This window comes from Delphinus delphis, chromosome 1 (assembly GCF_949987515.2).
Source record: "Delphinus delphis chromosome 1, mDelDel1.2, whole genome shotgun sequence".
Lineage (NCBI taxonomy): Eukaryota > Metazoa > Chordata > Mammalia > Artiodactyla > Delphinidae > Delphinus > Delphinus delphis.
Window position 1 is genome coordinate 99,834,403 of NC_082683.1, and position 102,993 is coordinate 99,937,395.

Below are 102,993 nucleotides of genomic sequence, written 5' to 3' on the forward strand. Positions count from 1 at the left end.
TTTCCACGTGGTGGCACCTTCATTAGATGAACAGTCCTGGCCTCTCTCAGGGATCTGAATTGTGAGTTATTCCACTTGCATGGCTTAGCTTTCTTGCAGAATAATCTGCCTGCCTCAGAGAGGCTGTATTGGTTTTCTATTTTTTTTTTTTGCAGTACGCAGGCCTCTCACTGTTGTGGCCACTCCCGTTGCGGAGCACAGGCTCTGGACGTGCAGGCTCAGCAGCCATGGCTCACGGGCCCAGCCGCTCTGCGGCATGTGGGATCTTCCCGGACCGGGGCACGAACCCGTGTCCCCTGAATCGGCAGGCAGACTCTCAACCACTGCGCCACCAGAGAAGCCCAGTATTGGTTTTCTAATGATGAGTAAGAAATTACCGAAAACTCAGCAGCTTAAAATAACACACATGCATTATGGCTGTTCCAATTAATTTCCTTTCCATTTAAAGCATTTTGGATTTTCTTTCACTTGTAACATTGACACCAACTTTTTCAGAGGCCATCTTGGTGGAAGTGTTGGGTGTCAACTGGATAACATACATGGGTCAGAAACTCAGGACAATCTGAGCAAGAGACAAAGACTTAGGTGCCAACGGCATGTGGGTAGGAGTTGAAGCCAGTGAAGTGGACATGCACCTAGGAAGGGGGTGCACCCAGGAAGAATGACACAGTGACAGGAGAAAAAAGTGACAGAGTGAGTCTGAGGAACACCAGCACTTATGAGCTGGGTGAGTAAGTAGAACCTATGGAGGAGAATAAGTAGCGCCAGCCATAGAGGTGGGAGGAAAACCAGTGGCAGGTGAGGGGGGTGGAGGGATTAGGGAGATCAAGTGAGGAGAAAGTATCTGGCAAGACAGCAGCCTCAGATGCTGGAAAGGTTTCAGGCAGGATAAGAATGGAAAAGAGTCCACGTACTTAGCAACTAGGATGTTGCAGGAGATTTGGGCAAAGATAATTTCAGTGGCATGTGAGGGCAGAGGGTCAAGGGGAGGAAAGCAGTAGAGGCAGTCAAGGTAGACCTGTTTCGCCAAAAGTTTGGTCGTGAAGTGAAGGAGGGGGCTGGTAAGAGAGGCTCACAGGAGTTGTTTCGAAGTCACACACCTTTGGATCTGACTTTCCGGTGCTCCCAAGATAGTATGAGTTACCTAATCATATCTGATAATATTTTTTTCTAGTTAACTACTAGGGTGGGTTCTGCTACCTAAAATTAAGAATCCTTGATGAAACAGCGGGCTTGAGGAAAATGCCGAAGGTCTGAAGTAGTAATCATGGAGGAAGGGAGAGGAAAAAATATAGCAGTGGAAGATGCATAAGCACGGTTTGTTGTTGAAGGGACAGAAGCAGTATGGAGAGGAGGCTGAAGATAAAGGGCTGAGGACTGCCTGATGGAATGATGTTTTTGAGGGGGAGGAGGAAAGAGAAGTGGGACCTGAGGTGGAAGCGGCAGGGCTGGCCTGGATGGGGGAGAGAGGTCACTTTCACTGACCCAGAGCGAAGGCAGCGAGGATGGATGGGAAGGAAGGTACGTTGCCGGGCTGTTGTGCGGGGGTGGAGGAAGTCAGTCACGACTCTCCCTTGAGGAGGGAGTAAGGTGTTTGCTGAACGGAGGGAGAAAAGTGGTGACGCAGGGCGTGGAGTACACATGTGTCATGTTACGGTTCCCGGGTTCTTTTTTAAATTTTTCTTTTTTATTTTGAAACAATTTCACACTTACAGGAGATTTGCAAGCAAAGTTTGACAAACTTTTTTTCTGATTCATTTGAGAGGAAGTTGCCAACATGGTACCTCATTACCCTCAAATCCTTTACTGCGTATTTCCTACAAAAAAGAATATTCTCCCACATAACCAAGACGTAACCTTCAAAACAGAGAAATGCAGGCGGATACATTACTACCATCTAATTCTTAGACCCTATTCCAGTTTCACTGATTGTTCCATTAGTGTTTATTAGAGGAAAAGGATTCAACTGAGGGTCACATGTTGTGTTATTTGTCATGTCTCTTTAGTCTCTTTTTAATCTGGAAGACTTTCCTCAATCTTTCCTTGGTTTTCATGATCTTAGCACTTTTGAAGATCACAGGCCCGTTATTTTGTAGACCGTTCTTCATCTGGGTTTGTCTGCTGTTTCTTCATGATTGTATTTAGGTTATGAACCTTTGGTACATATAACACAGGAGTGATGTTCTTTATTTTCATTGCATCTTACCAGGTGGCACAGGAGTTCTATTTGTTCCACTGCTGATGGCATTAACTTTGATCACTTAATTTAAGGTGATGTTTACCAGTCCTCTCCACTATACAGTTATTCTTTATTACTTTTGTAACTAATCTTTTATGAGGAGGTACACAGAGACTATGTAAATATCTTCTTCCTTATCAAACTGTCAACTTATTTTTATATCAGTAGTGACTCATTGTTTTCTATATTATTCAAAGGGTTATAATGTGTTACTATGATGATATTTTCCCCCAGATTTTGTCATTGTGATCCCCTTTAAACTGACTTCTCTAACATTTTGGGGCACATCTCCATCATTCCTTGAGCACTTCCTTACTTTTTGGAAAAACAAGATGTTCTAGGCTCAACTTATAGTTTCCCTGTTCCAGTTCTGTGCTTTGGATTGAATTGTGTCCCCAAATTTATATGTTGAAACCCTAAGCCTGAAAGTGACTATATTTGGAGATAGGGTCTATGAGGAAGTAATTAAGGTTAAATGAGATCATCAAAGTGGGGTCTTGATCTGATATGATCAGTGTTCTTACAAGAAGAGACACCAGAGAGCTTCCTTTCTCTGTGTGTGCCATGTGAGGACACAGTGAGAAGACAGCCTTCTGCAAATCAAGAAAAAAGACTTCACCAGGAACTGAAACAGCTGCACCTTGATCTTGGACTTCTAGCCTCCAGAACTGTAAGAAAATACACTTCTGTTGTTTAAGCCACCCAGTCTGTGATATTTTGTTATGGCAGCCCAGGGAGACTAAGAGATCATGGAATTAGCTGTTGCTCTAAGAAGCTCTAGTTCTCTCACTTGAGAGTGGTATTTAGAAGTTACCATCTGGGTGCTACAGGTGCTCATTACACTGGTGGTGTCACTGTTCTCTCAGGACACAGGGCTGGAAAATACACATATGAGCTCACATGCACGTGTGTGTGTGTGTGTACACAAATTTACGTATGTATTTATTTCTCTATTTATATTGAAAACCATGAATTCACACCAATACCTCCATTTCAATTCTCAAACCACAGTGTTTACTCTAGTTTTCTCCCTTTCCACCTCCAATAGTAAGAAACCTAGGTCCATTATGCTTAATGTTAAGTTGCTTATTTGGTCAATTTCCTTATATGTAGCCAGTCTCCTGTTGCTTCCCCCTCCACAGCAAGTATCCCTTCCTCACCCTTTCTGGGCTCTGATACTGGTGCTGAGTCAATGCAACTGCCCCCTGTGCGGATGCCCTCTTCAGCCTTCCTGGGCTCCCAAACTGCACACTGGGCCACCCCCTATATCCAAACCCTCCTCATTCCTCTCAAGCTCAAATACTCTTGCTGGGATGGCCCCACCCCTATGTGAATATCCTTCTCACTCTTCTCAGCTCGAACACTCTGCCCCAGGTCACCTTCTTATGCAAAAGCGTCCTTTATCCTGCTCAGGTTTTGACACCCTGTACTGGGTCACACCCCACATGCTTGCCATCCTCACCCTCTTGGACTCTGACACTCTCTCCTGCATGGACACCTCCTTCCTTACCCTGATCAGGCTCCATTATCCTGTGTTACTCACCCTCCCTTGCAGATGTTCTCCTCACCCCACTCAGGCCCTTATACTCTGCACTGGATGCCCACTTCCTACCCAGTGTAGACAACTTCACCTCAATTAGGCTCTGACATCCCACTCTGAGACACCACTACTTCGCCTCCTCTAGTGCAGATGCCCAATTTTTCTGGCCCATCTAATGGCTTTGGATTGAATTGTTCTGGAGGGAAGAGGACTGGAAAGAGAAAAAAGAATCCCTTATCAGTGGATATGATTGTATGTCTGTGGGAATAAACCAAGAGGTTGTCTATAATGTGGGAATGAAGAATTTGGGAACACCCTAAACTCCACTCAGGGTGTTATGGGAGGAATCCCGGGGAAATAGGATTAAAATGTGACTGTAACTTAGTGGATAGTAATCCAGTGATGAGGTTCTAATCATTGCACCTATTTTAAGAGAAATCTGTGTACACTGAAGGGGATTGGTCAGGCTCAAACCTGAATACCGCTGGCCACTTTTGGGTGGTCTCTGCGCACAGCAAAACTTCCTAAAAATCCTCCTATCTCCCCACTCATTATGGCAGCTGTTCTTGGCAAAGCTCTTCTCACTCTCCTTCCAGAATCTTCCAACCCATCTGGCTTCTCCTTAATTCTTCTCTTTTCCAACCCCCTTCCTCTTGTCTTCTGAATCTCTCTCTCTCTTTTTTTTTTTCTGGTGCCATGCCTCTTGTAACATAAATCTGATTAGTTTTTACCTTCTCCATTCCACCCATACCCTAAAAAAAGGTAGAGGAATTTTCCTTAGAATGTAGAGGGAGGAGGAATGATTGTGAATTCACTAATATTTGTGTCCTTATCTAAAATATGATGACTTTCTTAATTAAGGTTTTTTGGATAAAAGTAACCAAAACCAACTCAAGCCAGTTTAAGTCAAAAGGAGAACTTATTACATACATTCATGGAATCAAAAGAGGAGTTGACTCATGAGGTTCCTGAAGAGGTAAGAAAAAGGGCAGCTCCAGGGGCTTAACGTCAGATATTTGTGGTTCTTCCTCCACTGTGACTCACTGAAGAGGAGAAAAACCATGAAACCTTTCAATTATTCCCAATTTCAAGAGGATAAAAGTATTACATGAATGATTACTGCACTAATAAAATTGCAGGGGGGAAAAATGCATGCATATGCATATATAGGGGCATGACAATGTTAATCGAATTATAGTGCATAGTTTTAAGGCCTAATTATTGAAAAATGATAGGTCTAAAAGATCACTACACAACAACCACAATAAACTAAACTGATATTTATAACGCTAAACAATCAACAAGCCAAATCTACGGTAATTTATAATGTATGCAATTTATAATTAATGATCAATATAATTAAGCTATCAAAACCCACAGTCAATTCTAAATAACACTGATGAGGCACTGACAATGAAGTGTCATTATCCCACATGCCAGGAATTCCATCTCTCTGTGCGCCTGTGCTGTGAGAGCATCTCCTCATTGCCAACTTGGCCCGGCAGACAGCTTCCTCAGCAGAACATCAATTTAGAGTTCTCTTTTATAACAGTCACTTTAGTTTGTGTACCCTACATTTTAGTGATCCACAATGACGCGTTCAGTAGAGTATTAGAAAATAGTCACTCATTATATATAAAATGTATGGCATTATATAGAAATGTCATTTGCACAGAAGAATAGAAGGAAGGCTTTGCATTTTGGGAAGGTTTGAGGCTCACCACGTACTTTGGGAGTCACTGCTCTGGAAATCTACCATGATTTCCAGCAACTAACAGCTCACTCATCTTCCTCAGATCAAAATCTCCAAATCCCAAGGCAGAGATTGCAATTGACCCAGATTGAGCCAGCTTGAGCCCGGTGTCCATCCTGGACCAGTTATCCATGAGGTTGGAATTGGGGGTGGGGGGAGGGGGAGCAGGACCTCTTTATGGGAAGATGTTTTTTTTTTTTTTTTTTTTTTTTAACATCTTTATTGGGGTATAATTGCTTTACAATGGTGTGTTAGTTTCTGCTTTATAACAAAGTGAATCAGTCATACATAAACATATGTTCCCATATGTCTTCCCTGTTGCGTCTCCCTCCCTCCCACCCTCCCCATCCCACCCCTCCAGGCTGTCACAAAGCACCGAGCCAATATCCCTGTGGGAAGATGTTTTGTTTGTCTGCCCTGTGGATGTGGACGGCAGTTCCCACAGAAGCGGGGCTCCATGGACAATAGCATCCACTAAATAACAATACTGACAATGAATACTGGATTAGGGTCATGAGACTTATACCATATCTTGGACATCCAGAGGGAACTGGAATCTTTATTTTGTCTCCAGCCTTTGTGTAGCTGGAAGAAAAGTGTAGATTCAGTTCAATCCAGGCAACAATGTAAACAATACCTCTGGGGAAGAATCTCTCTATGAAAATGCTCAGTCTCCCAGTTTCTGGAGACTTTTGTCCACTCACTCCCACTCTACTGCCCCCTTGGAATCATGTGGTGGTGTCCCTGCTTCCTGAGTCTCCAGGGCTCTATCTCTGTCCCTGGTCCTGGTCACTGTTCGCTCTGCTAAAGCCGGCAGCTAGAGGGATTTGTGATTTGGTCCCTCTTAGCCTAGGCAGAGCCCTACATTACTCCCTGGCTAACTCAGCCTCCCTAAGCGTTCCTGGCTGGGAGGAGGTTCCTCTGAGTTTCCATCATGTCCCTCACCTGGCTCCCCTACACTGGTGGTCTGTTCATAGTCTTTTCTAGACCCTCATTCTGCCTGACATGGCTACTCGGTCCTCATTGTCTATGCTTTGACTCATGAGGTCTTTATGTCCTTAGTGCTTTTCACTTTCTGGGTGTCTGAGAAGGTCAGTCCCAACAGTGGGGTGTGTGTGTGTGTGTGTGTGTGTGTGTGTGTGTGTGTGTGTGTGTGTAGTGTGTGATGTGTGTCTATGTGTGGCGGTATGTGTGTGTGATGAGAGGGGGGAAGTTATCTCCTTTCTTTCTCACTTTCTCACCTCCTCTCCCCATAATCCCTCAGGACTGAAAGGAAAGGTTTTCATCACTTTCTCTATGTCATGTCCCTCATCTACCATAGAGAGAGCTTCACAGCTTCACTGGCACTCTAAGAGCTGGTTCCTGATACACTAAAGGGGAAGATAAAGGAATTTTGAAAGTGATACCCTATGTTTATTGAATACTCATTGTATTCCAGACACTTTCTAACTACTTCCATGTATTTCAGAGTTTGTTATCTAAAAGGAATCCAGTTTGTTGAATGTGTGCTTTATGTGTATTAGCTTGTTAAATTCTTATAACAAACTTCTGAGGAAGGTACCATAATTACTCCCATTTTACAGATAAGGAGACCGAGTCATAGAGAAATTCAGTAACTTTCTTAACGTCACACAACTGGCAAATGGTAGAACCTGGATCTGAATACAGCTATTATGCCTCCGAGTCTGTCATTTTAGCCAATTGGCAATTCTAACTCTTTCAAGATAATAGCCTGGATCGAAAGATTAGTGTCTTGCTGAGAAACCTCATTTTAAATGTCCATAGCAGAATATTAATTCTTTATTTCTTTTTGCGTTCTTCTGCAACAATTTAATCTCTCCAGGCACATGATGCTTGGGGCTAAGTAAAGGGAAAGTCATAACCTCTGAAAGGCAAAAGAGAAAAGCACATCAATAATTTTTCAAAACACTGACTTCACCATCTTCATCATAACAATAATAACGATACAGATGCATAGAAACAGGAATGTAACAGAAGCAATTATCGATGGTGCCAATCTAAGCACTGTTTAGGGAAAGGAGCTCTTGCCCAAGTAGACTAACTGCTAAGATCTTCTGGACAAGGCTACTTCTGATGTCTTGAGAGGTCCTCAAGCTACTTAGCTGAGTGATATGCCCCAAGGGGATGGGATCTCCTAGAACTGCTAGGGATTCACTGCTCACCAAGGACTTTCTGGTCATGTGGCCTCTCGTGTTTCTCATCCACGGAGAGAAGAGGCACTGGTTAGGTTCACTTCAGTCTCTGGCCTGTTTGACAGTTGTGTTTTGTACGGTAATTAAATTGGTGGGTATTCTATCCTGGTGAGGTTGGGTGACATAAGCTTCCCCTGGGAGAGATCCTCTATTTGATTATGGAAAAATCAAATTTCTGAGCCGAGAAGGCTGAGGACAAGACATGGAGATCGGTGAATTAACCAAGATCAGTGCCCTCTCACGGAACCCACTTGTGCAGCCAGGCGAGTCACCTTTCCTGTCTCTGAGTCACCTTTCCTTGGGGTCACCTTTCCTGTCTCTGTCTGAGCCTGGGATCGCCGGAAAGAAGAGCCTGAGACAAAGCCTTAAATGTGAGATTTTATCGGCTAGTGGGAACAAGAGAGCATGCGTGGGAATCAGAGGGCATGAAGCAGGGACGGAGAGAGCTAATGCAAAGATGCGTTATCAGGTGGGCTGCTTCCTGGCTGCCTGATTGTGTGGGACTGTCTGAGAACGCCTGTCTGAAGGAAAGAAAGAGAAAGCATTTCTCCATGGGTTCCCATCCCTCTCTGGTCAGAGGTTTGTCCCTCTACCAACTGGCCAAGTGTTGACTCCCCAGCTCTTTTAGTTTCCCCTCCTTGTAGCTGAGAAGTCCTGGCTGGGGAGCAAGCAGTAGTGACTGCCAGGCTTAACAGCATGCAGGTGGTCCTAGCCCACAGAGGCCCGACTACTGCATAAAGAGAGAGCGGTAAGGCCAAGAGGGTCTGAAAATGTGTGTATGCAGTGCCTCCTTCTTCAAATGGCCACAACCAGCAGTATGATCTCAGGTGGGTCATTTCAGCCCTTCAGGCTTTAGTTTCCTCATCTGTGAGGTAGGAGGGCAGGAAGATGGGGCAGTAAACTCAGTCATTAAGGCCCCTTTTGATTTCAACATTCCGCATAGAAAAAAACTTCCAAATGGGACCTGAGGAGAAAGGATGGGTCAGGTATCAGACTAGCAGGAAGGAGCAGGCTTCCTGGGGAAGGTGTGACTTGGGAGTCAAGTGAAGGAGGTGCAGCTGAGGTAGAAGATGTGGAAAGGCTTCCATGACATGGGGATAAGGAAAGCTCAGTTTGGGTAGAATAGTAGGTGATTTGGGGATTGAGTAGAGATGAAGATTTGAAGGTGTGTGGTGTGATGGAAAGAGTGGACGGGGGATAAACAACAAGGTCCTACTGTATAGCATAGGGAACTATATTCAATATCCTGTGATAAGTCCTAAGGGAAAAGAATATGAAAAAGAATGCATCTATATGTATAACTGAATCATTTTACTGCACATCAGAAATTAACACTTTGTAAATCAACTATACTTCAATAAAATATAATTTTTTAAAAAGTTCTTATTCACCAACTGCAGTGTGAGCTCTAAGTCAGAAGATCAAGTAATAAATTAATCGAGGAAACAAACAAAAAGAGTGGATGAGGGTCCGGGATCTGATTCCAGCTGTGCCTCTGACCAGCTATGACCTTGGGCAAGTCAAGTGCCAGGTCCAAGTTCTTCTTCTGTAAAGTGAAGGAGGTATTTCAGGGCTCTCGGAGGCTTGGGTTTACTCACAGCAGGGTGGGTCAGAGTGGAGGGCCTTTACTAGTTGAAACTAGCACCTGGCAGCTGACCCAGCTGTGGGCGGAGAATGTGGCCTTTCTAGCCCTACAGAATGAGTGGACACCTTTACTGATATAGCAGGCAGACATTCAGTCTGAGACCCCTAATGAAATAGCAGGGTTTCTAAATAGTAAAGACCCTGAGGGGAAGCTGGAGTAAGTAACAAGCACCAGAGAGGTGAGTCTGGGATTAGTTCAGCCCAGATGTCTGGCTGCGGTCATCACCTGGGCACCATTCTGCTGGGAAGGGGACTTATTTATGCAAGCAAGACAGGCTTCTGTCAGCCTTTCAGGTGGCCACTGTGACAGTGGTGGTAGCTGTATCTCCAACTGGAGATCCAATGTTAGGATGACAAAGTCCACAGTCTTGTGAGGTTTAAACGCCAGCAGAGGGAGACAGGTAACAAGTGGGCACGTTAAGTGCGTGACTTATAGGAGCAAAATAAATTCAGTGGTGGTGATCTTTTCTGCAGTGGAAATGTGGGCAGATCTGAGGATTGGTCTGCTCACACCTGGGTTGTAGACAATCCTTTGGTCACTTTAAGTTGTAAAAACAGCCTCAATCTGGAAACCAGAATGTCTGGTGCAAGATAATGATTAAATGCTCCAATGTCATCCAAAGCTGGCTTCTTGACTCTAGGAAAAAGGAGGGATGTGGCCAGCTTCTGCTTTCTCTTATTACATCATCTTCCCCACCTCACCTTCTCACCTCTTCCTGGCCAGTATTTTACTCCTTTCAGGGTGGAGACTGTGTATGTGAGGGGGAGAGGGAGTGTGTGTTAAGGGGATGGGGCAGTTCTTACTAGACTGGGAGACTCTGTGTTCTTTGGGTCAGGCAGATGTTTAAAGCTGACCCTTTCTTTGGAGATTACAGTCACTGCAGTTTCTTTGGCCCAGGTAGATGCATCTTCATTGTGAGGGGTTATTTGCTTTTCTTCCTTGGTCCCTAGAAACCTGGTCTTCTCTTCCAGCTTCTTGCTGCTGGGATTACTGCATCCTCTGGGGGCCTCACTGGGCGGAAGAACCCAAGACGAACCTTCTTTGATTTTTCTCACGTGTTCACATTGGTCCAAAGGAAATACTCAAGCATCTCATATTCCAACAGGCTCTGGAAGCACAGACTGAACCCAGTACAGCACCCTCCACCCTGTTTTCCCAGGCTGACCACTTTGGTTTTCTCGAGGGGAGTGGGGCACAAGTCCAATATCTAACTCTCCTCCTCTCTTGCCAATCTGAGAGAACACACAGTAAGCCCTCCAAGTGGTCCTCTAATGCCCTCTCTCCAGGCTTGGGTGAAGGAGTTGGCTCTCTCAGGACAGCGACAACTCCTTCCAAAAAAATCCTCTATAAATCCCTTCTTCTTTTCTTACCTCTCTTTTTATATATGTGAACTGGCTGAGGGGACCAACAATCATGGAAACATTCTTGACCATTTTCTTTGTAGATTTTGTATACGGTTATCTAGCTTTGAAATTTCACATCTATTGTTCCTTGGTGTTTTGGCGGAAACTTCCATTTCAATGTCCTATTACACAGGTAAACAAAGAGAAGATAATTTCAGATTTTAATAAGCTGCATGAAGAAAAGGAAATGGGATGATGTGACAGAGGTGGCCTGAGGGGAAGAAGAGCTAATTTAGAAAATGTGATCTGGGAAGGCATCTATCTTGGAGGACGCGGCAACCTGAGCTGTGACCTGAAAGACAAGGAACCAGTTCTGCCAAGATCAGCCAGTTCTGCTGGTGTGTCGGGGGTGAGGGAGGATAAAGCATTTCAGGCGGTGGGAACAGCAGGAACAGAATCCCGGGGGGAACAGGTACGGTGTGATCAAGGAAGGCCACAGGCTGGATTGAATGGAACAAGTGATGAGAGTACATTGGAGAGGCGGGCAGGGACTGGATCACACAGGACCGTGGGCTTGGTGAGGGTTTTGGATTTGTTCTAACTGTGTGGGGAAGTTGTTGGAGGGTTTTGAGCAGGAAATGACCTGATCTGATTTATATTTTAAACAGATCAATCAATGACACAGAAAGAAAGAAGGAGAGGGAACTATTACAGAAGAAAAGAACCTTAAAGACATAATGAAACACAATGTATAGACCCGCTTTGAATCCTTATCTAAACAGATTGTGAAAAGAGATCTTTGAGACAACCTAGGAAATTTGAATACAGACTTGATGTCAGATGATATTAATTAATTATTGTTAGTTTTGTTAGGTGGGATAATAGCATGATTCTTAAAAGAAATTCTGTATTAGTTTGAGACGCATAATACACAGGTGTTTATGGGTGATATGCCATGATATCTAAGATTTGCTTTGACATATTACACACACACACACAAACTCACAAACAAAACAACAGAAAACTGGGGCTTCATTATACTATGTTCTCTACTTAGGTATCTTTGTTTTTTAGAATTTTAAAAAATTTATTTAATTTATTTATTTTTGACTGCATTGGGTCTTCATTACTGCACGGGCTTTCTCTAGTTGCGGCGAGTGAGGGCTACTCTTCATTGTGGTGAGTGGGCTTCTCATTGTGGTGGCTTCTCTTGTTGCAGAGCACAGGCTTTAGGCGCGTGGGCTTCAGTAGTTGTGGTGCGCGGGCTCAGTAGTTGTGGCGCACGGGCTCAGTAGTTATGGCGCACAGGCTTTGTTGCTCCGCGGCATGTGGGATCCTTCCAGACCAGGGCTCAAACCTGCATCCCCTGCACTGGCAGGCAGACTCCCGACAACTGAGCCACCAGGGAAGCCCCTCTACTTAGGTATCTTTTAAAAAATGCATATGATATAACTTAAATGTGGAATCTAAAATACTGATACAAAGGAACTTATTTACAAAACAGACTCACAGACATAGAAAACAAATTTATGGTTACCCAAGGGGAAGGGGGCAGGGACAAATTAGGGATTTGGGATTAACAGATACAGACTACTATATATAAAATATGTAAAAAAGGTCCTACCGTATAGCACAGGGAACTATATTCAATATCTTGTAATAACCTATGATGGAAGAGAATCTGAAACAGAATATACATATATCTCTGAATCACTTTGCTGTATACCTGAAACATTGTAAACCAACTATACCTCAAAAAAATTGGGGGGAAATGCATATTAAAAGTTACAAAGAAAAGAATTTGGCTGTTGTGTGGAGAATGGATTGCAGGGGACAAGAGTGGAAGAAAAGAGACCAATCAGGAGGCCTTGGCAGTCATCCCCAAAGAGGAGAGAGGTGATGGTGGCTTAGAGTAGCGTGGTAGGGTTGGGGTAGAGATGGGAATAAAGATAGAGATTTCAGAGATAGACCCAACAGAGCTTGCAGGTTGGATGTGAAGGATAGGTAGCAGCCTGGGTAAGACTAATAAGAAAGTGACACTGGGGACGATGCGGGAGCTCGTTTTTCCACCCCAGGTCTTTCATTCTCAAACTAATCCCCACTAGACTGGGGATGGAGAAATGGGGAACTAAGGCTCTTCTGATTACTCATGTCACAGGTCAATTTTATGTTCTTGGCTTTGGGGCTGGGCTGAGCCCAAGTTAGCAGTACAACTGTAGGGAGCTAGCAAAGAGGCAGGGAGAACTGGAAGACTGGCTGAAACGTTTGGAACAGCTGCAAATTCTGTAATTCTACAAGGTAATTGGAAGAAATCACTTCCCATTAGAAGTTGTGGTCCTAAACTTCCGGGAAAATCCTTGGTTTATCTTCTCCTGGATGAAATGTTTTTTTCCATACTAGACCATCCCATAATGCATTTCAGCAGTGGAACCCAGAAACACAGACCTCAAATTTACTCTTGGTGAGATCAACTGTGCAAACACCCGTTTAGCCGCTAGAACCACTGTGTCAGCATTTAGGGAGCTAAGTACTGGTGCCAGTGAAGGGACTCCTGACTGCCTGTGATCTGTTCAGAGGCAAAGCTATTTGTTGGTAGCTCTTTGTTTTTGGTGTCACCATTTTCTTTTTCCTTTCTGTACAGCTGGTAAGACAAATGGAGATGTGCGTCTGTCACTGTGGATCTATCAATGGTTTGGATTTTCTGGATATAATCTTGTCTAATGGAGCCAGGTCTTTTTCTGCCTGAGTTTTTTTCCCTATGTGTAAAGCATTTTTTGTTGTTGTTGTCGCTAAAGTGCTCTGATGTCCTGGCACTAAAACACAAAACATACACACGCACACACACACACACACACACACACACACACACACACACACAGAGTGCTTTTATTGCTCAAGAATGGAGGCTCTGAATGGTGCTTGGAATGCAGTGGGGACAGCGCTGTGTGAGACGAGCAGACCTCATCCCTCATAGGTGGCTGCTGCCTTGCCTGTTTTGTATTCTGTCATCCTCCCTGATCCTGTGTCTGCTCGGTCTACCCTGTCATGTTGTTCTCTAGAAAATCAGGTCACCCTGTACCTAACTTTCCCCTGGTCCATGACTTTTAGCCACTTATTGGGCTTGTTGTGTTGTGTCTAATCCTTGCTCAGCCTAGCCATGTGCGCTGCCATTAGAGAACACTACAAATCATCGCTTAAGGACCATAATATCCACTCTAATGGTTAGAACACAAGGTTGCCCTCTCCCTTGTGTCCAAGCAGCAGTTGTAAGCTCTTGGAATAGGTCCGTCATTGCCTTCTTAACAAATACAGTGTCTTCTGAGTTGGGGTCTCAAATCTCACTCCTCAGAGCATAGTTTTCTTTATTTTTTTAAATAAATTAATTAATTATTTTAAATTTTTGGCTGAGTTGGGTCTTCGTTGCTGCGCATGGGCTTTCTCTTTGATGCGGTGCGTGGGCTTCTCATTGCGGTGGCTTCTCTTGTCGCGGAGCACAGGCTCTAGGGACGTGGGCTTCAGTAGCTGTGGCACGTGGGCTCAGCAGTTGTGGCTCGCAGGCTCTAGAGTGCAGGCTCAGTAGTTGTGGCGCATGGGCTTAGTTGCTCTATGGCATGTGGGATCTTCCCGGACCAGGGCTCAAACCTGTGTCCCCTGCATTGGCAGGATTCTTAACCACTGTGCCACCGGGGAAGTCCCAGCATAGTTTTCTTTAGAACATGCTCATTCATGTGCTTTCTCTGCTACCAGAGTTTGGCACCTGCTCCCCAGCTGTCACTTATGGATTTCTCCAGTAGGAACCTTCCCTAACCACTTGCCATCAGGCAAGTCACTTAGTATATTTGAATCATATATCCTTCTTAGGTAAATAAGAGTAACATTCCTCCCGTCCTTCTTTCTTGGCATTGTGCCAGGGCTGGGGGCGTGGGGGGGGTGCTGGGATTATCCAATGAGACACAACTTGTGAATATCCTTTACAAAATATAAGACACTGCATGAAAGTTAGCAGTCATTGTAATAACCAAGAAGCGTCTCTAGGAGGTGGGAGGTATATATACAGCAATAGCTAAGCGTGTCTCTTTTATTCAACACACCTGTATTGAGTATGTGCCAAGTACCATGATCAATAAGACACAGTCCCTGCATTAGGAACTTAAAGTCTTGTGTTATGGACAGACAAGAAAACAGATGCTTACAATTCAGAGAGATAAGAACTATAGTAATACTAAGTCCCGTATGGGAGTGCACAGAAAACACATCTACCCTAGACTAAGAGACCTCCGAGAAGACCTCCTGGAAGAGGTGTGGGGCATGAGCAAAACTGAGCCAAAAGAGAGACTGGAAGACGGAGGCCTCTGGGGACTGTAAGTTGTTCAGTATGGCTCTAAGAGTGAAGTCCAGAGGTAAGGCTGAAGAGACAGGCAGAATTAGATTATGGGGTGCGGGGGGGTTGGAACATTGAGGCACTACTGAAAGGTTTTAAGAGTGACACTCAGATATGTCTAAAAGCCACATGAGGAATATTTTGGAAAGAGGGAAGACTGAATGGGGAAGATCAGTTAAAAGGCTACAGGGATAAACTAGTTAAGAGATTACAGTAGCATTCTCTAAGCTAATGCTGGAGGGTTGAAAAGAAGTAGATGGATTCAAGAGATATTTGGGAGGTAAAAATCAATAAAATTTGATGTTTAATTAGATATGAGGCTTGGAGTAGAAGAGATAGTGAAGGGTAACACCCTTATTTCCAGTTTGACGAACTGTATGGATGGTGGTGTCATTTACTCAGCTCAAGATCATGGAAGGAGAAGGGTGGCCATAGAGAAAGATGATAATTTCAGTTTGGGCTGTGACTCATTTTCAGAGCTTAGGGAGTCCATGTAGAGACAGACATAGTATTTGGCTATTCTGATATTTATTTCATGATGCTTGGCTGCTCATAACTGCAGGAAGGGACAGAATTACAGAGTACATTGTTCTTACGTGACTGCCCATGCTGGCTCCACATAGAACTGATGGCAGACACTGGCTGACCAGCAACTGTTTGTGTGTGGTCTGGCTCAAACAAATGAGTGATACCAATTAGATTCCGTCTCTGGAGAGTTTCAACGAAGCCACTGAATACTGCCAGTCATTAAGGGACATGGGTGTTGGAAGGTCTTATAGAATCAGGGGCTGTGGTAGCAGTCACTGGGGCCATAAGTATGTGACTGAGAGGGCAGCAAGTTGGTCCCCCATTGTCTTCCTGAAAGGCCTGAAAAGACAGGAGGATGGAATAGACACAGACTGATGAACAACTGGGTGACCATGTCACCACTTCTGAGAGAGAAAGACAGAGACAGAGAAAGAGAAGATGTCTGGTTTATTTTCTAATTTTTACTTCCAGTTTCCTTGAGCCTGGCTGTCCTTGTTCTTTCTATCCCTTAATCTCTCTCTCTCTCTCTCTCTCTCTCTCTATATATATATATATATATCTATATATATATATATATATATATGGATATATACACACACATACACACTCATATATATCCACACATACATGTACGCACACATACATACACACGTATATATACATATATATGTTTAAGTGTTACATAAACATATTCAAAATTTTTTACTTTAGTTCTTTTAAAAGTGTGCAACCAGAAAAGTTGTAATTAGGATGGAAATTGGTACCAGGAGTGGGATTTCAAGTGCTAGAGCCTTAAGACTTGAGACCAGCTATGGTATCATTGGAATGAGACATAATAAAAAACTTTCATTATAGGATAGGAAGTTTGCAGTCTGTGATTTTTGGTGGAAAAACACTAATTAAGTTGTCACCTGCTATCCCTTGAGACCCAGACCATAGGCACACCGAAGGTGAAACTTTGGGAGGCTTGATGCCAGAATGTAAGGATAATGAAGTAGATTACTTATTGCTTGAAACCTTAGATAAGGGCCAACAGCAAAGAGACACGTTTCTGTCCAGAATACCTGTCTATGAGCAAATAAGAAAAACAGGGTGATTATGTAATTCTGGTGCAGGAAGCCCATTTTGCCTGTAGCTGGAGCTGTCTGATTACTTAGAACCAAGTCCAAAAACCAGTGGGCCCTGCCAAAGTTTGGTCTGGTCCTAATTTTCTGTCTCATTGAGTTTCTAGTGCCAAAGTTAAAAACTCTGATAGACAAAGATGGATGTTCAGGCCACGGGGAAACAATTATTTGGGAGGAGAAAGGGTTGCTGGAGAAGATGACACACCCCACAAGCTCCTCCTAGGTATTTCTCACTCTGCCTTCCCCAAGAAGAACCCTCCCACCGAGAGGCAAGTCTCACAGCCAGAGTTGGAATTTGGATAAGGAAAGACAGGTTAGGAAAGACGAACCAAGGGTTTTTCAGCTACATCCCTTCTGTACCATGTGGCATCAGCCATTAAGGGAAGGACAGTCAGACTGAAGAAGCTAATCCTGGGTTCTAGACAACAGATTTGTGGACCTGGTCCTCAGGATTCATTTGGGCTGTGAAGGATAGGCAGCCTCCCAAGGACATTGGCCTTTCTGTGCCAGCTAGGGGTTCCCTGTTGCTTTGGGATCTGATATATGCTTGGACCAGGAGCCACTGTATGATTCTTGTCCTAGAGATTTCTTTCTTTCCTCTATTTGTCAAAGTGAATGATTTTCCCCCCTGCTGTCATCCTGTTTTTTTCTCCATTGTTGGATATCAGGGGAATGGCAGAGGTTGCATTTACCATTTAGCTCACAGATTGCAAGAAAGCGAGCAGTCATATTTGGACAGGATCTCACAGAAATAGAAGAGGAATAGATAGACTGAATGTTGTGGACTCTGGGGCAAGCAAGCAATCTTTGAGATGGCCTTAGGATACTCACCAACTCTGGATGAGGAGCAGAATGTGACTGTGACTTCCTGGTGTTTCTGTTGGGGAGGTGTATGATTTGTAGCTGTAAATGTGATCAAGTTAGGTGAGAGTGTCTTTGGAAATGTTTGAAGAGGGAAAAGTTCTGTGTGCCAGGCAGGGAAGCAGAAGAATGAAATTGACAGGCCTTTATTACTTGTCCTGTCCAGTGATGCTAGAGGGACAACTCTATCTATTGCATGATTGCCTCCCTCTATCGTGTCACAGCTCTTGGACCCGTGATGGACACCTAACCCCGGGCATCCAATCCTATGACTTCTGTTGTCTGGATTGAGTGGATAGAATCATCCAAGCAGACTCTTTCTTCTAACACTTGCACAAGGATTCATGGAATCTATTGCCATTTGGAGTGGGCTCTGGAGTTGGGTCCTATGCGCTTGGGGGTTAATGAGTAGGCAGAGGAAGGTGATGGGGTGTGAGATGATAGCAGAGCAGACCCTGGAGGGTGGGGAGACAGAATTGCTGCTTCTGTTCCTAATGGGTTTCTCCTGATTTCAATTCCAGATCCTCTCATATCTGGCAGTGTTTTATTTTCTGTCATTGGAGTTCATTGGACTTCTGCTTACTTTAAATCCCAAACTGTAGCAGAAATCTAGAGTTCAGGAGAGAGATCTGGGTGGAGATATGGTTTTGGGGCCCATCCACATTTCCATGGAATCAAGACCCTGAGAGTAGATGAAATCACCTAAGGAAGGTATAGAGGGAAACAGAAAATGTTGCTTTTTTGATCATTTTAAATACTTTACATGCTTTAAAAGACACTAAGTCCTGGTGTATATGATTTTACTTTCCCGTCTAAATAACTCTGTGAAGTAGCCATTATTATTAACCTATTTTTACAACTAAGGAAAGGTGATAATGAGGGTTGAATCACTTTGCCCAGGTCACACTGCCTATAGCAATAGCAGCGATGGGCCCTGTCTTCTGACTGATCCATTTTTAATCCCCCGATAGGAACAGGTAGGGATCCACGGAGCCAAGCTATTTGCTCTGGGTGGGAATCTGGGGGCATCGTTCTCCCCTTGAGGTGGACACCACTTTGTAACTCTAAGAACCAGCATCGCCTGCTATTTGCAGAGAACTTGTCAAGGGAGTAAATGAAATGAGGGGCGTCATGATCCCCATGACGAGCCTGCTGGTCTCCAGAGCCTTTAAGGAAGACCACTGATGCCCCATCATCGCAGCAGGGAGGGACTTGTGCTCCAGAGTTATCCCTCCCTGGGACTTCCCTGGCGGGCCAGTGGATAAGACTGTGTGCTCCCACTGCAGGGGGCACGGGTTGGCTCCCTGGTCCGGGAAATAAGATCCCACACACACACAAAAATGACAAACCTATCCCTCCCAAGGTCAATTCCCAGTCCCTCTGAGATGTGTTTAATGCCCCCAAATTTTACTAGTTGGGGGTGGGTGGTGGGGGGAGATGGTAAATGGTATTTTTTGGACAGAGGGTTAGTTTGGGAAATGCTGAGTTAAATAAACATAGAGATTTCTTTACCACATTTCTCAGAGCGTTAGATGTGTTAGTGTGCATCTCCCCAAGGAGCATATAATGGAAAGAATTTCCTAAACCTACTTGACCCCAGAACGCTTCCGAATGTGGTTGTGTTCTGATGGGGGAGGGAGAGATACTGCAGAGGTGGGAGGCCGGAGGCTCAAACACACCTCCTGGGTAAGCAACCACCCCTCTCTATTTGCAAGCTACTGGCCTGGACGGGAACTCTCCCGACTGATAAGTGTGTGTGTATGTGTGTGTGTGTGTGTGTGTGTGTTTAGCAAGTGTGTATTTGTGTCTATGCACCCACGCAAGCAGACAGAATTCCTGGCCATCAGCTCAAAGGCAGGAACCAGATTGATTTTTATCACTTAGCCCTTAAGGTCTTTCATCTCCTAATATTTGCTCAGGTCCCTTTGAGCTTTGAGGACTCCCTGTTAAATAAGGCACAGCCCGCCTCACATGGTGGTGTGTGTGTGTGTGTGTGTGTGTGTGTGTGTCTCCAGTTGGGGGGTGTGTGTGTGTGTGTGTGTGTGTGTGTGTGTGTGTGTGTGTGTCTCCAGTTGGTTGGAACGGGGCAGGGCAGGGTGGGAGAGCTCATTATCATTCTTATCAAAGTTGGCTTATTATATCGTTTTTTCCAATAGCTACTTTCTACTAAAATTATATTTTCACCATGATGTTTGTGATCTCATGAATTCTGTTTTTGAAAGTGCTCATTATAAAACCTTTCAATGCATATTTATTATATGTTTTAATAAAATCCTAATAAGTAAAAAAAAAAAAGAAAAAAAAGTCTAGGAAGGAGACAAGGCAAGATAAGAGGACACTTGGGCCCTTGCTGCTGGCCCTGACCCCTTGGGGGCCCTCTCTTTGGCCTGCCCTACCTACTGAGGATGGGTTGGAGGAGCCTTGCAGGGAACTTCTCTCAAATTGACACCCTCTGTTTATTTTTGCACCCCTAATTACCCTTTCAACTTGCCCTGGTTTATTTTTAGAGGTTTCCCATCCCCCTCATTAACAGTTCATAAAGCTCCTGTCTCACATTTCTACCGTTTATACCCTTAATTAAACACCATGGCCTTTGTTATCTCTGAATACTCGCCTTGTTAGAATTTAAATGGAAAGACTCCCAGCTTTGGCCTTACTGATTTTAAGCATTCCCTCCCCTTCCTACAACCCTTTTGTGTGCCCTGGGGTAGTCGAGAGTGCTGTCTCCCCGGGGTTTTCTCTGTTGCCTTTTGGTTATTCTTTTTCACAATCAAGGACTGAGCATGTAGAAGAAGAAGGTTTGAGACTCTGGGTGTTCTGTCTTGTGTTTTGGTTTTGTTTTGTTGATTTTTTTTTTTTTGGCACCCTTGGCCTCCTTCCTCTGCCTCTGCCTGAAATTATGAGGAAAGAGGTTGGTTGGGATCTTTTCAAGCTTTGCCATCCAATGTGTAAACAGAACAGCGATGCTTAATTAAATGCACCCCAGGACTCAGATCCCTGATCTTACACCTGCTGATCCTCCCGTCTCATCAGGAAGGTGTTGCCTAATTACCTTTTCCCGCTGGCCCAGTTTATATTCAAAGCCTCTTAGTGGGAATGGCCAAAGTATTGAAAGCATCTATCATCAGAGGCATAGATTCCAGGTACCACTTTGCAGAGGAAAGAAGGCTGGCGTGGGACAGGAGCAGCGCTTTGTCTGGTGACACTCGGTGGCACGGGTCCAGGTTTCTAGGGCAGAAAAGAAGATGCTTCCTGGGCGGTGTCTGGGGACCTGTGGAGGAGCCAGCACTTTGGGCAAGCAGCCAGTGGCCTGTCCTTCATGGCTTGGGCCCAATTTGCCTTGTGGAGCTCACAGCCTCCCCGGCAATAGACAAACCTGTTGTCCATGCTGATGACTCAGGGGTGCAGGCTGTGACGGTGCCCCCGCCCGCTAGAAGCAGGACAGAGTAGTTAGGGTCAGACTTTTCCAGGTTTTCTTCTCAGCTCTTTCCCTTGGCCTTAGACAAGTGACTTGACATCTCTTACTTGTTTCCTCATCTGTATAATGAGATAATACTAATTGTACCTACCTCCCTGCATTGATGTCAGAATTAATCAGGTAATGCAGGTAAAGAAACTGGCATGGTGACTGGCACATCATAACTATTTAACAGATAATAGCTGCTAGCATTAATATTAGTATTGTTGGAAGGTAGTGGCCATGTGGTCCTCAGTGGCCATTCTGGACCACGGGGCAGTGGAGATACTTAGAGAACCTTCCACAGATGTATTCTTTTTAGCCTGTTTCTCCCAGAAATTACCCTGTGTTCTGTGGATGGTGTAGGATAATTCTGAGTCATGGTGATGACGTTGATTCTAGTGTGTAGGAGAGGTTATCTACTCATTCATTCACATGCCAACTTAGCCAACAGACATTTATCAAGCATCTACTATGCAAGGTGCAGTGGGGACATCAGCTCTGAAGCAGGCTCTACTCTGATGGGAAGACCCTAACTATGACATACATCAGAATGAAACATATTCTAGGAAGGAGATACAAAAGTTGGACTTAGAGGAACAGAGAAAAAAAAGCTGTTAATTTTGACCTGGGAGGTGCAGAACTCAGGGATGGCGGAGGAAGGACATTTGAGCAACAACATGAAGGACAAAAAAGGTTTCAGAGGGGCTTCCCTGGTGGCGCAGTGGTTGAGAGACCGCCTGCCGATGCAGGGGATGCGGGTTCGTGCCCCGGTCCGGGAGGATCCCGCATGCCGCGGAGCGGCTGGGTCCGTGAGCCATGGCCACTGAGCCTGCGCGTCCGGAGCCTGTGCTCCGCAATGGGAGAGGCCACGACAGTGAGAGGCCCGCGTACCACAAAAAAAAAAAAAAAAAAAAAAAAAAAAGTTTCAAGGCGAAGGAGGAAGGGAAGAACACTCCAGGATGAGGGAACAGCATTAGCAAAGTCATGGAGAAGTGGAGATCCATAGTTGTTTGGGAAATGCAGCCTGTGTGGAGAGAGGGGAACATGGCACTGGACTTGAATGCTCCGGTAGGGAGTCTGAAGGAATGGGAGTGGGTGGCCGAAGAGACGTGACATCAGATCTTTGTTTCAGAGAGATAGCTAACTGGGACTGTGTGAAGGTGGGTTTGCTCCCAACATTTCACCACGAGGAAACCCCTTTCCTTAATTTACCTCCATAGATCTCACAGTTTGATTTGGGCCATTTAACAAATTCTGTTTATTAACATCTGTGAGGCTGTATTGAGGTAAATGTACAGTTTCTAGTAGTTCCTTTAAATATTGAAGATCCATAGATAATCTGAAAGTGCCGGGTTGGGGACCAAGGGCATCGAGAGAGGTCAAAGAGCAGAGATCTGCAGACCCCTTAGTAAATGCCCACAGTCTCCTGGGCCAAAGTCGGGGGACTGAGCTTAGGCAGGGCTGCGCTTTCCAAAAGGCAGGGATAGGTGGGAGACAGTCTGTGGGTGCAATGGACAGGACCTGTGAGGGAGTGGGGCAGAGGAGAGGGAGGAAAAGAGAGAAGGTGATTCAGAGGCCCTGGGCCTGGGGATGAGACCATCAGTGGTGCATTCACCAAGGGAGGGGGGCAGACTCCAAGGGAGGAGTCAGCAGAGAGTGGGATACAGAGTTTGAGGGGCCTACAGTCATCCACGTGGAGTTCTCCAGCAGGAGGTTGGGAGCTTGGGGGGCATCTCAAGACATTTTCTCATGGGCAGAAAAACTGGGGCTCTGTTGACCTTCTATCCTCAGGCTCAATGCATGGGATCAGCGGGTGGGACTAGCGATCCTAGGCCTCCACCTTGCCTTTTTTTTTAACATCTTCACTGGAGTATAATTGATTTACGTTGTTGTGTTAGTTTCTGCTGTATAACAAAGTGAATCAGCTATACGTATACATATATCCCCATATCTCCTCCCTCTTGCGTCTCCCTCCCACCCTCCCTATCCCACCCTTCTAGGTGGTCACAAAGCACCGAGCTGATCTCCCTGTGCTATGCGGCTGCTTCCCACTAGCTATCTATTTTACCTTTGGTAGTGTATATATGTCCATGCCACTCTCTCACTTCGTCCCAGCTTACCCTTCCCCCTCCCTGTGTCCTCAGGTCCATGCTCTACATCTGCATCTTTATTACTGCCCTGCCCCTAGGTTCTTCAGAACCTTTTGTTTTTTTTTAGATTCCATATATATGTGTTAGCACACGGTATTTGTTTTTCTCTTTCTGACTTACTCCACTCTGTGTGACAGACTCTAGGTCCATCCACCTCACTACAAATAACTCAGTTTCGTTTCTTTTTATGGCTGAGTAATATTCCACTGTATATATGTGCCACATCTTCTTTATCCATTCATCCTATGATGGACACTTAGGTTGCTTCCATGTCCTGTCTATTGTAAATAGACCTGCAGTGAACATTGTGCTACATGACTCTTTTTGAAATATTCCACCTTATCTTTTAACGTATGCTCCAATCAATCCCTGATCACATAGAGTCTACTTCCTAAAATTCTCCTGTACCTGTCCCTTGGAGCCTAGGCAATGCTTGTTGACTATCAGAAGGCAAAGATTGGGTTAGGAAGCAGGGTGGACGGAGGGGCTCTGGATGGCACTCTGCCACCACCTCCTGTGTCCGTGCCCAGCCTGTGGTCAGCCTGATTTAGAGCAGATGCTCTCAGTCATGATCAACCTCTCTGTCTCTGCTTTTGCTCTGTGGTGACAGAGCAAGGGTGTGGAATAGGAAGCAGATGGCTTGCCCTGCTGTACTTGGGACTGAATTGCAATATTGGTGGTGGGGGCACTGGGCAGAGTTTCCAGAGTGGGTACTTTTGCTGCTAACACCCCTTCCTGTTCAGGTTGACAGTGTGCTGCCCTTGGGGCTGCCAGACAGATACGTGGTGGGGGGCATAATCCCACCCCAAGATTTCCCATGAATGCGGCCCTCTGTGACTGCCCACTGTGTGGAATTCAGGAATTCAGAGCACAATCACCCTATGAGGTGGGTCTGGGTCAGGGTCTTCTTGATTAGGAACAGCTGTCCCACGCCAGGTAAAGCCAATCTCTAATTCTGGGACCAAACGGTCCTCCGTGCACGGGCTCGGACTTTACCAGCATCAGGATCATCCGCCAGCTTGTTGGAATACAGATTCCTAGGCTCCACCCCAGGTCTGGTGCATCAGAATCCCTGTGATAATGATTTACATTTTTAGCAAGGTTTCCAGGTGGTTCGAATGCACAGTAAAGTTTGAGAGCCACTGCTGGAGACCATCCGTATTACCATGACGCTTGGTTTTCTAGAAACTGTTTCCTGAACCACACGCTTGTGTTCTGAATCTGGGTACTTGACTCTGGTCTAGGCTCGTGTGTCCTCTAGCTTCTGGCCGTAGGTGCTTCCTCTCTTGCAGGCCCACCATGATGGGGCGCCTGGACATGCAGGGCAGCAGGGGGAGCTGGACAAGAAAAAGGGTCCGATCGTGTTCACTGATGTGGGGAGAGCTGGGAGTCGAGGATCAAACCAGCAGGATAATGCTGAAGTTCACAGACAGCCGAGGGAGAAGTTTGCTTTGGGAAATCCTGGGTTTATGCTGCAGCAGGAGGGCCTTGTCTGTGGCAGGTGGCAGTTTGGGTCTGGTGCTCCAAGGGTCATGGGCTCTGGGATGTGGACCAGCATCGGCACGGAGGTGGTAGGTGACGTGGAGTTGGCGGTGGGTGAAATTGTCCAGGGAGAGGGTGGAGAGGTGGAGAGATGCCAAGCACTGGGCCTGGGGGCCTTCTCCCTTCTAGGGATGTTGGTATAAGAGTTGGGATGGATGCAAAACAGGATCCTATGAAGGAGACCAGAGTCAGGTAAGGGGAGAACCTCAAGGAGGGAGAGCTGATGGTGCAGGAGGCACTCTATCCGGGAGCCACAGAGATGGAGTGGGAACACTTGCTTTAACAAGCCATTGGCTCTGCGTACTGGCGAGGAGACAGTGGAGGCGAGTGTTCACGAGCTTTGGCTCTGCTCTAAGTGGGGTACACTTTGGCGGTGGAGCACCTGTGCGTTTGGCTTCCCTGAGGGGCTGGCATGGACTCTCGCACAAGCGGGCTGCAACAGGGCAGTAGAAGGGGAGCCCCTCCTCTGACATGTCACCGTGTCCTCCCTGTGCAGCTGGGCTTGGCCAAGGCTGAGCTGTTAACCGCTTGCCCCGTGCTGGCTTCCCATGCCCTGCTCCCCAGGCAGTCTAGAACACCATGGCCCTCCTCTGCTCCTCGAGCCAGAAACTGCACTCTGCTAAATGAGCTGGACTTGCTGGAACTTTCTCATCCGCCTAGGCCACTTAAACTTCCAAATTGGTTGAACACCAGCTGGTTTTCCGTTTGGGTTTGAGTTGCCCCTCCTCCTTGCACCTTGGCGGCAGCCGGTGAGGTCGAAGAGACTGGCTGCTCAGCTGTGGCTGAATGTGGGGAAGCTCACTCCGGGGGGCAGGCATGGAGTTGGGGATGAAAACTGATCCGTGCCACTTGGCTTCACGTTTTTCTCCCCAAAGTGAAAACCCAGCTGGCTCGTTCTCCCTGGTTTGCTTCTGAAGCTGTATCCGGTATTTATAGAGGACCGAACCAAGGGCCAATCAGCTCGGAATGGAAATTCCTGAGCCTGGAGTTCTCTGGAGCAACCGGCTCTTGGCTTTCTCTCTCCCTGGAGTTCAGCTAAGGTTTTCTCTTGAAAACTTTCAAGTTCTGAGAAGTTTGAGGAGGCACAAATGGAGGATGGACATGACAACACACTGACTGTCTTCTCTTGCTGTGGACACCCTGTGTGCTTTTTGGGGTTGACGGCCACAGATGGGTGAAGGGCCAGGAGAATGGATCAGTGGGGGACCCTGGGGAAGCAGCTGCGGTGCCCAGCTCTCTGGGGGTGACAGGCATTGTCTACTGTTCCTGCAGCCTCTAGGACCTCCCACTTCTGAAATTATGTGCCCGTGCTGACCTACTGGGTATCAACCAGAATTGGTGGTGGTTGTTAGCATGAGCCTTCCAGCTGCAAGGAAAAGGGATTGTGAGAGATTTGACATTTAAAAAGACAGCTGCAATGAGTGAGGTATTGACTGACACATTAACTAAAGGTCACCACTTTTGTTTCCGAAATTTTCAACGTTCAGTGCTTAAGTTATTCTAAATTAATTACATAGCCACTTGATTTATTCCTTACATTCCCCCTCCCTGCTCCCTCCCACCCTCTCCAAGCTTAAGAGCAGTACATTGGCTTATCCCCTTTGTTCTCAGGTCACTCAGTTGTGAAAGTGACAGGTCTTCAAGGGAAAAGGAGAGGGTCCAGGCCGCTGTGCTGCAGTAAGCTCTCAGGATGCAGATCGAGGTGGAGCCTGACCACTGCCATCAAAGCAACTACACCCCTGTTTTACAGATGAAGGAAATGAGGCTCAGAGAGGTTATGTGATCCGCCCAGGGTAGCCTGGAGAAGCTTGAGAAGGCAGGACTTAACCCACATCTTCTGGTTCTAGGTTCTTGAGTTTTCCAGATATACTGGGGTCAGAGAGTTGAATCCACCCTCACAAGGCAAATCTGGCAGGAAACAGGTAGCTGCTGGGATTGAAAGACTGGAGAATATAGTTCTACCCCCTGCTTCATTGCCAGGGAGAGAGCCCCTGGGAGCATAAGGGCAGCTCCAGGTTCGAGACCAGGGGTTACAGGAAGAACTTCTCTGCATAGCAAGTCACGTATATTTGGATCATTTGGGAAAGAAAGTTCCTGGTAATTGAAGGATGACAGTGTCTGAAGCTCGTCTGGCCCTTTGATTTCACAATCCATTTTAACTACAGTGTGTCATTGTCAGTAATTTCTCCAGGGAGATGAAAGACCATGGTATAAAGGGCCATAGCCCTTTCCGCCATGATTAGCAAGTCCTCTGTCATCTCAGGGACTCACGTTTCCAAAAACACTTAGAATTTCTAGCCACGAGTTTTCATTCCTTATTGCTCCAGACTGAAGGGGCCTCACAAACCTGACTCAGGCACAGATTGCAAGGTGAAGCCACAGAGAAAAGAACTGCTACATGTCTCAGTATGCCTGAGGCTCCTGCCCACGTTGGCGCTCTGTGTCTCTCTGGATAATTCCTGATGTGTCACCAAACTTCCCCAATCTGTGCAGAAAAAGAGCCACCTGGGGAAAAGAGTCACATACCTCCCCACTCCTACCCCCAGGACTAATTTACCGTGAGTTACTCGTCCTCAGCTGAGATCCCTGTAGGAGGAGACTCACCACTCTGGTTCTGAAAGGAAAGAGATACAAGAAGGCAGAGCTAGCCTGTGTGCATTCCTGAGTTTCCAGGCTTCCTCTGAACCCTCTGAATTCTTCTGTCTGTCCTCTCCCATGGCAGCTCATCATCAGTTTCCCTTCTCATCCTGTCTAATGGCACAGGCTTTGTTCAGAGCTGCACATGGTAGAGTGATGAACCCTTGACTGTGCTCAACACTGCTTTCCAGTAGAGCTGCTGAATTACAGCCTTCACTCTTCCTTGTATTGTCCAACATAGAACACATTTATGGGCTGACTGGCTGGGGTTGGGTGTGATGGGCAGACTCCCCAAGTCTTTAGCTGTTCCTAGAGGAGTAACTGATGTAGGGAATCAAGTTAGTATGCGTGACTGAGGGTTCACAAAGAGGTTGTTGTAGGGCTGTCTCCAGGAAGGGATGAGGCTGGGCTCTCAGAGGGTACATTTGGGATGCGCCATGAAGGGGATATGCATAGATGGCTGGGGTAGGAAATCCTTCTCTAGGATGCCTTAAATCTCTAGTGTATCTCTAGCATTGCCCTTACCATATTGTAGAATAATTTTCTATTTTTGTGTCTATCTCCTCCTCTGAATTGTGAGCTCCTTGAAGAGCTATGTTTTGTTAGAAGACAGCTTGGCATCGTGCTTAAGCATGTGAGCTCTGGGATTTAGATATCTGGGTTCAGCTGTGTGACCTTGGGCAAGTTTCTTAACCTCTTAGGGCTAGAGGAAGAATTAAGTGATATAATGGATGTAAAGAATTAAAACAGTGTCTGGCATATAGGAAATGTTTTGTGTTCCTTAGTTATTATTAATTTGTGTGCCCTCAGCCCTAGCATGTTACCCGATATATACTAGCTGCTCAACACATGTTTGTTGAGTGAATACCTATGTGCATGCAGAAGCAGATGAGCCTTCTTCATTCATGGGAATGAGTCCAACTGAAGTTCTTGAGTGTTCTGGAACTGAGTGGGCAGGAAAAAGAAACTGGGCTATAGGGTTGAGTTTGGTCAGCAGGTTGGGAGTTGTGCCAGGACATTTGCAGTTGTGGGAGGTGACTTCTACAGAAACTTGGCAAGAGTTGAGTTTAGTGTAAAAGGTCTAGTTAGCTGGTTTGAACTCCATGACTTGGTCTTGCACCAAGGATCACAACATGTGTTTAGAAGTAGGAACCCCAGAGGTGAGGATGAATTTGTGGACAGATTGTCAGCAAATGGCATTTGTGGGTAATCAGTGTCCTTAAGAGTTGGATCTCTACCAATACTACCCAAAGCAATCTACAGATTCAATGTAATCCCCATCAAAGTCCCAATGATTTTTTTTTTTTTGGAAATAGATTCATCCTAAAATTCATGGAATCTCAAGGGACCCCAAAGAGCCAGAAATAATTTTGAAAAAGGACACAGTTGGAGAATTTACACTGCCTGATTTCAAAACTTACTACAAAGCTATAGTAATCAAAACAGTGTGGTACTCACATAAAGACAGACCTATAGACCAATGAAACAGAATAGAGAGCCCAGAAATAAATCCACACATATATTGTCAAATGATTTTCAACAGGGTGCCAAGATCATTCAATGGGGAAAAGACAGTCTTGGCAACAAATGATGTAGGAAAAAGCTGGATAGCCACATGATAAAAGAATGAATTTGAACCCTTACCTCACAGCCTATACAAAATTTAACTGAAAATGGATCAAAGACCTAAGTATGAGAGGTAAAACTATAAAACTCTTAGAAGAAAGCACTGGGGGAAATCATCATGATATTGGATTTGGCAATGATTTATTGAGTATGACACCAAAAGCACAGGTAACAAAAGAAAAACTAGAAAAGCTGGATGACATCAAAATTAAAAACTTTTGTTCATCAAAGGACATGATCAACAGGGTAAAATGGCAGCCCACAAAATGGGAGACAATATTTGCAAATCATAAATCTGATAAGGGGTTAATATCTAGAATACATAAAGAACTCTTAAAATTTAATAAGGACAACAGCAAAAATTCAAAAATAAGCAAAGGACTTGAATAGACATTTTTCCAATGAAGATATACAGAGGGCCAATAAGCACATGAAAAGATACTCAGTGTTACTAATCATTAGGAAAATGCAAATCAAAACCACAACAAGATACCACTTCATACCTATTAGGATGCCTACCATCAAAAAATCAAACAATAACAATTATTGGTGAGGATATAGAGAAATTAGAATCTTTGTACACTGCTTGTGGGAATGTAAAATGGTGCCGCTGCTATGGAAAATAGTATGATGGTTCCTCAAAGTATTAAAAATAGAATTACCGTGATACAGCAATTCCACTTCTGGGTATATGCCCCCTCAAAATTGAAATCAAATCAAGGACACGAAGAGACACTTGTGCACCTACGTTCATAGCAGCATTATTCCAATAACCAAAAGGTGAAATGTCCACTGTGGATGAATAGAAAGCAAAATATGGTACATACATATAATGGACTATTACTCAGCCTTAAAAAGGAAGGAAATTCTGACACGTATTATAACATGGATGAACCTTCAGGACATTATGCTAAGCGAAATAATCCAGGATGAAGAATAAACGTCATGGGAATTCCCTGGCCGTCCAGTGGTTAGGGTCCCACACTTCCACTGCAGGGGGCACAGGTTCAATCCCTGGTCAGGGAACTAAGATTGTGCAAGCTGTGTGGTGCAGCCAAAAAATAAATAAAATAACAAAGAATAAACATCATATGATTCCACTCTTATGAGGTACCTAGAGTAGTCAAATTTACAGACAGAAAACGGAATTATGGCTGCCAGCAGCTGGAGAGAGGGAGTGGTGGGGCTGCTAAATAATGGGTGTAGAATTTCAGTTTTGCAAGATGAGAAAAGTTCTGTGGATGGATGGCAGCGATAGTTGCACAAAAATGTGAATACATTTAAAGTCACTGAGCTGTACATTTAAAGATGGTTAAAATGGTAAATTTTATGATATGTATATTTTACTATAATTTAAAAAAAAAAGGCAAGAGCATAGCTGAAGTGGCAAAAAAAGAGGTGGGTCCCTGCAAATGTGGGTGAAAATAGACTAGTGAGTCAAGTTACGTTTAAGCATTTTGGATTAACTTGTTATGAAGAAGTATTTTATGAAGCCCTTGATTGATGTTTTTGTTCATTAGCATTTTCATCGATTAGCTTCACTTGGGGACACCTCCATTATTATTCACATCACTTCTGTTCTCCTTGACCTCTCAATGTTTATAGGTCCTGAAGAACATCTCTTTGAGACTCTCCTTGTATTGGCGTGGCAGCGTCAGCCTCCTGTCTTCACATCTCATTTTGGTGTGTAAGCTTTCTATACATTAACATCTCATGCCTGACCTCTCAGCCGAGTAGCATGTTGGACTGCAGCTGCCTGCTAGACATCCTTCCAGCATCTCAAACTCAGCTGGGCCCAAACTGGACTCATCAGTTTTTTTCTTGTTCTGCTGAGTTTCTGGTTCCCTCGGAAGGCACCATCATTCTTCTGGTGCCTCAAGTGTAAAACCAACAACTTTGCATCCCGTTTCCTTCTCCCTTCTTCCAGATTTGCTCAGCTGTCAGCTCTGTGGTGTTTTCCACCTGTGATCACCACATCCTGTGCATGTGCCCTTGTTTCCCTGTGCACTGCCTATGCTAGCCCAGCCCTTGGTCCATTTTCGACTGGACCACTGCAACTGCCTGCTGGTCTCTTCGTCTCCAGTCTCTCCCAATGGGCTTGCCACAGCTGTGCGGGGGGTGCAGCTGTGACCCAGCCAGAGGAAAGCCAGGGAGAGGCCAGTCCTGTTCCCTGAGCTAGAAGATCAGACACGAGGATAGGGCTTACTTCAAAGAGGAGCAGAGCAGGACAGGACAAATCATAAAGTCCCGAGTGGCTTGTCGCTGAGAAATAGCCTGAGGAGGTAAGACTGGGTAAGTGGATGAGGTGTGGCAGCTGGGCTAAGTCTCAGATGCAGGCAAGTTTTGAAGTTCCAGGTGATCAGCCCTTTTGGGAGCAGAAGCCTAGCCTCCAATGGGGGGTGGGCAGCAAGTCTGTTTCCCAGTGGAGGCAGCTGACAAGAAGTACGCAGGGACCAGGGTAGGGGAAAGGAGCGCTTCTTGGGCAGAAGTCCAGCATTCTGTCTGGGAAGAGCAGTGCAAGCAAGGGGGCAGTGGTTCAGGGGGCTCCTTTGTCTCCTCTGGATGCAGGTGGCTTGGCAGCCCTCGGAATTCCTCAGCTCTGGGTCTTCACGTGTATGGACCCCTCAGCCTGGAATGTGCCCCCTCCCCACAACTTCCACATCCCCAACGCCTACCCATCCTTAAAAGGTCTAGATCAGGGGCCCCTTCTTCCTCGAGCTGTCACTCCATCTGCAGAGCTGTGGTATTCTTTCTTGGACTTCTGTAGCCTTTTATTTCACCTCCCTTCCTGCATTTACCACTTTCTACCTTGGACTAGAGTTACTTATGTTACCAAGTTACTAGACTAAAAAGCTTTTTGTGGGCAAGATTCAAGCCTGAGGCTAGCACAGGTGTGTGGCCCAATATATAGCTGTGTGACTCAACGTACAGTCCTTGATTTCATTCAAAAATGAATAGACCACAGTTTCCCTTTATTGGTTTCTCGGAATCAGCCCTTCAGTGGCTGTCACCCTTCACGGGTCTGTGAAGTTCACTGTGGTCCTACCAAGTCCTGATGACCAAATATTTCTACTTCTTCTTCCTCTGGGAGCTTGAACCCCTTATGTTTTGGAGGTCACATGAGTAGTTCTGGGCAATGAACTGTGAAGGAAAGTGACATATATTCCTTCTGGGCCAGAGCACTGAGGCCGGGATGAGACCCTTCCGAGTGCTCTTACCCTCGGGCGTGGCAACTGGCAATGTCTGAGATGTTGGCTGCTCTGTCATCCTGAGTTCCCCTGAATCAATCCGATGAGCAGAGCCCCGCCTTGCCGACCTGTGATGAACATATAGCATGAATAAGAAATAAGCCTTTGTTGTTTTCAGTCGCTGAAATCTGAATGTTGTTACTGCTGTATAACCCAGCCCAGCCAGCCAGACGCATTTACCCTGATGGCTGATCTGCTCTAGATGTGACTAGCACAGCGGCAGATCCTGGTGGCTGGTGGGTGACCTGATGGGAAGTCAGAAGCAAGAGGAAGCTGCATCTTTGGGCAGCAGAGTGCTTGTCTCAGCAGTTTGGCTCCCTTGGTGTCTTCTCACTGTGGAGTGCCAGTAATTCAGATGCAGATGTGCAGGAAGAGAGAGTACCTTCCACTCTCTACTCTATGGGTTGCTTTCTAAATTAATTAAAAGCTGGGGGTGAGCAGAGAGGATATTCTATTAAGTTAGAATGTTTTTGTTTTTGTTTTTCTTTTAATTTTCCAGTCTGCAACAGGATTTTCTCAAGTTGCGTTTTATGAGAATTAGCAGGATTCCTCTCGCGGTAGGCGAAAGCATTGCGCTTTCCCAGTATGAGTGTGTGACCCCTTCCCTAGAGAAGCTTCAGCATCTGGAGCGGCTGCTTGTTGAGCTCAACAGCTGAGAAAACAGCAGAGCCCCGTGTACCAAATGCCCTGTGAGCTACAAACCTGACAAAACAGGTGGATTCCAGCCTTCCGGGGTACACAGGTATTCCTTGGGCAGAATAAAATATGAACAAGCCCTTCCACTGTACCTTGATTGAAGGGAAGTGGTTATCTATGTGAAACACAGATTACAAAGAAAAGCTTTCCAGTGTCCTGTGTGTGTGCTGACTGCTAGACCTCAGGAATGTACGATGATAAGAGAAACGGGCAAGAGGAGATTTAATTGAATAAAAACTCCAGGCTGTGACAAGGGTGGGGCGACACAAAGCAGTAACTAACAGCATACTTTTTTAAATGACGATGCAATTAATTGCATCCTGAGTGTAAGGGGAGGGAAGGGGAGGGGAGAAGCATTCTTCAGCCTAGAAACACTGCTCCATAAAGGGAACTTTGCACTTTCAGAAACACATCGATGTACAAAAGGCCCTGGTTATCATGACTTCAGCGAAGCCCATATCACCAACCCAAGAAAGAGGTTACTCGTGGCAGAGGAAGCTGACAAATGAATCAACCTTGTATTTCATTTTATTCCGCAACTTGTAACCATTTTATGCTCATCTTTGAGGGAGAGAGATCAGGGTAGACAACGAAATGGGCAGAAATTCAGGTTCCATTCATGCTTTGGGTTGAGGACTAGTCTCGCCTGAGGATGCTGGAGGCGGGGGTCCAGGAGCTGAGAGCCTCCCTGGCGTGGGCTCCCCAGCCTGTAGATGTTTACTAAAACTGCCGTAGCGGGACTGGTAGCGGTCGGTCAGGGTGGTGTGGAGGCTAACCATAATCTGCTCAGGAAATGATTTTTCACAGCCGCTGGGAGGCTCACTCGTGTGAGGTGGCTGCTTGGACATGAAAGGAATGCCTCAGAGCAGTGACTCTTCCATGATTCGCACTCATCCTATTCCCTTCTCAGTCCTCCCCATCTGCCTACAGGTTTGAAGATGACAGCTGGACATGCGTTTCAAGCTCACTTCTGGAAGGAACCCCTCGCACTAATTTCTGGGCTCCCTATGAGGCTGGAAAGTCAATGCCCCCTTCATAGTTACAGGACCCCCAGCACCTGCCCAATGATTGAGATGGCCATCTCGATGGGATCATTCTAGAGTCAAGAAACAGAATGAAGTTCATGGCCTGTTGGAAGTCTTGTCATGACCTTGAGTTTCTTCTTCTCTCAAGAGAACATCCAGCCACAAGGCCACTTGACTGGGAAGGCCTGTCAGTCACAAGACTTATCTTTACACCAATGACACATTAGCCCCTAGCCTAAAGCTCAGTACAGGGTGAATTCTCAGTTTATCTCCATTGTTTTAAGATGCAAACTTCTTTTGCCACGATATCCTGTTACCTCCTGCCCAATCTGGTCATTTTTAGGACTTAGGAGACACTACCCAAAGTTATATCAGCACAGAAACCTGATAACTTGGCTTAAAACAAGGGTTACTTTATTGAATCGCTGCTCCTAAAGCATGTGACATATGTAAAGAGTGAGACACAAGGTATGTGAACAGTTCTTGACCTGCCATTGTTGAAGGAAGCGCTTCTTCAGCAGACTTCAGCAGCAGTCACACACACAGCTCTGGAAATTGGCATTTCACAGCCACAAACTGAAGTGAAAACCCACCCACACATCTACCAGGGCTATACAGACTGAGATGGAGCAAATCAATCTAGTTCTAGGGGGTTGGTGGGAAGGCCACTATTAACTCAACAGAAATGGACGATTACAATACAGAATAGTTCAAACATTCTTTTTTCCTAAACTGAATTTGACCTACGGTAGAGATCTAAAGGAAAAAAAAAAATCCTTCACTACCACTGAAACAAACACTAAAGTCCTTTATAATCTATAGAACTAAAGTTTAAGATGAACATTGTCCTAGCATCTAGGGGGCTGAAATAGACTTAAGCTGACTTGGTTTTAATTAAGAAGGTACTGTTCATAAAAAGACTACACCTATTCCTTGGATTTCAAAACTTCCCATTCAGAAAAGAACATTTTATGTAGTTTTTTCTTTGATCTCTTTAGGCATTTTAAACAGTTGCTTGATACTTCATGGAACTATAAAGCTAGGTATAACGCAGAAATCATTCCAGAACATATGTGCTTCCTTTTTTTTTTTTTACAAGAAGGTTATTTTTGAGAACAAAGATCTTGTTTTCAAACAAATATGGTCATTAACTGTGGCGCGCCAGAAAACATAGGGCATGTTCGTTTCAACAGAATTATTCCTAAAGGAAGTGACTCAGTTCCCATGAGGAATCAAGACATGTTCAATTCACGAGGACTGGGAGAGAGGAGCCCTGCACGACCAGCTGAAGGTTCACAGATAGCTCGGAATGCTCCCAATTTCAACATGGGGCCAGGAGTCCACATCTCGGTTTATGTCACATCAGCAAAGAGCTTCTAAGAGTCGTAAGCAGTAGCCTTTGTAAAGGCTCTTCGCTGAGGCCCACTTAACAAAGTAGCCATTGCCCGTCTCCCACTTCCCTCTCCTCCGGGGTTAGGGAGTTCAGTGGAGACACAAAATTTCAGAAACTCAAACCACCTCCCCCTCAAAGACAACTATGTTACACTGTATTTAATAGAACAAATGTCAGGGCTCTCCCCTCTTTTTTTTTTTTTTTTTCCTCTTCTTTTCTTCCTGACAGCAGATCCATAAAAAGTGAAAGAACCAGAAAAACATCACCTTGGGAGACAGAAAAGACTAAGACAGATCTGACCACACGACAATTGTCTCGGCCTTGACCTACACGGGGCAGCTAAGACTCTGCAGTGAGAGGCACTGCCCCTACCGCCGCTGCTGCACAACACTGTGTTTAGACGGTTGAACAAGTGCAAAAAGAACCCTGCTGAGTCTCGTTGGTGTGGCCCGGCCAGCGTGCAGCTCAGGGTGTCGGAGGTGGTCTCGGAGACGGGCACGAGCTCTCGCTGTCGAAGCTGGCGGCTCGGCCCTGCCACTGGGGAGAGGAGAAAAAGCCACTTACCCGTTGCCAAGGGAATGTACATTTCAACTTTTGAAGCTCATCCGGCCCATGCACTGAATTCACCTTTTCCCGGCTTTTCATAAGCTTTCGTGAATTTTGCTGTTAGCCATGCAAAAACGTAAGGAGACCAGCTTTCGAGCTTCTAGTTTGGAAGGCCTGATTTTTAGAAAAGACCTGCTGCAGAGATAATGAAAGCTTTCTCTAGCGTGTGGAATGCATGCGTGCAGGTGTGTGTGTGTGCACGTGCGTGTGTGCACGTGCGTGCATGTGTGTTAGTTAATGAGGTGCTATGACTGGACCATTTCTGAATGCTTCAGCCATTTTTCACACTGAAAATCGGATTTTGTGAGCAGCGAAAGAGGCAGTCTGCAGAGTATGCCCTTACGGCCAAGATCCTGCAATCATGAATTCTTAGCAATTTGTCTGGGAGCTGTTCGTACAGCTAACGCCCTGATCTCACTTCAGCGCTGGGCTCTCCTCTTCAGTCTGAGGGCTTCCCGGGGGACTTCACACTCAACTTGTGAAGAGGTGGGAGGAGATGGCAGCCCCCTGCCCTTTCGGGCGCCTCCACCTTTCTTTTCCTCCCTCTCCTGTCTCACAGGCTGCCACCCCCTCAGCCCGACTCTAACCCCTCTGTGAAGATGGTGATATAATGAGGTGTAATGGAGTGAGGAGAGGGCTGAGGGTGGATGACCCACGCTTGGGCCATCGAACCCTTCTCTACATTGAAAAGCCAGGCAGAGCTGGAGCCATGTTTTCTGGACAAGGATCTGACCCTGTGAATATTCCAGAGCCGTCTGGTGACTGTATAACTTCAAAGCAAGTCAGTGTCCACTGCTCACTCCATCCTTTCTGTGAGCAGAGGAGACGCCATACTCTCCTAGGTGCCTGTGGGACAAGGCTCCAGGGAGAGAAGTTAGGTACGTGGGTGAGATGGCCTTTCTGAACCTGAAGTGCAGCCCCTTTTGCTTCTCATGGGTTTTTGGGGTCTCCACGTGGAGGGATGGGGCTGAGGAGAAGTGGACTACACCTCTGTGTTATGTGTAGGGGTAGGATGGGGAAGGACGCGGTCCCTTCTCCACCCCACACCTCACAATACAGCCCTTTCTAGACAGAGCCGAGCCACTTAAGGATTAGACCATCCCTTCCAGCATCTCCTGTGGGAACCCACAACACAGAGAAGAGACCCAGACCTGCTGATTGCTTTCATGTTCCTGGCTCTTAGGAAAGCCTCTGTTACCTGTCCCCAGGCTCGGTCCTTCATGGTCCCTTAGTACCCACTGGGCAGGCCAACCTGAAGATCTTTACAAGTAATCAAAGGCTGGACAGGCAGGTATTGATGACCACCATAGCGTGACCTGGGCCTGAGCAATCTTAGCATGCGAAACCCAGAGGCAGGCCTGGGGGATCATCGAGGCTAGCTCTTTTGTTCTTGCAGATAAGAAAACCAAGACGCAGAGGAGTCAACGCACAGCTCGTTAGGAGCAGAGCCAGGATCTGAGGCCAGGTCTCCTAACTCCGTCCACACTCAGTGTTCCCTCCGCTCCATCCTGTGGCCACCTTTGCACCTGGCCACATCAGGAGAAGAAGGAGACACACAATGGAATAAGAAACCTAACCTCTTTGGTGCCATACCAGGTACTTACTCCTAACTCCGGTGGCAGTCTCTCTGATTGCAGCATCCACGTGAGTGAAATCACAAGCGAGGGTTTCCCTGGTGAAATATTTTACATAAATAAATGCCTGGTTTTTGAGCCCACTGTGACTTCTGACTCAAGTGTTTCTTAACCAGAAGGTGACATAAGATGATTAGTAATGCTTTCATTTAACAGATCTTCATTTTAGAGCTTCTGCTTTTTCTGTTACAACCTTTAATGTCGGTGAAAGGTACATTGTAATTACGGGCTTCTCCCCTGGGTAAGCATGCCTCTTAAACAACCCGACTGATAGGCCAGCTCAGAGGAGGAGAAAAAGAAAGGGCTACACAGAGTACATCTTTTTTCCTTTATATAATAGCTCAAAGAGAAGTCACACGGAGCATAATTGTTTATCCAGGACACATGAAGAAGGCACACTGGCTCCCCTGCCAGCCCCTGATTTTTCCTGTGAAGATAAACAGAGGGAAGAGATGGGGTTCCTGGACAATGGGAAGATGAATGGTTCCTGCAGGCTTATCATGGTGGCTCTGAAATAGCATGAATTGGTCTCCGGGACACCAATGAGGATGATTATTCAAGGGCGGCTGTGGTCCAGTGAGATCTTTTAGTGTTCTGAAATGTGTGACATTCCAACAGAGATATAAAATCTCTGGCAGATGATCTGAATTTGACCCTTCATAGTAAACCGCCTTGGAGAAGATCGCTGGTCAACGTGGGCTGTGTGTGTGGTGACAGCGACAGCACGTAGCATTGGGCAGGAGTGCTGAGAGGAAAGAGGCCACAGCCTCTGCTGGGGAAGGATGCTCACTGTGGCTTAATCAATTTTTATTCATGAAAAAACCCCAGCAGGGAAAAATACCTTTTCAGTTAATTTGTTCCTTCAACCTAATTTTAAAACTCCAAACAAACAAGCCAGTATGGTACCCTCTGTTCTCATTAATAAAAAAGAAATGAGGGCTTCCCTGGTGGCGCAGTGGTTGAGAGTCTGCCTGCCGATGCAGGGGACGCGGGTTCGTGCCCCGGTCCGGGAAAATCCCACATGCCGCGGAGTGGCTGGGCCCGTGAGCCATGGCCGCTGAGCCTGCGCGTCCGGAGCCTGTGCTCCGCAACGGGAGAGGCCAGAACAGTGAGAGGCCCGCGTACCGCAAAAGAAAAAAAAAAAAAAGAAATGATCACAGCACTTGAAAGTCCTCTAAGAAAGGTGGAATATAAATATAGTGCTTTCTAAATATGATGCCATTTATCTTCCCAGGAGGGGGAGAATAAGAGTTTTGTATGTCTTATACAAACGGGAGAAACAAGCTCCCAGAGCAAGGTTCTTGCTCAGTGTCCAGAACAGGACCAAAAAGAAGGCAGGAGCTCTAAGGATGATTGAGATGATAAATGTTCAAGTACAATGCATCACATGAACACAAAGAGGGTGTACTTAATATTACCCTAGTGGTTTTTAGATGCATCTCTATACAGGTACTTAAACTGTGGATGCTAAAAAGTGCAGGTACACATTTTTACAAATTTGTACTGAAGAAATCCTAAGTCGCCAAGATGAATGTCATTTTCAGCTTCTTCACACGGAGAAATGATCAGCTGAGCAGAACATGGAAGGCCAGGGAGTGGGGGAAGGGAAAGTCTCGGGAACTTGGTGTGCGAGGTCAAGAAAAAAGTAAACCCAAAGGATATGAATCAATTTATTCTCTTTCCGTTTTCCATATACTGTTACTTTCCCTTTTCTGTCTTATCAAATATTCATTTTCAAGGACTTGGTTCTACTTTATCTTTCTTTTGTAGTCTGGACCAGTGAGTTGGAGTTCTCAAAGCAACAGGACTTGAAATCAATTATTGGGCTTAATTAGGTGGTATTCGTCATGGAGAGCGATGTTGGGGCTGAGCCCCAGCCCCTCTGTGCTACCCTGCACCTCAGCCCCATCTCCAGCCACTGTTGGCTGGTTACTCCAGTCTGTGTGGCCAGACTAACCAGGTAACAGCAATGGATTATTGCAGCTTCAAGGTCAGAAAGGCGATGCAAGTTGTGGGCTCACCTGCCACCTGTTGTCCTGTCATTTTGGGCCAGAGTTTCCTAGAAAAGCTGAGATGGGAGGAGCCCACCCCCCTCATTTTACCAACCAGGAAACTGAAGACCAGGTGGGGCAGTGAGGTGCCTGAGGCCCCGCAGCCCATCAGAGGCCTCTCAGCTCCCATTCCTTGCCCCTGCCCCACGCCATCCTGAACGTTTTAGTATACTTATTCTATCCTTAAATATCTGCAAAGGATTTTAAAAGGAGGGGTGCCACACCCCCTCTCTAGACTGAATCAGTCCTGCAGTCGGTGAGGTGCTGAATGTCCACTGGCTGCCTCCTGTGTAGGTGCAGGCTGGTTGTGTTTACCTCACCCACACCCTGCAGAGAGGGCCTTCTGGAAGAAAGGGCAGCCCAGGAGCTGAGGGACGGGCCTCACTCATTAAAGCTCCACAGCTGTGGTAAAATCAAGGCAAACACCAGACAGAAATGTGAAGCCTCGCGCTGCTGGCCAGCAGGCTTGACCACCCTGAGAGGGAAGAGGAGACGGCGGATCCTCTGGGTTTGCTGCCCACACCTTTTCTGTGTCACAGAACATGGGGAAGGGGTTACGCTGTTTTTAAGCTGAGGGGCCATGTGGCTTATTTTTTTATTAGTAGATTTTCCAATTTTTATACAACTCTCTAGACTCCCTGGCTGGAAACCTATTAAAATGAGTGAATGATCACCTGGCTTTCTAGGATATGGGTGGAAGTAATAAGATGAGGTTTAAAACTTGCTTGGCTACCCCCATGTCCCAAACCATTTAAGAAAAAGCCGGCCGGAGGACCACCAAGGTGATGAACGGCAGGATCTTAAATTGGTGCTGTTTGGTGGAGGTGGGGCGGGCTTGTGTCACTGGAAGGAACATTTTCTTTGCAGTTGAGAGACCAATAACTAGCTCAAGATTATGCTGCAAGTTGGAAAGGTCCAGGGCTGGAGCCCAAGTCTCGGGACTCCCAGGCAGTGCTGTGTCCATTACGTCTCTGTTAGGATCTGGCTGGAAACTGGGCCACCTTGAAGCCACACTCTCTTCTCCAACAACGGGGAGAAGCAACGTTCACGAGGGTAGGATCCTCTCTCTGGCCAGCTCCATCCACGTGGCGAGAACTGCCCCAGGACTGTCTGGCTAGAGCCTCAGGGAACTTACTGCTTCGACAGGGGTAGAATTTCTTGCCAAGTTCTGATCTCACCCTCTTGGGGCTCTCTCTGAAAGGACTGACTTGGCTCAGGGACTTCGTGGAAGCATTCCGGGCCTGGCACAGTGAGCTGCCGGGAAGGCTTCCTCCAAGTTTTTCTTTTCTGTTTTGAACTCAGTGTCACTTTCAATATACTCAACATCAAAGGCTTTTTGTCAAGCGGTTTCCCACCATCTTCCCCCGTTTCCTTTCTGCCTGTTACACCTGGGTGAGAAGCGTGTATGCCCCCCCCCACCAGTGCCCCCCAAGGACCCACAAAGGCGAGGTCTCACGGCAGCCAACTGCCATTCTCCAGCCCACGCTGCCATGCAGCAAACATGCCAAGGGCCAAGCGTGACCTCACCCACCTCTCTGAAGGATTTCTTTACCTCCACCAAGGAGTGCCAGTGTGCGATGGGCTTCCGCGGGTATGCCAGCATCTCGTTCCAGTGGTCCCTGCCCAGGCCTTCGGCACTGATCCCCACACGACAGACTCCTATGATCTCGTTGTGGCCCACTCTAAGGGAAAAACAAAGGGCCCGGCATCGGTGACCAGACATGCTCTCAGAAAGGGGAGTCCCGCGGTCTCGGTCTCAGCCCCCCAGGTCTAACTCAGAATACTTAGCTCTGTAAACAGATGCTTGGCAGGCCCTCAGGGTGCCAGTGGCGGTGAAATACTGCCCAGCCTCCTTGGGTGGACATTGGACACAGACAGATGAGCAAAAGGTTCTCAACTTGTTTGGAATCTCAGGAATGGTGGGCAGATGGCCTGACTCTGGGGAGTGGGAGAGTTTAAGTCTCTTCCTTTCTTTGACTCAGCGAGCACTTGAGACATTAGCGCTATTGGGAAATAAATCAACCTGCTCTGAGTACCATTTCTCCATACCTAGCGGCTGTGATGTGATTTATTTGCTCAGTAAGAACATCACTCATCACTCATATTTGTTCACCCAGCATCTACTATGTCTGGGAACTTGTGCTAAAGATCCTGGATTGAGGCTTTACTGCATGTTTTTTTTCTCCTTCAGTGAAAGTGACACCTGGAGAGAAGGAGTCACAGTGGCTGACGTAGTTGGAGAATGTGTTTGAGCCAGCCTTGATGGGGAGGCAGGATTTGGAAAGTGGTGGAGAAGAAACACATACAAGGTGGGGGAAATCAAGTTGGATGGATATGCTGGGTCCAGATCTGGAAGGTCTCGAGAGTCCAGGGGAAGAGCTTGTCCAGACAGCAGGAGCTACTGATGGTTCTTGAGAGGGGCAGGCCCAGGAACAAAGTGGTCTTTTAGGAAGGTGTGCCTTGGTGTGTTGGCTGGGTTGAGGCAGGAAGTGATGGAGGCAGGGGTCAGCTAGGAGGGCTGCACAGACATCCCCAAGTGGGAGTGGTAGCAGCAGTGGAAACGGAGAGGACGGGGGGAGGGGGTGGGCGGGATTCTAAAGGACAGATGCCAGATGGAGGAATGGGAGTAGTCGGGGGTGAATTCAGGGAAATTGATGGGTGGGGCAGCCCCTGATGGAAATGAGCCCATTGGGAAGTGAAGCTTGAGCTTCTACTTTGGCGGGGAAGCCATGCTTTTCCTCAAACTCCTGTACCCTCCTTGGGTGGGGCCAGATTTGAGACCAATGAGTGTCTGAGCCATGAACCACAAGGTCCAAGGTCCGAGAGCCCTGTGCTGCACTGAGGTGGGGACGAGGGGCAGGGAATCGTGGCCCTCAGGGACCTGTACCTACCTATCATAATCCATGACCGAGATGAGCAGACTGACTTGATCCATATTCTCCGGGGGAATGTCAAAGATGATGGCCTCGTTGTAGACGGGGTTGAGGGTGTTCTTCTTTATGGTGGTTTTCTTCTTCTTCAGTCTCCGCCCGTCACAAAGCAGGGACACTTTGACGTATGGATCTGTGCCAATGGGGGCAGTGAGAAGGGAAGGGAGCCTGTTAAACAGATGTCCTTAAACATCCTGTGCAGCAGAAGGATGGAAGCCCCAGACCTACTGTTATTCTCAGATGGTATCAGTGGGTTGTTAAAATAATTAAACCACCTTGTATTTAGGTAGAGCACACCTGTCTCTGCAGATGCTCTGCGCTTAATAAACACAGAGTCTTTGGTGACCTCAGGCTTCTTAGCAGAGTGCTTAACGGACTTCCACTAATGGGGAAGCTGGCCCCACATCAGACAGGATACTTGCCCATGGGTATGCAGTTCACTAAATCTCAACTCTATGGTTGGCTGGCCGGCTCCAAAGGGTGGGGAAGCTAAACAAAGGCACTCTGTTCCCTTCACCTACTTGCAGCCTTTTCTCTGGGGGGTCTTGTCAGCATTATTAACCAAAGCATAAAGTGGGTAAAAATAGAATCGATGACACCCAAGGAGTAGCAATGAGACAGAGTAAATGAACAGCGACAGTCACGATGCTTGTCGGGTCCTCCCTACCTGAGGACAGGATTATGGGTCTCATTGTCCCATCAAGCTCATTTCCATCTGGCATCAGGGAGGGGGTAGGAGCCCTGCTCTCTGCCTCCCCGGAAGCTGTTTGTGCCCACTCTGGGCAGTGGAGGAGGAGGGTGCCGTGGCCGGGGGACTGAGTGAGGCAGCCTCCTGGGACTCAGGGTGGCCGGCTGCCATTTCATCTCTCAGTGGGATCTTGGAATCTCTCCAGCCCTCGAGGAGATGTCTTTTTACTGACCTCCCACGCGCCTCCCATCCTTGTCTCTTCTTTAGTTTTCTGAATGGGTATTTCATGGTCAGCTTCCTACCCTGAAATTTTCTACTCGTCCAAGTGAAGTGACACCGATCGTATCTCATCGCTCAGGTGTCTCAGTCACCGTCATAACTGTTATTTATGCTGCACAACTCAAGAAACGGGAGGGCAACACACAGGTAATAACAGCTTTTGAGACACTGATGTGCTGAGACACCTGCTTGCCCAGAAGCCAGGGCTCCTGTGACTCTGTCAGGAGGTGCGGACCAAGCAGCCGCTCCCAGCTCCTCATTCACAGGCGTATGGCTCTATCTCCTGGGCACCCAAGTACCCAACGAGGCGCTCATGCTCCCTGGGGAATTGTTCAGGTGGCAGAAGAGGTGCACAGCTTTGGGGAAGCTACAGAGACCTGTGACATGGGATCAGAAACTCAAGCCTTAAAGGTAGTTCTGTAGATGCCCACATGTGCTACGGACTCACCAACGTGACAGCAGCAGCTGTGCCTTAGCCATGGGGGCACTTGGGTTTATGGGGTACCTGGGGAGACCATGAGGTGTTTAATCACCCTGCTGTCTCTGACGACCCATTTGCAAGGGTTCTCTCTCAGGAGGACGTTCAGTAAAAAGGAAGGAGGAGTTCCTAGAACTGCTGTGAGATAGCTTTCTCGTGTCCGCAGGCTCCATTCCCTATGGATACGCCCCGGACCGTGTTGAGGTCCAAGCAGATGGGTGGGATAGCTACCTCCGAGGCCTGTTGTGAACTTGGCAACCTCTATGCTCCTGAAGTGTGAACATTGCCTTGGAAAGCGTCTTCAGGCTTGAGGCTGCCCAAGTGCTGCCTCATCCCCTGCCATGCCTATTTCCACACACACCCACAGCGGAGCAAACCTCCATGTCGCCAGGCTTGGAAAGATGTGACAGAGCCACCTGTCCCACGGGCCACTAGGCAAATGCCTGATGATTAGCTGGGAGATTCTCAGCTTCCTTCCCCACCTCTATTCACTCGTATGAGGCGTATCTAATTTATAAACTTCAGTGGGTGTTTCCCTTGAAGGAACCCATACTCTCACCATGATCCTAGAGGCTAAGCAGAGAGAGGACTCTTCCTTAGGGTGTTTGCCCTAGGGCAGAAGCCTGTGCTTCTAATGGAATGCTGGCTCCAGACGACCTTTGAGGCCCTTTCCTCTCCAGCAGCCAATGATGTTTATGCAGCTGAGGGAGGGGGCACGACGACCAGCCGTGTGTTTCAGTCTCCTTGTCATGAGGGCCATCATAATTCAGCATGCAGTATGTGTCAGGCACCACGCTAAGAGATTTACACATATCATGTCAGTTAAACTTCATGTCAACCCTATAAAATATTCATCATCCCCCTCTTCTACATAGGGAAATTGAGGTTTGAGAGATTAAGAAACTTGCCTAAGATTTCAACTTAGCTCTGACTCCAAAGTTTACATTTGTAACCATTAGAGTCAAAGCAGTGCGGACCAGATGTGGCAGAGATGGGTGTGTTCACTCACTCACCATCCCTTTGGGGTATACTGATCCTTATTATTATTTTGTATTATTTTTTATTGTCATGGTTCTGGTGGATAGGCTTAAAGAATTGACTCACGACTAGTTTAGATCGAGGAGAATAGGAAGATCCTTGGTTTTAGAGGTCAACGTCATGTAAATCAAGAACAGGCAAGAACCAAGAACATCCACTCCCTAGTTTAGTCCAACATCAAAGCAGTCCAGGCTGAAGGCAACCTCAAACTTATCCTCCAAAACAGGAGATCTAGCTTGAGAAGCCCCTGGCAGGTGTGTCCCCACAAAGTTCTTTAGCCTATAAATTCATTCATTCATTCATCCTTCAATACATACTTATTCAATGCTTAGTGTGTTCCATGAACTGTCCCAGACACTTGCTTACCTCAATGAACAAAATAGAAATCCCTAGCAAAAAGAGGACCCCTGAATTTTCAGAATCAAGCTGAGATTTAATACCAGATTCCAAACCCAGGTAGAAAAGAGAGGCAATCATGAGAGGGAGGTTAGAACTTAGCATGAGAAAAGTCTCTCACCCCCAACCCTCTGATGTGGAACAGCCTTTACGATTACCTTGGCGGCTTCGCTGTAAGCTCTCTCTCTAGCACATCAATTTAATTACACCAGAGGAGATAGTGTGGGGACTTGGGTAGCAAAATCCTATTTCCTTCAGCAGTCTTGAGCGTCCTCAGTGAATTTCTGTCCCTGCACACACTTATTTTGATATTAAAATGCAATCTACGTTGGTTGTATTTTTGGAGGAAGCCAGCTTGCTGCTGCCTAAGAGCTTTGCACGTGTCGGAAGAGGTTCTTTAAGCTCCTCACCACATCCTGATGTGTGGTGGTAGCTTCAGTGGAAAGATGCGTCAGGGCAGGTGCTAGAGGCATTGGGTCAGGCGCTATCTGGGGCAGCTTTTGGCCTGGAAGGTATGAGTGTTGCAGAGAGACAGTGCGGGCTGGGAGCAGAGGCTCTGAGGGATTCAAAGCCACCACAGATATACCTTACTTCAGCGTTTCGTGACCACCCTTCCCTGAAACCTCATATTTCAAGGCCTAATATCTCATCTTCTTCCAAATGCACCAGGTTGGGCCTGGGCCCAGATGTTTTCAGCTAGACCAGTCACCTCTTTATGGCAACTGTGATTACACTAAGGAAATAATGAGTAAAAGGAAAACTCTTCCATATACTCCCAGCCAAGTTCAGAGGCACCTGTGGAGTGGATTTATATCGCTAACTGGGATGGATCTCCAGAAGAGCCTCTTGGGTAGGGGTCTAGGGAAACAAACCAAGCCTTTCCCCGCATTTGCTACTAAGTGCAGCCCAGGCGGTTCTACGTGCCGGCTCTCCGGGACGCTCTACCCCATCCCTTGGGCTAATTTGAGCCGACACGGGGAAGGAGGCTCCTGGGACTCTTCTGTTCTATCAAAACTCAAAATCCTTCTCTGACAATGACTTGCAGAATCGTGGAAAAGGGTCAAACCTCTGACGCCAGGTCCAGCCTGCAGGCTCTGAGGCTGCGTCCAAACCAGCATCTCCTCGGTTACTAGAACAGGACTTCTTTCTCCTGCTGTACCTAGCAGCTCTCCTGGTGCTGAGACAGAGGCCCAGAGCCCTGCGGGAAAACCTCAAATACAAGCGCACTCTGCTTTTCAGCGCCTCTGTTCCTTTGACTCAGTCTGCAGGGCTGCCATCGCTGCGTGGACCTACAAACACTTAAGACACTCAAACTTGACATAACCCTTGGAAGTCCTGAGGCCTCACACAAACTAGAAAGATGTTCCTTAATTTTTTCACCTATTTATTTGCTTCTTCTTCTCTCCATCCTCAAAGAGAAAGAATGATAGTAATAGCCAATATCTACTGACTGCTTATTATGTATCCGGCACCTTTCTAAGCATTTACTTGAATTAACTCGTTTATCCTTAAAGTAACCTGTGTAAGTTTTGTTTTTTTTTTTCCAGATCAGGAAACCAAAGCATTACACCACAAGGAAGGGGCAGAACTGGAATTCAAAGCCAGACCATTTGCCTGCAGGGCTGTGCTCCTGTTCGAAGAATACTGACACTTCTTCCCCCTTCTCTCTGAACATCTTTCCACATCCTAATACCTAGGCTGCTGGCAGGCCACTTGGCGAGCACTCGGGTAGGAGAGGTACCTGAGTAGCCTGTGATGTCCATCGCCTTGAGGTTCCGACATTTGATCACAGTGAGGGTGAGCCTGCCTGCTGTGGGCAGGTAGCAGAGGGAGAACATGATCTCTCCCAAATCCACGCTTTCCTGCAAAGAAGCAGACAAGAGGGCAGGTGAGGGCCACACAGCTCCAGTGCAGCTGCAGGGCTGCTCCGGAGCCCAGGAGAAGGCTCTCTGAGGGAGAGTGCTATGTCTTTAAGGCCTGACGTTCTGGCCTCTATGCTGAGAGTAACTGGGTATAAAAGGCAATGATAACAACGCTGGGTCTTCAGCAGAATTTGTCCCCTTCAGTATTCCTTCTGAGCTCTGATCAGACTCTGGTCCTTGTCCTCCCCCTCCTGCTTTGGCCTCACCTGCCCTACCTATGCCCTTTGGCTGCAGCCTCCAGACCACCAGGCCTTTTGGGGCCCAGCCCTATCCTCCAACTTACCCTTCTCAGTCACTGGACCCCTTGACTCCCCACCCTGCCTGGCCTGGGGTCATGACAGTATTCTGTATAAGACCCACTCTGGCCATCAGGGGTCCCCTCTCCCCACATATCTGGTTCTAGCTCTCAGCTCAGTCATTCTTTGTGAGTCCCTCTGCTTTGGCAGCTTCCTTGCCTCTCCTGAAACACATCTAGCACTCCAACTTCCAGGCTTCAGTGTGGAAGCACGGGGAATCAGGACCTGCCCAGGATATGTGCTGACCAAGAAGACGTACACGTGTCATTCCAAGTTTGTGCCAGGGCTTGGATCCGCTTTGTCCTTAAATGTGGTCATGCTTCAGAAGTGAGCCCAGCCTGGAGCACACACTCTGCTGCCTCTCCTGCCCCTAGAATCATCATGACCAGGGATCCCAATCCTAGGAAGTTTCTGAGCAACAGGGAATAGGAAAATGTCAAAGATGGTAAGCGTGTCCAGCTGTTGAATTAAACAGCACCCCGCTGGACTGCCTTCTCTTCCTGTGCCACGCCTGGTGGAGGAGGGTGCTGTCACTGCAAAACCTCTCCCTCGGGCTCTGAGGCTGCCGTGGGGCTCCAAGACATGGAGGTGTTTCCTCTCTTAAATCTCCCAGACCCAGGGTAGACGAAGAGGAGGTCGGGGTTTGGGCTGGCTCTGATTTCTGATGCAGATATCCATTTGTTCACTCATTCAGTCAGTCAACAAGTAGTAATTGAGCACCTGCTATGTGCCAGGTGTTGCCCTGGGTACGGAGATATGGAAAAGAACAAAATAGACAAAAATCACTGCTCTAACGGAGCTTACATTTTAATAGGACAAAGGACAAGAAAGATGGTAAGTAAGTTGGTAAAAAGGATCAAGGAGAAAAAAATAAGGCAGGGAAACAGGATATGAAATGCTCATGGGTGAGGCTATAGTTGTTGAAATTTTAGACAGGGTAGCCGGGGAGGCCTCCTGGAGGAGGTGACTTTTGAGAAAGAGCGCAGTCAAGGGTGGCTCCAAGGTTCTTGTCCCTTCTCCTCACAAAGAAACACCCTCTACTGGGGACTCCAAGAGACCCCTGATACTTGGCCTCACCTGGAGAATAACCCGCCACCCCTTCCAGAGCCTGTGGTCTCAATGCTCTCCCCTAGGTGGCACTGATACCCACCCTTTCCCTAGCCCAGGATTTGTCCTTTTTTAACCCACTGGTGAATCAAATCCCAGGAGTAGCAGGTGAATCCTCCCGGCTCCCTGGGTGAAGAGGTGGAGGGGGCGGGGGTATTGGGGGTGGATGTGAGGGGTGGAAGGGTGGTGTCTGGTTGGGGCAGAGCTGGACACAGCGTAGAGAGAGCTACCCCCCCCCCACCCCAGCACAAGAGCCAAGACCAACCCCCACGAGCTCCTGTGCCCCATGAAGCTCTTCTGTGACGGGCAGCTCCACCTCTGAGGCTCACAGCCACTGTGCAAGGCAGGGTGCATTGCCATTATTCCCTCATCTCACAGAGAAGAAGTCAGTGTTTAAACTTGGGTGTAAAGTCCTGACCAGGCTTGCGTGGCTGGTGGGAGACACAGCTGGACTCCGACCCTTAGGAGAGCAACGCCCTCCCAGCCCACCTAGGGAGCACCTCAAGGTAACCCTGGCTCCTCTAGACCTTAGACCACAACTTCACCTGTTCTTCTGTTTGTATTTGCTGAGAACCTGCTAGAGGCACCATGTTTAGTGGGGTGTAACCAATTAAAGAAGGCACCAGGATCTCCCTCTCCCTCAGGGAGACACAGGAAGTGGCCCATGACAGGTGCTGTGGGTGTATGACTGTCCCCTCACGCAGCAGGGGTCAGGTCAGCAGTGCACCTGGCTGAATGTTCCATCTCTGGCGGGGGCACCGAGGTACAAGGAGGCCCCCAGCTCCCTTTATTTCCTTGTAACTCTCCAATCCTGCCCAGACTTAGAGAAACCCTTTCAGACGCAATAACAGGAATAAGAACCAAGGTTATTGCATGCGTACCAGGCGCCAAATCCTTTACTAAATTATCTCCGTCGAGTCGCACCACAGCCCCGTGAGGTAGGTGATCTTAGTATCCCTACTGCACACAGGAGGAAATGACTATTTGGTGAAGTTAAGCCTTTCCTAGGCCAGCGCGGCTGCTTGCACGCTCTCAGTGGCTCCCCTCGTTCGGCTCCTGGAATCGAGGCCCATCTTCCCAGCTTGCATTCCGAACCCTCAACAACTGGGTCCTGTCTTCCCTCCTCACCTGATTATTTCTCTCTGTTCCTCTATGCCAACCCTCTGCTCCAACTGGCTGGTATATCTTTGGTCCCTTTGGCCCAAATGCCTCCTCCTCTTATCTTTGCTTGGACAATCCCATGCCTCTTGTAGGGCCCAGGGCCATGCCCCTCACAGGGACCCTCGCCCAGGGTCCAGCCCGCACAGAGCATATCTCCCCTACACCCCTGCAGCACTTTCTGTCCCTGAGCTGCACACAGGTGTTACGGAGTCCCTGCCTCGCTGCAGCTGGGCCCTCCCATGCCGTCCAGGGACTGGAGGCCCCTTAGGGGCAGGGGCTTTGCTTTACACCTGCTGGGCTTCAGGGGTGCCCGATAGTACAAGAGGAGCTACACACACGCCCGGATCACGTTAGGGCCCTGGTGAGGAATCTGGAAGCTCCTAGGGCCCCCCTGTGAGGGGGGTGAACAGAAGGCTGCTGTCACCCTTTCCCCACACGGCTACTCTGGAGGCTTCGAAGGCTGTCTCGTCGCAGGAGTCTGAGCTGATTGGTTTGTGAGCTCGGGAGACTTGCCTGGGGATGTGGGAGATCCCTCGGGGTGAACGGAATCATCGGGGGTGCTATGGGCTGCCCTCAAGGACGGCTCCCTCTAGGGAGACCACCGACCCAGTGGGCCCTCTCTTTTTGTGGTAGAACTGTGGCAGCTGGGGGGCACTCGTGGTGCTGAGTCTGCAGCCAGGTTTGGAACCCCCACCCCCATCCTGGTCCCTGCACTGAATAGTGAGCTCCACCCTCCATCGTTGGGCCCGGACAGGCAAAGGGAGTGAGCCAATATCCCCCTACAACTTGGACGCAGAGAGGAAACTGGGGCCGGGGGGCCCGAAGCCCAGTCCAGGACCTTCTGCTGTGGGTGACTGGGCCTCGCTGGACCTGATGCCAAGATAGCTGCTCTTGGCTCTGTGGATCAAGGGGGGTGTAATTCCCCTGCACACGCAGGCAGGAGAGGACAGGTTATTTGATAAAGGAAAATAAATGGGTTACTTTCGAGTAAATAGATGGAGCTGAGCAAACAGAGTCAGCATCTCCTGGTCGCCACCTTCCTCTCTGCAAAGCCAGGCCCAGCTTGACCCCATGGGCGGCCTTCCTGGGTTCTCTCAGCACCACCCCCTTTCTCGGGGGGTTTCAGCCCCAGATTCTGTGCACCTTGCCAGCCTTTTATCCTCATTAGGGATGTTTGCGACTTTGGCTTTAATAAAACCAGGGGTGACCAGGGGCCGCAGAACAGCCAGCGTCTTATTGCTTTCATCTTCACCCTCTGTCAGGGGAGGCCTCCATAGGGCCCCTGGCTGGTAATGAGCTCCCTGGTGCTGGGGAGGTCACTGCTGTCCAGAAAGCAGCAGAATCCAAGTTGCCCCTCTCGACTGCTAACCCAGGGGCTGACGGCGTGGGTCTGAGCCCAGTAGCAGCTGGTAAGCGTCTTGGTTAATGCTTGCAGGGGGTAGGCCTTCAGCCAGGATGTCGGCTCCTGGAGCAGTCTGTCCTTACATGCATACAGCCTGTCCAGCTACATTGTCGCCCGTTATGGTAGCACTCTCCCCTGGCTGCAGTATCCAGGCGTCTGGGCAGGAAGATTTGTAAAGGCCCATCTATTGCACCACACTGCCCTTGCTGTCCCCAGCTGCCCATCTGCAACAGCTCATTAAAGCACTTCTCTCTCCTTGATGCACTCACACAGCCGTAGGCATAGAAAAAAAATTCCTATCCGTGGACTGTCCCGGAAAGAGCAGTGAACCACAAGTCACTGCTTGTGGAGGCGTTAGTCCCTCCACCACTCACTAGCCCAGAGATGTCGGGCTCATCATTTCACATCTCTGGGCTTCGGTCTGCAAAAATGAGGGCGTTGCACTAGATGTTGTAGCCTTAAGGTCCCTGCCAGCCATAAAAACCAAGCATTCAAACTGGAAAATCCATTGTCAGGCATCATCAATTGAGATGGCCCAAGGATGCTTAACTGGTGTCTGTTTATTACCCACCTCAAGGTATCTAGCAACTTTGTTTTGAAATTCAAAGACACTCATTCCTTCCGTTCCTAATGCCCCCCAAGTGTTTTTTGTTCTTCTCCAGGGCTAGCCTTCCTCCTCCTACATAGGCAATGAGCGGCGTCAATGTCTCAGCATCCCTCTCGGGAATCCAGGCTGAGCGAAACAAGAACGATGCTTCCCCATCTCTTAGAGAACACTTCTAGTCTCTTAATCATTAAGTGGCTTGCCTGAATTTCCCATCAACAGCAGAAAAGCATCCGCTACACTTTCAGAAAAGCCACAGGAGAGTAAAAGGATCTCTGAAGCACTAGGCAGAAAGTGCTGTTAAGTTACCCTGGGGCTGGGGGGCTGGAAGAGAGATGGGGTGGAAGCAAGTGTGCCTCCAATGGGTAAAGAAATGGCCAGTGAGCCTCTGTGTAGGCCTGGGGCTTGGAAGCGGGGTTAGAGGTGAATCAGATGTGGAGGCTGGATGCCGGGACTGCTCCCACAGCCCCCCAGACCTCTTCAGAGCCCATACCACGACCGTAACCTTAACCTTGATTGTGGGGTTATATGATGAATGCTGTGTCCTCATTAGATGGTGGGTTCTTTGGGAGCAGGGATAGGGTTTGGTGTTACTCATCATCAACCCCCACGTCTAGCCCAGGGCCTGATTCACAGCAAGAGCTCAGGAAATACTGGCTTGATGAAGGAATGGTTGAACCTATGGATTTGGGGTCAGGCCGATCTGGGTCCAGGTTCCAGCTCTGACATTTATGAGGAGTGCGGCTTACTTTAATCCTCTCACGGTCTTGGTTTTCTAATCTGTGAAATGGGGCTAATAACAGTATCTACCTCTTAGGACTGTTAAGATTAAATGAGGTAATTTGTGTAAAGCGCTTAGCATAGCGCCTGGCACAGAGTAAGCGCTCAGGAAGCATTAGCTGCTATTATAATTATTATAACTATAATGACTATTGTTATCAAGAGTTCACAGTCTTGGTGCAGGGGCAGGGGAGAGAAAGGCACGTGGGTAAGCAGTGGTATCTGGCTTGATCAGTGAGCACTGTAAGAGAAGTGTGGACAGATGTAGGAGGTAGAGGAGGGAAGAATAAACTCTAAGGGGGATTTCAGGGTAGGCTTCCCAGAGGGGGTGATGCTTGGTAGGATCCGGTGAGGTGAGTGAAAGGAGCTGACGGCAGAAGAAACAAGCAAGCACATTCCAGGCAGGGGGTCAGCGGGTGCATAAAGACACAGGGGGCAGGCGCGGAGGTCCCACGTGGCTAGAGGGCAACGTGGACGCAGGGTGGGCAACAGGAGCCCAGACAAGGCTGTGAACAGGGCAGGGCCCACCGTGTCTGCCTCAGGGCCCACACCTAGCAGCTTGCCCTTGACCCTGCAGGTATCTTCTGCCCCATTTCCCTCTCAGCCCACCGCACCACCCTCCACCCAGACCGCCACACCAGAGACCATCTTCACGTGTGTCATTCATTCGTCACCCGCTTGCTAAAGGTTCCCAAATACGGGGAGACAGTAGTGGTGAGACAGACGGAGTCCCAGCCCTCCAGGATCTTATATTCTGGAGGAGGGAGACAAAAATAAAGTAAGCAAGAGAGTATACAAAGGCGCTGGGTGAACCAGGGCTGGGACAGAGGGTAGCGAATGGCGGGGTGGGGGTGGGGCAGTTTAGACAGAGGGGTCGGGAAGCCGGTCTGACCTGAGGGGGTGGGGAGGTGGCCTGCCAGGAGGGAACAGTGAGGACCACCACGGGAGTGGCTGACAGGCACTGTGCTGGGGAGCCCCGGGTTAGGGAGACAGGCCCAGGTTTCAGAGGCCCTGAAAGATGTTTGCATTTTCTCCCCTCTGAAAAGCAGGACCTCAGCAGGCTTGCAGAAAATGAATGGCCGGGGGAAGAGTGGATGCCAGAAGCATCCCAGCTTCCTTGCCCTCCTGCAGCCTCCACACCCAGTCAGTTACCCCGCCATGCTGTTCTGCCACCTAAGGGTCCGCAGACTCCGAGGCCCTCTCTTCCCCTCCCGCCTGCACTGCCTTAGCTCTGACCTGCACCAACTCTTGCCTGGACCTCCCAGCTTTCTGACTCCCTCCCCCCGACCCCTCTGATCTATCCTCCTTGCTATAAACAGGGGGTCGTTCTCCTGCTCAGAATCCTTCAGTGGCTCCCCATTCCATACCTGTTTTGTAACTGGAAAACTCTTCTTCGAATGAAACATTGTTAGAAGTCCAAATATATACAACGGATGAAAAGTGGCTTAGAGACAAAGCACCCAGAGCTCCTACCTTCAACCCCTCCCTGGAGCTTCCAGGAGTCAGCTTGAAAACCCCTTACCCACAGCATCACGTGGCACTCAGGTTTCTTCATGATTTGGCCCTTGCCTTTCTTGCCAACCATTCTGGTCCAGGTGCCCTATGATGGGCTGTCCTGTCCTAAGTGCTCATACGTACCGAGCCGTATAAATTTCACAAAAGCCTATGGTTATCTGCATTTTCTCCACGGGGACCCTGATGTGCAGTGAGGCTGTGCCTCTGGCCCAGCCCACAGCTACTCCGTGGCAGAGCTGGGATGTGAGCCCAGGCAGCCAGGCTCGAGAGCCCCCAGTTTCAGGCACTACAGCCTCTTGCCTCTCTATAACTGCCCCTCCCAAACCCTCCAGGTTCTTTTGTACCTTCGTGTCTTCACCCTGTTCTTTCCACTGCCTGAAATAACCTCTCCCTCCCTCTGACTGTCCTGGACAACACTCCTCTTTCCAGTCCAGCTGTCCTGTTCCCTCCTCTTGGGTCACCTCCTCTCACTCCTCTGGTCAGACTTGGGGTGTCTCCCATGGCCCCTGGGTCTAATGGCCTAGGGGACAGCAGTTACAAACGCCTTGAAGCCCGGCAAGGCACATCTGGGAAGAAATCAGCAGGATCTGGTGACCCACTGGCCGAAGGGGATGCAGCGGAGGAGGGCGGAGACTGGCACCCCGGCTGCCCCGTGCCCGCATGGCTGAATCAACTCTCTCCTGGGGGAGGGGAGCGGAGGGGGGGGGTGCTTCTCCCCGGGTGCCAGAAGAGGGCTCCGGCTGTGAGCCCCTGGCTGTTCCCTGCTCCCCCTCGGGCCTGGGCTTGCAGGGCTGGGGATGGCCGGGGTAGAAGGGTGGGCTGCGTTTGCTGTGCTGCTTGGGCTCCCTGCTGGGAGCTGGGGCAGCTTCTATTTCTTCTGACTTCCATGCCCGCTTTTTCTCTCAAGTGTTTTCTGCCCCAAGGGCGTTGCAGCGTTATCAATAAATGATCTAGCGGAATGGAGGCGCCTTAAACGAACTCCATACACTCCGGCTGCAGCCTGTGTTGTGGACACTGAAAGCCTGGGACCCGGCCCGGCCCATGGAGGAGGGCCTCCGGCTCACAGGGAGCGGGGAGGTGAGGGAGACCCTCGCGGTGGGGTTTGGTCCCTGGGGACCCCTTGAGACACTACAGCACATCAGTGGGTGACAAATGTTTCTCTCTCTGAACATCTTCAGGGAAACAGATGGTTTTATTTAGGAAACTTTTTCACAGCCTCTCCTTCGTGAACCTGCCCTTGAAAAGAGGTTTAGCATTTCACACGCACCATTACTTTTGGGCAAATATCCATGAGTCAGAATCACACACTGGGAGGTACAGATCTCTTCCTAATGACTTTTAAAAAAAGTGGGTAGAGAGGGAGAGGAGCTATGAGGGGCTGGAAGGAGTCTGAGGAGAGCAGAGTTTGGGGAAGTTCTAGAAGAGATGGAGGCAATGCCTGGTCAAGTGGAAAAGTCTGCACCATGGGTGCTTTTGTCTGTGAGAGGCCAGGGTCGAGGACTTCATCTCCTCTCTGGTCCATCCACGGGCATCTTCACTAACGACAGAGAGGAGTTAATGGCACGTTAATGAACTTAATGATGAGCATCTGTCTTCATTTCTTGCCTCAAGTCGTCCTGCTGCGTGGCTGTCAAACAACTGTGTCAGTTTCCCCCGGAAAGGGCGGGCAGCTCAGCGGCGAGCGATCTGCTCTCTGCCCGAGCAGGGCTGTGGCCACAGGGCTCTCAGCAGGAGGGAAGCTGCCCTGGTCCCAGTGGGGCAAGTCTCCTGGGACAGCGGAGGAACATTTCTGCAAACAGGGGCCCCGGGGATGCCAACAGGCAGGGCTTTGGTGCCAGACGAGGGCACGTGCTTGAACCACCAGTGATGGGGGCTTTAGCTTCTTCATATCTTTGCTGACCTGAAGGTTTAGGTTTTCACCTGTCTCCAGATGCTCCAGACCTCTGGGTCTTGCTGTGATGAGGCTGTTCTCTGAAGACCCTCTTTGCAGCCTTTCATGGAGTTGCCCACGCTGCTCTTAAAGCATTCTCTTCGTTCAGTTCTCCTCCGACCTCTGCAGCTACCTTCCAGTCCCGGCTGGATCCTCCTCCCGTCCCTACCGCTAAGCAGTGGGTTCTAAACGCTCATTCTCTCCTCACTCACCCACAACGTTAACACCCATCTCCATGCTCCTGACCCCCGAATTTATGGCGCCTTCACCGACCTCTCCTCTAGACTCCAGCCTCGTATGTCCAACATGACATCCATCCTGGACATCTCACAGAAATTCAAACTTCTCAGATGCTCAGGGTGAACTCTGAGCTGCTTCTGTTTACATTTTCCTCTTGTTTTCTCCAACTCAGGAAATGGGCCCTCCATCCATCCAGTTTCTCCAGGCAGAAACAAGACCTCGTCATTGATGCCTGCCCGCCTTGCTCCTTTGCATTTAGTTCAACACCAAGCCCTGTCAATTCTATCTCAATTCAACCTTGAGTCTACCCACCTCTCTCCACCTCCAGTGCCACACAGAGGGCAAAATCCCCTCTCATTTGCTCACATGCCACAGCCTCCTAACAGGCCCCCTGCTTCCCTTTGTTCTCCTGCCCCACTTTCCGTACAGCAGCCAGAAAGCACTTCCAAAACTGTAAGATGGACCACGTCACTCCTCTGTTTGAAACCCTCCAGTGGCTTCCCCCTGTGGTAGAATAAAAGCCAAAAACCCTTCCCAAGACCTACAGGGCCCTACATGATCAGGGCCCAACCCTTCCCCTCCCCCTGCCTCAGCCCTCCTCACTACGCATTAGCCCCTCAGGCTCTTTCAGCTCCTCAACTGTGCCCCCGGGACTTTGCACATTCATCTCCCTCTGCTTGATCATCCTTTTCACAACTCTTCACATGGCAGGTGTCCTCTCATCCTTCAGGCCGCTTCCTCCAAAGCCACAGCCCCTGCTCTAGACTGTGTGTTCCCAAAGGACAGGGACTGGATCTGTTTTACCAGGTCCAGGACTAGGGCAGAGTAAACCAAAGTGCCCAGGCTGCAAAAGCAAAGGCGGTGGAGGCCCTCACTCTTAGCTTCACTCACGCATGCCTCCAAGAGCGAATGCTTCCATACATTCTGCCCTCTCGGTGCCTTGCTTACCGTACCCTGGTCCCTGTCCCATATTTTACTCACCACGATATTCCCGGGACTGAGCACAGTGCCTGGTAAATAAATAACACAGGCTCACCAATATTTGTTGAATGAATGAGCAACTCAGCTTCGTGAGGTGCACCTGGTTAGAAGGCGGTGAAAAGGACGGGTGTGGGCCCTTGTATAACCTCGGCCTTGGGTCTGTCCGGCAGTGTCCATGTGGGTGACAGCTCGGGGTGGAGCCTCATAAGTTGTTGCTCAGGGTGGGGTCTGGAGGTCTCCTGAGTTGGACTCACTTGGGGAGGTGGGGACTTGACTCTTGAGCTGCGCCCCAGGTCTACAGAGTCAGGATCTCTGAGGGTGGGACCTACGTGTGCGAGTGATTGACAGGCTTCCCAGGTGATTCTTCTATATGCTCGGTTTGTAAGGTAAGGCCAACGAGGAGATTCCGAGGCTGCCCTGGACAAGACCCTATTAGAGCCTCTGTGACGTGGAGTATGACGAAAGTCCTTCATTATCAGTGTTGCCAAGCAAAAGTTAGGATCATAGAAGGGCCTCTTCTCCTTTTTTAGGTGCAAAGTTCCGATGGCTCAAAGCCACGCTGACCCACCTGGAGCGCTTGCTCCCCGTCACCCGCCACTTTTTCCCTACGCGCCTCAGGCACGCCGCAGAGCTGAGTTTTAGCAAGAAGGGGCCTCACCCAAATCTAGGTGGTTTAAGAAAACTGGATGGCGCTCTAGAAAGGTCTGACACAGCAGCAGAACTTGGAACTTGCCAGAAATGCAAATCATTGGGCCCGCCCTCACAGGGGGTGGGACCTGGCACTCCATATTTTAACAAGCCCTGTAGGGAAGTCTTAGGGGCTGAGAACCATTGCCTTGCGGAGTTAGAAGAACCAATTGAGCACACACACTCTGGCCGGGATTTTGACGTTGCTTCCACTTTGTCTCCTTATTTTCGTGATCAAAGCCAAAGTCAAGAGAGAAGGGGACTGACAGATATGAAGCATCTGCTTGTTTGTAGAGACCATGCTGGGTACTTATCATACTGTACTTAATTCATTTCGTTCATACAACATTCCTGGCAGGAACCCACAATTATTGCCATATTGAGGATCACAGAAGTTAAGTAATCACCTAGGGTCTCAGAGTGATCGACCAGGTCTGGATCTGGACTCCCGTCTGCTGACTCTGAGGCCTTGTTCTCCTCCTTCATGCCACCCAGCCTCCTCTGGAACTGTGCTCCACTCCACCTACCTTCTGCTCCTGGTTATTGAGGATCAGGTGGGCTAAGGACACGTGCGGGTTTTTTTTTCTTTAATAAATTTATCTGTTTATTTTTGGCTGTGTTGGGTCTTTGTTGCTGCATGCAGGCTTTCTCTAGTTGCGGTGAGCAGGGGCTACTCTGTTGCGGTGCGGACTTCTCATCTCGGTGGCTTCTCTTGTTGAGGAGCACGGGCTCTAGGCGCACGGGCTTCAGTAGTTGTGGCATGTGGCCTCCGTAGTTGTGGCTCACAGGCTCTAGAGTGCAGGCTCTGTAGTTGTGGTGCATGGGCCCAGCTGCTCCGTGGCATGTGAGATCTTCCCGGACCAGGGCTTGAACCTGTGTGCCCTGCATTGGCAGGGGGATTCTTAACCACTGCACCACCAGGGAAGTCCCTCCCATGTGGGTTTTGAAAGCAAAATTTTTCAGTATTCTGGAAGCAAGAAGCGCTAAAGAGGAAGGCTCTGAGACTCAGAGTCATTGCTTCTCTCTGGCTGTCCCAGTCTGCTTCCTCTTGAAAGGGGACCAGCGTGTGATGTGAGGGGACCCATCTCCTGCTCACTTCAACCAGCCAGTGCCGGCATCCTCAGTCAGCCGTTCCTCATGAAATGCACCTATATGTCATCATCTCACCCAGTGCTAAGTTGCTCCAGTGGACACTGCCTCATGCAAGAAGATCGGGAGAGGAGGAAGCCAGGCCAGCAGTGGAAGGACCCTGTGCTCTCTCTGCACGGATCTTCCCACCTGAACTTCTCTGGGGTGCAGACACCAGGTCTGGGAGGAGGAAACCCTTCATGAAGAAATTTGGGGCAGGTAAAGTGTTTCCCTCTGTGTCCTGCAGAGTTGGAGTTATTTTCCTCACTTTTGTTTTCTGGCTTCCTCAGGTCTTAAGGTGGGGCGAGGGAATGGTCTGCAGTCCCTGTGGGCCTCCTGGGAGGGTTGCAAGCATCATATCTTGGGATTCACTCCCTTGGGGTGGGATCTTCGTGGATCAGAGCAAGACAGCTCCACATGCCACTAGGCAGCAAGAGACCACGAGTGACCGGTCAACTCATCCAATCCTAGCTTCCAAGCAGGACCACATTAAACTCAACAAATGAGGCCTTTTTAAAAGACATCTCACTCACACCTTTCGCAGTGTTCCATCATCCTGGAACTCGGGAAGTTCTCCTTGACGTGCAACCCAGTGCCTCCCAGGTTACTTACACCCTTCCCTCCTAGTTCCCACCTGCTGTTTCATCATAACGCAGACATTATGCCTTCACAGTCTTGAAGACAGTATCCGTTTTGACTGCCTTCCCTTCTCCAAAGCTGGGAAGTCCAGTGTCCTTGGGCTTCTCAAGTTTCCAGGCATTTCAGTGGCCCTCATCCAGACCCACAGTAGTCATCAACAAAGAACTCTCAGCTGGGGGGTTGGTGGGAAGCTGAGGTCTCGGCTCTTCATCCAACCAGAGGGGAGGGCATCACAGTTCTGCTACAAAACAGCCCCAGTGGGGGATGCATGGGGTTTGGGGCAGAACCCAGGGTTCAAATCCCTACTCTACTCCATTCCAGCTGCATAACCGTGAACGCCATTGAACTTGTCTAACCCTCTCTGACAAGGAGCATCAGCCAGCCTCAAGGTGGTTCCCTATTGGGCAGCTGCTCTAAGCCCCTGATTTGGAGGCATAGGAGGAAACCACAGGGAGGACTGCCAGCTGCTAGTAGAAAAATCAAAATTTATGTGCAGCGAGCATACAATCATTCTCCTGCCACATTGGGGCAGGCGGTGGCCCTGCACCCAATGGATGTGCTATCCAAAGCCCACCTGGTGGGCTGAGGGGCCAGGTGTGCTCTGTGGACATCTGAGTCAGGAAGAGGAAGAGGGGCAGCTGCCCTGGGCACGTCCCTGGGTAGAGGGTGGGAACGAGGACATCTTCTGGCCTGGGTTTCAGAGGCCACAGCTCCTGACTTCAAGGCCCATGGGAAGCTGTGCTGGCTAGCAGCCTGCCTCATTCTTTCCTCCCAGCCCTGGGCTTCCCCACCCAGAAGCATCCTCAATAAGTGGGGTTAGGGAAGGACACCTGTGGGTCTTCTTGGGCTCCAGGCACCAGCTCAGGTGTCCCCAGCAACAGGATAAACTTAGGGGTAACACTGAACTTAGAGCCAGGAGGCCTAGGTTCAAATCCCAGCTCTGCTGATGGTTGGCCGAGTGATCTAGGGTGCGTCATGGGGCCTCCCTGAGCTGCGGTTTCCTCAGCTGTAAAATGAAAGCGTTGTACCAGATGACCTCACCTTCTCATCTGTAAAATGGGCTTAACCGTGAAGATGAATGAATGTGTGCACTTAAACCGCTCGCACGGGGGGTCTAGTGCAGAGCAGGCTCTTCACACACTTCCTCAAACGCCCAGGCCCCTTGCTGCTCTGTCCTGCTGTGGCGCTGCCTCGGGCTGGGCTTGGCCTCAGGAGTCTCCAAGTTGCGTTCTGACAATCCACCTCTGGAAGGAGAAGCTGCTGGTGGAAGAGGAGGGCAAGGGAGGAGGGAGCGTGGCTCCAGGACCCCTAAAGCTGCCCGAGGAAGTACAGAGCTCTGTGCCGGGAGATTGTTCTGCACCAGGCCCAGGGCCTCCCTTCCCCCTCTGCTCACCCAGAAGCATGATGATGAAACACCAAATTAGCTCCGTTATTGTAACTCCTCCAAAAATTATAGGCCACATGCTCTGCCAGAGCCAGCTAATGTCTCCCACTGGGGAGCAGGTGACACTAATGGTTATTTCCTCTCTTCCAGGCACCAAGTGCAGAGTGGCAGAAACAAAGAGTGAGGCTCAGGCTGGGAGGCGGCCCCGGGGGTGGGGAAGAGAGGTTTCGTGCAATCAGTGTTCCTGACTGCCCGGTACCAGAGCCACGGCTAGTGCTGCCTGAGCTCCAGAGCAGACGTTCTTTCAAATCCTTCCTTCCCTCTCCCGGAGGGACTGCCTCTTGGCACTGAATGAGCCTGGACAGCCCCCAGGTTCAGGAAGAGGCCAGCCTGGCATTAAGGCAAGGCCATATCCCACAGCCGTACTCCTGGCCCGGCCCAGCCTCAGCCCCTCATGCTGGGCATCCCCAGGGTTCCCGCTACTCCTGTTGTGGTGACTGCTACTGACCGGGGGCCTGCTGCTCCCTGGACACCCCCATCTCTCAGGCCCAACTCTCAGGCTCCTTACGCAAGTTGCAGCCCTGCTTTCCTTGACGTCCTCTCTCAGCTCCTCCTTTCACCCCACCTCCACCTGCCTCTGCTCTCCCGCCAGATAGCACCATCTCCTGTCTGCAGCAGTGAGGCCACCTGTCCTCAAGGAGGTAGGCCTTTCTCAGGCTGATCCGGGCCCCTTCCTGCCAGGCCAGGCAATGCGAAATCACAGATTCCGGGACCTGCGTTCACCGCCAACCACGCACCCCACGGCTCTGCAGAGCACCCGCCACTCTGTTTTGGCCCACGCCCTTCTTAGAGACTAGGGTGGGAAGTGGGTCTCTTTATAGATTTCCTAGCCAAGCACCTTCTGCAACTACCGCAATTAGCAGTTTGAGAGTAAAGACCTCTCTGTGATAATCAGTATAAGAGCTCAAGGGTCTTTGGATATTACAAAGTTCCCTTCTCGTTTTACAGATCAAAAAACAGAGGTTTTGAAAGCCTGGGCGGCCCAGTGGATGCTAGATGGAGTTTTTTTAACCCCTAGACCACTTTGGAATCCCCTTCTTTCACTTTCCAGTTTCATTCCACATGTATGAATTGAGCACCTACAGGTGAAGGCCAGGGCTACAGGGGACATGCAAATAAACAAGACCCCGAGGGGCAGCAGTGGCAAGTCGAGAGCCCTGGACTCCAGAGACTGCTAACCTCCACCACGGTGAGGATGATTACAAGGGAAGAGCCTTCAAGGTCCCACTCGTAGCTCACACTCATCAAGCACTCGCGGCGTGCTGGGCACGTGGCTAAGAGCTCTGTGTTTATAGATTAGGGGTTACTCTTGGCCATATTTTACAGATGAGGACGCAAGCACAGAGATATTCACAAAGATATTAACCAGCCCACTTTGCTAAAGAGGAGGGAGATGTGGCTCAAACCCACGCAGCCGGACCACAGGGCCACCCGCTCAACCACCGTGCCAAACCAGCTTGGTTTTCTGAAAGGTTGTCCTCGGGGGTCATATCCGCTACCCACACTAGCCAGTGTTCTGGTTTCCTCTAATGCTTCTGGAGCCCTGGTGAAGCAGTGTGTGTCAGTGCTTTACGTCTGTTATCTCAGTTACTTGTTCTTATAAATCTTTTTTTTTTAACATCTTTATTGGAGTATAATTGCTTTACAATGATGTGTTAGTTTCTGCTTTATAACAAAGTGAATCAGCTACACATATACAAATATCCCCATATCTCTTCCCTCTTGCGTCTCCCTCCCTCCCACTCTCCCTATCCCACCCCTCTAGGTGGTCACAAAGCACGGAGCTGATCTCCCTGCGCTATGCGGCTGCTTCCCACTAGCTATCTAGTCTACGTTTAGTAGTGTATATACGTCCATGCCACGCTCTCACTTCGTCCCAGCTTACCTTTCCCCCTCCCCATATCCTCAAGTCCATTCTCTAGTAAGTCTGTGTTTTTAAGAACCTCATTTACATGTCATAGCAAATGCATGAACTAGGTCTTATGATTACCTCCACCCCCTTTGAAGAAACTGAAGCTTAGAGGTGTTCATAACGTTTTGGAGTTCAAAGACCAGGCTCTGAACTGGCCCCGTGGTGTTGTTCATTACTCCCTCTGGTCCCAGGAGCAGGGGGTAGCTTTGTTTTCCCCAAGCGTCTGGTTTATACTTATTTCATGGACACAGAACCCTGTGACTAGGCTTCCCTCTCACATAGCTGCTAGAATGCTTCCAGGCAAGTGTGAGTCTGCTCCGGACAGCGTTCGGATGGTGGGGCACATGTACTGGGTGGTGGCCTCTCTGGACTCCATTTGACTTTCTTTCACTTATTCTCTTGCCACATTTGTATGTTGTCTTAAGTTTATTTGTCATCATTTTATAGGTCTTGTGAGCTAGCTAAATCCTTTTTAGAGCAACACAAAGCGACAGGCACAAATAAATGAAAGTTTTTAGTACTTGCTGTGCAACCTTCAGACAATTCACTCTGTCTTGCCTCAGCTTAATTTTCTCCATCTGCAGAATTAGAATAATGTCCCTGCGAAGACTTGCTGAGGACCGAATAAGGCAATGTGTGTAAAAGGGTCCTGTAAATTCAATAGTGCTATGTAAGGGCCAGGTGGACTTGTAATATTGTTATTAATAGCAAGATGGGGTCCGGGCCCTTGGGGCACGTGCCCCATGAGCGGTCTGGACCCAGGGATTGGTGAGGAGGGCCTGGTCGGCTGCGACCCAGTCCTGCATGTTGGGAAGATACCCAGAGTTCCTGATGGGTTTCTCAGAGTGGCCCAAATGCTGCCGTGGTGGGGTTAGAGCTGTACCACACCACACTGCCCATACCTGGAGGCTGTCCCTGGGGCTCTGCCCACTAGGAAGCCAGTTGGCTGAAGAGGGAGAGGTAATATCCCCAGGGCCACCCCCGGGCCCCAGAAGAAGGTCAAGCATTCACTGTGAGGCTGTAGGGCTCCCCAGAGGGTCTTCCAGGATGTCCCAACCTCATTCAGCTGGGAAGAGGAGACCACTCCTCACATCCCTAGGAACTCAGGGGTTCACTGATAAAGATGAGCAATGGCCATGGTCCATGGTGAGAAGGCAGGCCTGGGGGGCCCAGGTTCCTGAGCCTGGTCTTCACAACCCCACCTCTGAGCCTCGGCCCTACTCGCCTAACAGTCTCCCCCTCCTGTTCTCCACACCGCATCCTTCCCTTCATGCTAGCATTCTTCCAGAATCGCTTAATCCCAGGAACTTCCAGGCCTAACCTAGACAATGCTTCAACCCTCTCTCGGTCTCCAGTGCATTCCTGCCCCTCACTACCTTCAGGTGATTTTTCTAAGAGGAAGATTCTGGATTTCATCAAAATGTTAATGGAGGTTATCTCGGGATAATGGGCTTATGGTGCGTTGCATTTCTTTTTTTGTGGCTTTCTGTATTTTCCAGAATATCTAAAACAAGAATATAATGCTTTGCCTTGAGGCAAGGAAGGGTAAAATATATTACAGTCTTACAGCTTTTAAAGAAAATGATCTCACTTTTGGTTCTCTGTTCTATTGCTTTAAAACTTGACTCCAGAGAATCTCCTCAGTTTGCCTCATCTACAAAATTGAAATGCTGATTTCTTACTGTGCTGAGAGTGTTAAATGAGATAATGTACTTGGAACATGCTTTATAAACACATTAGGTGTTATTGTTGTTAGTCCCGGGAACAATCAACTGCGGCAAGAACCTCTGGAGGCCCCTTCTCATTGGCATTTCACCTCAACCTTGTGAAATACAGGTTATTTCCCACATTTTTCTAATGAGGAAACAGAGAGGTGATGTGATTTGTCTAAGGCCACACAGCAGAGGCAGGATTCTCGCTCTGGTCTCCTGACTCCCAGTCCTGCTGACCTGCAGGTTCTTGGGGGATGGCACTGTGTTTGCCTAATGCCTTGCGGAGGCCTCTTGGATCCTGACTGACAGACCAGAGCTGGCCGTGTGGCCTTGAACAGTCCTGCTCCCTCATCCGTGCCTCAGCTTCCCCAAGAGTGAAGAGATAATCCTTATCCTCCCTTCTCAACATGTGGGGGACAGCCTGTGGAAGCAGTTGTGGGCTTACTATCGTCACCCACATGGGTATGTCACAAGCTGCATAATCTTCAGGACGCAAGGTCTTCCTGAAATTCTTCTTTTCCAAATGCAGTTCCTCGGGGCAACCAAAAGGTGTCTCTCTCTGGGAGACTGGAGTCCCAGAGAGCCAATTAAGCAAGATTGAATGGGAAGAAGCCTCTTGCTGGGTCCCCAGTGTCTGATGGACGGAGCGTGCGTGCAGGTGTGTGTGTACACGCGCGTGCGTACAGGGCTGCCCGAGGTCTGGCCCAGGGAGGCCCAGGCTGCCTCCAGCTGGCCAGACCCAAGGTGGTCAGGGGACCCTGCTGAGTCCTCCCTTCCTTTCTCACGCAAGAGGAATAGTTGCTCAACCAGAGTTTCTCTGGTAAACATTGCCCAAATTGGGCTGGGGGAATAGTTTTCCTTAGGGTGCAGTCACTCCCGAAAGTGAGCTGGGCGTCTGCCCAGCCTTGGATAGGATTTACTAAAACCAAACCAAACCAAAACAAAATAAAACAAAACAAAGCCCTGTCAGAAGGAATTGGAATTACAAAGGCCCTCGCTGCCTGCCTTTTTTCCCTGGCCCCTTTTTCTCCCCAGGCCTACCAAAACAGCCCAGAAGCAAGAAGAAAGTTTGGGCCCATGTTTTCCCCCTTAAAGCATTTTCAAGCAGGTGCCGCCAGTCACAAAGCCAGCCTGTCCCCAACTCCTTAAGAAGGGACGTGCTTATTGTGTTTTCATGACACACCACCAGAGCTGTTTTTCTGTCTCTGGAAGCTGGACTGTTCCGAGCACATGGTCCAATGTGTCACTACAGGGTTGTGAGTCAACTGAAGGCTCTCCAAAAGTGGAATCAGCCCCGCGGGGAAGGAGTCCCATGCCAGTGCTGTTCTAGGGCTGGGCTGGGAGAACCCCGCCCGCCATCCCTCCCCACAAGGGCTCTGGAGAAGGCTAGCCTGGGGGGGAAGGGCTGAAGCGGTACCTCCCTTCTCCCCCGACCCTGAGCTGCCCCATCTTCCCTTTGGGGTTTTCTCTTCAGTTCTATCTGCCTAGCACCTTCTGCACTCTGTTTAAAGCTCCAACCCAAGTGGACACCCATACCTGGTCTACTCCTGGTTCCCACGGCCTCCCTGAAATAGCCCTGCAATGTGAAAAAGAACTCCAAATGCTGAGGGTGAACCAAAGAAGTAACCACAGAAAACACAATGGCACACAGACAGGGCGCCTTCGAAGCCTTTCACCACTGGGCTCCAGGCCCAAAGGGCTGGGACAGCTTCACAGGCCCCTCCCCGGAAGCTCTCTGCCCATTTCTGGGGAGTGGTACCCTCTCTTTTCCGGACATTCATCTGTGGTCTCCTAACAGCCTGTATCCTTCCTGGCTGAAACCTCATCCAATCCTACCACCTGGGGCCTCCCACTTAGGCCTCATTTTGGTGGGCGGGGCTGTTTCATTCTCAGCCTACTGGCAGAACTGGGAGAGCTGAGTTGGAAAGTGGGTCCCCCTTCCTATCTCAGGTAGCAATTTCACCTGTCCCCCTAAAGAGGGGCCTCTCCTGCCTATACAGGGACGGCCCTACATGCCCCTTTGTGGGCTCAAGGAATGCCAGTGGCCACAGCAGTTATTAGGTAAAAAGAGAAAACAAATGCTATGTGAAACCACAATTGCCTTCTATGGAGAGTGGAGCCAGCAAAGGCAATATAAGAGTCTCAGGGTTCCACCGCTCCTGGGCAAGAGGGCCCGTCATTCAGTTGAATACCTTCTTGGGTTCTGAATGTTTGCAGATGGGGCTGGAACTGAGCCCGGGCTTAAGGGCTGGCAAGAACAAAATTTCCCAGGGCAATTTAAAGAGGGGCATAGTTTGTTTGTGATTCAGGCAGAGAGCCTGGAGAAGGTGGAGAGGAGCCATTAGGCTGAGGGGAGCAGGCATTCTAGGGGAGGCAGGGCAGCAAGAACCTCTGGGAGCAGGTGCCTCCCGCAGCCTCCCCTGCCGCTCGAGGCTGTTCACTGGGCAGAGGGGCATAGATACCCGATTCCCACGAGAACAAACCTCCAATCGAGCTCTGCTACTCACTTTGTGTTGCTTGGGGTGGGGTGGAGCTGGGCTTGCATCCCGTGACTGGGTCAGTGAAAGAAAAGGCTGAGAAGGGGACCCTTCAGAAGAGACAGACAATTAGCGCCAGAGGGGGACCCGGAGAACATCTGCTGTCCCCATCCATCCTAGGAAGAGGCGGCTCTCGGGGACAGCCCCCCGAGCCAGCTCTTGAGGCAGCAGAGAGAGTTAGGGGCACATAGAGTGGAGCCCACGCACCCGGTGTGACTCCGGGCTCTGCTTCCCACTGGCTTTGTGAGCAGTGGATCACAACAGTACCCGCTCTGCAGGGTGGTAGTGAGGGTTAAAGGTAAGTGCACAGAGCCTGGCACGTGGAGGGAGAGAGGCCCCAGCTGATGCCCCGCTCATGCCTGCAGTCGGAATTGTGTGCACAGACGGCGATCTCAATCTTGTTCTCTGATCGGTTCCCATCTCACCTCAACTCCTTCCCACCACGTAAGTGCTCAGACACACGATTTCTTATCACAATAGAAAACAGCTCCTGGAGAAACTGGTCCCAATGTCAAGGATGTTGGCGCCCTCCCTGAACTCCAAGCCGTGCCAAGTCCAGACCATTAGCAGGAAGACAGGCAGTCTTCTGAAGCAATCATTGGTACTTCTCGGCCATCAAGACCGAGGGCAATGCCAGCCTGCACTGGCCAGAGAGGGGTGAGGGTTTAAACATCTTGCCCCAGCCCCTCCCATCCCAGGGGCTGTCTCCCCCACTCTAATTCCCAAGGCCAAGTGGATTCCATGGAAAACCCTCCATCCCAAGTTTCGCTGCAGCCCTAGAGAAACCCTCAAGGTCTCAGAGACTTTGTCCAGAGAGGAAGGCATTAAACATTCATGGAGAATGAGTAGGTGTCATTTCAGACCTGCAAAGAAAACGTGGCTACAGGGGACGACTGATGAGGATGAATGAGGACCAGTTGGGCACGGGGTTGGCAAGGGAGTGGGGTGGGGATGGGAGCTGCCTGCTGGAGAGGCCACATCTTTCTTCATTGTTGCTGACATGGAAACATCATAAAAATACGCTAGCACTTGGACAAGGCTGACCCAGACTCTACAGCTAGCTCTGTCTCCTTCCTCCTCCAAGGAGTAAATACGTGTGCGCAGTGGGAGGCTTGGAGGTGGGGGTTCGTTGGCTTAGGGTCCGAGGCACTTTGATATGTAGTTTCTCTTCCCTCCTTGGTTTCCTTGCTGGCGTTGCCTGTTGGTTTGCCTATTTCCACTCCCAGTAGAGACTAGACGTCTCTTGCGTGGAAGAGACTAATTGCGACAGAGAGAATGTCGTCTTTGCTCTGTGCCCTTTGACACCTCATGCCTTGGACTCCAAGTCTTGGCCCTCTTCCCTACAGGATAGAGAGGTTCACAGGCACAGAATGAAGACAGGGAGTGGGCAGAGGCCTGGGAAGGGAAGGGAGGAAGGAGGGAGTAAAATAACCAGGGCAAGAGAATTCCCTATAAAAGCCTAGAGGCAAGGAAGTCAGTCGGAAGAGCACGGGGCTGGGTCTCATGAGACCGGGGTTGGGGTCCAGATTCACACAGACTCACTGAGCCACCCCAGACAAGTTGTGCAATTTCTCTGGTCTTAACTTGCTCATCTGTGGCAGGAGGACGTTGGGCCAGATCATCTCCGAGGCCCTTTCCAGCTCTGACCTTCCCCGAGTCCACGAGAAAGCAGAGTCATAACACCAGGATCCGCAGAAATTAGAAACCCCTCAGGGACTGCCCCAGTTCTTCCAAGTCAGTTGCCATTCTGGTCGTAGTTATACCCAGTGGCCCTAGTCTCTCTGGATTGCTGCTGATGTAGGGAACCCATTGCAATCCCTTCCTCCCAAATGAATCCTGCAGTTTGAATGTCCTTGTTAGTGTCCAGAAGGGATGTCTGGCTGTTGCTTCCCTTGTGACCAAATAATCTCTCTCCAGGAGAAAAATGTCCCTGTGAGTCATCAGGTGGTAGAAGCCGTAAGACAAGTGCGTGCTCTGCACGGCAAGGTGGGGGGAACATGAAATGCACCAGTGTTGAGGAACAGATTTTTGTTGATGCGTGAGCTTGTTGCCTACTGATTTCCCGTTCATTCTCTTGTAAGGGAAAGATTGGATATTTATACCATTGAGATGCACAGCATACTAATGAAGGGCACGTGGGGCCGGGGCAGGGCAGTGCTGGCTGGCCCAGCCAGCTCGGAGCTATGGCAAGCTGCTGGCAGAGGAGGGAGGCAGAACAGGGCTGCGGTCTGGTTGCCAGTGGGAGCTGGGTTCTGCAGGCAGCTGGCCAGAGTGGGCACTGGGGCTGTCCGGAAGCTAGGAATTTATCAAGGGTGAGAAGGGAACTGTCTCCACTGTTCTGAGCCTCTGGCAGTCTCTTAAGGCCACTTCTTCCGAAGCTGCAGGGAAGGACCTATTGTGAAAGGCTGATTTTAGAAACAACTTAAAAGAAGCCAGTGGAGCCGTTATTTACAGCCGGGTCAGAGCCCTGCGTGGAACGATTAACTATGTTTTCCAGCCCTGCATGGGAAACCTTTAACCCCATGTACCCAAGAACGGCTACTGGCCACACTTGGCCCAAGTGAGAGGGTGTGGAAGGTGCACATCCGTCACCTCTGCTGAGGGGACAACCTGCAGGTCTGGAGCTTTCCCCTGTGGTGCAGGGACCGTGTTGTCATTCTGGGATTCTATCCCCTCTCTCTCCTGAACAGACACACTGCCTGTGGAATGGAGCTCGGACCCTACACCCCGCCTCTCCCCCTTTCTGGGTTCTTGATAGCTTTTCAGCAATCCTTTGCTAGAGGAGCCTTGGCCCTTTGAGTATTTCCCAGAAAAGTCAAGGTCACATTGGCTGCAGAACCCGGGGCCTAGCGGGTTGAGTCACGTTCTCAGTACCTGAGCTTGAAGCATGGAGGGACCCCTGGCGCACCCCCTTCCAACTTCCTCCTGGTCATTACAGGACGTGAGCTTGGAGGGCGGGGCTGCAGGTCTTATTCTGGAGCAGGAAAAGCTGCTCCTGGCTTCGACATCCCTAACATCACATGGCATCCTTGCGGGAGGCAACCAACCAGGCCCTTCCCCTCCTCCCCTCTTCAGGGAGGAGAGCAGAGGAAAGAGCCCGGCCAGCTGCCCTCTGCACTGGCGGGGGCTGAAGGAATAAACTGCGTGGGGGCACGGACTGGACACTGTTGGCCTTCCCCCAGCCTGAGGGTGTGGGTGCAGGAGAGCTCAGCATTCCAGAGAATAATGAGTGTAAGGAGGCCAGGCCCTGGGGAGTGTGTGGGTAAATGAACATTAGCAGAGACAAGGAGCTCCAGCTGAGCAGAAAGTAAACAAGCGAGGCCTGCAGCCCTGGAGTGACCCAGGGCTTCTGACCCGGGCAGTGGGGTCAGGCTGCCGGGAGGGCACAGCCAGGGCTCGCGGGGGGCCAGGCCGCTCAGAGAGTGGGCAGGGCTGGCCGGCTTCATACATGTTCAGAGCAGCTCCGGCTGGAGGGCTTGGGGAACAGTCTTCATGGGTTTGGCGGGCAGCCCGGGCCCAGCCTTGCTTCTTTCACACCTCCTGGGGCTTCCATGTGACCCTGATCTGATCTCTTTTAGAAGGTTCTCTCTCTCTGCTTCTATCCTGGCTTGGTTCTGCTTGCAAGAGTCCAGACACTCGGGAATTCAAGGCAGAATTCTAGGGATACCTAGACTTGCTGCAAATTCCTGATGCAACGTGCTGTCTTGGCCTGATCTGCTCTGCATGAACTGGGGCTGCTCACCCACTTTCCCCCATCCCCACCCCACCTTTTCCCCAAGTATGGCCCATACATGGAGCTAGCCTGCTGGCACACTGCAAAGCCAGCCTTCCTAGGCCTTGAAATCTTGTCTCCCTAAATGATACATAAATGATAAAAAAGAGTTCCCCCAAAATGATACAACCCATGTCCCAATATTCCGCAAATGACCTCATCTCCAACGGGGCTCCACCAAACAGCCCTTGGCAAGGCAGATGCTGAACGAAGTGGTCACGTCTCGGTCTGCATCTTACTTGATCCTTCCCTCTCTCGTCCTGGACACACTGTCCTTGTTTCCTAGGACACTGTACTTTCCTGGTTTTCCTCCTACTTCACTGGCTGGGGGTTACCAGTCTCTTTTACTTCCTCGTGGTCCCCACATCTAAACATTAGAGTGTCCCAAAGCTCAGTCTTAGGTCTTTTCTCTAAATGTGGGATCTCAACTAGTCTCATGGCTTTTAACACCATCTATATGCTGACATCCCCTAAATTCAGTTGGTTAGCCGAGGCTTCTCTTTTGGACTCTACACTCTTTTTCTGGCCACGCAGCATACGGGATCTTAGTTCCCCGACCAGGGATGATCAAACCCGTGCCCTCTGCAGTGGAAGTGCAGATTCTTAACCACTGGACCACCAGGGAAATCCCTGGATTCCACACTCTGTATCCAAGTTTCTATCCAACATCTCCAGTTGGATGTCCCGACGGTCTCTCAACTACAACATGTTCAAACCCGAGCTCCTGACTTTCCTCTCCATATGGGTTCTTCCTCCAGCATTCCCCAGCTCAGTCAATGGCGACTCCCTCCTGAGTTACTCAGGCCGACAACCTTGATTTTTCTTTCTCTACACCCTAGACCGTGCACCCAATCTGTCAACAAATACTGCTAGTTCTACTTTCAAAATGCATCCAGAATGAAGCACATCTTACATTTCTACCCCCCATCCTTGTCCAAGCCACCATTGTCTCTTTTTCACGGCAATAGCCTCCCAACGGACTTCCCTGTCTTTGCCCTTGTTGTAGAGTCTGTTCCCAACCCATCAACTCTAGTGATGCTCTTAAACTTTTGACTGTGGAACTCCATGAACCTTTCCTGCCCCTTTACCTCTCCCACTTCATCTTTTATTCTCTCTCCTCCCCAGTCCCATTGCTGCTTCAGCCACACTGGACCCTTACGGTTCTTTGAACAAGCCAGGCATCCTCCCACCTCAGTGTCTTTCCATTTACCATTCTCTCACCTGGACCTCTCTTCTTCCAGATATATGCATGGTTCTCTCCCTCTTGTCTTTCAGGCCTACTCAGATGGTCTCCTCTTGGGGATGTCTCCCCGCCTACCCTGTTTTACCCTGCAATCCTCTCCTCCAGCCACCCTCCCAACCCCAATACCACCCCCCTCCCACCCCGCTGCTTCCCGGCTTTACTTTCTCCAGGCCACTTACCACCCTCAGCCACACTATTTATCTCACATCCTCATGGTCTCCCCCACACGACTGTAAGCTTCATTTACCACTGCATCCGCAGTGTCTAAGACGGTGCTTGCTACCCCACAGATGCTGGAACACATCACTTCTGGTTGCCTAGTTCCCGAACTATCCCTCCTTTGCCTTCCTCAGTTCTCTTCTTTTCTCTCGGATCTCCCCCTGCTTAGTACCCTTTTCTGGCCCCTGTCCTTCTTCTTCTTGACTCTGGGTGTTCCCCAAACTCAGTTCTTGTTTTCAAATTCTCCTTCTGCCATCTGCATCTCCCATTCCACTCCCTTACTCTCCCAGCTTCAGCAATGACCTCTATTTTCCCCTTCTCCCATTTCGTGCAACTTAAATAACTGTGTCCTTTGGATTACATTTTTACTTGCTCCGAAAGCTCCACCCAACTGTAAGCTCCTTAAAAGCAAGGACTATATTTGTCTTTCAATACCCAGTGTTCTTGGACCCGAAAAAGTTCTTTAAGAGATCACTGAAGACATGTTGAGTGGATGAAGGTTCATGATGCTTCCCTCCTTCTCCTTCCCGGCTCCTAGCCAGGACAGAACTGGGATCCTAAGACCCAAGGTGGGTACTTTGAAGGCATTGCATCAAGCTGCTGGTCAGTGAGCGTCTGGGAGGCTTCATCCCAGGTGACTGAGTCACAGCGAATCAATTGTGCCGATTCTTTGGCTCTACTCGAAAAGGCCTCTTGTGAGCTACCCTTGGATCACACTAGACTTGAGTATGTGGGTGTGAGAAAAGAATGCAACTAACTCTTTTCTGGCAAGGAAGGTAATTTCATTCCAGGAGGCCAGGCTTCCCTCAGCATGCTGGGACCTGTGTGTCCCCTGGGGTGGTGGGGGTGCTCTCCTGACTCCCCATAGGACTGTGAGGCTTTGAGGACTGGACTGAGTTGAAGTTATGGTATCCCCTGTGCTAGCCTGGTGCCTGGTACACGGTAATTACACCACAAGTAGTTACTGCACAAAGCAAAGAAACCCATTGTATTCGAGAGAAGTTCTTTCTAGATCCTTCCCCCAATCCAAAGAAAATAGAGAAACACACTCCCCTCCCCCTTTCAACACTCTCTTCCTTCACTGCCACCAAAGCCTGGCCTAAAACTTTCCTTTTCTAGCAGCTTTCCCAGACCAGTCTCATCTGGCTCTGATTTCTTTTCTCCATCTCGCCTCAACACTTCTGCACATGGCTTGCAGTGCCGCGGCTTGCATGATTTGGTTGTGAGCTTCCTGAATTGCTCTGTCCCCAAGTATGTGCCCTGTGTGCAAGGGGGTTGAGGGGTTTGGGGGTCACTGGGCATGCTCCACACTTCCCAGTAGCTTGGTCAGAGGTGGGGCTTTTTCTTTGCCATCCTTTCCACAGCCCAGCCCAGCTTCTGTATCCAACACATGCTCAGTGATCAAACTGAGAGCACATAGCTGACACTCAATAATGTTTGTTGAATGAAAGAGGAATGAATGTCAAACTCAGTGCCGCAGGAAGAACACTGGGGAGATGGTAACGGAATCCAAGTGTCAGCACAAAAGCTGCCCCCTGAAACGAGAGGAAGGATCCAGGCCACAAAGAGAAAATCAAACCAGTCACTCTTCTGGATCCCCTGACGAGCTGCACAGTTTCAGGGTCTATCTTCTGTCCAAGGAGCAATGTAATCACACTCACTCCCCTCTAGCCATGCAAGGATGTGGGCTCTGTTGAAGACCTGGACTTGAGTCTTGGCTCTCTAGCACCTTCTGTCTGGGTGACACTGGATGTCACTGAACCTGGAACCTTCGTTTCTTTACTTACATACAGGGCACAATAATAAGGCTTATGGTGAGGATGAAATGGAATAAAGTTGGTTGTGCTCTTGGCTCCCAGTAGGAGCTCAAATAATAACCTGCGTATTAATAACCAGTAAATGGGGGGCCTGAAAGGTGGGGAGGGCGCTGAGCCTGTTTGCAGGACTGTGCCTCATGGGAAAAGGAGGAAGGAAGCTTGCTGGTGGGGACTTGCTTGTGGCAGGAACTCCCCGGAGGACATTTCCAAGGGGCTTAAAGAGAGGACTGATTCTCACTGACATTGAAAGGAGGAGGGTGTGTCTGGAAGTTCTGCCCTGTGGCCTGTCAGCCTGGGGTTTAGGCCTCTACTAAGGAGACCACACTTCCAGCGACTGGGTATCCCTGCTCTGAAAGCAAGAGAGCCAACCACTTCTCTATAGGGGAAGCTGAGAATCTCAGAATCTCACAACTTGGAAACTAGTTTCTGAGGAAACCACAGCTCAGAGAGGGCAAATCACTTTTCCAAGGTCACACAGAGAACACATGATAGGACAAGAAGTAAAAGAGAGAAATAAATAAAACAGGAATAATAACAACCAACAACCTGTCGGAATAGGTGATCTGGAAAAAAGTGGAGGATCAGGCCTGGGAGTGGTACAAACAGTGACCCACAGGCCGAGTTAGAAGGAAAGGCACTGTAAGAATGGGGCTCAGGAGGCTGCGCTGTGACAGTGCTGCCCTAGGCATCTTGTGCATTTTATTTCATTTACTACATAGAATACCGCTATGAGGTATGTACCATCATTATCCCCATTTTACTGATGTAGAAACTGAGGCATGGTTTAGACAATGTCCCCAAGGTCTCAAAGCTAGAAAGTGCAGAAGCTAGAATGCAACACAGGTTGGTCTGGTATCAAAGCCTGAGCTCTTTGTACACAACTCTGCTCGTTGCCAGGCTAGAAAAGAGATGTTCTACCACATAAGGCCCCCCTCCTCCCTGCAGACTCCGAGTCCAGGCTCCCTGGAATTATACAGAGCACTCCATCACCCCCAAAACACACACATACCTGTACACACACACACACACACACACACACACACACACACACTCATTCTGACCTGGCGGGGACCTGGTAAGGCAGGAAGTTGGCCGAGTCCATCAATGCCACCAAGCACAACACATGTTTATGGCCCCAATGACAGCCTCCATGAAGGAGCTGGGATGGCAACAGGAATACCTGTGTGCACTGGGGTCTGAGGCCTCTGTAACAATAACTACAAGAATACAGAGATGTTACCAAACCCTGGTGATGGCGGCTCTATTTTAATGATAAATCTACAGCTTCATATAGAAATAATGAGACTGGGGGCTGGAGAGGGGGGAAGGGAAGAAGAGAACGATTTCAGCCGATAGAAGTTGTGTGTGGAGAGAAAATGACAGACCACGGGGAATGCCCAGGAGACCAGCAGAGGACCTTAGTCAAGCCAGGCAGGAGGTGGAAGCCTCAGTGGCAGACCTGCCCATGCCTGAGCTTCTGGATTCCAGGGAGCAGCAGAGACCTCTGACTGTCCTAGCACATCTTGTTTGCCTGTTGCTCACCCTCTGGTGGGGTGTATGTTAGCTCCATGACAGCCTAGGCTTCCATCCAGAACAACCTGGGGATGCTGGGGGGAGCGGCCCTTGGGGCTGAAGATTTGCAATTAACAAAGGGCCAGCCTCCCCAGATGAACACCTCCCCTTCACGAGCCTTGAAGCTCCATGTTCAGTGGTTGTAAGAAAACAGCACAAATGCTCCAGGCTTTGCTACTTCAGACCACCTTGGGCACTGGGGCGGGGGCCAAAACAAGGAACCTGTCTGGTTCCACCTGCCAGGGCCGCACCTGATTCTCCCATACAAATATGAGGAGTACCAGGGCAGCAGCATTCATGGACTCCTGTGACATCAGAGCAGCCTCCCGAACCCACTTCTCACAGGGCCTCTCCTTCTACCCAGACTCTTGGTCACTGACCCTCCACTTCAGTCCAGACTGTGGGTCCCTGACCCTCTCTTCAGTCCAGGCTGGTTAATCTCTTTGCTACTCCAGACATAAACCATCTACCCAAACCATCTCTCTGTAGGAATGCACAGCCCAGGTCTCTCCCCACCATGCCTGGCTCTACTCACTTTCAAAATACTACTTGACTTTCTCCTCCAGGAAGCCTTCCCAGGTTAACTGCACCCAAATTCCATTTCTTCTTTAATAATCCTTTCCTTGTGCACCAATACGTAGTTTTGTTTGAATTAACTAAGCCATCTGTCATTCAACAAGAACTGCTGAGTTCTTACGTTTGCATAAAATGACACACTCAGCCCTGAGGGAGAATACAAGAGACAGTCAAATGTGGGACACAAGCCATTCCTGAGCCACTGGGGACTCTGCAAGGCATAAGATGACTCAGTGTATAAATGAGGGACCCAGAAAATAAATCCAGAGGAGTGATTGCTGTGAGAGCGGAAGGGCTTCAGGGAAGCTTTGAAAGGTGGATTGGTTTGGGCCACGCAGAGAGGTGGGGGAAAAGCCTGTCTGCCAGAGAAAACCTTGGGAGCAAAGGCAAGAGGCAGAAATGCTGGACGTGTTCAGCGACAAGCCTGCAGGCCGGAGGAGCTGGGGGCCAAAATGCAGCTCTAGGAATGAAATCTGGCAGGAATCTGGCATGCAGGAAAGATGGGAGCCGGCTGTGCTCATGTGCACCGCGCCCCACGATGCTGGCTGCAGGATTTCACGTACACTGAGTGCTCAATCATTGCCCGTTACTAGGGCTTGGGCCTCTCTGGCCTCAAAATAATTCCAATTTTAGAGTAAGCCCAGGTAAAAGCACCAGCCTTTTATTACCTTTTCCTTTCCTTTGTCTGATTCCTCACCCCCCAGGATAAAGAGCCCACCCCTGAGAGCTGGCCTGCTGGAGAGGCTGTGGATGGGAGGGCCCCAGGGGCCTCACCACGCAGAACATTCAGTGCAGACAAACTGCGAGCAAGACAGAGAGTGTGAGCAAATGACCCGATCTTCTGCTCCAGAAACTCCTGGGCCCAGACTCCTCCTGCTTTTGACTATCAAGTTATATATACCAGTCCCTCCCTACCCACCTGAATTCTCCTTCCCCACCCAGGAAACCTTCCCTGGCTGTCCTAACTCTCAGATCTTACAGCCTCACAGTATTTGCTACTTTGCATCACTAGCTACCGCATTAAAGTTCCGTGGCGCAAAGAGGCTGTCTTCTATCCCAGCCCCCCTTGCTCCCGAGTCCCTGGCACAGTCCTGCTTAGAAAGAGATGGAGGAGGGTTAGAGTGGTACTGACTGAGGATGATGAGGGTGGCAATGACTTGTCCAGCTCCTTTTGGACAATCTGCCTTTTTCTGAAGCTGGGCTGAGGAAGGGGTGTGGGACGAGTGCAGGGACAGCCACGGAATTCTAGGATGTAGGAAGTTAGCATTCAGGTGAGGGGCACCCTTGGGCACGGACCGCACGCTCCAGGACTAGGGCTTTCATCATGCCTGGAGCTCAAGTTACAGGAAAGGGAGGCCTCTGGAGAGGAGAAGGGAGGCTCTTCAGAGGGCTGAGTTGAGCCCTGCTTCCCACAGCCCCTGGCCCTCACACCTACCTCTCTCTGAGCACTTGGGCCTCAGCCTCAGTATGGGGGGGACTGAGCCGCTTTTCTCTACCCGTATAGTCACGATAATGAAGCTGCTGCCTTACGAGCCCACAAGGGAAGAGCTGCACCAGATGTAAACTTCAGAGTGATTTATAAAGCGGAGCTCTTGGGCTTCAGGCGGGCACACAGCTGCTGTTCCAGCCCGCCCCGTCTGCCCGCCCTGTCTGCCGGCCCCGCTGCTTGTGCTGTTCTTGCGGATGACATTTCGGGAGAGCGAAAGTAGGGGAGGCAGTGAGACATCGGACAGGGCTGGTCAAAGTCAGCAGCAGCTAGGAGAATGGGCTGTCCCAGAGACCTTCTCTGGAGCAGAAACGGAGCCCACCAAGCTTTCTCTCTTTGAACAAATCGATTCTTATCCTTTTCCCACCAGAGTGGGGCTGATTCTCCCAGCCTCTCTCCTTACAAGTTCAGCCCATAGATATTGAGTATTGATTGTCCAAAGGGAGGGTCTGCACTCAGGGAAATAGTGCAAGAAATATCCCAGGAGACACTCAATCAGTTAGAGTTCAAGACACGAGGCACAAGGCCATTGGTGTTTGGTGGCAACACCCCTGCAGGGCTCTCAGCTGTCTGGCTGGGCTTAGAGAGAGGCATGCCACCTACATCTGTGGCATGCAATTACCCAGCTTCCTCAACAGCCACCCAAGGGACTGGAGAACACTGTCTACACTGGACCAAAGGGCTCTGGAGATGCCCTCTTAACTCTCTGTGCCAAACCTGTCCTCCCTCTTAAAAGCCAACTTGAGCCCCAGCTCCTTGACACCGTCATGCTTAATTCCAGTTGATCATGAACAGGCAAGCATCCCCTTCCCGCATGTGTGGATTAACCAGGTCTCCCTTCAAGCCCCCCCTGCCCCGCTCCAACTCCCGGACTGGCCCAGGCAGGCGGGGCCTAAGAGCAGGGGCTCTGCTGCATGGTAGTCACTAGTGCTGGTCGTAAGTACTTCCAGTCCCCCTTCTGGATACGTGGTAGGATTGCTTTCCCCGGCCCCCTTGATAGTAGGAGTTGCATGTGTCTTGCTTTGGCTAATGAAATATGAGTGAAAGTGACATGTGCCACTTCTGCATGGAGGCCTTAAGAACGAGCACATGATTTGCCACATCTTCTTCCTCCTCAGGTGGTAACTATAGGGGCACAGGTCAAAACGGAGCCTCTGTTGGCTTGGATCCCTAAGTAACAAGGAAGAACGGCCAAGCTGCAAAGCACATGTAACATGAATGAGAACCAAACTTTGGCTACGTTAAGCTACCAAATCCTAGGATCGTTTGTGGCTACGGCATAACCTGGTTTATCCCAATTAATACAGCCTGTTCCTGATTGCTTGTGCCGGGCTTCCAGCACACACCAAGGCCCTTGGCTCGCACTGCTGTCTGAGTCAGGCTACGGGCCTGGCCCGATCCTTACCCATGATGAAAGACATGTCTCATTTTATAGGTGGTAGACCTGAGGCCTGGCAGGTAGAGAGAACCACTTCAGAACATGCGATCAGAAGCCATAGATATGTTCCCTTCCCTTCCCACCCACATGGGGGCTCTGCTCCCTGCCCCCCACCCCTGCCCCGCAACGTGGGCCCCAGGGCAAGGACTTCCCCAGAGTGGGCTGGGCTATTAGTCAGAGTCCCCTTCGTACCCTGAAGGGCAGAGGCCCATTTGTCTCTAGGGGTGAGGAGGATGCGGGACACATCCCAGTCAAATCCAGGACTGCAACTCCTCGAGAAGCCCAGGGAGCAGGGCGGTACTCACACTGGTTGCGTACTGGATGTCCTTCCAGATGGAGGTTTCCTGGGACAGGTCAGAGGCCTCAAAGAGGTTGTCCAGGATGACCTCCCCGATCATGTCATGGCGGGAGAAGCGGTCAAAGTCGAAGACACTGAGATGCAGCTTGCGGTCAGCCAGCTCCTCATAGGGCACGGGGAAGTGAAAGTTCTCATCGAAGGTGGGGTTCAGGGTCTTGCGGTGCACCCGTGTCTGCAGCTTGCATTTGCGATCAGGCAAGAGGTAGATCTTGACGTAAGGGTCAGAGCTGCCACAGAAGTCCTTGGCGGGGAGGTCGAAGGCCTTCAGGATGCGCACGATCAAGGTCTCGTTCTCGTAGTCGTAGCGCAGGCTGAAGTTGATCTTCCCACAGGTCTTGGCCTCGGTTTTGGCGTCGTCCCCCTCCACTGACTTCTGCTTGTAGAGCTCGGGCTTGATGCGGCCAATGCTGGTGGGCTGCTCCGCCGCAGGGGGCAGCTCATTGCCGTAGTCCACGCTGGAGACATGCATCTGCCGTGGCAGGTGGCGCTTGAAGGACGTGTGCCTGGCGGAGGGCAGGAGGGGGTGAGAGAGTGAGGTGGGGGAAGGAGTGGGGGAATGCCGGCAGGCATGGCTCGGGGCCCTGGCTCATCCTACCCCTTGTGAGGCCCCCTTTTCCTCCTGCCAGTTGACCCCCTTTCCCTCTGCACACACTCGGTGTGCGTGACTTAGTATATGAAAAGTAGTTGGAATGGAGCCTGGTACATAACAAGCTTCAGTAAGTGTTAGCCATTGTGATCATTATCATTTTTACTGCTTTTCTGCTACCTGCTTTCTAGGTTTCTTTCCTGGTAGGCATGACTCTGGTTCCCCCATTAAACCATAAACTCCCTGACTGAGAAGGACCATCCTTTCCCACCCTCCACGTGGCATTCCTTCATCCCCACCACTACCATCCCCACCACCATAGTTAACATTTATTGTGCTTTGGAGTCAGACTGCATAGGTTCATTTCGGCTCTGCCACGTTCTAGCTGTATGACCTGGGGCAAGTTATTTAACCTCTCTGTGTTATAAAATGAGAATAATAAAAGTAGCAATTGCATAGGATTGCTGTGGGGGTGAAATGAATAAATACAATGAAGTGCTTAGAACAGGGCCAGGTATATACTAAGCTCTTCTCCCCCACCCCCCACACCCCGGTACGCGGGCTTCTCACTGCTGTGGCCTCTCCCATTGCGGAGCACAGGCTCCGGACGCGCAAGCTCAGCGGCCATGGCTCACGGGTCCAGCCGCTCCGCGGCATGTGGGATCTTCCAGGACCGGGGCACGAACCCGTGTCGCCTGCGTTGGCAGACGGACTCTCAACCACTGCGCCACCAGGGAAGCCCTATACTAAGCTCTTATTATCACATGGATTCTTTCACTGGCTCCTCATGGATACCCTTATGAGAGTCATTAGCCCTATTTTACAGTTGGGAAAAGTGAGGCTCAGGAAAGGTGAGCAACTTGCCTGAGGTCAAACAACAAACTCTGTAAACGTGACCCAGCACTTTCATCATTTCTGGCTTTCAATCTGAAGACCAGGCCTGCTTCCCTTTGGCTGGTCCCCTGGGGGCCTGGACCCAGGAATCCACAAGAGCCCCAAGTTTTTGTTTTGTTTTGTTTTGTTTTTTTAACATCTTTATTGGAGTATAATTGCTTTACAATGGTGTGTTAGTTTCTGCTTTATAACAAAGTGAATCAGTTATACATATACATATGTTCCCATATCTCTTCCCTCTTGCGTTGCCCCAAGTTTTTAACAAATACAATGCCTTATACCTGCACGTACCACATCACTGAAAAGTGTTTCTGAATTTGGAGTAGGTTTTTGTCATTATGTGGTGGTTGTTTTTTGTTGTCATTTTGTTTTTTCAGTTAAAGAATGCCATGTATACCATTGCTGTCATACGGGGAACGCTGTCAAAAGCTATCCTCATTCTCAAAGTGTTAGGAATCTCTTGCTTTATCTCCCACGCACTGCAGCCTCCATCTAGGAGGCTGTATTGACATAGACACGTCATGAACTTCTCTGCCTCTGGGCCTTTGCATATTCTCTTCCCTCAGCCTGAAGTCTTTCCTTCCCTCCGGATAAGCCAACACCTCGCACCCACACACATCCCAGGGCTTATCACCTGCACAGCACCCCACCTCAAAGGTTCCCCTCTCCTGGCGCCCACCTCCGAGTTGATCCCCCACCAAGGAGCACATCATCGGACATATTCTCCAACCAGAATGTGCACATGATTATTTCTGGTCTCTGATCCTCACAGGCCGGAATCTCATTAATGTATTGGATCCAGGAATGTGGAGGTAGGGAAGGGAGGGGTCCACCCCTCACCTGGTGGATGACGCTGGCTCTGTGGTCTGTCGCTGCAGCCGTGTGTGACGCATGATGTGCTCTTTGACCGACCTCTGCACCTCGGCAGGGATATCTGGGGACGTGTGGCTGATCTTCACGGCTGCCTCTAGGAAGCCCAGGGTGTTGGGGTCTTTCAGCTTGTCCGCCATGTTGCCTCTGGAGCTGGGGCTCTGGAGGGCCTCCGGGGAGGGGTTAGCAGAGGAGGGGCTGGAGGCCTCCTTGTTCCTCCAGGGCATCCAGCACAGCTTCCAAAAGAGAAAGAGAAAAACTGCCACCAGGGCCACGCCACACACAATAACTACCACTGTGAGGAGGCTGACAGAGGTGCCTGCCCTCAGCCAGGCGGGGAGCGACAGGGACAGACACAGGAGGGGAGAAGCAGGGAAGGGTGTTCAAAGAGGGGCCACACAGAAGGGACAGAGACGGAAGAAGAGAGAAGAGTGGTCATGAGAAGGCTGCCCAGGTAGAGGAGGGATGGTTGTAGGGTTGATGCTCCGTATCCACCTTGTGAAATATCTGCAGCCTCGGGTTCACCTCGGTCTGATTTCTCCAGCTTTGCCCCTCCCCCCACCGCCAGCTTGGGGAGCACCTGGGTTGCCTCCCCTCCCCATGGGCACGTGTATGGGGAAGGGAACGTAATTTAAATAGCAGCCTAAGCAAATGTGCAAATTCGTGAAGCATTCACATTTGGATGCTGTTTGAATTTCTATTAGAGCTGTTACTATGGCCAGATTTACAGCAGGGTTGGTTTTGCAGACAGCTCTCTTCCTCCACAGGCTGTGGGGCCTTGGGGACCCTCATTCCCTTCCCTTACCCGGCGCCTGCCAAGCCCACAGCAGGAGCTGATGTATAGTTAGTAGGTTGACTTGAAGTGAATGAGATTGGGCATAATCTCCTCGAGGAGGGGGATTAGGTCTAATGCTTCTGCCGTACTCCCGGAACTCTGCACATAGTAGGCTCAGTAAATACTTGTATTAAGTCGGAATCTGATCCACACAGTTGACTTCAAAGCTAAATACAGAGGATTCCGATAGCTGTCCTTTCCCCCCATTCCTGTGGCCATGTGAGAGCTTTGCTGTAAAACTGAATGTCATGATTCGTTCAGAGGCAGGCATTCACGGTCCCACACCCAGCCCACCTCTGCCCCCAGTAGGATGCCCAATACCCCAGGAGAGCTGTGAAGGATGCCTCCCTCTGGGAGAAATTAGTAAGCAGGCTTCCCACCCCACCTTTAGGAATGAACCTTTGAGCCCAAGGCCTCTTCTTACTCTGAGATGTCAGAGGCCTTGAACCAATGATGGGTTTGCACAAAGGTCACTTGTAGACAGGCCAGCAGAGGAGGCTCGCCTGGCTTACATGATGATTGAAACATTGAGCAATTCCATCATCACTATCATCATCATCACACCAGATTTCTGGCTTCTCTGGGAAAGGCCTGAGGACTTGCTAACTAGACCTATGCTCCCGCATGGTGGGAACTGGCGATGCCCTTCGGAAGGCTGCGTGCTCACCAGCTGCTCTCCCTGTTACCTGCCTGGCCCCTGCAGGCCTGTGATCTTGTAGTCTCTGGATTATCCTGTCCCCATGCCTTAAGAATCTTGGGATTTAAGATGAGAAATGACCCTACAAGTGAGGCTGTGCTTTTGCAGATGGGAGCAGTGGTCCAGAGAAGGGACTTGCCTGGGGTCACAGGTCAGACACAGAGCCTGGACCAGGGTCCAGATGTCCACTGCCCAGCCTGGGGCTCATTCCACTGTCCCAGACTCTTTGTCCCTGATTAAACTATAGGCTACTATAGCCCTGTGTTTTTTATATTTGTCTGACTCAGGGCTCAGCATAGAAACTGACACATGAGAATGAATGAGTCAATCAATGGCACATAAAACAGCTGTCATTATCTCTCAGCCAACATTTACTGAGCACTTGCCATGTTCCAGGTGCTAAGCTAGACTGGGAGTATAGAGATGCCCAGTCCCTCCTTGGGGGATCAAGAGTACTCTCACGGCACATGGGCCCCCGTGAAAGCTGTCCCCCATCCAAAGGCACCTGAGAAGGAGGCCAGAACATCAGGCACCCTCTCTGGGGAGTTAGCACTGCCTCCCGGCTCCCTGGTTGGAGGGTACTGGCCTTGACCAGCTACCACCTTCAGGAATAAGGGATGAGAGCACAGGATCCTCAAGTCCTTAGCAACCTCCTCCAGCCCCCAGGTCCCTGCATGGAGACAGCAGAGTCTTTCCCCAATACAGGAACTGAGGTTAGTCCACCAGAGACTGCCAGGGACCAGAAAAACTGATTCCTATTTAACTTCTAGACTGAAGACCTGCAATTATGGTGTGCATGCATCCTGGGAGCACAAGAGAAAAAATATCGGATTGCTTAATATTTATTTATTAAAATAAATAAATAAATATTTATTTATTATTATAATATTTATTTATTATCTTAAAAATAAGAAAGCAAAATTGTAATATACAGGTTGACAGTAATAGGAATGATACCATTTTACTGTTGGATTTAGTCAAGTTATTGAACATTACTATGTCCAAGGTACAGAGCGCTTTTTATGTATTCACTCATTTAATACTCTCCAGTGAAATAGGTAAAGATTATTATCCTCACTTTGCAGATGAGAAAACTGAGGCACAGAGGGTTGAATAGATTGCCCAGGGTCACACAGCTGGTAAGTGTTTGGACTGAGATACAACCCAGACAGTTCAGCTCTACAATACCCCCTCTGTACGTGTGTATAGAACGTGGGAACAAAAAACACATATTGGAGGTATTAAATCAAAATAATTTTTGCTGTTATGAGTTCATGATCTAAATGGTTTGAGGACTGTGTTTTAGGCCTGGATCCCCTTGGGGTTCACCAGGAACGCTACCACAGGTATGGGTGCCCTTATTCTAAGCATCTGGCCATCTCTGGGCCCTCCACATCTGTTCTCTGTTACAGCTGTTCCGGGTGCAGTCTCTGCAATATGGGTCACCTTAAAACAAAAGGTATTTCTAGGGTTTTGCTTTCCTTTGATCATACATCTTGCTTGCTCTGGTAATAATTAGAATTTTAATGAGAAAGGGGGAGAATGGGGGAAATCCAGAGAGCGTAGAGTGCATTTAAATGTTCAGCCTGACAAAAACACTGAATTCATAAATGAAAAGAGAGGTGGAGGAATCAATTTTTCCTCCGTGTGGTTGCTATTTTGAATGCGTCTCCACGTGACCCCCGCCCTGGCTGTTATTCCCTTGGAGATGTGATCAGGGAAGGCAGAGGTATAGGTTATTGGGAATTGGCACCCCGCGCTCAATACTGGTTATGTAAGACCAGGAGGCCCTTCCTCTGCCTGGAGAATCTTCTTCCGGGATATCTCGCAGGCAGGCAATGCAAGGAGAATTAGGTCCTGATGCTGAGTGGGTTCACCCACACAGGGGAACAAGGTGGTGAGCAAGGCTGGTAAGACCAGAATTAGGCCAGGATGGGTATGACTGTATAGGATTTAGCCCCTTTAACATCACCACATGTGGCCTTGAACTCAGCCAGCCCGTGTAGCCTGGCTGAAGGTACATAATGGCCCAAGGGCTGTCCAAAGGCCCAGATGACCTGAGATATGTGCCTTCCTACCCTAGGCCTGCTGGGACCAACCCACCAGGATGTGTTGCCCTCTAGTAAATCACAGGTGCATAGCAGCCTTCAAAGCCTTCTTCCCACTCATGTCTTGTTTGAACCTCAACCTTAGGAGGCAGATAGAATTTTGACGGGCAATTCAGCCACCTTTTGAGTCCTGACCCAGTGCTCTTCATATTTATTTGTATTCTTCCTCCCTGCCTTTTTCCTTCTTTATTTCCCCTTCAGGCTGGAGAGAAAGAAGCACTGCTCTAAAGTCAGACTGGGCTCATTCAATGTCCATCTCTACTGGTTTTAATCTCTCCCAGCCTCTGTTTCCTCATCTGTAAAACGGGTACAGTAATAGTATCTACCTCATAGGGTCATTGTGAGATTTAAACGAGATCAAGTGCATCAAAATTGCTCAGGACAGTGCCTAGAATGTAGTAAGCCATATCATAAATATTTGCTATTTTTATTAGAATTATCTAGCTCTGCCCAATACGATTTTGGACATCTCCTGGTTCTGAAATTTGTTTGGTGGGCAGAACACGTGCAAACCACGAACACTAATAAACAGAGATAGCTTTAACTTTATCATTACAAACTAGGAACCGCCTTACTAGTAGAAATAATATAACTATTTCATATATAGCTAGGTGTCTCTGTATCTCAAGGCATAATACATAATATATCAAAGATCTCACATCTCCAAGTTTTTCTGTCAACACTCATTTGCTTGCTACTTGTTCAGTTGTTTTGTCATTACTGTCACCAGCCAGCTGGTGAACAGGAGCAAGCTCCAAAGCAATGAGAAGAAATTCATGGAAGAAAAATGTTCAACCGAGAACATGCTATGCTTTTGCAAAGTTTTCTTGGAAACTGGGGGAAAGAAGTCCATTACTCAGTATTAGGTGCAAAACACCTTTATGGAGGTATCAGAGGAGACCAGTATTCCATGGGTCCCTGGTTTGGGAAACCCTGTTGGCCAGTCACCCAGCAGCCTCTGGGAGAGCAAATAGCTGTGGAATTCGGCTTCAGAAACACACCCAGTGACCTGGCGCTGTGCAGGGCACGTGGCTTCTAGCCTGGGCTGGGGAAGTGGGCATCACTGGGTGCTCAGACACCAGGCAGACATCTCAGCTGAGCACCAGTGCCAGAATGACCACAGAGCACACCCGCCCACATTTCTAATTGCGTGACCTTGAGCAAGTTACTTAACTTCTCCAAACATTGGTCTCCTCTTTTATTTAATGGGGATTCTAATTATCCCTACTTCACAGAATCATTGTGAATATTAAATAAACTAAGGCTTTGAGCACAGTGCCCAATACATGGTGAATGCTCCCAAAAAGTAAGCTGCTATTACTTCTTCCTGTTTTGTTTTGTTTGCGTTTGTCTGTTGTTTGTTTGTCTGGTGGAGGATAATAGTTTACTGGGTACAGGAGGGACCCAAAGCTTGGCCATCTGAGGCAGGGAAGGGGACCCAGGACCAGAGGGCAAAGCACCTGAGAGACCTCAGGCTCCTTCTTTCCTGGGAAGTTAAGGTCCCCTGAATGCCATCAAGGCAGGACCTGCTTGTCACCTTAAGTGAGATTGTCTGACAGGGGTGATGGCTCATGGCCTCCCTCTCTTTCTGGAAAATGGCAAGCTATTAATTAGCAACCCAGGGCTTTCTTATCACCCCAATGACACTTCTTTCTCCAGAGACAGAGCCCTGGTGCCCCGGTGCCCCCTCCTCTTCTCTCCACCCACAGTGTTAGGATTTATCAGCAGTCCTCATCGCTTGCTATTGTTTCCATTTTTCGAATGGGCCTCCATGTCAGGAAGATCCATTTTGTAATAGTAACAGACGTTCTCTCTAACAGATTGTAATTGAAAAGATAAACTGGGGAGAGGAAGTGAAAAGAAAGGACCATTTTCCCTGCTCCCCTCAAAGCTGGAGAAGGCTGGCTTCAGGGTCTGGGGCTGCTGATGGACCCTCGGAAACGGGCAATGCCAGGCTCTGCAGAGCAGGAGCTGCCTTGGCCAAGGAGCTGCCATTCAGACACAGATGGAGAGATAGACCAGCACAACCCAGAGACCAACCAGCAAGAAACTCAGAGGCCCTAAAGCCTGGAAGGAGCAGCGGGTAGTCTGGGAAGGGAAAAGACTCTGGGCAGAAACATTACTGCTAATACTAGTAATAGTATTTGTTATTTATTTCTACATGGTAAGCACTGTGGCCCTCAGTGATCTCATTTAACCTTCACATCCTCCCTAAGAAATTCACCTCTCAAAGATAAATTAACTACGTTTAGAGATGTTAACAAAATAACTTGTTCAAGTGTACCTCAGTCAAGTGGAAGAGCTGGTATTTGAACCCGGACTTTCTGATGCCAAAGCCCAGGTTCCTGAGCCAGGCCCTTGAGGGGTCTGAAGGCTGAGCTGAAGAACTACAGAGGAGAAGCCTGGGCAGAGAAGCTAGAGAGGTATTTCTTCACTATAATCAGGAGAGGGTGGGTTGCATAATCTACTTTTTGGCCTGACCCTCTGAACCGGGGCAGAGCCCCGGGGACTAGGATTATGACCAGCCTCCCCATCCTCCATTTCTTTCTCCTTCCCTGGAAGATGCAGACACTACAGCCACCAGGCAAATAACCAATGGCCCCTGGAAAAGTCCCATTCAGAGATGTACCTGAGAAATACCTGAGCGTGTGTGTATGTGTTGGGGCAACAGCGGCTATTCTGTTCTGAGGCTCACAGACGTTCTCCATTAATAATAAGCTCTGCTGTGGCTTGTAAATGTATTAGGAGAACGTAGTATAATTAAAATGTAGGGTTGGGGGGGGGGAGCAGAAAGCCTTGGCTTCCTTTCCGAGATCCAGGCCGAACTACCAATGGGGATAATTAGCAGAGTCCAGACAGAGAAGGAATTAATGCTCTTGGAAAAGCTGTGATGAGGAGAGACAATGCTGGGTTAATTACGGCCGCACCAAGCTTTATGACCGGGAGCCTGTTTCCACCATCATTAGGGGATTCAGGGATAAATCAGAGACTAATGTGGAGTGTTAGAGCTAACAGAGCATTGGCGTTAATTTAGCAATTATTAGTATTTTGGCAGATGGTATAACTGTGCCTTTCTGCCTGATTGGTCAGGGCATGCAGCCCCTCTGAATGGGGCAATCAAGCCTGGGGTGATGGGGGGAGAGGCAGACAGAAAGCTTCATTCTTCTCCCTCTACTCCCCTCTCCCTGTTTATACCTGCAACTAGTGAGAAGAGAGGTCTGCCTGGGTCCTCATGGAGCGAGAAAAACAGTTCAGCGCCCCGCACAGAGAGAAGGGAGGGATGAGGTAGTGTCAGACACCTGGAGCATTCAGGGCTGGATGCCCTGCTCACTTCTACTTTCAGCCCCTCTGCCTTCAGTTCAAGTGTGGCTGAGTCCTTCCATTTTTAGAGGCTTCTTTTCCTAAGCTGGACCAGCAGGGGTGCCACTTAGCTGGGTCAGGACTTTCTCTTAGCCTGCTGTGCCCCGCTCCAGACAGCCCTACAGAGACCAAGGAAACCTGGCCTGATCCACATGCCTCAGTCTTACTCCTCCTTATTTTCAGTCATACATCCTATCCCAACTCTGTGGACAGGGAGGACAGAGTAACATTAGGACAGTTAGAAGAGAACACATCTTTTGTACAGAGCTTGGAGGGATGCAGCATTCTGGATCTACCATCCCCACTCTTGAAGTTTCCACACAGAGAGAAGAGAACTTCTAGACCTGTACATCCAAGGGCTCTACAACCCCTAGATACTGGACCCTGGTTCTAGAATTATAAAGCCCAAGACACACCGTAGTGTCCGAATAGCATCACCATGGGTTCTAAAGGATTGTGGATTGCACCTTTCCCCAAAGAAGGCGAAATCTGCAGAATTCCTTCCTTCCATCAAGGAGTGAGGGAGTGACTCACTCAGTTATAGAAACAGGACTTTTGTATTCTAATGAAATGCTGTGCATTTAATTTGGCATCACAAGCAGGAAAAATACCTGTGCTGCAAAAGGCCAACTTTAAAGCCAGGTGGCTGAATCACAGAACATCTCCATAGTCATTAGAAAAGTGAACAAACATCACATGCATCTCATGGCCATAGGTAAGCCGGAGAATAACCATTCCTGCCTACCAGTCTGGGAGGGGCAGGGCAGCTCAGGCTCTCTCAACAGATTCCTGCATTTTCCGGAACAACTCTGTACTTCTGCTCACTACCTTGAGAACCATACAACGCAGGACCCATGCTACCCACACTTAACTCTCTGCAACTTGGCTCATGGAAAAAGTTTATTCACCTCCATAAGGCAAATGACATAAAGAAAGGTGATGAACTGCCCACCAATTTCCCCTGGGGTGGGGTTGTGGGGGTGGACATTAAGAAGGAGGGCAGACCCTTTACCTTTAGAGTTTTTTTTTTTATAAAAAAAAGATGGGACTTGCTTTCAGCTTGGACAGTTTGTGTAGAGATGTTTCCCAGTCAGGGTCTGATTGAGATTTCCTGTGCAGTTCCTAGCACAGACCTTGGCATATAGGAGTGTCCCAGTAAATGATAACAGAGTCTGAATCTCTGTTGTTGAATCTCAGGGTGTTACTAGAAATCCCATGAGCTAGAGACTTAGAGAAGGAGTGAAGGCAGGGGAAAACATACAATGATAAAGGGAACTGGGCATGCTCTTGTCACTTGCATTTTTCATAAAACTGCAGAGGAAAAGATGCAGCATTTCTCTGACTGGAGAATCTGGACCCAGACAGTGGCTCTGGGATGCAGGGAGTAGGCTGGGAGATGTGATACCTGTGGGCCCTGGTCCCGAATACCACAGCATCTCCCCAGACGCCATGCTCCCCTAAACCCCCAAGATCCCAAAGCCATGCTCAATCATTTTCTTTCTTCTGCTATGATCAAGGGTGTCCTTCGGCCTTCCCCGTCCCTTTCAGCCCTCCCCCGCCCCAGCTTGGCCCCAGGGCTTACTGAGACTTGTGATTCAGCAGCCGAAGTTAAAGTTCCCCAAGGCTGACAACTCAACCTCGCTTTCTGAAGCAGCCTGCAGGAAAGGCATACTGATTCATCTGGGCCTGCTGGCTCTCACCCCTCAGCCTTCTCTCACCCGCAGCCTGGCCACCCAGGTACCTATCATTCCAGACTATGGGGTGTCCCTCTGGAGTCAGAACACCAGTGCCTCCCTGTATCAGGATGTGCTACACACATATGCCAGCCGCCCCCCCACCCACTCTTAGCATTTCTGCCCTAAACAGACAGGAGAAACAGTCTCCATACCCGACGGAACTCGACAGGTGAGTTCTCACCTTGAATTAGCCCCTTTAGGATCGGAGGGGTCAGAACCAGCATTAAGGGCCCCACTGGAGATGGATCACTGGAGGAAAGGATGGAAGGAGCTGGGGAGGCAGGAAGGAAGAGACACCCTGACTTGGGGAAAATTGTGTGTCTGTTGGATATAGGGAGCTGGGTGGTGTAGATGGTGAGGGCACGGAGAACCAAAGTCTGATAATACTTGCTGGGCCTAATTTGCTCAGAGATTCTTCAAGAAGAATCAACCTCTTCAACCTCCATCACTGTACCACCCTCTGAAAGTTCTTCTGCATGTCTAACCTCAGTCCCTTCTGCTGCAGTAATCGACCCATTGATTAAACATTGCCAGGGCCGGGGAGAGAGAGAGAGAGGGAGCAGCGCCCCCCTACAACCCACACAGGGCCGAGGTGGGCTCCACGCGCCCCGAGACTGGACACAGCTCCACCTCACGCACACAAGCCTCCCCTGGCCCACCACCCTCTTCTCTCTCCCCCATCCCCCAGCGGCACTGTTCCTAACCGAGGACCTATCTGTATCTCCGATCTCTAACCTCAAGTGAAAACAGGGCCCTGGAACCTGCGGCCTCTGGGGAGCTTACCCCACCTGTACCTCCCTCCAAGAACCGCGGCTTCCGGTCCCAGGAGAAGCGTGTGGAGACGAAATTCCCGCCTCTCGAGGCCCCCTCCTCGCTTTCCCGCGCGGGTGGTGCGCAGCCGCGGGGCGACCCCAGCGTATCTCTAGGCCCAGTGCCACTGGGGTCAGGGCCGGGGTACAAGGAGGGGTGCAGTCTGCGGAGCCAAAGGAACCCCGGCGCCTTGGTCCCTGCAGGATCTCCCCACCCCCACTCCGCATTCTCTCGAGGCTTCGCACTGCTCCCAGCCTCTCCCCGCGCAGAGGGAACGCGACCCGGTACTCCCTTCCGCCCAGGACCCTCCAGACGTCGGGATCCGGACAAAGAAGCCCGGCTGTAGCGGGAGAGCGCGGCCGCGCGGCGCCGGTGAGGCAGGTAAATACCCGCCACCGGCCGGCCGAGCTGCCCACCCACCCGCGGCTCCGGCCGCCAGGGCGCGACACGCCATTCCCGCTGTCGCGACTCCCGGGAGACGCCGCAGCTGTGCGCCGGGCCCGGGCCCCGTGGGGCTCGGGCTCCAGACTCACCGGCTCCGGCGAGCTCGACCGGCGCGGGCTCCCGCCTGGGCTCGGCGGCCGCCTGGACTGCGTCCGGCGCCGGGTCCGCGCCGTTCGGGCAGGAGGCGCCCGCTTGGCAAAGTCGGCAAGAGGCACCGGCTCAGTCGCGCACCGGCTCCGAGTCCGAGTGAGTCAGAGAGAGACCGAGGGAGCAAGTTATAGGGGCGGGGGGTAGGGGGGTAGGGTGCTGAGACACCCTCCCCCACCCCGCCCCCCGCCCCCCAGCGGAGACGCAGAAAGCCACTCGCAGCCGGAGACACCCGGACACAAAGACCTCGTGCCAGCCGCAGATCCAAGTTTCTCCCTGAGAGACCCAGGGGGCTCGAACCGCGTTCCCCGAGAGAACAGATAAACTAACGGACAGACCGACAGACGCACCCAGGGACGTCGACACCCCCGAAGAGACGAGTTACTTCCTCAGCCGGGATGTCCCTGGTCTCCTGCTCGCTCTATAGACCCCTCCACTGGCAGATCGCCCGCAGAGCGAGCAGAGAGACAGGAGGGAAACTGAGGCCCCTTGGGGCGCCGCGTCCCGGGAGCCCGGCTTTCCGCGGGGGCCCCGCAGAGTCACACAGGAGGGGGCAGTGGGATTCTCTCCCTCCCGGGTCCCCTTCACGTCTCTCTGCTTGCCCTGCAGGCGATGGGCCAGGGCACTGGCCGAGGCTGGATCCGAATCCAGAATCCTGCGCCGGAGTTCTCCATCTAGGTTCCGGGGTTCCCGGGGTTGGGGCTTTGGGGAGCGGGGACAGCCAGGGCGAGAATCCAGGAAGGGAGGGGGCCTCGGCTTTTCTGTTACCTGCGTCGGCAGCGCTCGGACTCCGCTCTGGGGGCTCTAGCTCGAAGCTCCGACAAGTCTCCACGTCCAGCCCGAGAGGGGGCGGCCGAGCCCGGCACAGCGAGGCCAGGACCGCGAGCGCCGCCTGGCACCGAGGCTCCCCGGTTTCCCACACCCCGCTCATGCCCTGGATACCCCAGCCCTCCAAGCAGCCGCCCGAAACCGCGCCGCGGCCGGACTGGGGCGGGGCAAGGCGTCCCCAAAAAGACCCTCCCCGCAGCGGCCCTCTCGGGCTCCGTTCGGCTTTTAATCACTTCCCCGCAGGGTCTCCGCCCCTCACGTGGCATCCCGCAGCAGCTGGCAAGTCTGGCGCCTCACGGCCGCCCCCTCTACACTCAGCGACCAGTCTGAGTCCGGGCGGTTCAAGGCGGGGGAGCCAGGTTGTTCTGCATCCTGGAGGGTGCAACACTCGGAAAAGAGCCTGGGATCTGGCTCCACATTCACGGCCTGGTGTGACCTTGGGCCTCTCTGAGCCTCAATTTTTCCTCTCTCTATAAGGGGTATAATAATTACGAGTGTTTCACGGGTTGCCTGGGGATATAAAGATAGTGTTTGTGAAAACACTTGGTAAATTGCCACATGCCACACAAGCGGAAACGAAATAGACAAACCTATTACAGAAAGAAGGATGACCCCGCTGGGGGTGGGAGGACCTTGGCCAAGGTTCCTGATGGGAGAAATTAGTCAGACTTGGCCCAAGTCGCAGCTTCGAAGACAGAAAACCGTAAGACTGCGGGGCGATGCGAACTGCAAAAAGACTTTCTGAGCCCCGCAATCCTGAGGTCCGCGGTACCCGCACGTTGCTATGGCGACGGGAGGCAGCGGCCGTCTCTCTCCATGGCAACGGGAAGGGAAAGTTTCTGGCGAATCGGAATGGGGGGTGTTTCAAGAGGGCTCTCAGTTCCCGCCAGACCCATCTCTCCGCATCCGTGCAACACCACTGATGTTACGCTTGCTATTAAGCGTAACAAGGTCCAGGAAAACCGAAAACTAAACGGGAGGATTGAGGCTAGATAGGGCAGAACAATTCCCTCCAGGAATCGTGGCGTGAGGTCCAGGAGCAGATTGACTGAGGGGCTCCTAGGCGCCTCACTCAGCCTGGATGTCTGTGGAGAGCCACCGGGTCGCGGCCCTGAGGGGGCCCTGTCACAAAAGTCTTGCGTCATCAGCTGGTCGGCGGGTGGGCCTCTTCCTCTGTGCGGTTCACCTGAAACCCCAGGCTCAGGTCCCTTTGCCTTCCCGGAGCTGGGAAGGAAACTTTAGCTGGAGCCTCTGGAAGCCACGGGGCTGGTGTGTACCTGGGTGGCGGATGGAGGAGGAGGGTCTTTCCTCCTAATTAACACGCTAATTGGAAGTGGCTCGGGAGGTGACTCGCGTTCCGGAGGCAGGAGATTCGGAGCCCCAGCTCCTGGCGGTGTCCATCGTGCTCCATCTGCACCAGCCGCGCTAGCCGACACTTGACTGCCCTGGGCATGCCCTGGGTACAGAGGGTCAAGCCAAGGCCTAAGAGGACCGTGGCCTAACTGGGCGGTTTTTCCTCTCCCCCATGTGCTTCCTAGCTCTGTCCATGGTGCTGAAGGCCCAGTTGGTGCGACCGTCGCGTGGGCACCCCGTTAGGGAGGGGGGGTGGGGCGGGCAATTGCGGTGGGTTCGAAGCTTCCACCCTGACTTCAGGAACTTGCGACAGGGGAGGGCTAGGAACTCAGGCAGGAGGGACTGAGCAGGCATGATCCCAGCCACACAATGCAATCCAGGCTGCCTTCCTGTGGGAGGTGCTCAGCTGCTGTTCCAAGAACAGGTGAGGCTGTGGAGTCCCCATTCTCCTCCCAGTGCTCTTAGAACTCACCTGAGGGGCCCAGAGGCCCCATCACTTTTCCCTCCACCACCCGATGCAGAGCTCAGTAGCTGGGAGAGACTGGAGCTCAGAGGCCCCTTGTCACACGCTCATTAGCAGTTTCCGAGGGGGTTGGTTTGTGTTTATGTAAAACAACAAATGGAGAAGAACCGCTCTCTGCCCATGTTTATGGCAACTCTCACTCCGCGGCGATTTCTCCCTCCCCCTCTCAAATTCCCGGGGAAATTTGCAGAACAAAGCGCCTTGTGTTGCCTTTGCAGAAAATGAAAAAACACAGGTCTGTTCCAAGGGCCCAGGCCCCTGATGCAGGGAAATCAATATTTTGCTTTACAACGAGTGGGGGAATTTGCATCTAAACTGAAGGCAAAGGAGCCTGTTCGGAGCAGAGCAGGTGGTAGGAACTGAGAATTAACAGATAATTTCTCATTGTTCCAGGATTCTGCTTCCACACTCGGCAGGCGGTTCTGCAGCGTCTCTGGTGCCCCGGCAGCAGCTCCGGACCTGTCGTTTCTTATCCTAACGGGGAGAAAAAGGTTCTGCTCTGACAGGGCTGCGGAAAGGGGCTGGGGCTCCCCAGTCAATAACCATTGAATCTGGATTGTGCAAGTGACTGTGTGCCTGTGAATGAGAGAGAGAAACAAGAGAGACAGAGACCGAGATAGAGATAAGAGACAGAGACACCTGGAGAGGCAGAGAAGGAGAGAGACATACAAAGAGACAAATAGAAGAGATAGATTCAGAGAGCAGAGAGAGACAGAACTGGCATGCATGTAAAGGGATGTATAAAGGGACACTCATTCAGAAAGAAAGATAAAAGAGAAAGGTGGTTTTTCTTACATTAAGAACAAAGCTTTGCCTTAGTAGTCATTTTCCTGCCCTCTCCCCCACAGTTAATTGCTGATATTTGTGGTCACATAACCAGACACAAAGCAGAAAAAATATCCTCATGTAAAGATGGGACCCTTTCCTCTCTAGAACCCCTTTCGCTTACAAGCCCACTCCCAAAACACATCTATGCTTCTTCCCATGTGAAGAGACCAAATTCAGGCTCCCAGAGTCCGTCCTACTCAGACCTGGGGAGGGAAGGAGAGGGAAGAAGTGAAATTGTTGCCCCTCAATGCTACCTCTCACAGGAAAACCATTCTGAGTTTTATTTAGGGGTGGGGAAGCGAAGGAGGGGTGGAGACAGCCAGCATGGCACAGGCAAACAAAGGCACAGGAGGCTGGGTTCCACGACTGGTGCACCAAACCAGCCCCGGGGCAGTCACCTCCCCTGCCAGGGCCTAGGTTTCCTTACTGGCAAGACAATGAAGTGGGATAAGGAGCTCTTTGAGTCTCTGTCCAGCAACCACACTCTAGGATTTTACAGGAGGGGAAAGGAGGAAGCTGAGCAGGGAAAGGAAGGAGGGAGTGAGGAGCAGGTTTTTCTGGCTCTCAAGAAAAGAGTGTGTCACAGATGTTCAGACCCACTTTGGGCTTCTCCTCCCTCATTACCCTCATCTCCTGTACAGTCATGGCTGGAGCATCCTGAGCCTGGAGCCCCCGAGGCCAGACTGCTCAGAAGCAGGAGAGGGGGTTGGGGGTGAGGCGAGAGGAAGAACGAGAAGAGGCCTGAGGCAAAAACCAGCAGCCTCTCACTGCTTTGCTGTCCGTCCTCTGATCAGAAATAGCCAAAGTACACTTCCCCTTCGCCCCCCACCCCAAGTCTCTTAGGCAGTGGCCTGACTGCCCTTGGAAGCTTCCCAACCTGTTCTGAGCAGCAATGTCCTGTTGAGTTATACGAAAAATAAAATAAATTAAAACAAAATAATAATTTCAAAAAAGAAATTAAACCTCAGTAGGAAATTGCTAATGCTGTAGGCGGGAAGAATGAGCTCTTCTGACATGAGCCGATGTGTCATATTGTCTTTCCATCTCAATGCAATTTCTAAATAGGGAACCCTTTCCCCATTCCCTCCTCCCCTCCAAACCCCCAGCAGAGATGTGAAGGAATCAGTCTGATATTCATAGGTGGATTGTCTGACGCTCAGGGAGAGATACAGAGAAATAGACACAAGCAGACCCACTGCTTTGCCGAGCAGATTGGAGCCAAGGGGACTGTGACCCAACCTTGAGGACCACTGATCGCCTGTCTCCACCTCTCCCATTTCCTGCTTACTGAGGCATCTGGCCACTTTCTGCGAAGGTTTTTAACTTAAAGAAAACAGACATCAGCTGAACCTGTTCTACTGCTGGTGGAGAATTCAGTTGACGTCCTGAATTGGGGAGTGGGAGTAACTTTATCCCATTTTTTGGAACACGCTCTTCTATGGAATCCCCATGGGGTTTCTGCCAAAACAGCTTTATTGGTGTTTCCAGCAGATGTCACCCTATGCCCCCAACCTCACACCAACATAGCAACTCTAGCCAAAGCTGGGTGACTTCTGCAAACCATGCCCTTCCAAGCCATTATAAGAGTTTTCAGGAATTCCTCCTTGCCTGAAAGATGCAGAAGACATTGCAGAGCCCTGAGTCGATGCCCAGGTATTTTTGAGAGTCCAGTCTTGCTTTTATTCTAGGAAAGGTCCTTGACAATTCAAACCTCCTGAGCCGAGGGTATATTTGCCCCTGTCTCATTTCTTCCCCATTTCAGAGGCCCCATTTCTGTTGTGCTTTCTGCTCGAGCATACAGAGTTCCAGATCAGACTTGGGAAGACTGGACAGAGTTTGCTGCTTCCAGCCTGGCTTTGTGGGCTAAAGCAGGCTGGGGACCAGAAAAGCAGATACAGGTTCAAGGTCAGAAGGCAACATCCTCCCTAAAACAGTTTTAGACATGGACCTAACAATGTTGGGTCCAGGGCTTTCTCTGCATTACTTGAGAAGTGAGAAGGATATTGGACGGGAAGGGCTGGGAAGGAAGGCAATTGTACTCTTCTTCACACTGATCTTGGATAGAAGAAAGAGCATCGGTTTTGGAGTCAGACAGACCTGTGTTCAAATCCTGGCTCTGTCACTTAGTAGCTGTATCGCTTGAGGCACTTAGCTCTCTGAACCTCAACTTTTCATCTGTAAATTGGGACATATAAGGCCTGCTTTATAGTGTATAAGGATTAAATACCTGGAGTTAAATGCTTACTATATTATGGCTGACTCATGGCAGGTGTTCAAACAAATGACAGTTCCTATCCCTTTCTTCCTTCTCTCAGATCATAGAGGGAAAGCCAGCAGGAGCATCGTCTAAAGGTTAACCATACCCTGAAGATTGCCAAGAGCAAATCTGCCTCATTTAATTTTATAACAACCCTAAGAGGCAGAATGGGTGGGTGCTAGTAGTCCATTTGGTAAATGAGGAAGTTAAGTGACTGGTCCCTGGTCATACAAGCTAGGATGTAGCAGATAACTGGAATCTAAGCCTTCTGTGAGTGTCTCTTCCTTCTACTGGGGAGGATGGTGAGGGTATGAATAACTTTTTTCTTTTACAAAAAAAGGTTATAGTATTTTCAAATTGACTTCATAATAAATAAAAAGTATTTGGAAAGAAATTACAGAGTACTGAAAGATTCACTCCTGTGTCTCTTTGCAAAGGTCTTGGCCCTCTGACCTTAGCCATCCAATTACCCCTTGGACCCAGTTGCTGGTCTTGAGAAAAGACAGTGTCATTGATGAAACACAGGGCTGGGACCAGACAGCTTCATGGCTCAGGACATGCTTGGCTGCTTCACTCGACAGAGATAGGACTCCTCAGAGGACAGCTTAGGGAGTCTCTGCTACAGCTGGGTTGTGTCCTGTGGTCATAGCACAGCTTCCAGGAAAGGTCCAAGCCAAGATTCTTGTACGACCAGGACCCCAAGGACTGGAATTATCCCCAAGGAGCCTGGAGAGAGTTTCTAGTCTCAGGACTCTGGCTGTTCCACTAATGAAAAGAAACCGGATAAAATGCCAAAACTAGGCTTCCCTGGTGGCGCAGTGGTTGGGAGTCCGCCTGCCGATGCAGGGGACGCAGGTTCGTGCCCCAGTCTGGGAGGGTCCCGCATGCTGCAGAGCGGCTGGGCCCATGGGCCGTGGCCACTGAGCCTGCACGTCTGGAGCCTGTGCTCCCCAACGGGAGAGGCCACAACAGTGAGAGGCCCGCATACTGCAAAAAAAAAAAAACCCGCAAAAAAAAAAACAAAAACCAAAACTAATTAAAGTGACAAATCCAAAAAAGGCCCTGTCAAAACTAGGAAGTCTTAATACTGGATTTCAACAGAACCCAAGCAGGAAGAATCAACAGAGTGTGCATTGGGTCAGGGGCCTACTGCCCCCTGTGCAATGAAGGGCTGGAACCCCTGGAAAGAACAAATCTGTTCCCTAAATTTTAGCCTCCATCCATTCAGTAGGATAAAAATCCTTTTCCATCCCAGCCCCCAAGCATCATCTATGTGTCTGCTGTTTGCTAGAGGTACAGTGAGTGGTTTTATTGGCTCAGCCCCCACCTTCATTACTACTCCTGTACATTTGTAAAGTGGAACAGTTTATACAACGGTCTCACGTATGTTGTCTCATTTCATACTTGCAACAGCCCTAGGAAGTGAATATTATTATCCTCCTTTTACTGGTGAGGTCTCAAGAGAGGCTAAAAATAACTGACTTGGGATCACAGCTAGCAAGTGACAGAGCCAGAACCTGAGCCTGTCTTTTTACGTCATTCATTCATTCAGCATTTATTGAGGTCCTACTAAGTCCCAGTTCTGGACCAGGCACATAAGAACAGACCTGTGTTGTTTCCCATAAGCACTAGCCCTCCATCACACACAGTGTGCAGAGCCCTAAGCATACGGCCTTTGTCCTGGGGGAGTGCGCATAATCGGTTGCAGAGAGAGACCACACATGAAATTGGTTTAAGATGAGTTCTCCGACCTCTTTGCTGCAGAGTTGCCCATGCCCACATCGACTGTGAAATTCGCTCCTGTGACATGACTCTCTCTGGATCGCTCTTTTCTCCTGATTCTCTCACTCTCTCCTCTGACTCCTCCCAGCCCTTCCATTTTCTCCAGGGTTCAACTCTCATCCCTTCTTCTGTCTCTGCACATTCTCTCCACTGATCTCATCTACTCCTAGGGCTTTAAATACTAAATAATACGAATAGTAATAGTACTAAACACTTATTAAGACTTATTGTGTTTCAGGGTCTATGTTGCTTGCTTAACATGGATTACATCATTTAATTCCTACAACAACCCTGTTATTATCTGCAGTTTATAGGTATCGAGTGATGGAACCAGCACTTGAACCCAGGCAGTCTCACTCCAGAACCTAGCTCCTAAGGACTCCCAATTCTGCTCTGACTCATCAGTCTCTCCTTGGTCCTACACATGCATTTCTAAATTCCTCTTCTGAACACTTTCACCCCAGACCTCCTGAATCTAATATGTTCAAGGTAGAATTCATATTTTCCTTCACAAACCTGCCGTACCTCCTTAAAGGAGGACGTAAGCAAACCAAACTAAACCCAAAACCTTGATTCTTGCCTCTTCCTTTTCTACCCATATTCGGCCTGTCACCAAATCCTCTTGTTTTTATATTTAAAATGATCTAACCCCTGTTCTCCGCACCACTGTCACTGTCCCAGCTTAGACACTCAAACTTCCTCTTCTGGATCATGGAAGTCACCTTACGGGATACTGTAATTATGTCATCCTCTCACTTGAAACCCTTCACAGACTTTCCGGGGCCTTCAGGATGAGGTTGACACTCTCTAGCATCGCATACAAGTCCCTTCCAGACATGGCCTCCGTCCACTTATGTAGCCTCCTCTCCAGACACTCCGGGTATCCCTGGAGGCTGCCTGTGCTGCGGTCACAGAGTGATAATCCCTGTCTCTCATCCTTCCACCCCACCCAACCTCCTGCTTTTGCTGACTGTTCCCGCACATCCTCTCTCCTTTACCCATGGCCCCTCTAGATTCTGGAACTTTGCAATTGCTTGTCCCTCTGCCTTGAACACCTTTCCTCTTTTCCTCGTCACCCAGCTGGTTCCTATAGGACATAGAGGGGTACAGAGGTAAGGACTGTGGGCTTTGGAGCCAGGCTGTCTGGGTTCAAATCTTAGATCTGCCGTGTAGTAGCTGTGTGACCTTGGGCAAGTTGCTAAACCTATCTGTGCTTCAGTTTTCCTCTTCATAAAATGGAGACGATAATAGCAGTACCTCTCTCGTCAGTTTACCAAGAGGTTTAAATGAGTTGACATACATGAAGCACTCAGAACAGCCCCTTCCCTGACTTCCAAAGCTGTCTCAAGATGTCCCCTTTCTCGTCAGCCCAATGCTCACTTTTTTTTCACAGAGTTTTGCAACAGCATACCATTAACTTGGTTAACTAGGCTATGAGCTCCTTGAGCTGGGGTCTGGATCTCATTCATCTTCATCTCCTCAGTGCCTCACACCTAATCCACATTCAGTGAGTGACTATTGCTCTGAAGACAGGTACATATGTGAATGTAATATAGTGCAAAGCAAGGATGTGAGTGCCAGAAGAATCCCAGAATACAATTAAATGGGCCAAATCAGGGAAGGCTTCCTGCGGGAGTAGAGTTTTGAGTTTTTTAGGCAGGCGAGACTGGAAGGAATGGGGGAACACCTTCCTTCCAGGCTGCAGGAACAGCCTGGGGTAAGGCTTTCAGGCAAAAATAAGCCCTCCATGTGAAGGGGAAGTGAGCAGCTTTTCTTGACTGGAGCATAGGTGAGGGACAGGTGGGAGAGAGAACCACCAGCCTTCACGCATTCCCAGATTCACCTCTAGGAAGCTCAATCTCACTTGGCTGGATTTTTACAAAGAGCCCAGTTTGTTCCAGCCAGTCAGGAGGCCAGCTGAGGAAGACCCAAACCCTGCCCTCAGAGAGCTTATGATGAAGCTACAGGAAGCTGGGGGGGGGGGGGGGGGGAACCAGCTCCAAAGTCCTCTGTGACCACACCAGAGTCTGGGTCCTGAAAAGTTTCTTCATGAGAAGAAATTGCTCATTTTTCCAGGTATCAAGCCATTTCTGGGAAGCAAGTGTGTGTCTGCTGGCACAGCTCACTGTTATTCGTGCAAACGTTTCTGATGATAACACCAAGTCATTACTGTGCAATGAGCGCTGCTAAGGGGAATTCGGAGTACACACCCCACCTCCCACTCACCTCCCTCCCTTTCTACCATCTCTGCTCTTTCTTACCCCTGCACACACGTTCTCCTCCCATCTCTCCCTCTAACTGCTGAGCTGGCTGTGGGAGAAGAGAGGGCCCAGGGTGGGACTCTCAGGCCTTCCAAATTAGCAAAGTGCCCTTGGAGCTGGGAGGGGAGCAGAGAACAAAGGGCATTGGATGAAGGGGAGGTGGAGGCTGGCCTCGGATGAGAACATCTGTAAAGTTAAAAAGGGAGGAGCCCTGTAGCCTGGGGGAGCAACCTGACAGCTATTCGCCCCCCAGGACCCTGTCCAGCGCCTTGGAAATTGGGGGATTTGCCCCAGCGGTGTGGAGATGGCCCAGTGCTGAAGCCAGGTGATGCTTTTTTTTTTTTTTTTTTTTTTTGCTATACGCGGACCTCTCACTGTTGTGGCCTCTCCCGTTGCGGAGCACAGGCTCTGGACGCGCAGGCTCAGCGGCCATGGCTCACGGGCCCAGCCGCTCCGCGGCATGTGGGATCTTCCCAGACCGGGGCACGAACCCATGTACCCTGCATTGGCAGGCGGACTCTCAACCACTGCGCCACCAGGGAAGCCCCAGGTGATGCATTTTTGTTCACCTGGGTGGTCCAGGCTGCTGGTAAGGACAGCAGCTAACATGGGAACATGCTGACGGGAACATGCTTTGCTTCATTCTGACCAATTCTTTCCCCTGCGCACACGCACCTCCCGTGCCACAGGGA

The 102,993-nt window shown here is 49.7% G+C and overlaps 1 protein-coding gene across 2 annotated transcripts; it reads right to left on the reverse strand.

Annotated features, from left to right (window-relative positions):
* Positions 1–34,409: 34,409 nt before the first annotated feature.
* On the reverse strand, positions 34,410–92,517 carry SYT6 (synaptotagmin 6). Of its 2 annotated transcripts, XM_069540516.1 has the most exons (7): positions 92,412–92,517; positions 82,303–82,568; positions 79,930–80,485; positions 47,246–47,366; positions 42,587–42,758; positions 41,248–41,377; positions 34,410–35,941 (listed from the first exon to the last, which is right to left on the reverse strand). In XM_069540516.1, exons 2-7 carry the CDS (start codon positions 82,557–82,559, stop codon positions 35,870–35,872), a joined length of 1,308 nt encoding a protein of 435 aa, XP_069396617.1. In that variant the 5' UTR covers positions 82,560–82,568; positions 92,412–92,517; the 3' UTR covers positions 34,410–35,869. The 2 variants fall into 2 exon arrangements, with proteins under 2 accessions (XP_069396617.1, XP_059862935.2); XM_060006952.2 differs by lacking the exon at positions 92,412–92,517 and having other exon boundaries at positions 41,227–41,377; positions 82,303–82,574.
* Between the last annotated feature and the right edge of the window lie 10,476 nt (positions 92,518–102,993).

Coding starts and splice junctions, on each gene's coding strand:
- SYT6 (XM_060006952.2), bottom strand. CDS start 82,559: ATGCCCTGGAGGAACAAGGAGGCCTCCAGCCCCTCCTCTGCTAACCCC. Junction 47,367..79,929: donor ACATCCAGTACGCAACCAGT/GTGAGTACCGCC, acceptor GCTTCTTTGCAG/GAAAGCGTGGATTTGGGAGA. Junction 41,378..42,586: donor TCGGTCATGGATTATGATAG/GTAGGTACAGGT, acceptor TTTTTCCCTTAG/AGTGGGCCACAACGAGATCA.